General features: G+C 49.6%; 2 protein-coding genes and 1 long non-coding RNA gene across 5 annotated transcripts in view; 2 read left to right on the forward strand and 1 right to left on the reverse strand.

Annotated features, from left to right (window-relative positions):
* Positions 1-577: 577 nt before the first annotated feature.
* On the forward strand, positions 578-80,339 carry LOC116955807 (cell adhesion molecule DSCAM-like). Of its 3 annotated transcripts, none has more exons than XM_076051900.1 (39): positions 578-1,111; positions 5,284-5,334; positions 14,911-14,965; positions 19,653-20,207; positions 21,927-22,073; positions 30,480-30,626; positions 34,336-34,490; positions 35,783-35,912; positions 36,765-36,926; positions 37,167-37,285; positions 37,698-37,818; positions 38,133-38,306; positions 41,624-41,773; positions 49,728-50,000; positions 51,226-51,534; positions 52,088-52,207; positions 57,076-57,200; positions 58,221-58,275; positions 59,105-59,304; positions 60,043-60,139; positions 60,680-60,808; positions 61,846-62,013; positions 62,298-62,368; positions 63,083-63,251; positions 63,840-64,034; positions 64,991-65,137; positions 65,908-66,063; positions 66,183-66,322; positions 67,817-67,970; positions 68,327-68,444; positions 71,292-71,455; positions 72,179-72,277; positions 72,603-72,791; positions 72,926-73,432; positions 73,891-74,091; positions 74,884-75,057; positions 76,889-76,918; positions 78,782-78,957; positions 80,180-80,339. In XM_076051900.1, exons 2-39 carry the CDS (start codon positions 5,323-5,325, stop codon positions 80,207-80,209), a joined length of 6,123 nt encoding a protein of 2,040 aa, XP_075908015.1. In that variant the 5' UTR covers positions 578-1,111; positions 5,284-5,322; the 3' UTR covers positions 80,210-80,339. The 3 variants fall into 3 exon arrangements, with proteins under 3 accessions (XP_075908015.1, XP_032833018.2, XP_032833023.2); XM_032977127.2 differs by lacking the exon at positions 76,889-76,918 and adding an exon at positions 79,013-79,141 and having other exon boundaries at positions 78,792-78,907; XM_032977132.2 differs by lacking the exons at positions 76,889-76,918; positions 78,782-78,957; positions 80,180-80,339 and having other exon boundaries at positions 74,884-76,705.
* Positions 80,340-80,401: 62 nt separating this feature from the next.
* LOC116955824 (uncharacterized) lies at positions 80,402-92,016 on the forward strand. Its single transcript, XM_032977142.2, has 6 exons — positions 80,402-80,608; positions 81,189-81,395; positions 82,615-82,808; positions 86,445-86,542; positions 87,408-87,589; positions 90,169-92,016. The coding sequence occupies exons 1-6, from the start codon at positions 80,590-80,592 to the stop codon at positions 90,537-90,539; spliced, it is 1,071 nt and encodes a 356-aa protein (XP_032833033.1). The 5' UTR covers positions 80,402-80,589; the 3' UTR covers positions 90,540-92,016.
* Positions 92,017-95,108: 3,092 nt separating this feature from the next.
* The window catches only part of LOC142905379 (uncharacterized), a 58,690-nt gene continuing 9,619 nt past the window's right edge, over positions 95,109-144,179 (reverse strand). Inside the window, exons 2-4 of the long non-coding RNA XR_012929520.1 lie at positions 110,283-110,325; positions 108,280-108,335; positions 95,109-106,796 (exon numbers count right to left, since the gene is read on the reverse strand). This is a non-coding gene — a long non-coding RNA (uncharacterized LOC142905379). The remainder of the gene's footprint in view (positions 106,797-108,279; positions 108,336-110,282; positions 110,326-144,179) is intronic.

The raw sequence follows: 144,179 nt of genomic DNA on the forward strand, positions 1-144,179 counted from the left end.
CCGATTATTGTGGTTATTATTTTCCTGTTGTAACTTGCTGACCCGACCCATACTGGACATCTATGAAAAAGGGTTTCATGGCTCATAGGATTTTCCAGTCTAAATCTTCAGATTCTTAAAGGGCAAATCTACCCATCTTAAGCGCGTATTCCCACGTCCTTCCACCCCAGCAGTATTCATTCCACGACGGGGAATCATGTAATATGAAGGAAGGACCATTGCCCGAAACGTCTCCTATTAAGGACCACAGTGTTGGGTTATTATTCGGTGCTTGTGCACCATGAAGCAAGCAGCATCGGCATCACCGAATGTGTTAAATGATCCAGGGAATCGATCCATATTAAAGAGAGCACGCAACGAAATCGACGCAAACGCACTGGGGAATACCGCCTAAATTGGAATCGATTCCAGGCAGCGAGCAGTATAGTGAGAATCGGGAGTCGACGTTAGTGCGCCACCTAGTGGTGAAGTATGGACAAGGATTCGGCGGGGTGGTGGTGGTGGGGTGGTGGTGGGGGGATTAACATTGGGGAGGGGGTGGGTGGTGGTGGGGGGAGATTAACATTGGGGAGGGGGTGGGTGGGTGGTGGTGGTGAAGATCCCGGTCAGTAGCAGCAGCAGCAGAGAGAGAGATCATCACAGAGGGACGGAAGACGCGTCCAAACTAGCTTCTATTTTATATAAACACCCCCTCCTCCTCTTCCATCACCAACATCACCAACATCATCGTCGTCGTCTTCGTCGTCGTCGTCACCATCGGAAGAGCAACAAAGATTTGAGTGGCTTGAGACACCCGGAGCGATGATGCAGCGGTGGGGTGGTCGCGTTTTGTAAATCCTGGCAAGGCGGGTTTTTAATAAGAACAATAAATAAATTATTGTATGAAAGTGGAGAAAAAAAAATAATCGTGGTTGTCGGGGGAGTTTCTGTTGCAGCCAAGAGGGGAGGGCGAAAAAAAAATTTAAACGTTACAAATAAATGTAAGCAATTATTTATATATTTGAAATAAATCCAAATAAATTTCCTATATCTATATATGAACAATTTCACTGAGACGAGGGCGTGAGGAGGGAAGCCACAAGCGAGAGGCGACGTTTTTTTATTATACAAGGTCGGTGTGGATGTATCAACATCACACGTGTGTGTGTGCCATGTACAAGCAATCAGTGTGTGATGTGTCACTCTCTGTGTTCATGCAGTGTGGGGCATTGTGTGTTAATTCAGCGTGTGATGTATCATTGTGTGTGTGTGTCAATTCAGTGTGTGATGTATCATTGTGTCAATTCAGCGTGTGATGTATCATTGTGTGTGTGTCAATTCTGTGTGTGATCTATCACTGTGTGTGTCAATTCAGTGTGATGTATCATTGTGTGTGTGTGTCAGTTCAATGTGTGATGAATCATTGTGTCAATTCAGTGTGTGATGTATCATTGTGTGTGTCAATTCTGTGTGTGATGTATCGCTGTGTGTCAATTCAGTGTGTGATGTATCATTGTGTGTGTGTCAGTTCAGTGTGTGATTAATCATTGTGTCAATTGAGCGTGTGATGTATCATTGTGTGTGTCAATTCAGTGTGTGATGTATCATTGTGTCTCAATTCAGTGTGCGATGTATCACTGTGTGTGTCAATTCAGTGTGTGATGTATCATTGTGTGTCAATTCAGTGTGATGTGTCACTGTGTGCCACTGTGTCAATTTGTGTGATGTATCCTTGTGTCAATTGAGCGTGTGATGTATCACTGTGTGTCAATACAGTGTGATGTATCACTGTGTGCCACTGTTATTTCAGCGTGTGATGTATTGCTGTGTCACTGTGAGTGTCAATTCAGTGTGTCATGTATCTGTGTGTAAATGCAGTGTATGATGTATCTTTGTAAGTACGTGTCAGTTCATTGTGTGATGATGTATCGTGGTGTATGTGTCAGTTCAGTGTGATTTACCATTGTGTGTCAATTCAGTGTGTGATGTATCTTTGTGAGTACGTGTCAGTTCAGTGTGTGATGTATCAGTGTGTGTGTGTCAGTTTAGTGTGGAATATATCATTGTGTGTGTCAATTTAGTGTGTGATATATCTTTGTGTGTGTCATGTCGGCGTGTGATGTATCACGGTGTGAATGTAGTATGTGATGCATCATAGTGTGTGCGATGTATCACTGTGTGTGTCAATTCAGTGTGTGATGTAGCATTGTGTGTGTCAATTCAGTGTGTGATGTAGCATTGTGTGTGTCAATTCAGTGTGTGATGTATCACTGTGTGTGTCAATTCAGTGTGTGATGTATCATTGTGTGTGTCAATTCAGTGTGTGATGTATCATTGTGTGTGTCAATTCAGTGTGTGATGTATCATTGTGTGTGTCAATTCAGTGTGTGATGTATCACTGTGTGTGTCAATTCAGTGTGCGATGTATCATTGTGTCAATTCAGTGTATGATGTATCATTGTGTCAATTCAGTGTGTGATGTATCATTGTGTGTCAATTCAGTGTGTGATGTAGCATTGTGTGTCAATTCAGTGTGTGATGTATCACTGTGTGTGTCAATTCAGTGTGTGATGTATCATTGTGTCAATTCAGTGTGTGATGTATCATTGTGTTACTTCAGTGTGTGACGTATCATTGTGTCAATTCAGTGTGTGATGTATCATTGTGTGTCAATTCAGTGTGTGATGTATCACTGTGTGTGTGTCAATTCAGTGTGTGATGTATCATTGTGTCAATTCAGTGTGTGATGTATAACTGTGTCAATTCAGTGTGTGATGTATCATTGTGTCAATTCAGTGTGTGATGTATCACTGTGTGTGTCAATTCAGTGTGTGATGTATAACTGTGTCAATTCAGTGTGTGATGTATCATTGTGTCAATTCAGTGTGCGATGTATCATTGTGTGTGTCAATTCAGTGTGTGATGTATCATTGTGTCAATTCAGTGTGTGATGTATCATTGTGTGTGTCAATTCAGTGTGTGATGTATCATTGTGTGTCAATTCAGTGTGTGATGTATCATTGTGTGTTGATTCAGTGTGTGATATATAATTGTGTGTGTCAATTCAGTGTGATGTATCATTGTGTGTGTGTCAATTCAGTGTGTGATGTATCATTGTGTGTCAATTCAGTGTGCGATGTATCATTGTGTGTGTCAATTCAGTGTGTGATGTATCATTGTGTGTTGATTCAGTGTGTGATGTATCATTGTGTGTGTCAATTCAGTGTGATGTATCGTGTCAATTCAGTGTGCGATGTATCATTGTGTGTGTTGCAATTCAGTGTGCGATGTATCACTGTGTGTGTCAATTCAGTGTGTGATGTATCATTGTGTGTCAGTTCAGTGTATGATGTATCACTGTGTGTGTCAATTCAGTGTGTGATGTATCATTGTGTGTGTCAATTCAGTGTGTGATGTATCATTGCGTGTGTCAATTCAGTGTGTGATGTAGCATTGTGTCAATTCAGTGTGGGATGTATCATTGTGTGTCAATTCAGTGTGTGATGTATCATTGTGTGTGTCAATTCAGTGTGTGATGTAGCATTGTGTGTCAATTCAGTGTGTGATGTATCATTGTGTGTGTCAATTCAGTGTGCGATGTATCATTGTGTGTCAGTTCAGTGTATGATGTATCACTGTGTGTGTCAATTCAGTGTGTGATGTATCATTGTGTGTGTCAATTCAGTGTGTGATGTATCATTGTGTGTGTCAATTCAGTGTGTGATGTATCATTGTGTGTGTCAATTCAGTGTGTGATGTATCATTGTGTTAATTCAGTGTGTGATGTATCATTGTGTGTTAATTCAATGTGATGTATCATTGTGTGTGTCAATTCAGTGTGTGATGTATCATTGTGTGTTAATTCAATGTGATGTATCATTTGTGTGTGTCAATTCAGTGTGTGATGTATCATTGTGTTAATTCAGTGTGTGATGTATCATTGTGTGTTAATTCAATGTGATGTATCATTGTGTGTGTCAATTTAGTGTGTGATGTATCATTTTGTGTTAATTCAGTGTGTGATGTATCATTGTGTGTGTCAATTCAGTGTGTGATGTGTCAGTGTGTGTTGATTCAGTGTGTGATGTATCATTGTGTTAATTCAATGTGTGATGTATCATTGTGTCAATTCAGTGTGTGATGTATCATTGTGTGTCAATTCAGTGTGTGATGTATCATTGTGTGTGTCAATTCAGTGTGTGATGTATCATTGTGTTAATTCAATGTGATGTAGCATTGTGTGTCAATTCAGTATTCGATATAGCATTGTGTGTGTCAGTTCAGCGTGTGATGCATCATTGTATCTGTGTGTGATGTAGCATTGTGTCAATTCAGTGTATCATTGTGTCAGTTCAGTGTTATGTACCATTGTATATGTATGTCAGTTCAGTTTGTGGTGCATCATTATGTGTGTAAGTGCCAAATCAGCAATGTGACATAGGGACGCCCTTATCCAGCAGTGGATTGATCATGGCTGATGATGTGCATCTTATCACTGGCAATGAATAGTGTGATCTATCACTGTACGTTTCGTGCTATCAAGTCAGTGCGTAAGGTATATGTGATTGTTACAGTGTGATGCACGTGTGTGATGCACGTGTGCCACATGCTCGTGTCATGCCATCATGGTCAAATCAGAATCTCTCACGGTCCTGCGATGTTTTACCGATCCATCTCCACGACTGCCCGTGGACCATCATCAACCAATCCAGCCATGCCGTGCCCTGTATCTATCTATCTGTGTATGTAATGTTTAGTTTGTGTTTGTAGTCGTGTGTGTACAGTGTGTGTAGTGTATCACGTTGCGTGTGCTCATTGTGTCTACCACGTATGTGTCAGTGTGTCGTGTGTCATTTTCGTGCATGTGTGTGTCCTGTATGCATCTCCAGTATACGTCAGGTCTCGTCATGCATGATAACATGTACCTGCTTGTATGTCATGTTGAATCTGTGTATGTACTGTAATGCATCTTTGCGCGCATAAAATTTTAAAAGGTACGTTTGTGTGTAATTCTCAAGTGTGCAATGTCGTGTATGTATTTGATGTATACCTCTCATTAATGTACGTATCTTTGTGTATCAGGCCTGCAATTCAGATGAACATGTACCTGTGTCACGTTGAATATGTATGCAGTGCATCTGTGTGAGTGTTTAAATGATGCTTCATATGCAGTACGCATCAAGGATCTTTGTCGTTGTGTATGTGTAGAATATAAGTTGGCATGCGTTCCATGTAAAGTTGAGTAAAAACGTGCTTAATTGTGCATGCATCTGTGTGTTGTGTTTGCATCTGTGCATGTATCAGTGTGCGCGTGTGTGTGTGCATCAGGGTGCTACAGGGCAAATGTACATACAGGTATGTATTTGTGTGCATATGTCCAAATTCGGAAATGTGTCCAACACAATGTTGCGTGTGTGTGTGCGCAATTAAATTCAGTAATAAGTGCACGTCTATGATATGAGCATATTAACTTCACGGTGTACGCAACATACTGTAAGTACGTGCTAATTTAAAGTATACATTATGGCTATGCTGTACAGTAGAAACTGACCTGCAAACACAGTGCTCTATATAAAAATGCATTGCAATCATACAGCATGCAATTGTATCATGCACGTCACTATAAACTGTCACGCACAATTCAGTATATAGGTATGTATTATCAGTACGACAGTATACACGGACGGTGTATATGCACGTGCAGTATACAATGCGTGCAAATCTACCGTCACGTGTCACGCGTCACGTGCCACGTGCTCTCTTTGTTGTGTGCACGTGCGACGCAGTAGAGACAATGCGATGTTAAATTCGTGTACGCACGTGCCCGTTTATAATTGCTTTCACAGTTACGTAACGTGGTCTTTGTGGTGCATGTGCTGCTACATTGTGTACAATCTTTTTGTCACACAGGCAACACATTGCGTGTGTGGGTCATTTTGTAGTGGAACAAAAGAAAAAGATCCCCACCCCCCCGTGTAGTCTTTAACAGACTTGTCGGGGCAAGTGTTTGTCAGCGAGCACCTATTTTAATTACACACACACACACACGTGTAATTGTACAGTATATACACTATGTACACCAATAGTCTTGGGTCTAGATATATCTACGTGACTTTACAGAAAGACCCTAGAATATTAATTCGTGCAGTCACGAAAGCTTTAAGTCGTGACTATGTACACCGTATGTGTACAGCAGCAGTGGATTATCAAAAGGGCCGTCTGTACACATACACGTGTACACATGTGTAGACACAGCTCTTATGTGTAAAAATATATCACCATATACAAGATCACACTTCTTGGGCATACAGTAACGTTTTTTTATCATCTGATAACATCGTCTTTCGTTTTTAAATGAAAAAAAACCCAGCATAGTAATTAGTATTTTCTTAATTAAGTGTATATCCATGCCGTGTTGCTGCTGATGCAGCACATTGTTAATGGTACCCAACTCACTGCATACTACACACAATTGCACTGCATCATTGTGTGTGTATCCTCCCATCGTCGTCTTCCAAGACGTGGTGGCACAGCGTGCAAGATTTGGCCAAAGTAGCCTCAAGAGCCCCCCTCTAACGGGGGGAGCTTCCACCAGCAAGTGATGTTTCAAGCCTTTTAATCTCCCTTCACACACGCGCACACACACATGAGGCACGCATGTACACTCTAATACGCCACAATACATGTGTCTCTTATGCCACATTCAGTGGAGGATTGGTGTGTTGGGGTGGTTGCCCATGGTGGCAGAGGTGATGTAGTTTTGCTTTGTGGTAGCGACTGCGGTAATGGCAGATTGTGCGCTGTGATGGTTGGTACTGTCATGTAGTTGCGGTGAGTGCTGTGGGGTTTTTTTTGGTGGCCATGGGGGTGGTGATTGTGGTTATGGTAGTTCCTGGATAATTGTGGTGATGGGTGGTGATGATGGTGGTGGTGATGGTGGCTGCAGTGCCGGCTGACTTTGCGATGTGGGGGTAGCTGTGGTTGTCACGGTGACTGGTGGTAATGGGACAGTGGGTGGTGGGTTAAGAGTTCCACAGTATTTGTGGTTGAGATTTTTAAAGAACGTAGTTGTGTTTATGTCGATGGATATGATGATGTTGCTGTGTTCTTTGTGGCGAGAAAGTGGGTAGGATTTGTGCTGGGTTGTGAGAGTGATGTGTTGGCATGGATTATAATAACGAAGGGCCCGGTCATTATGGTGGTTGTAGAGACGATTGTGTGGTGGTGATTGGATGCAGTGGTCCTAGGTGACTATGTTTATGGGTGATTGTGGTGGTTAGTGATGGGTTGTAGTGGTTATTTGTAAATGCAGTGGTCTTATAGTGATGGGTTTTAGTGATGATGGCTTATGCTATCTATTTTTACAGCTCCCGTTGCTATGTCAGTTATGTGTTTTTTTTATTACAGTATCTAAACACGCTGGTGAGTGTATATTGGTTAAGGTGGGCCCAGGACCGGTTCAAAAATGTCTCGCCACTGATGTTAGCTATTGCCGGGAAGTGATCTTCAGCTGCCAGGTTCATAGCGCAGTGCCATGGTTACCTTGATGGCTTACACATATTGGTGAATACCGTAGAGGAATTGTAGTACTCACCGATGGGTTAATATGCGTGGGTTGTGGGTGATTGTGGTTGGTGATGGGATTTTATTAGTGATGAGTAAATGTGATTGTTTCTGATGGATTAAATTAACGATGGGTAATTGTAGTGGTATGTAGTGCTGGGTTGTAGTGGTGATGGCATGGGTTTATAGTGGTGACGGGTTATATTTGCCAATGGGTAATTGTGGTTATGTAGTGATGGGTTGTGGTGATGTCATGGGTTGTAGTGGTGATGGCTTATGTTTGGCAATGGGTAAATGTGGTTATGTAGTGATGGGTTGTAGTGGTGATGGCATGGGTTTGTAATGGTGATGGGCCATTGTGGTAGATATGGCTTCAGTCTCAAATGTAGGTCACGTGAACCCCCATCTGTGAGCCTGCATGGGGTTTTGTGTTGAAATTCATTGTGTGCGCGCACACGTGTGTGTTAAGTGTGCGTGTGTGTGTTAAGTGTGCGTATATATACAGTATGTGTGGAGTGGTAGTGTAGCAGTTAGCGAGCTGCACTCCGAACCAAGGGACCTGAGTTTGATTACCGCTCACGGCCACCACCAGTGATAGCATTTATCTGAACCGATCCTGGGCCTCCCCTGGGTCAACTCAGTCTTAAATGAGTATCTGGTGTAGTGTGTAAACATCGCCACTGGGGAGACAAAGGCGGCCGGACGTGGTGTTGTGCACCCACCCCCTCGTGTGCTGTGCCAGCCTTCATAGGTGCTCGCTAGCAGCAATTGCCCCAACAATCTGTCAAGGCTATACGGGGGATATTTGTCTTTATACATGCATTTAAAATCCATGTGTGTCTATTGTACGTGACATGTGTTGGTGCAGATTGAACCCACATTGTGCTATACACAATACAAACTGAGTTCAAAATAATCGTTTGACTCAGTCTACAATCCAGTCTAGAGTGTATAAAATGGATGTCACTTTTTAGAAAGGCAGTTAGTGGTCAGGAGGCTGGTTCTTTACAAGGTAATGTAGAATATTCACCACTGTCTCATAGCGGTCAATTCAGTTATCAGAATATTTAGACTGGAGGAATCCGAAGAGCTATGAAGCTCTTTTTTCACAGATGTCCAGTTGGGGCAGGTCAGCAAGTTACAACAACAAACAATAAAAAATAGAGAAAAGGTAAGCGAGCCATGAGTATATCAGTACAAATTGCAGAAGTACATAAATTCCTGCCGATTTTCAACACTAAATGCAAGCTTGGGCAAGGCAGCAAAACAACAAAAATAGTCCCAGAACACACCAAGACAGCATACGGTCCCTCAATAAAATTGTGCATCAAAATGTAACTATCGATACATGGGGTAAGGATTAAAGTTAGAAATCACATGAGCAAATGTGGTTATATCCAGCATCAATCGTGCATAGACCAAGTGCTTTTCTTTTAGCAATGCGAAATCGTGTTATTTTATTACTCTACAACTGGACTAGAAATTCAGATGTCACCGGTTTGATTCGATCTCTCAGCGCAGCAGGTAAACTAATGGAAAGTTTTTTTTGTCCACACAGAAGTATCAATGAGCAACGCCATAGTCTGATCTATGTATGTACGGTAGGTTGAACTTTCTTCGCACCGTACCTACACCACGCGATCTGCAGTTTGCGTGGTGTGGGGTAAAGTGTGGGTACTCATTCTAACCTTCTAGACTCGAGGGGTTCTCTCTGGAGCGCCATCAAGTGCCACGTTGGCAAGATGTTAACTGCCTCTCCTGGTATACAGGAGGTCGTGGGTTCGATCCTGATGCTGACGCTTCCTGTATATTTGGAGTTTGTGGTGTCACTCTCCCTGTGGTCGCTTGGATTTTTCTCCGGGTCCTCTGATTTTTCCCTCCACATTTAGAATAAATTTGGCTGATATACATTTCCACGTGACAAGCCACTTCGTTGAGCTATCATTTGTGGTCAGGTCGCTTCTGAAAAAAGAGCTATACTGTATAGCTCAGAGGGCCTTACCTGGTAAAATAAAATTAGTTTTTTTTTCAGTAGGGACCCTGCCATCAGCAGTGGCGTGATCAAGTACTTGGAGGGTTTCATCTTTAATGTGTGTGTCCGTATGTGGAGTGCATTGTATCCTAATTCACAATTGTCCTTATTTAGTAGGTACAGTATAGGCATCTCAGTACAATATCAACATCTAATTCTTGACTAAAAGCTTTCGTGATTGCAGGAATTCATATTCTTTGGGTATTTAGGTAAAGCCTCTTTTTTCACCTGAAGACGATTGCTTGTGTTGTGATCGAAACATCGTGATATTGTTATTATTTTGATTATTTTTTTCTGTCTACGTGGCCTTACCGAAAGATCCAAATAATATCTAATTCTTGGTCTCCCTTATTGGGTAACCAACTGTAAAGTACAGATACTGAACGCCAAGACGTGTATAATAATAATAGCCTTTTGTCAACCTACTGCTGGATGAGGGCCTCCCCATACTTTACCACGCTGGTCAGTGTGGGTTGGTGAACGCTTGGGAGAACACGTGGGACGCATAGGGGTAGAGTACAACAATGGAATTTGCGTGCACTGCCCTCTGCTGTCCACCACGTGGCCCCTGTATGTGATACGCACGGTACAATATTCAAATTGAATACATGTGTATGCTGCAATGATAAAGCATAACTTCCTGTTATCCGTCATGTCTAGGACAAACATAATTTATCTGCGATTGTATCCGCGAATCTATTCAATTTTCCACACAAATCACAAAACATGATGGATAAGAGGATACATTTAGCCACGTGACTCCCATTTGCCCGTGAAAATTTCGCAGACAATAGGGTAAGGGAAGTTGTACTGTATTGTCTACGTTTGCACGGATTTATTTTGTAATTAATTGTACTGTACTCTGAACCATATTTTCGCTCATTCCCTGATATCTCTTGCAAACACTCGGGTGTATCGTCAGAACCCAGATAGTCGAATACAGCAAAATATATATTGGACCACAGTATTGTAGTGCATACATTAAAATAGACCCTGTATTAAATAAATCACCAAAACTCTGGACCGCGCTTGCCATTCTAAAGTATCTTCACGTTTAAACAAATGCTGCTGACAAACATATACGTGTGGAATGCCAGACAACCACTTTCTCATCCAGCAGTGGATTGACATGCTATAAATTAGTACAGTATTGTTCAAAATATTCGTGTTACAACGTAGGCACATTATCAACGTACGTACAGTATAGGCCTCTGCCCTATCAATTGCTATGGGTAATTATGATGGTTAGTTCATGGGTTTACTTGGTTATGTATGGGTATTATAGTGGTTTTGTAGTGATGGGTTGTTGGTGGTCATGGCATGGGTTGTTTTTGGCAATGTGTGAATAGGTGGTTATGTAGTGATTGGTTGCAGTGGTGTTGGATTTCATTGATGATGAATAATTGTGGTGGTTATGTATGTAGTGATGGGTTGTAGTGGTGATGGCGTGGGTTTGTAGTGGTGATGGTGTTTATCAGTTGCTAAACCTCGCTTTGTATTCTTGGTTCTTTCGGTAAAGTCACGTAGAAGGGAAACAATAAAATAATAAAAAATATAATTTTCACGACGTTTTGACTGCAACACAAGCAATCATCATCAGGTGTGAAAACCACAGCAAGAAAAAAAACCCGCCACTTTTTTATAATTTTCTTGCTGTGGTTTTCACACCTGATGATGATTGCTTGTGTTGCAGTTGAAACGTCGTGAGAATTTTATTGTTTTATATTTGTATTATTTTATTGTTTCCCTTCTACGTGACTTCACCGAAAGAACCACGAAAGCTTTAAATCAAAATCTACTCGCTTTGCTTATGCGTGAGAGCCAATGTCTCGCACAGCAAAATGGCTCATCAACCATAACGGTGCACTCGTGTGGTGCACGTGGCTATGGATGTATTTGTCTAATTGTAGAAGTGTGGAGTGAGTGTGAATGTGTGTATACGGGGATATCTTTGTCTCTATACGGGGATGAGTGCGGTGTATTCATTCGTACTGTTACGTGGATTGCTGCACGGTATGAACTGCTGTAGCTACATGCTATGCATATGAATCCATGTGCAATACTGGACAACTATAAATGCTTGTGCATGATTTTATAGTGTAATGCCCGTGTCTGACACGCACATTGTGCACTTGCGTTAACGATTTACACGCTCTTGATTTCATCGTAAAGGTTGTCTTGGTAATACTGAAATAACTTTAATGTTCAACAGCATTTATGTTACGCTGTTAATTTTACACTGCACTAATAGTATGCCGGACCCTCAGTAAAAAAAAAACCCAATAGATGGGTGTTTTAATTGGCTGCATTTATCTTAACTCAAGGGCCCTCTTTCTCACGTACATGCTCTTTAATTCTCAAAATACGTATTTTCATAATTTTGTTCGAAACCCGTAGCGCACGTGCACTCGGGGGATATTTCATAATCTGTGTAGGTGTTCTCTGCGTGACGTCCCTTAACTCATCTGATGCCACAAATAAATAAACCGTGCGTCAGATTGCGGAGCGTTCACAAGTAATCGCTGTCCAAACCCATAGCCCTGATGTGCATAAGGGATTCCGTTTAATAGTCCCGATAATGCGCGTTTTAATGTTGTACATCTCTATGGTACAGGGAAATATTGCATTGCATTTGGATTTCCTAAGGTTTGCTTGGTTGAGACCATTTACAGACATCGCAAATTTGCGAAATTTTCCCTGAAATCCGTTATTAATTTGTTGTTGAAGTAATGGTATTGCGTAAATATGCAAGTAATAGCTCCTGGTCAAACGTGCATCGTCAATTTAATGTGTAGTTTTAGAATATTGTACAGTACTGTGATGTAGATACATTTATTTTTGTCATACAGGATTAATAAATTTAGCAGTACACATAATACTGCTTAGAATAATGCTTAGATTGACAATCATAACAGCAATACTTTAAAAAAATTAATGATTGTATTCCAGTATTAAAATACAGTGGTATAATAATACTGTATATGAATACATTGTACAGTATTGTATTAATACTGCTGTGTTAATACAACACGAATAAAACATTGTAATTAAAGAGGTAATTAAAGCATTGCATATCTTACAGTGTTACAGTACTGTATTGGTAGAGTTCTATTAATTACATCAATTATATGCTGTAATATACAACAATTAAGGAAACTCCTTACACGGTATTGTAAAATGAAATGATACAATCTCAGACAAGGATAGAGTAAAATTTAAACGCATTTGAAAAAGCCTACTGAGATTATTATTATGTTTTGTATGCATTAATGGAACATACACCTTAAAAAATACTTTAATTAGAGTACAGTTAGATTTTTTATCCCTGTTAATGTACTGCTGCTTAGAGGATCCCTCCTGCCTTGTTAACGTTATGCTACAGAGTACAGTACCTGTAATTATAATATTTAATACTGCACAGTATTATTCATAAATCTGCATACATTAACACCAAAGATTAATGTACTCTATATAAGGCGCATTAATCCCACTTGGTAGTCATCTCCACTACCCATCATCGTTCTTCCAGGCTGAAGACATTATATACCACTTCGTGGCAAGTTCAACGTGGAAACACTGGTGCCCGCCAAAGGAATGTGGAATTGTCACTGCAGTAACCAGCGTTGTCATCTACAACGTAGTTGAAATTAAACGTCAGGGCAATTGTGCATTGTGCTTTTAGCAAGCCCTCTCATGCAGGGCCGGGGTTAAGTGTTATCCAAATCGTAGGCCTATTAAAACAATGTCTGGCTCCTATCCCTTTTGTCTGAGGAGGCGACTGTCCCCACAAATACAGAGTAAGAAAAACAGGAACAACTGTCCCTGCAGATGTATGTATATTGAACTTCTTTTGCACCGTATGTAGTCAATCGTGCTCATTGGAGATGTGGTAATAAATGCAGTTTTAGGTACTACTGTCCCTAACCTTTAACCCTAACTATAAACCATAACAACTAGACCCTTAACCTTGAGCCTTTAGTCCATTTCTAAACCATAACCCGAACTCCAAACCCTTTATCCCATTTATAAACCATCACCCTAAGTTCCCCTTAACCTAGCATCCTAAATTCTAATGCTTACCCCATAACCTTAATACTTAAACCCTAACGCTCATCCTTACCGCCATAAAATCCTAACACCAGAAAGAGAGAACGACATCCCTTAATGTTTCATCAGCTGAAGCTACAGAAGCAGATATTGGAAAGGACCGCTAACGGCTAAGCACAACCCAAGGAGAAGGTCTGTGATTGTACGAAATTCTGGTCTATGATTAGATACAAATCTGCGGGGCCGGTAGTTACCAGAGGCTCAGTTTCCTTTCCTGCATTAGCGGTGATGAGTAGTCGCGCACATCTCTATAAACAGTACAAATGTGGTCATAATAATGCAGTGTTCAATATAATCATAAAAATGCAGTGTGCAAAGCTACACAAGTCTGGAAGCACAGGCCCTTTCTCACATTTATGGGTTTGCCATGTGTCGTTTCGCACCGCAATTGTTTGGAAGATGCTTGTACCACTTGCTGAACAAATCAAAATAACTTTCTTGTGCTCTGCGACACTGACTCATTCCTCCCATCTTGTTTGTGCATCCAGATCTTCAGAATCCCCCTGTGGTCATACACTTGGAAACACTTTGTATTCTAAATTATAATTACATACTGAAACTTTTAAAATTCAAGACTTAAGTCTTTGCACTGGGGATTTCCATTCATTTACTTGTATATCCTGAGTAAACTTGGAAAAAGGAAGTCAACTTCATTGGCCACGTCTACACAAACTTGGGCCTGTTGGATAATTAGGCTAACTCAAGCCTACCTGGAGCCACTACTTATGATTCCTTCATTCAGCTACTAATTGTGTTCATAGCTGGCAAACATTCTGCTCAGAGATGGTGATTGTTGCTCACGCCATGCATTCTTTCACTTCATATTCCTCCACTTCAATGTCTTCCTGATCATTCAATCCCTCCTCTCTCACCTCCATTCCCTTTACAAAGCTAGTTTTACCCTTATTAGCTCTATCCTTCGACCCTCGCTATATGCTGTGAAGAATGGACATTGCCCAAAATGTTGCATATCGATATTTTATTTATTTTAAGGCAGTGTTATTGACGAATGTGTTGAGATAGTTTTCGTTTGTTAATGAAACTTGTGCACCACTGCGAATGAAGAATCACCAAATAATTTGTTTTGTTTTTATTTCAATCACTACTGTCACTCATTCATCCTCATCCTCATAACTCATGTGCACCCTTCCACAATTCCTTCCGTAATTTCTCTTTCTTCTCCCCCCCACCCCGGCCCCTCTGGCCCTTGTTGGCCCATGCAATGACAGGTGACGGCCATGCTTCCCCTCGTGTGCACTCTGCTACTCGCGCCGGCCGTCATCGGTGAGAGAGCAGCTCACACCGCGACACGGGATGTACTCACACGTGTGTGTCGACAAAGACAAAGGTCCCCCCTGTAGCCTTCAACAGGCTGTTGGGACAACAGGTGCTGTTAGCGAGCACGGCACACGAGGGGGTGGGTGGCCAGCACCACGACCGGCCGCCTTTGTCTCCCCAGTGCCGAAGTATACACACTGCACCGGGTGCTCATTTGAGGCTGAGTCGACCTAGGGGAGGCCCATGACCAGTTCAGATAATCATCACTGGTGTTGGACGTGAGCGGGAATCCAACTTGGGTCGCCAGGTTCGTGTCGCAACGTGCTATCCGTTACTGCATCGCTTACCAGCACATGCAAGGTTTATCACGTTTTTCAAATAATCTAAAGACTTAACAAATATTTGTTATATTATTTTCATATTTAAAGTTGGAATCCTCTAACGCTACACTTTTCCATGATTACCAACTATGAGGCGCATGTAGTGTGCCGTGACTTAGCGTAACTTTGGGTGTCACGAATTGAAGTTTAGAAAAACTGATCTGCAGTCTGCTACACCTAATTACCATCAGCAATGCAGACGTCAGCAGACTTAGCGACTACAAATTGTAATGATATGGGTGAAAAATAACCTCATTTTAGGCATAAATAAGAAAACTCCCCCTTTGATTTGTTAAGCTTCAAGCAGTCCTTCCTGCTGCATTCATTGATGACTGCAATGCAAAGGGAACTGGCAATAATGTAGCAGTGCCAAGCGCTGGTCAGACGTTCTCCTCAAAGCTTCAAAGACTTCATCGTCACTACCACAAAACTTGTGGAAGAGTTTATTTGGCATCTCTCTTTATAAACTGGAGTTGATCCCCTGCTGATTTTGTACGTTTGCCCACTGACAAAGAAATGATCAGTCTATAATTTTACTGGTAGATTTATTTGAACAGTGAGAGACAGAATAACAACAAAAAAATCCAGAAAAACACATGTCAAAAATGTTATAAATTGATTTGCATTTTAATGAGGGAAATAAGTATTTGACCCCTCTGCAAAACATGACTTAGTACTTGGTGGGAAAACCCTTGTTGGCAATCACAGAGGTCAGACTTTCTTGTAGTTGGCCACCAGGTTTGCACACATGTCAGGAGGGATTTTGTCCCACTCCTCTTTGCAGATCTTCTCCAAGTCATTAAGGTTTCGAGGCTGACGTTTGGCAACTCGAACCTTCAGCTCCTTCCACAGATTTTCTATGGGATTAAGGTCTGGAGACTGACTAGGCCACTCCAGGACCTTAATGTGCTTCTTTTTGAGCCACTCCTTTGTTGCCTTGGCCGTGTGTTTTGGGTCATTGCCATGCTGGAATACCCATCCACGACCCATTTTCAATACGCTGGCTGAGGGAAGAAGGTTCTCACCCAAGATTTGATGGTACATGGCCCTGTCCATCGTCCCTTTGATGCGGTGAAGTTGCCCTGTCCCCTTAGCAGAAAAACACCCCCAAAGCATAATGTTTCCACCTCCATGTTTGACGGTGGGGATGGTGTTCTTGGGGTCATAGGCAGCATTCCTCTTCCTCCAAACACGGCGACTTGATTTGATGCCAAAGAGCTCCATTTGGTCTCATCTGACCACAACACTTTCACCCAGTTATCCTCTGAATCATTCAGATGTTCATTGGCAAACTTCAGACGGGCATGTATATGTGCTTTCTTGAGCAGGGGGACCTTGCGGGCGCTGCAGGATTTCAGTCCTTCACGGCGCAGTGTGTTACCAATTGTTTTCTTGGTGACTATGGTCCCAGCTGCCTTGAGATCATTGACAAGATCCTCCCGTGTAGTTCTGGGCTGATTCCTCACCATTCTCATGATCATTGCAACTCCACGAGGTGAGATCTTGCATGGAGCTCCAGGCCGAGGGAGATTGACAGTTCTTTTGTGTTTCTTCCATTTGCGAATAATCGCACCAACTGTTGTCACCTTCTCACCAAGCTGCTTGGCAATGGTCTTGTAGCCCATTCCAGCCTTGTGTAGGTCTACAATCTTGTCCCTGACATCCTTGGAGAGCTCTTTGGTCTTGGCCATGGTGGAGAGTTTGGAATCTGATTGATTGATTGCGTCTGTGGACAGGTGTCTTTTATACAGGTAACAAGCTGAGATTAGGAGCACTCCCTTTAAGTGTGTGCTCCTAATCTCAGCTCGTTACCTGTATAAAATACACCTGGGAGCCAGAAATCTTTCTGATTGAGAGGGGGTAAAATACTTATTTCCCTCATTAAAATGCAAATCAATTTATAACATTTTTGACATGCGTTTTTCTGGATTTTGTTGTTGTTATTCTGTCTCTCACTGTTCAAATAAACGTACCATTAAATTATAGACTGATCATTTCTTTGTCAGTGGGTAAACGTACAAAATCAACAGGGGATCAAATACTTTTTTCCTTCACTGTACATATGCACGTAAGCACGTGTATGCAAAGGAACACGTGTATAGAAACAGTGACATACACACATGAACATGAGCGCACACAATAACGAGTAGACAAATATACAGTCACACATGGATACAATTGATAGTATATTGGCAGAAATGTCTTAAATAGCAACACCACAGGAATCTCAGCATGATTTGCATATCCAGATGGCATCACCATTCCTTGCACACATCCTGCACACAGCCTTGTGATGACCACCAGTTTAAAATTGCTGAGATTGTGTTTTTATTGAATTTAAGCAGCAGAAGTACAATGAGACAACCCTATACTGGCTATACTCTTATTATGGCTCATAAGTACGATGTAGCCACCAAATTAAAGCCCCTCTTCGAGAGGCAAGTCAACATGTGCACACAGTTAAAATAATAATAATAACAGTAATACTTTACAGTCCTTTGTCAATCCAGCAAACTTACTCGTGCATACATGTAAGTACATAAAAAAATATTTAGATAGTTCACATTTGTTTATGACCAAGTATGGGGCCCCCATTGACACGAGGATTCTTATTTACTAATTTACAAAGGAGATCTTCGGTTAAATAAATATGGCAAAAGAACAAGCAAACATGTGATAAACGAACATATGCAAAAATTTAAAAACATTTGTGTTGCTATGACGCTAACCGGGTTTTCCATTACGAGCGTGGGAAATGTAACTCGGCCTTTTTTATTAAACAAAAAATATTCTCAAAAAATGCAGCAACTTTCCCATTTTCTGCAACTGAATTGTTTCTTTTTATCAGCCACTACTTGCATTGTGTGCTGTCATGTGTTATTCATGGAGCAGTATTCTGATTATAACTGATTGGATGAAATCCATAGCATGGAGCTGTTCACTTCACATTTTACCGTAAAATGTATTCACTTTACAATATATATTTTTATTGAACCCATTTTAACAATCGCAGCAGAGGATGTGCTTTCATGTGGGAAGGATTGGTCACTTTAGAATATTTTAATTATTTATCCAGGAAAGCCACACTGAGTTGTATGACTCTTTTTTAGGAGGGCCTAGCATTGACTTTTTATTTAAAAAAAAATTTTAGCCAATTAATACCGAGTGTTTATACACGTGGGAGAAAACCGGAGGTCCAGGAGAAAACCCACGTGCATGAGGAGGCAACACTCCATCCCCATACAGATGGAAACAGATGCCGATTAGGCCACTTGCTGTACTGCCTTCTCCTGGTGAGCCAGGGTATAGCTCCTCGACGCCCACGGGAAGAGAGTTTCACATAGTTTGTGTGCGATCCACCAACCCTAGCCGCCTCCATAGTGCTGGATTACAGGCGATGTGCATAACCACCGCCACCCGGCTTGTGTCCTTAATGAGTGTATTCAGCAAAATATTAAGGCGTAAATGAGTGTCCTGTTTGCAACTGCATACATTTTATTCGAAGGTCATATTCATGTCTATCCAGACTTTATTTTCCAAAGAGATTTTTAATTCACAACACTTATTAATACAAAACAAAGTTAACTGTGAGCCCAGTCATGAAATACACTTCTGTGATTGTGATGATGGTATGTTAATACCTGCAAATATTACCAGTCCTGTTATGCTATATTGGATATTATACCTACAAGCAGTTGCTCCACATGCTTTTTTGGGCTTTTACTCTCCAATTTCGGTAGTATGTGAGTAAAATGTAAGTTCAGGAAGTAAACTGCAACATTAGCATTAAGTCATGAGTAATTTTCATAAATGCAATGTTACTGTGAATGACTGCACAAAAGCTTGGGACTACAGTACTGTACAAAAAGCTGGGTCTTACAAACACTATAAAGTTTCCCAATGAAAACCTTTGTAAAACTTTATTTATTTCAAAAAAATAATAATATTTATCCCAGAAAAAGTGAAAACTACATACTATATATTAGCGGTACACTTTACTGAGCTCCTCCTCACGGGCCGCAAGGGTTACGTGACTGCTCCTTTCCCACATACGCGCCAGATTTTTCTTTTGCAATACAAGCCCAAGTTGTTCTGCAAAATTGCTCTGCGTATTATTACTCATTTCATTAAAATGTCATGCATAATTCACATTTATATTTAATGTGAAAATTGCCCAGTTTACAACTTTTTTAGGGTGCTGCCCGCAGGTATGTATCCACCAGCACCGATGCAATCACACGTGTGCATGTGCGACCCCATGACGCATTCCCTGCCCGTCTCTATTCCCTCACCCCCACCTCCATCGGCGCCAGCGTCCGACACGAGCGTCCGGTCAACGTTGTTCTTCGAGGATGACCTTGCGTCTTCATCGGCGTCCTCCCCGTGGTCCTTACCGGGTCGCGCCGCCTCTCTGGTGTTCTCGTCGGCGACTGGTGCGTCCGTGACATGCCCTGCCAACGGAGCCCCGCTCGCCGAGCGCCGCTGGTTCACGTACCGCTCGTCCGGCGGTGGTGGCGGGGGGGGCGGCGGCGGTGATGAGGATGGGGACGATGGCGATGATGACGGAGATGGCGATGGGGAAGATGTTGACGGAGATAAAGACACTGGTGGTGCCGGCGGCGGCGGAGGTGGTGGCGTCGGTGCAGGAGGCGGTGGGGATGGAACGATGGGAGTCAGCAGTGTCGATAGGAAGGCGGTGGCACTGGATGACGTGCCGGGCCTGCGCAGGGTCCACCCCAACGGCACGCTGATGATGAGTTCATTTGCGGCGGCAGCGTACACGGCACGTGCGCACCGCTCCACCTGCTACTGCACGGCGCAGAACCCGGCGGGGCGCGTGCGCAGCAGAGACCTCGCCATCACCGCCGGTAACCTCCGTGCCGCAGAGCAGGCCGGGAGATGTGAGAGTGGAGTGTGGGTGATAGTGTGAGAGTACAGCAGAGTGGGTATGCTGGTAGTGTCCAGGGTGTAAGTAGATGAGAGTGGTTGACGTGTGAAAGCTTGGATTTGTCATTTATCCCGAGCTCTCATTCTCACTTCTCAATTCAGTGCAACATCTCCTGCATCTGCCTTCACATCCCAACTGGACTGTTGCACTATTTTCTCTACAGCCTCCACAAAGCCCTCATCTCGAAACTCTGGGTGATCCAAAATTCCATTGCCAGACTTCTCACCGTCACTGTAAATAGAATCACGTAACCCCGATACTTCATGGCCAACACTGGCTCCCAATCCAATCCAGGATAGATTTTGAGGTCGCACTAACCATCTCCGAGGTCCTTCATGGACTCGCTCCTGCCTCCCTCTCTCTCCTTTCATCTCGCTCATTCTCCTCTGCTGCCTGAATAATCTGGAATTTCCTTCCCCAAGCCAACTGTGCTGTTGACTTCCTGCCTCTGTTATGGTCCAGATTCAAGACATTCATTTTTCCTATATCTGTGACTGACAGCATCTATTAAAAAAATATGCCCACTAAGTCTGTGCAACATCATCACATGTGGTCTCCATTTACCGTATTCACTATATACATCCACAGTTGTATTGTATTATATATACTTGAGTGGGGGATGTGAGTAGAATAGATTTGGGGCTAGCAGTTAAGTTGGGGCTTGCAAGGGGTGAATGTAGAGGAGGTATAAGCACAGCAGAGTGGATGTAGGGAGGGCTGTCTAATTCAGTGTTCTCCATTCCCCTTTTGCCCTCGTAATCACTTGAAGCAAAGTGGATACGCTATATCTGAATGCAGTAATCGCGGCTCAAGTAAATATGGGAATCATGTTGATCGAATTCTAATGTGGATCGAACTCGACCTAAAATTACCTAAATCCCGCTGCTCGCCCATCTAGGTGAGGTTGTGACCCCTGGCTCAGCTGCTCGCTCTGCATACCTGTGTCTGGTCGTCTCCGCGCCCTTGACTACGAACCATAGGCACTGCTTCTCCAATGTTATTGTCCTCGCAGTCGCTGTTGAGTTCTCAATTCTCCATCCCCAATACCTGTATTCCCCTGTCTGTGTCCCTCTTCCTGTCTCCTCTGCACTCACTGTCCCATGTCCGCGTGTTCTCATAGTTACTCTCGTCAAGGTGTCCTACGTCTCCTAATGCCCTTGTGTACCTATATTTAAGTTTTCCCCATGCCCTCTCAGTCTCCGCGACTTGTTGGTGTCACTTTTTCCCATGACTCCAATGTTCCCGTGACTCCTGTTTTCTGTTTCTGCTATTTCATCAGTCTCCCTTTGACTGCTGTGTTCCCCGTGTCTCTTGACACCCTACGTCTCCCATGTCCCCTGTGGGTCCATGACTCCCTGTGTCCCCTGTGTCTCCTGTGTTCCCCTTGTGCTCAATACCTTATATGTTCCCACATCCCACTGACTCTCACATTCCCCATGTCTCAATGAAACCTGTGTCCTCACACATATCGATCGCTCACGTCCTCATATCTCCCTTGCCAATTCATGTCGCCCTGTGTCTCCCATGTCTCCTGTGTGTCGCCCCGTTCCCCATGACCCCTTTGGCCCATGACTCCCACATCTCCGTGAATCCCGAGTCCCCGTGACCCACGTGTCCCCGTGTCCCCGTGTCGTCTCAGTGCTGCGGGAGCCGTACACGGTTCGTCTCGAGGACCAGAAGGCGATGCGTGGATCCACGGCCGTGTTCCGCTGCGTGGTGCCGTCCTACATGACGTCATACGTGACGGTGACGGCGTGGGAGCGCGACACCGTCCCCATAGCGCCCGGTACGGGGACCCACGGACGCTCACTCATACGCTCAACACGTACAAGTAGAGAGATGCCAACTTGCATACGGACACTGCGCCCTACAGCGTGCGGCGCTATGGCAGTATGATCTGCAAGAACAATTGCTCTTAGTGAGCACCTATAGTGTGGGGTTGAGCCTGGATAGTGCCTGATGTGCTACCACCATGCACAGCAGCTCATTATAGGCTGTGGTCAATGTGCTGAGCAGCAGAGGGAAGTGCATACAAATCAATTATTGTGCTGTACTTCTATGCTCCCACGTCTATGCTGCCTGCCTTCAGCAACCCACACTTAGGAGTGTGGTAATGTGTGGGAGGCTCCTCATCCAGCAGTGTATTAATAATAGTGCTGTACATTTACATGCATTTAAGATGGTGTCTAAAGCAACCTGCTCTGAGATCCTCACATGACACACACGTGCCAACAAGACTAAGCCTATTCACTTCTTACACACTGTACATCATATCCTGACACACATACTGTACAATCATGTTAACATTTAACAAACACACAAACATAACCAAATGCCAACCAACCGCATAAACATTTCATTTTGTATGTATTCTGTATGTGGCTGCTGCACACACACACGTACTTGTATGTCTATGCATAGAGAATACATACAGCCCTTTGTTATTCCACACGCATTGTGATCGGCATGTACATGGGTGTACATGCACAACAAACACATGTGCGTGTGTATATGTACACGCATACATACACGTATACAACAATACAATAACACACATATCTACACACATACATAAGCACTTGACACGAGCGATGTGTTTGGTATGTATATGGATATGCCGTACGCATGCACGCACACGCAGGGTTAACCCATTATCATTCCCTCCGCGTGCACGATTGTGTCAAATCCGCGGGGAGTGAGCTTTAAAGGGCCACTCTATTGAACGATGCTTCCACTGTGCTTGGACCTGTAGATGACGTACACACACGCGCACATATGCACATGCACGCTTGTACGTATGTATGTTTAACTTCTTTCGCACCGTATGTAGCCAACCATGCTAACGCACATGTGTACCTAAACACGTATGTATACACATGCAAAGACACACTTACACGTGTGTTCGTACATACATATACAAATATGGACAATTACGCAAATACACACATGCTCACATACATTCACAGATACATACAAAGATAAATGTGTGTACATTTACATACACATAACACACGCACACACATGTGCAAGCATACAGAGACAAAGATCCCCCTTATAGCCTCTGACATACTGTTGGCGAGCATCTATGAGGGCCGGCCTATGGCACATGATGGGGTGGGGGACCAATATCACGCCCAACTGCCTTTGTCACCCTAGTGCTGATGTTTACGCACTACACCAGGTACTCATTTGACGCTGTGTCAATCTAGGGAAGGCCCAAGACTGGTTTTGCATATACACACACACCAAGACAAACACACACACATGCACACATTCACGCTTACACGCACCGAAAGACACACACAAATGCACACCCACATGTACACCCGTGCACTCCCATACTCACACAGAGACAAAGGTTCCTTTAAAACCTCAACAGACTCTCGGGGCAAGTGCTTTTAACGAGAACTTATTAAGGCTGGCACGGCACACGAGAGGGTGGGTGGCCAGCACCACGCACACTAGCACATTCCTCTCTCATAACAGGTACGAGGCTGGGAGTTCACTGTTTGAGCAGGCAGTGGTGGTGTTGTCCTTATCGCTGACTCGGCTAGAATCATCAAACTCGCTACAAGCGAGAAACTGGCCTCTTGACCATGTTTGGGGACTGGGATTTGGACCCAAGTCTCAGAGGTGCTGCGTCTGTGGCTGCAGCCATGTGAAACCCCCGTGAGACAGAGACACCCCCGTCCCTATGGCTTAAATCTCAGACTTGTACAGTGTTGGCTCCATGGCTCTGACACGGCCATTCTGAAACCCCTAAGCCACTTCTCGTAGAATGGTAATTTTATTGAAGCATCTTTATCTTTCACTGCCGTTGGGCTGTCAATATGGATGTGTCCTACTGGACATCTGTGAAAAAAAAGCTTCGTAGTTTGTTGGATTCCTCCAGTCTGAATAACGATTCAGATCTTTATTCATATGCCTGGTGTTACATTTGGTTGTTGGGCCATTATTGTGGTTGTTATACAGTAAGTTTTGTTATGTTTGTCAGTTTGGAAATTATGCCTTCAGTAAGGCTATTATATGGTTCGTGCTGTTCGCTTGGTTATTATGCTGCCTGTGGTTGGGCTGTCATTGGGGTTATTACATCGTCAGCAACGTTGTTTCGCTGTTCGGTTGTTCTGCTACTGTGGTTATTACACTGTCAGTATGGTTGTTGTGTTGTGATTTAGGTTCATTGTCGTTGTGATGTCACTCTTGCTCAGCTTCGTTGTGGCAATGTCAGGGTTGCTGTTCTGCTCTGAGTGTGGTTGTTGTGCTGCCATTCTGGGTTTTGTTCTATCAGTGTTATATGGGCATTGTGGTTGTTGTGTTGTCAGTATGATTAGTGTGTTGTCAGTGTGGTTGTTGTGTTGCCAGTGTGCTTATTGTGTGGTCAGTGTGGTTGTTGTGCGGTCAGTCTGGTTGTTGTCCTATCATTTTGGTTGTCGTGAGGTCAGTGTAATTGTTGTGTGGCCAGTGCTGTTGTGCAATCAATGTGGTTTTTTGGGCTGTCCTTTAGGTTATTGCGCTGTCAGTGCCGGTGTGCCATCATTGCCGTGGTGCTCTAAATACAGTTGCTCTGATGTTTTTGTGTTCATTGTGCGAAAACACATTGTGGTTTTGTGGAGCGGCATTGCCTGTGTTTCCGTGGTGACGGATGCTGTTAATTCGCTATGAATGTATTTTTGGTTTTATAAAGGAACAAGTCCATACGTGTCAATGGGGACTTAGCATGCGCACGTCCACTCTCTATGTTCTCACACAGACACACATCACTCATTTAGCTTTATTGACCGTCGGGGAAAACATGCCGTTAGCGAGCACCGATTAAGCACAGCATGGCAACACAAGAGGCTTGTGTGGCCAACACGACGCTCAGCCCGCCTTTGTCTCCCCGGCGCTGGCGTTGAGGCTCCGCACCAGATACTCTTTTAAAAGTTGAGTCGACCTACGGGAGGCCCAGGACAGTTTCAGACACCGCTTGCCACTGGTGAAAGTTTTGGGCGGGGAATCGAACTCGGTTTGCCAAGTTTATAGCATCGCACAAACCACTGCTCCACCATGTCCCATTGTACACAGACACACAGATCGATGGGTAGGTAGCCTTCACACGAGAGGTCGAATGATTAACCTCCCCCCAGATTAATAATAAAAATGAGTGATTTTGTATTTAGTAGCGTCAACGATGCCAACTGCATCTCACAACGCTACACAATCAACAACACACGGAGCTACATGTATATTTAGATGTTTTCAGCCCATTCATTAGTTTTGTTTTTAATACGTGCGGGAGGAGTACGGCATCTCGGCGCCTACAGGAAGGGAGTTGAGCAACGTTTGTGTGATCCACCAACCCTTGTTTCTACAGTGTTGGATTACAGGCGGCGTGCATAGCCACCACCGCCCAATTGGTGACGATTCGATGAAAACATATCTTATTTTTTTTAACACTGTGGTGAATATAGTGGCTGAAGGGATCACGTGAGCCTTTTAGATCCAACAAATATGAAATTTAAGCAGTTGCTTTTTGGATACGAGATTCAATGCATGTATTGTGGGCTTAATAATCAATATTAATCTATAGATCGATCCATCGATCAACTATTGAATTAACCTCAGTTTACCCAGGTCTCCCTTGCATGAGAGATAATGTTTGATAAAGGCTCCGTTGTTAGTGCTCACCCCGTGTGTTTTTTGAATGTGTAATAAATGCCCTTTAATGTATGTATGCACACATTTATGGAATGGAGATTGCATGTACATCATACATAATACAGAATGTTCTCATGTGGATTAGGGTATGTGGTGTGTGTGTGCGCCCACGTGCACTCTGTGGGGAGCGGCAGTGTCGTGGTTAGCGCACTGCACTATAAACTCGGCGATCCGAGTTTGATTCTCACTCACGACCAATAACTGTTGAATATTTGAACCGGTCCGAAGCCTCCCCTAGGTCGACTCAGCCTTGAATGAGTAGCAGTATTAAGGTATTCGCATTCGAAAGGCAAAGGCGGCCAGGCATGGTGCTGGCCACCCACCCCCTACTTCGTGTGCCGTGCCGGCCTTCGTAGGTGCTCGCTAACAGCACTTGCCCCAACAGTTTGTTACAGGCTATACGGGAGATCTTTATCTATGTGTTTATGCACGTGCACACTTATGCATTTGTGTCATTTTGGCAAAATGTTAAGGTGCGTCGTGGTGGCTAGATGTTAACGACCTTGCCTGGTATACAGGAGATTGTGGGTTCGATCCCGACCCTGATGCCTGAATTTGCATGTTCTCCCATTGGTCACGTGGATTTTTCTTCGGGTCCTCCGGTTTTTCCCTTTACATTTAGAAACATGCTTTTACAGTATTTGACTGCTATACATTTTCATGTGATAAGCCACTTCGGTGAGCTATCATTTGTGGCCAGGTCGCTTCTGAAAAAGTTAATTTAGCTTCGTCTACATGGCCTGGATCTTACCTAAATCGACTCAGTCTGAAATGGGAAGCACCATGGGTAGTGATTACGTTGTGGACAGCAGTGGGGAGACAAAGGTGGCTGGACAGGCGTGGTTCTGGCTACCCATTCACACGTGCGCTCACTGTGCCAGCTGCAATATGTGCTTGCTAACAGCACTAGTCCGATACACTATTCGGCATGAAGGGGGGCACCTATGTTTTTGTTATATATTAGTGTGTGCGTACACATGCTCATTTGAATGCCTGTCTATGTGTTCATGGGTATGCTCGTATCCAAATTATGTGTGCATATGTGTGTGTGTGCATTGATCGTAATTTGGTTAGCGTGATTATTTTGCTGTGCATGTGTGTAGACATCTACGTTTTATATGCATACTGTTTGTGGGGAGCAGTTCAATACCGGACCATGGCTAACATCAATGGTTGAACAATATCTGAACTGGTCCTGGGCTTCCCCTACATCAACTCAGCCTTCAGTGAGAACCGGTGCGGCCTTGTAAATGTCACTCCAGTACTGGGGAGATAAAGGCGGTCGAGTGTAGTGCTGCCCACATCACCTTCTGACAGTACCGTCCTGGCCTTTATTAAGTGCTCGCTAAATAGCACTTGCCACAACAGTCCTTAGAGGCTATACGGGGAATCTTTTGTCGCGATCGTTGTCTTTATACCGTATATGCATACACTGCCTGGATATGCAATCATGTGTGAGTTCATGTGTTTTATATGACTACGTGTATATATGTATAACCGTTAACACACACAATATGCATGTATGTGCACTTGCAGCTACATACAGAATTTTGTGTGTGTGCAAATATCTACATATATGCATGCATATTGTACATCCACGTGTCTTTTTAAAATACATTTTAACGTGTATAATTTGTACGTGCATTTGCTCGTGCACAGCGAGTGATGCTCGTGCATATGCACAGGATATTTATTTATATGCATGTGCGCACATGTGTGCACAAATCCACTTGCAGACATTCGCATATAATGACCCCGGCCTTGTATGTGTGCGGGTGCGCATATGCGCACGTGTGTCCATCCACAAGCAAATGGTTATGCACATGCATGCGCGTATGTGCGCATCTCCCCATGTGTGCATGCGCTTGCACACATATTGCACACGTGTGTCCGTACAAGTGCCTGCACGCACAACGCTGTTTCGCTGTGCCCTTCCCTCTTTCACTCCTCTCCCTCTCGCCAGTTGCTGACCCAGATTTTGCGGAGCGTTATGATGAACCGCGCATGACGGCTGTCGATGCCGAACCCATTACAGCCCTAAACCCGGTAGTGGCCCCTCCCTCCTGCCGCCACCGCCGCCGTTCACGTCGAGACCGGGGAGGATGATGGGGAGACTGCGGGAGATAGCGTGGGGGGGTGAGCGGCGGTGGTAGTGATGGTGGAGGGAGTGGGGGGCTTAATTAATAGGGCACGATGGCATTTGCCATTCCGGGCCATAGGGTACGGGGGGTGGGGCTGTAGGGCGGGAGACACAGCGGGATAAGCCCTGTGTCCATCCGCAACCCCTGTTCCGCTCTCCCTGCTTAGGGGCTGCTGCTGCTGCCTTTGTGCCATTCTGTTCCATGAGACATTCAGGCTGTGCCATGTGCTTGTCCTAGTAAACAAAAAAAAGATCACACGAAGAATGTGCGTAGTTTGCACTGACTGAAAAAATAAAAAATACTTTGCCATCGTAAATAATGCAGCCTTTGAACTTATGTATATATATATTTTTATTATTGTTCCCCCCCAATTTGATGTGTGCTCGCACATCGGTGTCATGTCCCGAGATGAAGATTTTTATGATAATTCTTGCAGAGCAGTGAATCACCCCAGAGGCTTGGAGAACAGCCTGCAGAAGGAGATGTCACAGAACTGCTTGTGAGATACCTTCAAATAACCTCTTATTCACACTAGGGGGCAGCACTTTCCCATCTGCCCTGCTACAGAGTATTATTAGATGAACGAAAATAAAACTGAGATTTTTTTAATCTCGAAGCTCTAACTTAGCAGCTTTAAGTGCAAATACACGTTTAACATTATGACATTTTAAGCAGTTCTTAGTGACTGGGCTGAAACCATTAACTCACTGAACTTAAGACAATCCTGATTTCGTTTAATCATGGGCAAGTGACCAGATTAGAAATCAGGATCTAGTCGTTAGTACCAGCTCAGCGCTCTGACCTTTGATCCATTCTGTTGCCTCTTGAATTTTTTTTCAGCTAAATACAATACAAAACACACATTGGCCTGTTTATATGCCAAAAATAATATTAAGATGCATTGGACGAATGTTTTGCAGCAGCGTTTGTTGAAACAGGCAAACCCTGGCCTAATTTCAATATCTGAGTCTCGTAATTACGCATAATCCATCGGCAAAGCTTTTATGCTCCCTGGCTTCACCAACCTGCCCTAACCAACATGGTGAAGTATGCTCAGATAAACCTCCTAGGTGGGCCTTCATCCAGCAGTGGATTGACAAAAGAGCCGTACTCCTGCTATTAAATAGTAATAACAGGCCATTATTGTATTTTTATTTACCCAGGAAAGACTCACTGAGTCTCAAGACTCTTTTTATGGAGGGTCCTGCTTGGGATATTTTGGTCCAGTTCCTTTGTGGGTTTTTTTCGGTAATGGCCAAAACCGCTCAAAATAGAAGGAAAGTTGCTATCAAACAAATTGCATTGTTGGAAACCTCAGCCTGTATGTGATTTACCATTGCAAAGCGGTGTCTGTCAATGAGGAAAGCAGTAAAACACTGTAAACTTTCTCCCTGTCCACTGCTGCCAATGCACTGCCTGAACATCGATTTTGTTGCTAATTTTCAAATTGAGCCACTGTGTGAGTTACTGCTCACTCACCTGCATGGATGAGGACGGCGCCCAATGCTTGTGTGACTCCTCGAAAGGATGAGGATCTCGAGAGACACCAAACAAACCGACTGAAATGATCAAGTGCTCTCTGGATGTTGGAGCATGATGCAGAATCTTAAAGCATGTCAGGTGGAGGCCGGCGATATTATTGCTACTATTCTGCTTGTTTACTCAGGGAAGCCTCACTGCGTTTCATGACTCGAGGGTCCTGCCAAGTTTTCGCACTTGGGGGCATTGATTCATACTTAGATTAATTCCAATTAAGTAATTTGCAGGGAACTTTTCAAATTTTGCATATTTGAACCATGACACCGGCACACAATGGCCTACTGTTACAAGTGACATCACAGAATCTTTAACGTCCACTGCGAAGCAGACGGCACATAGCATTATTATGGTTGTTACACCCCTAGTATTAACAAGCGTGGCCACTGGATTCGAACCGTGCACCTCTGCAACAAGCCGTGGACGTGCTACTGCTAGGCCGTGCCACTGCCCTGTGGCAATGCCACTTCTGCGATTCTGTCTTTGGTATTCCACGTGTGCCGTTCTGGCCTCAAGAGGTGCATTTGGCTCACCATGGAACAAAGATGGTCACTGCATCGCGCGCTTTTAGATGCGCTCCTGCGGCCGTCTTGAACGCTTGTCCGATATTAGGAAGCCACTGGAGCTATCCACTTTTAGATTTATATTGTAAGCTAATTTCTTTAGAACTGCTTTTTGTCTTTGGTTTGTTGTTCTTATCCCACACCTCTGATTAGCGTGGTTGACTGCGTACGGTGCGAAAGAAGTTCAACATTCTTACACATACATAAACGGGGTGGAGGGGATCTTTATTATTGTGCTCGTACGTGTGCGTGCAGACGGACGGTTCTTGATCACGCGCGCTGGCGTGCTCCACATCAGCGATGTGCAGAAGGAGGACGAGGCGCACACGTACCGCTGCGCCACGCGGCACCGCTACACCGGGGAGTCGCACACAAGCAACTCGGCGCGACTCGCCGTCATGGGTACACGTGCACCTGGCACACACATGCGTACGTGTATGTACGCAGGCGAGCACTTCGCCTACACCCACGCGTGTACGTGCGTGCCATGTGCAGTTTAAATGAGATGGCGGCTAGTACGGGGCCTACACATGTGTCTCACAAAAAACAATTATCGAAGGAGTTACCGTTGGTTTAACAAAGACTCGTGCGAGTTAAAATTGGTCCGAGAAATACTTAAATGTGGAAGGCAGGGTCGCACACTGGCCAATATTGGATGGATTTACCAAGCAGTAGAATGAGACCGGGCTGTACTGTACATTATCAATATAGTTCAATGGTACGGACTGGCATAGTTCGAGGAAGAGAAAGAGTTTATGGAGCAAGTGTGAGTGAGAGAATCAGAATCAGAATCTTTATTTATTCTTGAAAAATCCGATTAACTATGAAGTTATTTTTTACAGATGTCCAGTAAGAGCGGGTCAGAAAGTTACAACAACAAAAAGTACAAATAATGATAGGAGTGCAAAGTATAGTAAAGGTAAGAAAATCATTAAAAATACTACTTTTACTCTAACTAAACAATTTTTAGTTTACCAGGTAAAGCCCACTGAGCTATTAGTTATTTTTCAGAATCGACCTGGCCACAAATGATACCTTAACGAAGTCGCTTATCACGTGGAAATGTATATTGACCAATAAGCTAAATGTGCGTTGATTCTAAATGTGGAGGGAAAAACCGGACGATCCGGAGAGAGAATCCAGGCGACTGCGGGGAGAACGCACACACACGGGCCGGGACAGTCTGCTCAGGGGTGCCTCGGGCATGCCTGTGTTTTCTCTTTGGAGACAAGGGTTGGTGGATCACGTCGAGATTTACGAGGCTCCCAAACTCCCTGGGGTTGTGAGATTTAGCCAGGTGGTGTCAATGAAGAGTGCGGGCGGTAGAGAGAGGGAAAGTCAGGAGAGTAGAGAACTGAGTAAACAAGAAGGAGCGATATGGAGAGAGACCGTGAGAAAGGGAGATTGAAGGTGGTGAATCTGGTGGCTTTGAGATTACGAGTGCTGAGCTGTTGTGTGTGTAGTAACAAATTGGCTCGTTTTGTTTTCGTGAGAAACCTCACTAATTGGTTGTGTCGGGTGGTGGCGGTTTCAACGACATTTATATTTACAAGATCTAACTTCAATTTTTTTTTATTTTGGATAATATTGGTCACGAAAGCCTACGTGTTAAATTGAGCTAGCACTGCTGATATCCTGACTTCGAATCAATGCGGTAACCTGTGACTGTATTCATTCTGAACATTCACCAGCGAGTGTTCAGAAAAGTCCCATTCCGTTAAGTTTGGTTTCGCACTTAATTTGGCTAAATGAAAGGCATTGCTTTGACTAGTTATCATTACTCTCAGTGGCAGGGAAGGGTGGGGAAGTGGCTGCCCTCTACTGTGTGGACCAGATGTGAAAGTGGCTGAGAAGTAGCTCGACAATATCGATGTCCGTGCGTTGTTCTCTCACGTGAAAGGGTTGCAACTGCTCTGCGAGGGATCCGCCCGGATTCTTTGCCTCGTGACGCGACGCTGATAGTGCAGGTAGAATAAATGTAGGTGAAAGGACACACGTAAATAAGTAAATAAACGGGGAGTGGACGAGAGCTGATCAAAGGAAAAGAGCATAAATCTGAGAGATTGAGTGAACAAGAGGCGGATCAAGTTCCAGGGGAAAGAGTGTGAAAGAGTGGGAGGAAGAGCTACAGTGAGAGAATGAAAGAGGAGAGAATAGGTTGGTGAGTTAGATCGACAGAGGAATACGTCACGGGATTTAATGTAATGTACGGCCATTTTTAAAATCCACTGCTGGATGAAGGCCTTCCCACACCATCCAGTCAGGCGGGTTGATTTGACCATATTTGATCACACTGGTCAGTGTGGATCGGTGAAGGGGGTACCCAGGACCGGTTCAGAAATAACTCTTCACCGATGTTAGCTGTGGTTGGAAATTGGAACCCGGGTCGCCGGGTTCATAGCACACTACTTTAACCTCGAGAGAAGGTTAAATATTAACAGGGTGACTTTGAGTGAGACAATGGCCACGTTTCTGCTTATTTCTGTCAATTTGTATTTTTGTTACAAAAAGTTGTAGAAATGGAGTTACTATCGATGCACAAATCAGACATCAAGGACTAGATTAATGTGTGGCTGAACGATTATCTTCATTAGATTTTTGGCAAAAACACCACAATGCCTCTTTTGTCAACACTGGGTAAATTGCCAAGGCGATGTGTTTTAGACATTTAGTCAAGATGTTAATCAGACTTCTAAGACTCTGTGGGATAAAAACGCGTGTGTGTGTGTGTGTCTGTGTGCATGTCACTAGGTTTCCATCAATAAGGAGGAGATTTGATTGTTTTCATTGGAATAAGTCAAGAAGCATTTTCCAAAACGGAAATTTTTCTCTTTTCGTTCGCTGATGATTTTGTGTGCTCTGAGTTGTTAAGTAGATCAGGCGAGATTGAGCTGCGGATCTTCAGCAAGAGATGCATTCGTTTTCATTTGTGCTATTATTTTTTCCCCAAACAACTTTTTGTTCGAAATAAATGGTGCTCGTTCGAAAAAAATATAACGATTGGAAACTGGAACTTGACAGCGTTGTATGTGGGTGCTGGTTTGGCGTGTGTGTGTTGTGGGGAGTGGTAGTGTAGCAGTTAGCGCGCTGCATTACGACTCCATCAACTCGAGTTTGATTTCTGCTCACAGCCAACACCAGTGGCGATTATCTGAACTGGTCCTGAGTCTCTCCTAGGTCGACTCAGCCTCAAATGAGTACCTGGTGCGATGTGTATACATTGCCACTAGGGAAACAAAGGCAGTTGGGTGTGGTGCTGGGCACCCACCCCTTTGTGTGCTGTGCCGGCCTTCATAGGTGCTCCCTCACAGCACTTGCCTCAAAAGTCTGTTAAGGCTATACGGGGGGTCTTTTCCTCTTCTGAGTGAGCATGGGTCTTCAACTGTGTGTTATTGGGAGAGCGTTTTAATGTATGTGAATGTCGATTCTTGTGAGTGTGTAAACGAGTGTGGCTTACGGGTGCTGGACGCGCATACTGGGTACTATACACGCACATTATCTACACGTATGTGAATATTGTATAGTATGTCCTTACGTCTATTTGTGAGCATATTCGCGAGTATGCATACAGCATACTCGAGTCTCATAGAGCACTTGCCCCAACTGAAGCCTATACTTTTTCTTTGTGTGCATGTGTGTGCCTGCTAACATAATTGTGCTTGCACAAGTGTGCTTGCACGAGTGAGTATGTGTATATGTATATAAAGTATGGGTGGGGAGCAGTAATTTAGAGGTTAGCACGCTGCACTACGAACCTGGTGACCCGATTTTAATTCCCACTCACGGCCAACATCTGTGGCCATTATCTGAACCAGTCCTGGGCTTCCCGTAGGTCGCCTCAGCCTCAAATAAGTACTTGGTGCGGTGTATACAAATATCACCACTGGGGACAAAAAGGTGGTCAGGCTTGTTGCTGGCCACAGACCCCCTCGTGTACCATGCCGGCCTTCATAGGTGCTCGCTACCAGCACTTTCCCCAACAGTGTGTTAAGGCTACACGGGGGATCTTTGTATAACGTCTGCCCGTTCGTACGTGTGTGTGTGTGTGTGTGCCTGCGCATGCGTTTGCGGTGTATGTGTGTGTGTGTGTGACGTGCGTGTCCATGTGCAGAGCCAGCACGAGCCTCGCCCGTCATCCTGGACTCCATGCCGGGACACACGCAGGTGTGGGCGGGTCAGTCGGTGGAACTGGCGTGTCGCGCCGTGGCACACCCGCCGCCCACACACCGTTGGGTGCGCGATGGCAAGGCCGTCATGCAAACACAGGTGGGGCAGTCGCTCTTGCCCAGGGCAAAGCCACCGAACGGCATGGTTCTGCCAGCACAATCTCAGAAAGGCTCTCTCTCCCGGGTGTCTAAAAGCAGTTGTTGTGAAATTCATAGATTACGTCCCAAGTTGAATATTTCCTGGCCTCGTGCTCAGTCAGATTATTCTGGCCATAATGGCTGATACGGTAGCACGCAAGTTATATGGGGAAGGGAGGGTTTACAGCGGTTGCATTGTATAACAAAGGCAGGGAAGTATTATATATATATGGCTGATAAACAACCAGAACTATTTACATTGGAAATATATCTCGATTTATAAGTGAGAGAGAGAGAGGGGGTGACAGAGAGAGGGGGTGCCAACTCGCCACGTGTCTCGGTCGAGTCTCCCAGAAATTTGGTGGCTTTACCTCCGAGATCGAAAAATGCACGCCCCAAATGCAGCGGAGGTTAGTGGATCGCGTAGATTTGTGAAACTACTAATATCGCCGGGTAGCGAGGTTGCCAGGATATGATGACGCAGCTGGTGGGTTTATTCATCCGTTTCTGCAGCCCTTTGAGTGTTTTTTCTTCGTATGCTTGGTGGGTTTTCTCTGAGTATACTGCTTTCCTTCCACGTGGAAATCTCTCATTCAAAGTGAATTTGGCAAGCTTAGCAGTGTAGAACCATCCTGAAAAAAAGTATTTGTAATTAATAAGGTTTTTTTCTGGATAAATGGGGCATGTTAATTTTGTTTTGTATAGAGCACACACGTTTGCATAAATCAGTTGGGATGTAACAAATCACACACTGCCATAATTTGGACCACAACACCCTCTTGTGTGTCACATCAGCCTGAAGAGAAACGTGTTTAGAGTATTTGGCTGCTATTAATTTCCACATGATGAGCCACTTCGTTGAGCTATTATTTATGGCCATGTTGCTTCTGAAAAATAGCTGTATAGCTCAGTAAGCCTTACCTGGTAATTTTTGTTAAAAATATAATTTAGTATTTTAGAATAGGTTATCGCTAACTGCAGTCTATGTGTTGACTACACCGGGATCTTTGTTCATGGTGGTATTTGTATTCGTGGAAGCAGCGGTCTTCATGGCAATAACTGTTGGCGGTGGTGTTGAAGATGATGATGATGATGATAGTGGTGGTGGTGTTGTTGATGATGATGGTGAAGTTGATGGTGCTGCTTCCAGTGTCGTCAATGATAATGTCGATGTTGACGGTGGAGAAGGTGCTGGTGGTGGTGGCTACGGCGGTGCCGACGGTCGCATTGTCTCCTCTTTGGTTCCATCGTCAGGGCCGCTACCGTATGGACCAGGCTGCGCTGCGGATCGACAACGCCCATCCGGGGGACTCGGGCACTTATGCGTGCGAGGTGTGGAATGAGCTGGGCGCCGCTCACACATCCGGCAGGCTCACCGTTACCGGTGAGTCCGGAGCACACCCCCCCCCCCACCCAGTTCCCCTCGCCTCCCCCTCCGCCCGTCCACAGTGCTGTGGACTCACTGCCAGAAACGCTTTGAAAAGAACTTTGTTTCCTAAATGTTGTTCTGTTATAGGAGAAATTGAATAATATGTTAAAGTGTCTCCATGCATACATTCGCATGTGACTGCATTCACCTCTATTGGTTGGCTATACACCAGGGTGAATATTCCACATTCCCCTGATGGAAGCCAGTTTATCCATAGGAGATTTCCCACAAAGTAGCACTATTTATATTGGCCCCAGAAGGTTGTCAGTCTCCAACTAGAGGGTTGTGTGGACTCTCTGCACATACATTTAGTACCCACAAAAACATGTGTCTAGCGTCTGTATGTGTACACGTGTTTCTGGGAAGTGGTAGTGTAGCAGTTAGCGCGCTACGAACCCGACGACCCGAGTTCAATTCCCTGTCACGGCTGCCAACACCCGTGATGATTATCTGAACTGGTCATGGGCCTCCCTTAGTTCGACTCAGCCTCAAATGAGCACCTGGTGCAGTGTGTAAACATCGCTACTGGGGAGACAAAGGCGGCTGGGCATGGTGCTGGCCACCCACCCCCTCGTGTGCCGTGCCGGCCTTCATAGGTGCTCGCTAACATCACTTGCCCCACCAATCTGTTAAAGGCTATACGGGGGATCTGTACATGTGTGCATCTGATACAAGTGTATGTATATGATACAAATGTATGTTGTATCTGTGAGTACGTGTGTGTGTACGATACATGTGTATGTATCTGATACACGTGCATGTGTCTGGTATCTGTGCGTGTGTGCATGCGTGCGTCGCCCCACGTAGAGCCGCTGCGCGTGTCGCTGTCTCCACGGAACGTGCGCACGAGCGCGGGCAGCTCCGTGGTGCTCACCTGCACCGTGTCGGGCGGCGGCGTCCGCTTCGCGCCGGACCCCGCGCTCGGCATGGGCTCTTACCGCGTGCGGCCGGGGGGGGCTCGCGCCGGAGGTGGGCCCCCCAACTCCTCCAAAAATCACCGACCTCCATACCCAGCTACCGGAACATTCAACTTGCCCAACACTCACCTACCCTGTCACCCAACTCCCCACTCCAAACAATCACCTACCTTAACATCCAGCCGTGCCGCTCTCTGGTGTAGATATGGTGAATGGCATTCTGAGTGTTTAATGTGTTGTGATGAGTGTTGTGGTAAGTGAGTGTTGTGTGCCGTGCCGCTGTCTGTGGTAGACATATACGCCGCGTCGGACTCGTCCTCCCCGCGTTATCCGGGCTGGGAGCCGGAGTTCCGCATCACCTGGTACCACAACGGGGAGCGCCTGCGGGAGGGTGGAGGAGCTCGCGTGCAGGTAACGGTCTGACTCCTGCCTCTCGTGCAGACGCCCGCCTAATTGGTCTGTCCACCAGACAGCCAGACTATCACAGAACAGTCAGTATATCAGCCAGTTATCTGGTTAGCCAGATAATCACCTAATTAGCTCATCCAGTCAGTCAGTATTGGCAAAACAGTCACTCAGTAAACCAGCCAATACGTGCCCATGTGTGTACACGTGTGTGTGCATGTGTACCCGCGTTTGTGCGTGCGTGCTTGCGTATCGGTGTGCGTACACGTGCATGCGTATCCGCGTGCTGTGTGTGCGTACTGGCGTACGTGCGCACGTGCTTACCCGTATGGATACCCCCATGTGTGCCTTACCTTTTTGTGCGCGCGTGCATGCGTACCCACATGGCTGCGAACCTGTGCGTGCATACCACCTGCAGGGGAGCCACAACCAGACGCTGGTGCTGACAAGTGTGACGCGCGCACACGCCGGCGCGTACCAGTGCTTCGCCGTGACGCCACACGACTCGCAGCAGGACTACGCCCTGCTCGCACTCGAAGGTGCGACACGCACAACACCAGTGCAGCTCTCGCCGCCGCAGCTGTTCTCTGAGCCTGTGTCTGTGGATCTCTGTGAGCCGTCCTGTGTCCGTACAAGTCCAGACTCAAGGCTCTCCTTTCATCCCCTGCCTATGACGTCTTCTTCCATATGGCCGCTGATGTAGATGCAGAGCAACAGCTACAATTTCACATTCAGGTGGTCAGATAATTGCGTTAGAAGTAGCGGAGTGTATCGCTGTGATGTCTCCTTCGTATTTGTTGATCGGGTATTGCGTCGACTGACCGCCTCTCTGTGTGTCTCTCGCTCTATCCAGACGGGACTCCGAAGATTGTGGCGTCGTTCAGGGAGCGCGTGGTGAGTCCGGGCGAAGCGTTCTCATTGGTGTGCACGGCACGCGGGAACCCCGCGCCCACCCTCTCCTGGCAGCTTGACGGGGAGCCCCTCCCCTCGGACGCCCCCCGTCTCACGCTTGCCACTTCGCCCGCCGGTGAGAGCGCTCGCATGCACAGACAAGGACAAAGATTCCCCAAGTAGCCACGTAGGCTGTTTTGGCAAGTTTTAGTTAGTGAGCACAGTTGAAGGCCGGTACGGCGCTCTAGCTGGTGGTATGTCCAGGACCACACCTGGCCACCTTTAACTGCCGAGTACTGAAGTTTATACTACATACTGCTTCAGTTATTCATTTAAGACTGAGTCCACCTAGAGCAGTTCCAGGGTGGATTCAGATATTCGTCACTGATGTTGACCGTGGGTGGAAAGCTAAATCAGTTCACCAGGTTTGTAGTGCAGTGCACTCACCACGACACTCCTCCATGCATGTACACGCACACATTGCACATGTGGATGTGCACATGGGTGTAGTAAGATGCGTGTTTGTGCATGTCCATGCGTGTCCATGCGTACATTTGCGTGCAAGTGTTTGTGTGTCTGCGAGTGCCTGTGTGTGTTTACATGTCTGGTCGACACCCAGGAACAGGGCTTTGCAGGTTTGCAGACCATTTCTCTGAGGTCTTGGTGAGGGGAATGACCTCAGCCCAGATAACATCATGGGTGTCAGGTGGGGACAATCTTTGCTGGGGCCGCCATGCTTCAGATATTTGCAGAAGTCGCCACCCCTGTGAGTGGCTGGCTGAGGTCGCCATCTGTTAAGGAAGTACGAGGGGCAATCCGGAGTCTGAGACCAGGAAAATCGCCGGGCAGAGATGATCTCCCAAGTGAATTGCTGAGGGAGGGTGGCGTATTTGTGCAGACTGCCCTATATGACATAATCACAACTGTCTGAACCACAGGATAGGTTCCGCAGGATTGGAAGGATGCCCAGGTGTATGTATGTTAAACTTCTTTCGCACCGTACGTAGCCAACCGTGGTAATCGGAGGTGGTCCCCCTTTTAAGAAGGCCAGGGCTCTGGGTGGTTCTTCGTGCTTTTAGGGTCCCTGACTATGCTCACAATCATTAAGGACCTTTATGATGGTGGGCAGACCTGGTTAAAGTTGCGTGGCCAGGAGTTAGAGCCACTCCCTGTTCATGTTGGGTGCGACAAGAATGTCCTCTGGCTCCCATATTATTTAACATTTCTTCGACAAGCTTTTCATGACTGGTACAGATACAATGGGAGGCTGATCGATGCCTGGGTGCGGTCAAGGCCTAGCTCCCTATTTGTCAACCATGTTATGGACACTGATGATCTGGTGGGTGTTGCTCACTGAGAAGGAGTTGGAGGTTTTGCTGCTGAGTCTGAAGTATGCCACTAAGTAGAGGTGGTGCTTTACCATCAGCCCCACTAAAACTAAGCACCCGCCTGGGTATTTTGTGTCATCCAATACTCCACCCCCTCAACTTCCCCATGAGTGATGGGGCAGTCGTGGAGAGAGTGGAAACGTTTCTGTACATGGGCAGTGTGCTTATGGCCCAATTCCAGTTTGGTAGGAGAGGTTTCATTCCGAATCAGCCAAGCGGAATTATCTTTTCGGCATGTGCAAAACGTTGTGTGGAAGCTACCTGGGCTGGGTCTTCTCGGCCACATTCTTGCCCTCCCTACTCTTTGCTTGCGAAATGGGGAACTCTCTAATGGAACATCTGGGCTGGTTTGAAACATTTAGGCTGGCCTGCCTACGATCCATCCTGGGTTTAACCAGGCTGTATTGTGTGAGGAGATCATAAATCCTTTAAAAGATCTGTGCACATTTACATCAGGTGGCTCCTCTGGCAGGCAAGGCTGCATTGGCTGGGTCAAGTATCCTGCTTGTTCAAGCAGCTTCTGTTTGGCCAGATCGAGGGGGTTAAACGGGCACGGCACGGGCTGGAGAAGAGATGGGCTGATGCAGTACAGATGTATGGGGAGCTCAATGGATTTGCTGAAGACTGGTAGCAATAGTGTCAAGATCAGCCTCGATGAAGACAGCACGTGAAGGACACTCCTGGCCAGTTGGAGGCAGTTGCCCTCCAACAACAGCGGAGAACAGAGGAGTGATGCTCAGAACAACGAGCGGAGCGCCGGGTGGCTAAAATGCAGAAAGTTGGCACAGTAGGGGCACAGTTGGTGCATCTGCCAGTCATCTCAGTCATCTGGGTTTGTCCCATAACCTCCTGTCAGCGAGCCTTCGACACTTCACATGGCCTCGGAGTGCACCTGGCCTGGCACAAGCGCCGTAGTGACGTCACCACCACCTATTGGCGAATGGCGACCATTGTTGTTGGTCGTCTGCTTGGGGAGTGGTGGCCTAATGGTTTGTGCACCGCAATACAAACCCAGCTTATCGGGTTCGATTCCCACCCATGGCTAACATCAGTGGTGAATGATATCAGAACCGGTCCTGGTTGACACAGCCTCAGATGAGTGCCTGGAGCAGTTTATGAACATCGAGATTTGCTGAGACAAAGGCGATCAACCGTGGTACTAGCCACACCCCATCATGTGCCATGCAGACCCTAATAGGTGATCGCGAGCCGCATTTGCCCAATTGCCTGTGTAGGCTTTACAGGGGAGCTTTGTGTTTGTTGTCGTCTGTACCCATGCCTTCACTGATGTCTGCCCAGGCCTGTCTGCCCATACAGGCCTGCATGTCCATGCAAGTTGAATGCCCACGTGTGCCTGCGTATGTCCTTCTCTGACTTTGTAAGCCCATGCATGTCTGTGTGAATGCACGCATGCCTGTGTATTTGTGCCATTGCCTGACTGTTAAGTGCACAAATGCCCATCGGTGCCCATCCGTGTGTTCTGAAGTTTGCCTACCTCTGTGTGCCTGTCTGTGTCCACGCGTGTGTGTGTGCGTGTGTGCGTGTGCACTAGTCTGCCTGTCCATGCATGTTTGTGTGGTCGCCTCTAGGTCAACTCAGCCTTAAATGAGTACTTGATGTGGTATGCAAACATCAGCATTGGAGGGACAAATGCGGCTGGGCATGGAGCTGGCCACCCACACTCTCGTGTGGCACGCGCTGGTCTTAATTGATGCTCGCTAGCAGCACTTGCACCAACAGCCTATTCAAGGCTTTTCCGCGGAACTCTGTTTGCACAATTCTGGTTCTGCATGCATGCTGGTGTGCGCATCAGCGTGTATGTTTGCCTGTGTGCTGAAGACTGCCGATCTGTATATTTTTGTCTATGCATATTAGTGTGTATGTGTGCATGTTTCCACCCAAGCTTTCCTCCCTGTGCATGTCTGTGTGCGTGCATGTGCACACGCATACACCTGTGCATCCTGCTAGTCTGTGTGATATCTGTCCAAACCCTGACCTCCTCTTCCTTTTGCTCCTTGCCCTCCACACCCCCCGCACCTCCCAATCCGTCCCGCCCACCCCGCAGTGGGCGTTGTGGGCGATGTGGCCGACGTGGCCCTGGTCATGAGCCATGTGAACGTGAGCATGGCGCGCGTCACGGACAGCGGGACATACCGCTGCGTCGCACGCAACGCGCACGGCGAGGCCAGCTACCAGGCCACAGTCAATGTAAGAGGTGCTGGCAAGTTTTACTACTTCTTACGCACTCATGCCGGCCGACCCCGTGCACCCAACCCAGCCGACAGCCTCCCCACCACCTACAGATAGATAGACAGGCAGGCAGGCGGATGCAGGGGTTCATTTCAGCCGAGTTTGTCTGGGCTGGTGACCCGGAAATATTTCCACGCTAAGTGGATTGTTACAGAAATTTTCACAGCTTTGGGAGAGGCTTTCATCCAGTAGCAGAGAGATGATGGATGATGATGAGCCCATTGGGGGTATATCCGTGGTATAGTGGTTCATGAACCGAGTGACCTCAGTTTGGTTCACAGCCATGGTTAACATCAATGGCAGGTGATATTTGATACCCTTTTGGGCCCACTGCTTCACGAAGATAATTTATTAACTTCATCTCTTACATACACGAACAATTCCATGCACAAAAAACACCACTTGAAACAAGTTATGATACAACCCAAAAATAATTTAAAAATAATAAAATATTGAGACTATGTATATAAAAACACATTGCAGGCTTCCTTTGTGCTTGTTTTGCTGACTCATCCATTTTCTACCCCGGGACATCACAAACATTTTCACAAACATCAAACTCTGGTACATATAATCCCTGAGGTTCGCCTGAACCTAATATCTCATCTAATCTGTATTATGTAAGAACTCATTATGCCGCTGTGACGAAGAGATGTCATCTCCCTCGCCTGATATGCAGGAGGCCGTTGGTTCGATCCTGACCCTGAAGCCTGTATATTTGGAGTTTGCGTGTTCTCTCTCTCCCCGTGGCCCTGCGTATTTTTCTCCGTGGCCCTCCGGTATTGCCCTCTACATTTAGAAACATGCGTTTACTTGATTTGGCTGCTACTATAAAATCACACAAATGATGGTATCAGCCACTTGGATAAGCTTATCACGGGTGGCCAGGTCACTTCTGAAAAACAGCCAATAGCTCAGGGGGCTTTACCTGGTAAATAAAATAAGTTAGTTTTTGTTTAATTTTTTGGCAGCAGCCACTATATATCTATTGCTAGATGAATGCCTCTGAAAGCCATTTCCTCCATGGGTAAGCAAAAATAAAATTACTTCCTTTTGTCTCTCCGTGTAAACAATAAATACATTAGGCCATCAGTTTCTTTTGCATTCTGAACTAACGTCATCCAGCGGCATTTGCTTAAACAGGAAAACTGGACTGGTTTTGACCTTCTGCGTCTCATTATCAGAGTCAGATCTGTGGAACGAATACTGCTGGGTTTGCAAGATGTTTTTGGCAAGAGCACTCCACATGACTGAAGTATAAAGAGAAGCAGCAGCAAGTTCATCCAGGCTAGGGGTCGTACATTTTGTCCAACCCCTTTAGCTCAGCTGGCCCTTCCCTCTACTCATTCCTCCCACCTTTCTTATATTTCGCTGCTCGTTTTGTTAAAATCAACTGGCCATGACATAGCTCATATCCCTGGGTCATTGGCTTCAATGTCGAGATGTAAATTCGCCCTCCCAGTCCCCCATATGTTGTGAGATTGTATGAATGGACACAAGGATGTTGTTTATTAGAATTTTGATTGCAATAGAAGTGGCCTGAGCAAAATGAGATTTCCTCCAATTTAACAAACACAGACAGACACAAAGCTAGGATCATGTAGTATCTGTAGTAACAGATGTGACTGGGTAGCTCAGGGGTTATTTTTGGCCAGGTCAGAGCACTGAGCCAGCACCACTGAGACCTCGATTTGGATCCAGGTTGCAGACAGCCATCATTAACTCTGGTTCTCAAGTGGAGCGAGCTGATGGTGCCAGCCCAGTCCCAGATGCCTGCACAAAAAAAAAAACCATGTCTAATTTGTCATTGTACTAACTTTTTGCCCAGCCCGGCTCTGAGAATGCAAATTCATTAGACATGTTGCATGAATGCTCCGTGGCACTCTTGATGTAGTTTTTTTACAGCGCGCGAAGGAGTGCCGTCTTGTGTTGGTTGAGAGAGGCTAATGTTAAATTGAATCGAAAAGGAGTGCTGTGGTGTCACCTTCTGGGGCCATTGCCCGGCAGGATGTTGTGACGTTTGCCCTGCTGAGCCGAAAGAGTTCTAAAAGGACTTTTCTTTGCCTCATGCTAAGACCTGTATCTTCCAGCCTCTCGCATGCAACTTGCTTCCCGTTCTCTTGTAGTACCTTGCTACTTTCTATCATTCTCTCCTTCCCCCTCTCTGTCTTCACCTCTCTCTCTTCCTCTCTCTCTGCTACAAACACCTATTTCTTATTTGCCACTCTGCAACGGCCCTCTATAGCTGACTTGTTATCTCTATTCTTTGGGTCTTTTGGCAAAGTCACGTAGATACGTTCAAAGAAAATAACAAAAAAAAACTACGACGTTTCAATCGCAACACAAGCGTTCGTCCACGACAAGGGCGCGGAGGTGGCTATGTTAATTTGAGAGATGAGCATGTTAATGGCAGATCGCAGAGCAGCAACGTCAAGCTCGGTGAGCGAGGTCGCTGTGCTAGTGTGGGAAATTTTACCTGTTAATGTAAAATTAAAGAGCCGAAAATAACAACTAACATCGGAAGGTGGTAGGATGGGAACATCACAGCCAGTTATGACTTTAAACTGGTTGATAACGTCTTTCCAATGATTACTCAGTTTATACCCATCTTCTCCATTGAAGTTGTGTCTGTGTCTGTATATGTCGATGGCTTCATGAACTAATCTTTGTTGATAGCCAGTGGGATTGCAAAGTACCTTCGTCTTAGAGAAATCAATTTCGTGTGAGCCCACCGCATTAAAACAATGATCAGCCACGGCCAAGGTATTGTTGCCGACCGTGTTTCAGGTCTGCCTTATGTTCATGAACACAGTCCGAGACATGTCGCTTAGTTTCCTCAATGTAACTACTGCTGCAGACACAGCTTAGTTTGTAGACGTCGGGGTATTGCATGTCAGGGATCACATCCTTCACAGATGGGATCAGATCACGTTATTTTATGTACTGTGTTAAATCGAACCTGGATTTTGTGTTTGTTTATGATTTTGGAGATCTTTTTGGTGACCCCTGCTATGTATGGCAAGGTGATGGTTTTGTTTGGGTTCTCAGATGGTTCTTTCACAACGGTTGGGGTGATAGCTTTATGGATTGTGCAGTCTGAATATCCATTCATCTTGAGAGCTTGGTGTATGTGTTTCAGTTCACTGGCTAGGTGATGATGGTCGGAAATACATCGAGCTCTATGCTGTAGAGTTTTATGAGGGAATTCTTCTGGTAAGGATGGTGGTGGGAGTCAGGTTTTAGATATGCATCCGTATGGGTGGCTTTCCTGTAGACAGTGTCCTATTGAGCCAACTAGTCTCCTTTCGATTTAAACATCCAAGAATGGTAGCTTGCCCTCCTTTTCCACCTCCATGGTGGATTTGATGGCTGGGTGTATGGAATTGATGTGGTTGAGGAATTGGTTCAGAGCTGGTCAGCCATGTGGCCAGATGATGAACGTGTCATCTCCGTACCTCTTCCACAAGGACGGACGTAGAGTGGATGTCTGGATGGCATCTGTCTCAAAATTTTCCATGAAACATTGGCTTCAACTGGAGATAAGGGAGAACCCATTGGGGTACCTTCAACTTGTTTGTAGAAAGTTCCATTCCAGGTGAAGTAAGTGTTGGTGAGGCAGTGTCTAACCAGGGCCGGTACATCAGCATTCAGTCCTTGTTGGACCAAATCTTCCACTATTGCAATGGCGTCAGACACAGGAACTTTGGTAAACAAAGAAACTACATCGAAACTAACAATCAAATCACCTGGAGATAGTGAGATATCCTTAATTAACAATACCAAGTGAGCTGAGTTAAGTACAGCTGAGGCGATCTTACCAGTGAATGGTTGTAAGGTCTCAGACAGAAATCGGTCCAGTTTTAAGGTGGGTGAGTCAATGGTGGAGACGATAGGATGAAGGGGTGTACCCTCTTTATGGATTTTTGGTAAGCCATACAATCTGAGTGGTCTCGTAGCAGAGGGTTTTAAGGAAAACCGCTTGGTTCGATTAAAGATGTCGAATCAGTGATGATATTGTTGGTTTTCATAACGAGGCTGTTAGTGGGATCTCTTTTAATTTTTGTATAGCTACCATCATTAAGTAGGTCCTGAATGTTGTTATTGTATGTGGTTTTGTCCATGATTACTGTGGTATTGCCCTTGTCGGCTGAGAGGATGATGATGTCATCTCTCTTTTTTAATTGGGAAAGCTCAAAGCACTCATCCTTACTGACGTTGCTAATAGGTGTCTTAGCGTTTTTGAGGATTGCATCAATTTCTGATCTTGCCACATCTGCAGTGATGTGTCCCAAACCCTTAAGGGCTACGTCACCTGGGCAATGATATCATCAACTGGGATGTGTTTAGGGGTGACTGCGAAATTCAGCCCTTTAGCTAGAACCGATTTTAGGTTGTCGGAAATTGGACTGTTACTCTGATTGATAACAATGTTGTCAACGTCTACCTTTTTTTACGTGTGGATCTGGCTTCTTCTTGGAAAGGAGTTTGTACTTGGTAATCAGGTTATCTTTGCATTTAGCTGACATTGAGGCGGCTGAAGAGGCTGTCATGTTATCTACATGTTCCCAATCAGATGTAGACATTTTTTCCATCAATGTTAAGTGTGATTTCAGGAGAGTCTTGTCTAAATGATCTAGTTGAAATTGGAGCAATCTTCTTTGAACCTGTCTACGTGATTTTACCGAAAGACCCAAATAATATTAATTCCTGCAGTCACGAACGCTTTAAGTCAATATTTATTGTTATCTCTGTCATTCACACATCCATCACATATCTCTCTCTTACCCTCACCCCCACACACATCCCCGATACCTCTCTAATGCCAATACTCCTCCCGCCACTGGCTGCAAATACAATCCCAGATCAATTTCATCATCACACTCACTACCTTCAAGATCCCCCATGAACCCACCCCTGCCTACCTCCCTCCCTCGCATCTCATTCTACTCCCTTCCACACACTCTCCTACCTACCCCTCTCATCTTACACTACTCCTCTCCACGCACTCCGTGCGCCTGCAATCAAAGGTTTCTCTTAAATACCCGCCACCCCCTTCCCCCCGAGGTGAGAGATTGTTTATTCTCTTCTGGTACCCCCGTAGTAGTCTGGGGGCATATTAATTTCATAAAATACATTTACCCACTGTTTCTGCACAGTATCTAGAGATGAGGTTGGATTTCGATAATATTTGAATCCACATGTTATTTTAACACTCGGCAACATATGAAAGACTATCTCACTCTGCCTCTAAATCTTCCTCCTCATGCCCCGGTGTCTCTCTGTGTGTGTGTATCTTTGCTTCCACCTTGTTCTGTCAGCCCATCCCCCTTTCCCACCATCCCAGCCAACTTACACCCCCAACACCCTCCCCCAACCCCGCCACCCCCCAATGCAAGTCTAATGTCTCGGGAACATACTGTTCAATCTCTACCGTCTCCCACTATAAACCCCTCACCCCCCTCTCTTGTAGGTCAATTCTGCTCCAAGTGATGTTTCTCCTGCTGTAGTAGCTTAATATCATCACGAACCAACACCCACTCTCTCTTGCTCTCCCACTCTCTGTCACTCGCTCTCTCTACAGCGATCCCACTTTCTACCTCTCCCACTCTCTCTCACCCTCCTCCTTTCACTCTACACACTCTATCCCTTGCCCTCTGCCACCTCCGTGAAAAACAACCCATGGTCATTTGAAAGACTCTCTGTAATGTCAAGGACTAGTATCTTTGCCAACCTCTGCTTCTCCTCCTACACAGCCAGCGCCATGGCTCCTGGATACAGAACTGCTGGCGTCTGTAGGCCTTCGATTACGTGCGAGTGACTGTTTACGTCTGTGTACCTGTGTAAATGGGCATGGCACGAGCTAGAGAAAAGATGGACTGATGTGGTACAGAAGGATGTGGAGAGCCGATTGGACTTGCAGATGATTAATACAAGCAGTGTCAAGATCAGCCTCTGTGGAGGAGGTTCGTGAAGGACGCTGCTGGGGAGTTGAAGGCAGTTTCCCTCCACCAACAACAGAGGGCAGAGGAGCGACGCTCACGACAACTAACAGAGCGCCGGGTCGCAAAAGCGTAGAAAATTGAGGAGCACATTTGGTGCATCTGCACAAGTATCGTGCCATGCTAGGTGGAAAGTGCACCAAGCATGGCACAAGCGTCTTGGGGACGTCACCGTCACTGAGTACCGAACGGCGATGTTATTGATGTAGTATGGGGAGTGGTGACGCAGTGGTCACCGCACTGCGCGACAAACCCAGCGACCAGAGTTTGATTCCCGCTCACGGCCAACACAAGTGACGATTATCTGAACTGGTCATGGGTCTCCCCTAGGTCGACTCAGTCTCAAATAGGTGCCTGGTGCGATGTGTGAACATTTCACCAGGTACTCAAATGAGTACCTGGTCTTTTATGTAGACAGTCAAAGGGTTTTTGGACATGGTGCTGGCCACCCACTTTATCGGCCTTCATAGGTGCTCGATAACAGCACCTGTCTACAGTGTATAAGGCTACACAGAGGATCTTTGTCTTTGTATGTGTGGTCGTATGGTTGTATGTATGTGTTTGCATGAGTGGTTGTGGTTGTTTATTTGTGCGGTTATGTGTGCATGTACGTGTTCGTATTTCGTATGATTGTGCGTTTGTATAGTTGCTTACGGGTGTGTTGGTATTATTGTTTATGAGTGGTTGTGTATGCGCATGATGAGGTTGTGTGTGTGTTGGAGCGTGTACGTGTTTGTCTCTCTAAATTTTTCCATCCCGCCTGCAGGCGCAGGCGACCACATGGGAGTGCTCATGATGAAGTGGCTCCACACGCACTCCCTCTCACTCCCTCCCTCCCTCCTTCTCACTCCCTCCCTCCCTCTCACTCCCTCCCTCCTTCTCACTCTCTCCCTCCCTCCCTCTCACTCCCTCCTTCTCACTCCCTCCTTCTCTTGCTGTCTCTCCTAACTGCTGATCTCGGGTATTTTTTGTGTTGACACCATGTCAGTGTTCCAATGAGCATTTTCTTTTTAATAACCTTCAATACCCCTCCCCCTGCCCCCCCTACTCCACCCTGCCTCCAACACCCCTCTGCATCTCCCCATGCATTCCCTTGTGTTTCTCTCCGTGTCCTCCGTATGTCTCCCAAATATTCCGTTATGGTTCCCCTGTCTCCCTCCCCTCATCTCTCATGTGTCCCTTTTCACTTCTGTGAGTCTCCAATGTATCACATTTTTCTGTCTTTGTCTCGAACTTCTCCCCGTGTACCCTCTTCTTCTCTTCACTGTCTTCCATTTACCTCCCTGTGTCACCCATGTCTCCCCATGACCTATCTATTGTGTTTCTCCATATTTCTCCTACCTCGTATCTTCACTGTACTTCCTCACTTCTCCCACGTGTCTCCGACCCCATTCTGCTTCTTTACACACCTCACACGTATCCTATTGTACTTTTGTGTTCCTTCCTCTGTTATCCATATGCTGCCACGTACCTCCACGTGTCTCCTACCGGTCACACGTATACCCCTTTAAGTTCCTTCTTTGTGTCTCCGCGTGTCCCTCCTTGTTTCCCATATGCCTCTGATGTGCCTACCCGGGTTCAGCCCCATGTCTCATGTCTATGCCCATATGCCTCCCACCTGTTTTCCATATGGCTCATCGTGCCTCCCATGTATTGCATTATTTACATATTCATCTCGCTCATGTCTTCCGCACACATTCCCTCCTGCATGGATGCCCCTTCGTGTATCTCTGCACTTGTATCCTGCGACCTCCCTTGCGTACCACCGCATGTCCAACGTACCTCTACTTGCCTCCCACACGTCTCTCCAACATACCCCACCACCCCCCCACTGCCCAACGTATCCCTCCCGTACCTCCGTGTTTGCGCGTCCCCCCCCCGTTCTGCCGGCACGTCCCCCCCTGTTTCACCGGCGCCCAGGTCCCCCGAGCATCCGGCCGATGCGCAACGTGACGGCGCTGGCCGGACACGACGTGTTCATGCACTGCCGCGTCGTGGGCTACCCCTACTACTCGATCCGCTGGTTGCGCGACGGGCTGCCGCTACCCGTCAACCACCGGCAGAGCGTGTACGCCAATGGCACGCTGCGCCTCTCCGAGGCTCAGAAGGGCCAGGACGAGGGCGAGTATGTGTGCAGCGTGCTCGTGCAGCCCCAGCACAGCATCCATGCCAGCACACACCTTGGCCTCCGAGGTGAGAGTTAGAGGAGGGCGGCGGGTAAGGGGCGGGATGTGGGGGTAGGGGGTGGGGAGGTTGCCATGCACAGGTAAGGGGTTAGTGACCGCACCTATGGGTCGGGGCTTAGAGGGGCAGCATCTTTATATTGGAGGATTTAGGGAGGCAGCACCTGGAGGTTAAGTGTTAAGGGCATGGCAGATGTTGGTTTGTGATTAAAGGGCTTGTGCCCAGAGGTCAGGGCTTGGGGGCAGTGCCTATGATTTTGCGTTGAGAGAGACACCACATACGGGACAGGGGTTAGGTGGCGGCACCTCTGGTCAGGAGCTTAGAAGGGAGGTACCCACAGGTTTAGGGGCTAGAGAGGGCACCTATGGTGAGGATTGGGTTGGTAGCTCGCACAGGTGAGGGGTTAGCATTCCTAATCTCATCGTATCTCAAAAGCTAAGCAGCGTTGAGCCTGTCCAGTGCTTGAATCGGCAAGCACTGGACAAAACTTGCGTCGTAGGCTGCTGTGGTGCCGTGTCAGCAGGTGGCAGTGCAGGAAAAATATATATTTATGGTACTATACTGCAACCCAGACTGACCCAGTAGTGAAGTATGGTCACATAACCCAATTATTTTGTCAGTGGGTTTGTACATATACAATACATACATTAAGACACTGGCTTTAGATCATCACCCACTCATACACACATACATACCAACGCATTTTAAAACAACAACCCACAACGAGTATCATCCTTATCGTACAGCTCCCCTGTATGTTTTAAGGTTGTACCGCATGACCCTCAAAATTTAACTCTATGTGCCGTTAGCTTCAACACACAGAGCGAAACGTCGGACATCAAGCCGAACAACACGCGCAGAAACAACCCGAAACCACATCAGGGAGACATACAGCACAACCGCGAAAACCTACGCAGAAACATCCCTATCCATTTATCTTCACTGTTTGTGTTCCACTGTGTGTTCCCCGTGTGTTTGGGAGTGGTAGTGCAGCGGTTAGCGTGCTGCGCTACAAACCCGGCGACCCGAGTTCGATTCCCGCTTATGGCTAACACTGACAAATATCTGAACCAGTCATAGACCTCCCCCTAATTCGACTCAACCTCAAATGAGTACCTGGGGCGATGTGTAAACATCGCTCACAGCACTTGCCGCAACAGTCTGTTAAGGCTATATAGAGGATCTTTGTCTTTGTCTCCGTGTTCCCCCCAACCCCCCGCTTCACCCCCGGCAGTTCCGCCCATCATCCAGCCGTTTGAGTTCCCGTCGGTGTCGGTGGGTCAGCGGGTGTTCGTCTCGTGCGTGGTGGTGTCGGGCGAGCTGCCCATCCTCATCTCGTGGCGTTGCGACGGGCGGCCGATCCGCGAGCACGGCGCGCCGGGTGTGGTGTCGGGCAGCGCCACGGGCGTGCGTGTCGAGACCCTGGAGTACACGAGCTCGCTGCGTGTCGCCAGCGCGTCGCCCGTGCACGACGGCAACTACACGTGCGTGGCGAGCAATGCCGCCGCCACTGCCACACACTCCAGCCGCCTCACCGTGCGCGGTACGGCCGAGGGCGAGTCTATTAACGCTTTTCAACGCTTTTCAAATGCAAGGATGAATGCGGGGGTTTGTTGGTCGTTGAATTTTTACTGACTAGTTTTACTTTACCAAATATGGCCCAATGAGCTAGATATAGCTCTTTTTCAGAAGTGACCTCTCTCTACTAGGTAGGGGCGCATGTAGCAGTCAGGTAGGGAGAGGTGAGACAACCCGTGCTGACCTGCGGAATCAATTATGGTAAACCCCCCCACCCCACTCCCTACGAATATACCTGAACCATAGCATCCAGTCCCCGGTGGCCCCAGACTCACCAGCTGTGATGTCGGTCAAGATGGCGAAGGACAATGAGGGTAATAATAATCACTGGGTCAGTTCATGTGGGGGTGCAAGGTGGAGAATTGTTACATCATGGCCCGGGGTGACCTTCCTTTCCCTAGCTGTGGATAAAACATGGCTGATGATGAAGAATGGATGAATCGTTCCGGCTCTAACCGTTTTCACTCTTGCATCACCTCTGCCCGCGCGGTCTCGCCGCTGCCCATTGCTACACTCAGTCCCCCCGCGGTTCGTGGTTCCGCCCGGGGACCAGGACGGGATCTTCGGTCGCCCCGCAGTCCTCAATTGCTCCGCTGAAGGATACCCAGCCCCCTCCATCACCTGGAAGTACTCGGCAGGTGAGGGACCCAGGGTGGACGGTGTGGGTCCTCCGGCCCGGAGTGCGTGTGTGCTTACGTGGGTGGTGGTTAGGCACTTAATGATTGGTGAGTGTCCGTGTTGCGTGGGTGGTGGATGTCTGGTGAATGTAAGTATCTTTGGTGAGGGTCAGGTCACGGTCAACACCAGTAACGATGATCTGAACCGGTCCTGGGCCTCCCCTAGGCTGATTCAGCCTCCAATGTGTACCTGGTGCAATGTGTAAACATCGCCACGAGGGAGGCCGCCGGGTGTGGTGCTGGCCACCAACCACCTTGTGTGCCATGCCGGCCTTCATTGGAGTTCATTGAAGCCTTTGCCCCAAGAGTCTGTTAAGGCTATACGTGGGATATTTGTCTGTGTGAGGGTCAGGTGAGTGTCTTGTTACTCCATTCTTTAGGATGGACTGCCCTCTAGTGTGTATATATACATGCTCGTTAACATGCCACAAAAGTCTATATGTGGTAGATGGATCTTTGTGTGTATATATGTGCACATCTCTGTACATGCCTATTTATGTAGTGTGCTAATTCAGAGACACTATTAGGAGGCACTCTCTCATTTATTCTGGCCTTCATAGCCATAGGGGATAACTACACACCGGGTCAGGACAGCCAACATGCTTCCTGACCCACAGCTCGAAGAGGCGAAGACCATGACGACGGCAGCACAACGAGTTCCACTCCAGACCACGGCAGCCCCGACTGTGAGTCGGAGCTCGCCTTTTATCCTCCCCAGCGTGGCCAGGCTCCGCCCTCGGCCTCGCCCCCTTCTGGATTCCCCCAGAAGGCTCCGGGCTTCGCCCACGTGTCCCACTGGTAGACCGGGCTGCTACCCATAATCCCACTCTCTACCAGTCCCTAGCACTACACGTTCCAGTGACTCATTATAGGTAACTACATCAACCCCCACCCCCCATGAAAACAAACAACCATCCCGGCTGACCTTCATACGTCGCGTAGCAGGACGATGAATGCAACAATACCCACGTAAAACAACATCTGCAAGGCATGGCAACAACCCAGCCCCCAAAATATACAGCAACCGAACAACGAGTAGCGGCTGTCATCTGAACCGAACCGTCTTGAAACGGGTCCTCGTCGCTGGCCCCTCATATGGGCCCGAAACAGGTCCTCCGGGGACCCCGGGGATGAGTTGAAGATGGAGGGAAAGAAGAAGTGGGTGGCGGTCATACCGTCCACTCCGGTCCGCCTGTGGGCGGCACCGCCGGCGGTTCCATGGGGGTCGGGCCCTGGGATCCTGCAGATGGAGGAACAGTCTCGCTGAAGAGCAACCTCCGTAATCGTACGTCCGGTTCCGTCGGACACATCAAACACCCAGCGATCAGATGGTGGAGATGAAACCTCATAAGGTGGAAAATATGGTTTCAGCCGTGATGGGTACACATACCAATGCCTGCGACCAACCTGGATACACACACACTGCGGCTTCCTAACCTCAATCACCTCCACGGGGCCCTGCCATGGCTTATGTAATTTAGGAGACGTGCCCAGAGGCACCTGGGGGCAATGCAGCCATGCCCTCTCCCCAGGTTTCCACGGGTTTCCGGATTCCTTAATTCCAGCCAGTTTTTCATTCGCAGCGTGCTGCTTGGCCGAATTGCCACAGGACGCCTCCCGCACTTCCATCAACCGCTTACGGGTGAGGCCCATAAGTCCCGGCACAGCGACTCTCTTCTTGCTTGGCTCAATATTTAACTGGGCTTCCATGGGAGGGTCGCATTCTCTCCCGTACATAAAAATTGGGGATAATCCGGTAGAGGCATGAGGGGCCATCCTATAGGCCGCAAGAACAGAACGTGCAGGTCCCAATTGGACTTTGCCTCATTAACCTGTTGGCACAGCATGGACGTAAGAGTCTTATATAAACGCTCTACCATTCCGTCAGTCTGGGGATGGTAGGGCAAAGTCCGAATTTTCTTTGTACCCAACAAATCACATACCTCTTGTAACAATTTTGAAGAAAAATTTCGACCCTGGTCCGTAAGGAGATGTTCCGGGGCCCCTTTATCTAATACATAACCATGCAGGAACGTGTGCGTAATGGACACCGCCGACTGATCCGGCAGGGCCCATGCCACCGGCCACCGTGACAGGTACTCTACCCCCCTACCAGCAATAATTTATTTCCCCTCGGAGTGGTGGGAAATGGCCCGAGGATGTCGAGGGCAATGAGCTCATTTACACGGGACACCCCAATAGACTGCAACGGTGGTCGGGCCAGCCTCAGCGGGGGCTTCCGGCGAGCACATTCCACACATCCCTTAAGCACGTTGTGGACGTTTTCCGACATGCCGGGCCAAAATAAGTCACGCTTCAACGTAGATAGCGTTTTCTGCACCCCTAGGGTGCATCAATCGCACATGGACAGCTCTCGTTACTCTACCTCGCAGAGCAGTTGGCACAACGATACAGTACCGCTGTGCCTCCGTATCCCAGCGCATAAGTAGTCTATCTCGGAGGACCACGGGGTACATACCCCCTGGACCCTTCCTATCACTTGGTGCACCAACGCGGCGCCGTATTTTTAGTAAGGAGACAACCTCTGCCTGGAGGCGCCCCCATTCCTCGTGTGCAAGACCAATAGTATTATCGCGCGCCACACCCGTTACGGGTGGCGGAGCATCCACCGATGCTACAACGGCGCCCGGCTCCCCCGTATCCACCAGCTTACAACGGCCGGCACCCATCAAACATGCGCACTGACTCTGTGGCGATAACCGTGACAGAGCGTCCACATTACGGTGGTGCAACCCTTTCCTATAGGTGACTACGAACGAACAATTTTGCAGAATTTCTAACCATCGCGAGAGTTGCATGGACGGCTGGTCAGCTCGCAGCGGATATTGCAAGCCCTCGTGATCCGTGCATACCACAAACTGCCTACCATAGAGGTACAGGCGGTACTGCTGTACAAAATGCATGATAGCCAACAATTTGCGGCATGTAACACATTAGCGCTGCTCTGCGAGGGACAGTACCCGTCTCCCGTAAGCGACTACGCTCTCCACCCCATTCTCCACCTGCGACAATACGGCACCGATCCCGGTTTTACTGGCGTCCATGTCCCACATAAACGGCAAGGAGAAATCGGGGTACCGAAGAGGGGGTGCGTTAACGAGGCCGTCGCACAGCGCAACAAATGCGGCTTCTTCCTCCTTCCCCCACCGGAACCTCTGGCCTTTTGCCGTGCGAGCGTGGAGCGGCTTCGCGATCTTCGCAAACCCGGGCACGAAGCGGTGGTAATACGATGCGAACCCAACAAAACTGCCAACCTCACCCACCAATGTGGGGGTCGGCCACTTACGCACGCACGCAGTCTTGTCAGGGTCTGTGGCGATCCTGGACTAGCTAACAATGTGACCCAGGTAGCGAACCGACTTTTGCAAGAGGTAACATTTCTGCGGCTTTAATGAAAAATTAGCCATCTGCATTTAAACAAATATCGCATGCAACCGCTGCAGATGTTCCTGGAACGTGCGTCCAAAGACAAGCACGCATCCAAATAGATCAGACATGAATCCCATTGGAGCCCCGACAGTACCAACTCCATAAGTCGCTGGAATGTGGCCGGAGCCGAGTGAAGCCCCATTGGACGGTAGTTAAATTGAAACAGCCCTTGCGGTGTCCGGAATAGATCCAGGGTGGAAAAAAAACGCGCGCGCCCGACAGGGCATCCAACGAATCGTCCATCCATGGGAGCGGAAACGCGTCCGCCACGGAGACTTTAATCTGTGCACTCGAGGGAACCCTAACAGTTTTTCGCACCAGGGCCCGAACCACAGCGTTGGCCATACACAACCCAGTAGGGGACTCCAAAAATCTCAACCGATGCCCCGAAGGTAACACACCCCTGGTCAATCAAAAATCTTGAGGGGCATCCTCTTCAAAAAATCAGTCCCCAATAAACAAGGCACCACCAATGAACTCGAAACCAACACCGGACCCGTCCTTTCAATATTTATAATCCGTACTGTCGCTACATTTTGGCCCACAATACCTAAACCCACGCCATTAGCGGCAACACAAAGTATACACGCAGGACTAATGCAACCCACTGTCGACGGAAAAGTCCTATAAAACTCTGAAACAATGGTGCACCCGCACCTCAACACCCTGCACAAATCCACTTACCGCGGATGATCCTGCTCTCACTGCCATGACACGGTGTGCCAATGGGGTCCATTGCCCGGACCCCCACGGCCAACTATCACGCACCGAAGCACCACCTTCGCACCCCGTATAAACGTGAGGGGCGATGGCGTGTGCACCCGACACCGACTGCAATGGAGATGCATGAGGTGACTGTGTCGGCCGGGTGTGTGATGCATCGCGACCTGCCTTTGGGCCCAGAGAAGTGGAGGCCGGTAGGGCGGAGGACAGCGATGGTGGAAAGAACTGCCCCAGGTCAGCACGGCAGCCCCCGGAGATGTGGCCCGGTTGGCCACATCTGAAGCAAGTAACGGGGCCCCGCCATGAAGGAGGGAAGATCCCCCCCGCTGGTCCCGTCGTTGTCCTACGCCGAATCTCCCGCGCGGGCTCCAACTACCCGACGCGCTGGCCCGAGAAGGCTCTCAGCGCTCCTGGTCGCCCTCTTCTCCAGGGAATTTAGCCCAGGCCGCCACCCCGTTGGTTGTTATAATAATATCTATTATTAATATATATGTGCATGTATGTATGTGACGTGGATTATTAACATCGCAGGATCGTGAGATATGGCAGTGGCGGCTTTGGGAAGGGAGTTCCCTTCATCCCGTGTTGGTTTGTCTATGGCTGATGACGATGCTGATGATGGTGGTGACGATGACGTGTGTTTGTTTGCGTTCGAGGCGGAGGAATCCCCAGCTTCCAGCCGCTGGCGCTGGGCGGCGGGGGGCGGCTTCAGCTGCTGGCGAACGGCTCCCTGCTGCTCACGCGAACCCTCGAGACGGACGCCGGCCACTACCTGTGCCAGGTGATGTGCAGTCCCACCCAGCAGGGGGCGTCCCCTACACAATACAGGGGGAGGAGGGGAGTTATGAGTGAGTCTTCCACGGGATAGCTGGTGGACTGGGAAATGTTGTTGGAATGCGTGTGTGTATGGGCACATGTGGGGAGTGGTAGTGTAGTGGTTAACGCTTTGCGCTACAAACCCGGCGACCAAAGTTAAATTCCCACTCATGGCCAACACCAGTGATGATTATCTAAACCGGTCCTGGACCTTCCCTAGGTCGACTCAGCCTAAAATGAATACCTGATGCCGTGTGTAAAACATCACCACTGGGGAGACAAAGCGGTTGCGCATGGTGCTGGCCACCCACCCCTTCATGTGCCATGCTGGCCTTTATAGGCTCGCTAACAGCACCTGCCCCAGCAGTCTGGTAAAGCTATACGGGGGTCTTTGTATTTGCAGATTTGTGTACGTGTGCATGTGCGCTGTGTTATGAACCCGACGACCTGAATTTGATTCCTGCTCACGGCCAACACCAGTGATGATTATCTGAACCAGTCCTGGACCTGCCTTAGGTTGACTTAGCATCAAATGAGTACCTGCTACGATGTGTAAACATCGCCATTAGGGAGAGAAAGGCGGCCGGGCGTGGTGCTGACCACATCACTCTCGTGTATGCCATCCCGACCTTCATAGGCGCTCGCAAACAGCACTTGTCCCAACAGTTTTTTTTGACAATTCGAGGGATCTGTCTTTTGTGCCAATTTTCTGATGCCCATTGCCCAAGTTAATGTGTGGTGGGGTGAGCTGCGCATTGTGTGATGCGAGTACCTGGGTTAGATTCCTGACCGTGGTGCACGTCATCACCACTGGAAAATGGTATTTGACTTGACAAGACCTCCTGTAGGTCGACTCAGCACTCATCCTCGCAGCCCTCCAAGATTATACAGGGGATCTGCGTACGCATCTGTGTGTGTGGACGCGTGTGCGTGTGCGTGTGTGAGCGTACATACATATGTGTGCGTCTGTGCATCTGATTAATAGGTCAGCAATGGTGTGGGAACAGACATCAGCAAGGCCATGTTGCTCTCTGTGAGATGTAAGTGCACAGACTACATACGCACATGCCCACACACATATCTCTCTCCGATTTACTACGCAAAATGTACCGTTATTAATAACAATGTGATTGCTATACACCTGCTAGTTACGTGCACCTTTGGGCTGGTATGTACACAGTTCCGCACATGAGAGCAATCCTCATCTTGAAAATGTTCCATCGTGTATTTACACTTCCCATGGTCCCCTCTGGCTCCCCTTCAACCCCACCTGCTCCTGCGTTTCAATATGGCTCCTCGAAACATATTCTCTCCACCGCTGTTGCTTGCTTTCACTCGCTTTCTCCATGGGTTTACCATCAATTCTGTCCGCTCTATCCTCTTTCTCTCTCTGTTGCTTCTTGTCACCTCTGCTGCCTCTTCCTGCATCCCCCTTTCTCTCACTCCCCATGACTCTCCCTTAATTCCTCACACTGCTAATGACTCCCCACATGTGTCTCTCACTCCCACTGGTTCTTCTGGCTTCCCCACTCACTCTCATTCTACTTGCCTCCCCATCACTTACTCTTATTGCCGCTGATTCCCCATGCCTTTCCCCTCATTCCCCTTGCTCTCGCACGCCTCTTTTTTGTAACTCCCCAACTCCTCTCTGCATGCCTGCCCTTCCTTCTCCTGCATTCTGCCTCACCATTGCTCTCCTTTGCTCCACCCTTTGCTGCCATGTCTCCGCAACTCCTCCCATGCTTCCCTCTATATCATGTTACTCACCACTGCTTTCTTTTGCTGCCCCACTGTCCCACGTGTGTCCCTCCACCTCCTGTCCCTCCTCCATCATCCTGTGCCACCCCCTCTTTCTCTCTCCCCTGGTAGTGCCGGCCATGATCACACGGCACCCCAACGCGTCTCTCGCGGTGCTCGGCCGCCGCGAGGAGCTGCAATGCTCGGCGCGCGGCGACCGCCCGCTGCTCGTGCGCTGGGAGAAGGACGACTCGGTGATCCAGCCGGAGCGCTCGTACCGCTACGCCATCGACACGCAGGGCAGCGCCGGCGAAATGACCTCCACGCTGCAGGTGCTCGCTCCTGCCCGTTGGTCCGTCCGTTGGTCTGTCTGTCCTTTCCCCTGTCCATTGGTTTGTCTTTCCCTCTGTCCCTCTTGTTTCTTTATCTGTGCCTCTTTCTGTCTTCCCATCCATCTGTCTGTCCATTCATCCATGGCATCCTCATCATCACGAGCCATTGTCTTTCCACCGCTGCGTAAAGGCCTCTCCACACCCTCGTGGTCCTGTGATGCCACAATCCATCTCACTCCTGCACAGGAGTTTATCCCATAGCTCCGTCTCCATGTGGTCATCTTCTCACATCGGTTTTCTTCTTTGGCGACTATTCCATTACCTATCTCATCCATTGGCCATCAACCCTTCTGACCATCATGGTGTGTCTTATCCAAGCCCACTTTCATTTGTGTTTGTGAACAGCATTTGCACCTCTGGTCTATAAAATAAAGAGTATATCTTTTTCTTTGTGTGTGTAGGTGTGTTGGACCTAGCGAACCAAGTTAGATTCCCCCTCACGGCCAATACCAGTGACGATTATCTGAACCGGTGCTGAACCTCCCCTAGGTCGACTCGGCCTCAAATCAGTACCTGGTGCGATGCGTAAACATCACCACTAGGGAGACAAAGGCGGCCAGGAATGGCGATGGCCGCCTCGTGTGCCGTGCCGGCCTTCATGCGTGCTCACTAACAGCACTTGCCCCAATAATTAATTCAGGCTATACGGGGGAATATTTATCTTTGCTTTTGCTCCAGATCCTCCCAGCCATGCGTGGGGATTCGGGTTTCTACTCGTGCCACGCAGTGAACTCGTATGGGGAGGACCGCGCCATCATCCAGCTCACCGTGCAGGGTATGCCACAGCACACGCAGACACACGCCAAGGAACACGCGCCGCGCATGCTCGTCACAGAGTTCATTCAAGGAATTCCACTCTTTTGGTACGGTTTTTTTATTTTTATTTTTCCCCACGTGGGGGGTGTGAATTTCTTGATGTATGTTGAACTTCTTTCGCACCGTACATAGCCAACCATGCTATTCGGAGGTGCGTATTTGTGCGTGTGTGATAGTATCGGGGGTGGAAGTGCAGTGGTAAGCGGACTGTGCTACGGACCCGGCGACCCGAGTTCGATTCCTACTTGCGAATCTTTAACAGTGGTGAATGTCGAAATCGGTCTTAAGCCTCTCCTAACTTGACTCAGCCTTAAATGAGTACCTGGTGTGGTATGTAAAAATCAGCACTGGGGGTACAACAGCGGTCAGGCATGGCATTGGCTGCCCACCTCCTCAGATGCTAAGCCAGCCTTCATAGGTGCTCGCTAATAGCACTTGCCCCAACAACCTGTTAATGGCTATGTGGGAGATCTTTGTCTTTGTTCGTGCCGCCCATCAGAGCCTCCAGACCCCCCGGAAGTGAACGTGCGCGAGGTGACGTCACGCAGCATCACGCTGAGGTGGAGCGCCGGCTTCAACGGCAACAGTCCAATCACAGGCTTTGACATCCAGTACAAGAACGCGAGCGGTGCGTGTGCACTAACGAGCCCCCCACTAACCAGCCACCCGCCCTCCCACCAACAAGCCCCCCACTCACAGGCCCGTATCATGAGTCTCCCCATCACAGGAATCTCCACGCATGAACCCCCATCGCAGACTTCAACATCCAGTACAAGAATCCTGCACGTGTGCTAACAAACTCTCCACTAACCAGCCGTTCACTGGTCAGCCACACGCCGTCCACTGTAGAGCCCAAATCACGAGCCCCCCACTCACAAGCCCCCCCCCCTCACTCACGAAACTCCCACTAACCGGCCATACATCAACCAGCCGCACACCAATCAGCCCTCCCACTTCCTCGCCCAGTGCACAAATCACTGCGCCACCACTCCAAACCACTAATGAGGATTGTGGTGATTATCATGTTAATATGGTGTTCATGGTTATGATAAAGGCAGTGATGACGTTGATGGTAGCGATAACAATCATTTGGGGGGTGGTGGCCACTTTCATGTTGATTATTTTTATCATGCTGTGTTGATGATATTGGTGGAGATGATTTTGCTTGTGCTAGTGCTGGTGTTGATGGTGGTGGTGTTTTTAGTGATGGTGTTCATATGGTTGATGTAGGTGGCGATGTTGATGAGGCTGATTTTTATGGGGGTGGTCGTGTTGATGTTGGTTATGACAAAATAGTGTGGCTGGTGGTGGTGCATTCGTCGTGAAATTGATGACCATGGTATTGATGTTGAAAATGGTGGTGTTTATGGTGATGATGATGAGGGTGATGTTGACTGTAATGATGATAGTGTTGATGCTGACAAGGATGGTGATGGTAGCAATGATATTGTTGATGTTGACGACGATGATGGTGATTTTGACGGTAATGATGATGCTGTTCATGTTGACAATGACGGTGACGTTGACGGTAACGACGATGGTGTTGATGTTGACACTGACGTTGACAACGATGATGGTGATGTTGACGGTAACGATGATGGTGTTCATGTTGACAATGACGATGATGATGACGGCGACGTTGACGATAACGATGATGTCATTCAGAGCCGTGGGAGCGCTCCCAGCAGACGAGTGGCATCTCTCCTGAGATCTCTCTTGCCACCGTCATCGATCTTCACCCTGCGACCTCCTACCGCCTCCGCGTAGCCGCTCGCAACCACATCGGCCGTGGCGATGCCAGCTCCGAGATCCTAGCCACCACGCAGGAGGCCGGTACGCACCGCTCGCACGGGCAGCTTTAGCTCGCATGGATAAGCGCAGCTCGAATAGGGTTGATGGAGTTTGCACGGGTACACACAGCTCGCGTGGGGCAGCTATAGCTCGCATGGGTATGCACAGCCGGCACGGGGAAGGCAACATTTCGCACAGCCAATGTACACTTCACATAGGCCAGTGCAGCTCACACGGGCCCTCATTCGGCCAAGATTGCTCACGTACACAGGCACGTGGATACGCACACATGCACATTCGCTCGCAACATGTCGTGTTGTGTACAGCCCCGGACGGCGCCCCGCTGGAGGTGGTGTTGGAGCCGGTGTCGTCCCAGAGCATCCGTGTTTCCTGGATGGTGAGATGTTTCTCTACCCTGACCACTAGCACTGACCCTTACACTAGCCCTAACACTAGCCCTATCCACTAGCCCTAACACCAGCCCTAACACTAGCCGTATCCACTAACTCTACCGGCCAGCCCTAACACCAGCCCTAACACTAGCCCTACTTCTACTCCTATCCACTAACTCTATCACCAGCCCTTAGATGAGCTCTAACTCTACCCCTGACATTTATCACTATCCTATATCTACCCCTAACCGCTTCACTCTAAGTTTAGTCCTTTATCTAACACTAATCTTAATCCTATCATTAGCACTCTCCCTAACACGAAAACTACCCTCACATGATTCCTAATCCTCGTTCCAACACTAACCCTAGCCCTATCCATAACTCTTCCCTCAATCCTATCCCGACTTCTGTGCTTCGCTTAAACACTAGTCCAAGCCATGTCATTAGCATTAACCAAAACCCTCACAAGAGTACGAATCCCAATCCTCGCCAAAACCCTCGAGTTTAGCTTAACGTCTGCCACAGTGGTGATGGTGATGATGGTGATGACAACAATGTATTCACTTGACTCATCTTCACTAAACATATCGATCATCCTTCCATCAAATATTGCATCTCTCAACTGCACTGTGACTAAAGTGACTGACTAAACTCCCATTCCTGGTACCACCCACGCCTTCCTCCCGTGCTTCACCCCCCGCCTCACCCTTTGTGCCCAGGCCCCGCTACGCGAGCTGCGAAACGGTCTCATTCGTGGGTACCAGGTCGGTTTCCGCGAGCTGGCGCTGGGCACACACTTCATAGTGGTGGACGCGCTCACGGCCAGCGGGGCGGCCGCGGCGCCTTCAGACACGGCCTCGCTCGACGGCACCACCACTGAGGGAGGGGGTACGTGGGTGTGCGCCCTACTTCTGAACCCTCAGTCCGACCCCTAACCCCGACTTTAACCCTGACCCTGTGTCGAACTTAACGGTGACTCTGATCCTGATCCTGTGCCATGTGTGGTCTGTGTGGTTTGTAGCGGTTAGCGCGCTGCGCTATAAACCTGGCGACCCGGGTTCGATTCCCGCTCACGGCCAACACCAGTGACGATTATCTGAACCGGTCCCGGGCCTCCCCTAGGTCGACTCAGCCTCAAATGAGTACCTGGTGCGGTGTCTAAACATTGCCACTAGGGAGACAAAGGCGGTCGGGCGTGGTGCTGGCCACCCACCCCCTCGTGTACCGTTCCGGCCTTCATAGGTGCTCGCTAACAGCACTTGCCCCTACAGTCTGTTAAGGCTATATGGGGGATCTTTGTCTTTGTGTCCTCCCTACACGGTGCGCTGTGTATGCATGTCTTGTGCTTGCATACCATTAATCTTTCACATCTGTGCCTTGCACATGCACTCGGTGCATGTACACGGTGTTCACGTGGCGTACCCGGTATATGTGTGCACTTTGCGTGCTCGGCGTGTGCCCACCGTGTTCGTGCAGGTGGTGTGGGCGCTGTAGGCGCTGTCGGCGGTGCCGTCGTGGGTGGCCGCGTGACCCTTGACCCCGAGACGGGCGGCTCGGTGCTGCTGCGGGGCCTGCGCAAGTACGCGGGGTACGCGGTGGTGGTGCAGGCGTACAACCGTGCCGGCACCGGCCCCACCTCCCCCGAGGCCACTACCACCACCCTCGAGGACGGTGCGTGCCCCAGTGTGTGTGCGTGTGTGCGTCGTGTTCGTGTACGCGTGGAGGATGAGGCTCGTCAAGGCCTCTACTGGCCAGTTGCAGGCAGCCGCCCTCCAGGGCAAACGACGCTCACAACAACGGGCAGAGCGCTGGGGTAATTAAAATACAGAATGGTGGCGCAACTGGGAGCACAGGTGGGGCATCTGCCAGTCAGCTCAGTTGGTTAACTCATCATGATGACTGGGATCTGTCCCGTGATCTCCTAACCACAAACTTGATTTGCTGCATGTTACCTCAAAAGTCCATCGAACCTGGTATTAGTGCAGGGTTCCATCACTGCCACTTAGCAATAAATGGCAGCTGTTGTTGACTTGTGTGCGTGCATGTGATTACTTGTGTTTGTGCTCTCTCCTCCCTGTGCTCCACTGTCCCTGTGTTCTGCTTGTCCCCTTGTTCCCATCGTCACACTTTTCCAATGTCTCTGCATCCGCACATATTCTTGTCTCTGTGTACTTGTGATCAACTGTCCCCATATCAATGTTGCCATGTGCTTACATCCCCCATGTCTTCCTAGTCCCTTTGGTACCATCGTTTTAATGTCTCCCACATCTGTCTGTGCCCATGTCCACCATGGTCCTTTCTCTCTCACATCTCCATTATCTGTGTCTCCCCGGGTCTCCTTATCCCTGCATGCCCTGTGTCTCCATCTTCCCTTGTCCTCATATCCTCATGTCCCTGCATCGCCACATTTCCGGTGTCCCTGCCTGCGTCCCCACCCTTGTGCTCCCGTGTCCCTGTGTCTCGCATCCCATGTCCCCACATCCCCGCGTCCCTTTGTCCTGCGTGGTGTCCTCACGTTCCATGTCCACATGCCCCCGTGTTCTACGTCCCGATGTCTCCGTGTCCCTGTGTTCCGCATCCCATGTCCTCCGTGTCCACACGTGGTGTCCCCTCGTCCCTGCGTCCAGTGCCGAGCCGGCCCCCTGGCACGGTGAGCGTGGTGGCCATGTCGTCGGAGGCCGTGGAGGTGACGTGGGAGCCGCCCCCCAGGGACGCCTTCAACGGGGTCCTCACCGGTTACCGCGTCACCTACTGGCCCCTGTCAACCGACGGCGGTGAGGCTTGCACGCCGCATCGTTGCGTCGCACCGTCGTGCCGCTCATGATACTCGCAAGACCGTCGTGCCACACCAACGCACCACACCATTGTGCTCAGGGTTTAATTTCTCACCATGTGTTTTCCTGGTCACCGGTAGACCTCGAATAGGCACGTGGCTGGTCACCAGAGCCACAGCAAGAGGTGTACTGCATGTGGTGTGCCGGGTGCAGAAATATTCTCCAGGTCCCCCAACCGGACAGACCCCGGCTGAATTGAATCTGTGAATGTGCTACATTGACACAGTGGCACAACATAGAAGAAGCATGCGGCACATTGCAGTGCCACACCATCACGCCCCACGACTCACATTCACGTGTTGACTCATCGTTAAGCCGCACACCGAGCTTCGCACCCCACTAGCATGCCGTGTACCTCTCCGTTGAGCCACACCACACGACACAAAACGGCACACCACGCCCGCACCTAAGATGAGCATGATTGGCTACGTACGGTGCGAAAGAAGTTCAAAATACATACATCGCAGCACACTCCCCAAACGATTGCAACATTGCAATTTTCGCGCTTAAAGTTGTTTCAAATATAACTGTGTGGTCGAGTGTATTTAATATTGTTGCATTTAATGTTATAGTGCTTAACGTTGTTGTTGCTGCGAGGTTGCTGTGCTTAATGTAGTTCTGTTTGCTGTTGTGTGTGTGTTTTTGTGGCATTAATGTAGGTGCCGCTATTGTTGTTGTTGATGTTGTGATTGTTGTTGTTTACGTGCCAGACCCCGGCGAGGTGAGCAATGTGAGTACGACGGAGACGCGCGCGCAGCTGCGGGGGCTGCTCAAGTACACGGAGTACAGTGTGCAAGTGGCGGCGTGCACACGGGCCGGGGAGGGTGCACGCAGCCCCGCCACGCAGGCCCGCACCGCCGAGGACGGTAACACCGCACACCGATCCACAGCGCAATGATCCACACTGCACTGCAATACACCTCCTGCGGACGGCAACACCAACGCTGTTTGTCTCTTTCGCCGTCTCTGCGTCCCTGCGTCTCAGTGCCAGGAAGTCCGGCTGGGATTAAAGCGGCCGCTGCGTCGGCGAACGCGGCCATGGTTTCGTGGCTTCCGCCCCTCACGCCCAACGGCCTCATCCGCAAGTACACCATCTACCTGAACTACCAGGGCCAGCCACACACGGTACACACCCCACACCATTTACCTGAACTACCAGGGCCAGCCACACACGGTACACACCCCACACCATCTACCTGAACTACCAGGGCCGGCCACACACGGTACACACCCCACACCATCTACCTGAACTACCAGGGCCGGCCACACGCGGTACACACCCCACACCATCTACCTGAACTACCAGGGCCAGCCACACACGGTACACACCCCATACCATCTACCTGAACTACCAGGGCCAGCCACACACGGTACACACCCCACAGCATCTACCTGAACTACCAGGGTTAGCCACACACGGTGCACACCCCACACCATCTACCTGAACTACCAGGGCCAGCCACACACGGTACACACCCCACACCATCTACCTGAACTACCAGGGCCAGCCACACATGGTACACACCCTACACCATCTACCTGAACTACCAGGGCCGGCCACACACGGTACACACCCCACACCATTTACCTGAACTACCAGGGCCAGCCACACACGGTACACACCCCACACCATCTACCTGGACTACCAGGGCCGGCCACACACGGTACACACCCCACACCATCTACCTGAACTACCAGGGCCGGCCACACACGGTACACACCCCACACCATCTACCTGAACTACCAGGGCCAGCCACACACGGTACACACCCCATACCATCTACCTGAACTACCAGGGCCAGCCACACACGGTACACACCCCACACCATCTACCTGAACTACCAGGGTTAGCCACACACGGTGCACACCCCACACCATCTACCTGAACTACCAGGGCCAGCCACACACGGTACACACCCCACACCATCTACCTGAACTATCAGGGCTAGCCACACACGGTGCACACCCCACACCATCTACCTGAACTACCAGGGCCGGCCACACACGGTACACACCCCACACCATCTACCTGAACTATCAGGGCTGGCCCCACACGGTACACACCCCACACCATCTACCTGAACTACCAGGGCCGGCCACACACGGTACACACCCCACAGCATCTATCTGAACTACCAGCGCCGGCCACACACGGTACACACCCCACAGCATTCAACTGAACTATCAGGGCCAGGCACACACGGTGAATACCCCACACCATCTACCTGAACTACCAGGGTTAGCCACACATGGTACACACCCCACTCCATCTCCTGAACTACCAGGGCCAGCCGCACACGGTACACACCCCATACCATCTACCTGAACTACCAGGGCCAGCCATACACGGTACACATCCCGCACCATCTATCTGAACTATCAGGGCCAGCCACACGCGGTACACACCCCACACCATCTTCCTGAACTTCCAGCCTTCATAGGTGCTCGCTAACAGCACTTGCCCGGTATGTATGTTGAACTTCTTTGCACCATATGTAGCCAACCGCACTAATCGGAGGTGTGATTTCCCCAAAAGTCTGTTAAGGCTTTCCGCGGAATCTTTGTCTTTGGGTGTGTGTACACACGGTAACGCGCAGGGGTGTGTGTGTGTGTGTGCAGGTGGTGAGCGAGTTTGAGTCGGCGCCCGATACACTGCTGTACCGCGTGGGGAACCTCCGCACGGGAACGCGCTACGTCGTGAGTGTGAGCGCCAGCACCGCGGCCGGGAGAGGAAACGCCACCCACAGCGTCCCCGTCGAGGCCATGCACAAGGGTGAGGGACACGGGGACACGGGGATGGAGGTGGCACAGGACACACACGGACGGAGACACGCGGGGACACGTGAAGAACGTGAAGACACGAAAGCGCGTTGAGCGCACGGGGAAATGGAGGGCGCTGGAGACACAGGGACACTGCCACGTGCAGGGACACAATGAACACATAGAGTACATGAGGACGTCGGGGAAACTGGGGACTCACAGAAACATAACGGACATGGGGACACACGGGCATATGTTGGGGGGACGTGAAAGACACAGGAAACACGGACACACAGTGGACGTGCGTCGACGTTGATTGCTGTTGTTGCTGAAGGTTTTGCGGCGGGCGTTGTTGTTGTGGTTGCTCAGCGCCGGCGCGGGTGCTGTCGTTTGGAGGCCGCGTGTCATCGCCGTGGATGAGGGACGTGCAGTTACCCTGTCGCTCCGTTGGCGAACCCGGCCCCTCCGTGCGCTGGACCAAGGACAGGTCCCGCCCGCGAAACAACAAACGGCACACACGGCACGACGATAAGAAAAGTCCATAGCCTTCCTTAGGCAGGCAAATCGTCAAATCAGCCGATCGCATGAGGTCTCAGAAGCTTAGCAGCGTTGAGCCTGGTTAGCATTTGGATGGCCTTGAGCTGCGAGGTGGCAGTACGGCGATTGACTTCCGGTTGCCGAACGAATACGTTATAAGGTTGCACTCATTACACAAAAAGTGCTTGCCACAAATAAACAACAGCACCTTGCTGATCTCGTCAAGGAGCATAAACCATCACGCGAACTCCGGTAATCCTCACAGCGACTTTTGGCTGGCCATTGAACAAAGACGGTTACCGCATCGCGTGCTTTCAGGTGCGCTTCTGCGGCCGTCTGGAGCGCTCTTCCAATAAGCAGCCACTGGAGTTATGCACTTTTAAAGCTAGATTGAAAACTAATTTTTTTAGAACTGTTTTTTGTGATTAGTTTGTTGTCCTTCCCCCGCACCTCCAATTAGTATGATGCGAACGATGTTTAACATATATACATACAAGCCGTCTGCGCGGAGCTTTGAGGGTCATCCTCTCCTCGTATGCGTGATGGGTTATTCTCCGGATACTTTTCGTTTTGCATGATGCCAAAGGCTCTTTTGTGGAATTGGTTCAACATCTCAATGTGAGATCCTTCTGAAAAAATTGTCGCGAGGCTCAGTGATGCTTTCTTTGGTAGATACAGTGAGGGAAAAAAGTATTTGATCTCCTGCTGATTTTGTACGTTTGCCCACTGACAAAGAAATGATCAGTTTATAATTTTAATGGTAGGTTTATTTGAACAGTGAGAGACAGAATAACAACAAAACAATCCAGAAAAACGCATGTCAAAAATGTTATAAATTGATTTGCATTTTAATGAGGGAAATAAGTATTTGACCCCCTCTCAATCAGAAAGATTTCTGGCTCCCAGGTGTCTTTTATACAGGTAAGGAGCTGAGATTAGGAGCAGACTCTTAAAGAGAGTGCTCCTAATCACAGCTTGTTACCTGTATAAAAGACACCTGTCCACAGAAGCAATCAATCAATCAGATTCCAAACTCTCCACCATGGCCAAGACCAAAGAGCTCTCCAAGGATATCAGGGACAAGATTGTAGACCTACACAAGGCTGGAATGGGCTACAAGGCCATTGCCAAGCAGCTTGGTGAGAAGGTGACAACAATTGGTGCGATTATTCGCAAATGGAAGATACACAAAAGAACTGTCAATCTCCCTCGGCCTGGAGCTCCATGCAAGATCTCACCCCGTGGAGGTGCAATGATCATGTGAACGGTGAGGAATCAGCCCAGAACTACACGGGAGGATCTTGTCAATGATCTCAAGGCAGCTGGGACCATAGTCACCAAGAAAACAATTGGTAACACACTACGCCGTGAAGGACTGAAATCCTGCAGCGCCCGCAAGGTCCCCCTTCTCAAGAAAGCACATATACATGCCCGTATGAAGTTTGCCAATGGACATCTGAATTATTCAGAGGACAAATGGGTGAAAGAGTTGTGGTCAGATGAGACCAAAATGGAGCTCTTTGGCATCAACTCAACTCGCCGTGTTTGGAGGAGGAATGCTGCCTATGACCCCAAGAACACCATCCTCACCGTCCAATATGGAGGTGGAAACATGCTTTGGGGGTGTTTTTCTGCTAAGGGGACAGGACAACTTCACCGCATCAAAAGGACCATGGACCGTCAAATCTTGGGTGAGAACCTCCTTCCCTCAGTCAGGGCATTGAAAATGGGTCGTGGATGGGTATTCCAACATGACAATGACCCAAAACACACGGCCAAGGCAACAAAGGAGTGGCTCAAGAAGAAGCACATTAAGGTCCTGGAGTGGCCTAGCCAGTCTCCAGACCTTAATCCCATAGAAAATCTGTGGAGGGAGCTGAAGGTTCGAGTTGCCAAACGTCAGCCTCGAAACCTTAATGACTTGGAGAAGATCTGCAAAGAGGAGTGGGACAAAATCCCTCCTGAAATGTGTGCAAACCTGGTGGCCAACTGCAGGAAACGTCTGACCTCTGTGATTGCCAACAAGGGTTTTGCCACCAAGTACTGAGTCATGTTTTGCAGAGGGGTCAAATACTTATTTCCCTCATTAAAATGCAAATCAATTTATAACATTTTTGACATGCGTTTTTTTCTGGATTTTGTTGTTATTCTGTCTCTCACTGTTCAAATAAACCTACCATTAAAATTATAGACTGATCATTTCTTTGTCAGTGGGCAAACGTACGAAATCACCAGGGGATCAAATACTTTATTTCCCTCACTGTATATAAATTAATTACACTTCAAAGGAACCATGTAGAGAAACAAGACAGACTTGCTTTCAGTCATCCCATTTGCATATTTTCGTAATGCAACAGACGCTCTCCAGATCGGATCATGCCTTTTCAAAAAACAAACTCGTATTTTGGAGAGTGGATATCGTTTACTAATTTGTTGTGCATTGTTCATACTTCTGTACTCCGCTTGTGAGGGAAACAACGGGCAGAACAACTTTCCAAAAGCCTTACAACTGGGGAGAGCTGCGGTGCAGTATTTAGCACACTGCATGATGACCCCGCTGACCTCAGTTTTGAATCCCAACCGTGGCTGACATCGATAGCGAGTGAAAGCGGAACCGATGCTCAACCTCCTATCACCGCTCCTCACTGACCAGCGTGGTCAGTGCGGTCAGACACCCCCCCCCATGACTGACACGGTGTGGCGAAGACCTCAATCAGACAGAGGCCTGGAACTTGTTATGATGATGTTGACTATGTGTGTTTGGTGTGCGCGTGTGTATGTGTGTGTGCGAACATAGTGACGGCGTGCCTGTGGCTCTGTGGTCGGATGCGCGCCGTCTCATCCACACCAACGGCAGCCTCGTGATCCGCGCCGTCAAGGCCGACGACTCCGGCTTCTACAGCTGCGAGGCCTCCAACTCGTGGGGCTCTGACCGCATCACCCTGCAGCTCACTGTGCAGGGTGTGTGTGTGCGCGTGCGTGTTGGCGCACCACGCTACTAAGCCGGCGACACGAGTTCGATTCCTGCTCGCAGCTAACACCAGTGACGAGTATCTGAAAAACGGTTTTGGGCCGCCCCTAGGTCGACTCGGCCTCAAATTAGTGCCTGGTGCGATGTGTGAACATTGCACCAGGTACTTATTTGAGGTTGTCCTGAAAAAAAGATGCTCTCGCTGAGCATGATGAGAAGCTCATGAAGCCCCAATATGGGTATAGGCAGGGGAAGCAATGCACAGAGGCCATATTCTCTGCCCATCTGCTACAGCAGACATACAATCCATCCTGGGTTTAACCAGACTTGATTCTGTGAGGAGCTTGCATATTGTTAAGAGGTTTAGATATATAATTAGATATTTTTCCATCAGTGAACTCCTTAAACAGGTGAGGATACTGGGTCACATAGCCACATTTAAGGATGGGCTGATTTGGTGTCAAAATTGCACCATGTGGAGGATGCTTGTGATAGACAGTACGGAGCCAGGTGGCTCATTCATGGCGCATTGGCGTAGGGGGGATTGTACAATAATGTAGCCTGTAACACTTGGGTCTGTTCCCGTGACCACTTGCCAGCTAGCCTGGAACACTTCACATGGCCTCGAAGTTCACCTATCTTGGCACAGGAGCTGTGGTGATGTTGGTGCCACTTAATGGTGAATGGTGGCTGATGTTGCTGTGTGTGTTCAGTTCCGCCTGATCAGCCACGACTGTCCGTCTCCAAGACAACAGCCAACTCCATCACCCTCACTTGGGTCACCGGCGACGATGGAGGCAGCAACATCCGAGGTGAGTGGGGACGTCCCCAGAGAACAGGTTTATGAGTTCGACTCCTGGTGGGATTAGAATTACATTGCTGCTATTAATGCTGCTGTCATTGGTGTTGCCTTCGATGTTGCTTTTAATGCGATCGGTTTTGAAACATTACTGCCGTTATTGGTGCTATTGATGCTGATTTGTCTTTGCTTTTGCTGCTGCTGTTACTACTGCTGTCTTTAATGCTGCTGTCTCTGCTGCTGCTATTGCTGCTACTATCGTCTCTTGCTAACCGTTGCTGCTGCTGCATCTCCTGCTGTTGCTGCTGCTTCTCTGGTCCCTGGCGAGCCGTGTGCAGGCTACGTGCTGCAGCTGTCGTCGGAGCGGGGCGAGCGCTGGGACGAGGTGCGCGTGGGTCCGGGCGAGCGCTCGCTACGTGTGCAGCAGCTGCGATGCGGCACGTGGTACAAGTTTACGCTCGCCGCGCGCAACGCTGTGGGCACGGGGAGGATCAGTGAGATCCTCGAGGCCAAGACGCAGGGCAAAGGTGAGTGGGTGCAGACGCGACGTTCACGCGGATTCGCCGCCGCACAGACGTGTAAAGACGTGCGGACGCACACAGATGCACGGACGCACACAGATGCGTGCCTCTGCCCCTCCGCTGTCCTCGTGCCCCTCTAGCGCCGTGGTTCTCGCGCGCGGAGCCCGACTCCCACACGCTGTCCTTCGTCAACTCCACGCACGCCGCGCTGCTGCTCTTGGGCCTCTCGGATGGCGGTTGCCCCCTCACGTCCTTCTCTATCGAGTTCCGCCCCATCGGCACGCCGGGCACCCCCGCCTCTTCGTCATCATCGTCCTCGTCATCCATCCCGAAACTCCCGGGGCTCACCAAAGACTCGGATTTGCCTGGCTCCGCGCTGTCTCTCGGCGGCGGAGGCAGCGGCGGCGGTGGAACGAGAGTGGCCCCGTGGTCGCACCTGCCTCCTGGCGGGGCTGGTGGCGGAGGCGGCGGAGGAGGCGGCGGTGATGGTGGTGTCGCCGGGGCCCCCGAGGGTTGGGGTGCGGCCACGGCCGGGCAGCCGGGGTGGTCGCGGCCGCCTGGGCCTCCAGCGGGCGGCCCCTCGTCCGCCGTGGCCGCGCCTGACAGTTGGACCCGGCTTGCGCCGGCCACTGCATCTGGAACAGGCGGTGAGGGGCAGGCGCGGGCGGATGGCTGGGAGCCTTCATGGGGTGTCGAATGATTATATGGTTGGGTGTGAGTGTTGCGTATGATGGGGTGGATAGGTGGTTGCTTGGATGAATGGTTTGATTAATAAGTTCATTTATGAATTGTTTGAGTGGATGGCTGGTTATGCTTGGTTGATTGGTTAGTTCAGTGGCCAGTTGTATGATTATTTAATTGTATGGCTGGTTTACGACATTATTACTTGATTAATAGTTTAACGGATTTTTTGTTTGTTTGTTTATGAACTGAAATGTTGGATGATTTGGCAGTGTGACTGGTTAATTGGCTGGCTGGCTGAATGGTTGACTGTCTCATAACTGGCTTTCTGCATCATTGGCTTTCTGGTTAGTTGAAATCGGTTCATTGATTGATTGACTAATTGGCCGGGTGACTGGCTATGTGTCGGCGGCATCCCTGGTAGGCATTGGCGGTGGTGGCGGGGGTGGCAGTGCCGGCGGCGGCGTGGGCGAGGGCTGGTGGCGAGCGGACGGGTGGTCGCGCGTGCACGCCGTGCTGGCGTCTCTCCGCGAGGGCACGTGGTATGAGGTGCGGGCGCGCGCCTGCAACGCAGCTGGCTGCTCCGAGCGCCTCCACTCCTTCGCCACGCTCGACGCCAATGGAGGTGCTCGCTCATTCGCGCGCACGCACACGCGTGTATTTGCGTGTGCCTAGTGTGGTGGTTATCTCACTGCGCTAACAACTCGGCAACCCGAGTTCGATTCCCACTCACGGCCAATAACAGTGACGAATATTTCAACCAGTCCTGGACCTCCCTTCGGCCTCAAATGAGTACCTGGTGTAGTTTGTAAACCTCGCCACTAGGGGACAAAGGCGGGTGAGAGTGGTGCTGGCCACCCACCTCCTCGTGTGCTGTGCTGCCCTTCATAGATGTTCGCTAACAGCACTTGTCTGTATGTTTGTGTGTTTGGGGAGTGGTAGTGTTGCGATTAGCGTTTTGCAGTATGAATCCGGTTACCCGAGTTCGATTCCTGCTGATGACCATCAACAGTGGCGAGAGATATCTGAACCTGTCCTGAGCCTCGTTTCGGTCGACTCAGCCTTAAATAAGTACATGGTGTGGTGGGAAAAAAACATCAGCACTGTGGAGACAAATCTAGTAGGGCATGGTGCTGGCTGCACAAGTCTGTTAAGGCTATACGGGGGATCTTTGTCCTTTTTGTATATATTTTTTGGTAAGAATGTGAGTCTCCGATGTGCTAATGTATGCGCGTGCGCACACGTGTGATATTAACATTTACACGCGTGTATCTTTATACACACGTGATTGCTTATCCCGCCATGCGTGCGTGCACGGCGATGGCGCATGTCGCAGCGATTCACACGCTGCCGTGCCTCCCACCCACCCACCGACCCCCCCCCCCCCCTCCGGCGCCCGCTCCCCCGCTCCGTGCAGGCACGGTGCCGCCCCTAACGCGGCTGGATGCCGATAGTCCGCGGGTGCCGGATGGCGATGGCGTCGCGCTCACCGCGTCGCTCTGCTGCGGTCTCCTGCTCCTCTCTGCCATCTTGGCGCTCGCCTGCGCCGTGCGCAAACACCGCCGCCAGCGCCGCCTCAAGCGGCTCAGAGGTGCTCAGCCTCACCACCCCGATCATCCTCCATTCCCCTGATCACCCCGATTATTCCGCTGGCCTGCCTAGCTCCCGCTATCCTGAGTACACCCCAGCTTCCCTTGACACTCGTTTGAACCGCACGTACGTATGTGGTGAATTGTACATGCATGCTTATGTGTGTGTGTGTGCACGCACTGCGCCACGAACCCGGCGACCCGAGTTCGATTCCCGCTCACGGTCGACACCAGTGACGATTATCTGTACTGGTCCTAGGCCTCCTGTAGGTCGATTTGGCCTCAAACGAGTACCTGGTGCGGTGTGTAGATATCACTACTAGGGGACAAAGGGTGTGGTGCTGGCGAGTCACTCCCTCGTGTGCCATGCCGGCCTTCATAGGTGCTTGCTAACAGCACTTGTCCGAACAGTCTGTTGAGACTATATGTGAAGAGTGTCCATTGTGTGTTTACCTGTCAGTGGTGAGTGATATCTAAACTGGTGCTGGGCTTCACTTACGTCAGATGTGTGAGTGTGTGTGTTTATATGTGTGGAGGAGGCTTGTGAAGGACGCTACTGGGCAGTTGGAGGCAGTCGCCCTCCAACAACCACTGAGGGCGGAGGAGCGACGCTCACGATGAGCGGAGCGCCGGGCAGCTAAAATGCAGCAAGTTGGCACAGTAGGGGGTATAGCTGGTGCATCTGCTAGTCATCTCAGCCAACGCATGGAACCTGGGTCTGTCCCGTGACCTGTGAGCGAGCCTTCGATACTTCACGTGGCCTCAAAGCGCACCTGGCCTGGCACAGGCGCCGTGGTGACGTCACCTTCACTTAGTGGCGAATGGCGGGTATTGGTATTGGTGTGAGAAACTGTGGCACTAAATGGGTAGCACATTGCAGTACAAACCCAGCAACCTGATTTTGATTCCTGGCCATGGCTAACGTCAGTGGGGAGTGACATCTGAAGCTCACCTAGGTCGACCCAGATATCTGAGCCTCCCTTAGGTCGACTCAGTCTTAAATTAGTACCTGACGCAGTATGTAAAACATCAGCACTGGGGTGAAAAAAAGTGGCTGGCCCAGTGTGGTGCTGACCATACCACTCAATTATGCACTGTTTCAGTCTTAAAAAGAGCTCGCTAATAGCACATGCCCCAACATTTTACGTATGGTACATCTTTGTATGTATGAGAGTGTGCACTGGTGTCTACATGATTTGCCAACTGCGCTACCATCCTGCCAACAGAATGAAGTCACACAGCAGTGGCCAGAGAGGCGTTAAGGTTGGGAACAATGATCCGTGATTAAAGATGCCGTTGAAATGAAAATTCTCTCTCTGCCTTCTCTCCCACGTGCCCCCCCTCTCCACCGGACGTCTTTGTGCCCCCCGTACCATCCTTTTCTTTGTCTTTTGATTTACCCAACGACCATTCCAATGCCAACACACGTTTTTTGTCTTGTCTGTGCACCCCATGAAAATGACCAAAATTCATATCACTTTTGCGTGCTAAACCCAAAAATGAAACGACCAAACATATTCCATTTCCTACATTCACTTTTAATTTTCTGTTGCGTTTTTTCTGGGTTATTTTGTATGGAGACAATCGTATATATATCTGTTGTCACTTATCGTGTATTAATCCATCAATAAATGTATCTGCTGTCCCCTGTTTGGACTCGTTTGTGTTCCATTATCTTGAGGTTGCATTGCCTCTTCCCTCTCATCTGTTGTGCGACGCTTTTGTGTCTCCCTTCACCTGCCCTTTGTGTCACCGCCATCGTGCTCTCCTTGTGTTTACTCGCGTCACACCTTTGTTTGCCGCTACCTTTATTGAATTATCTGTTCATTAAAGATGCCAAAAGTCTTGCGGAAATGCTGATGAGGTGAGTGTTCATCACTACGCTTTGGCAAAACCCTTTACGCACCAACCAGCAATGCACAGGCGGTAATTCCGCCTTCTCTGTGTCACACATAAACGAATTTATGAGGTTCACCTGTGTGTGTACGCACGTGTGTTGTACGTCTGTATTTGTCGTACTTTGTGTCAAGCCGTGCGATGACGCAGCCCAATGGTAGCGCGTTCGCCGCTTGTTGGAGAAGTTCGCGGTTGGAATCCAGCGACCGCTTCTGGTTATCACTGCGGGTCTTAAGTGGCGTCAGCTTCACAGCGAACGTTAAAGACCCCCTTGACGTCACTCGCAAGAGTGGGCTATTGTGTGCCGCGTCAGGGTCCAAATTCGGAAGTTTTACCCGCAAATGACTCAATTTGCATTATACACAACAACCGTTGCTTACACCTGGTAGATTCACACCCCAGGTCACTCTTGAAAATGAGACTATGCTGGTCTGTTGAGTTTTCAGCTGGTTTGGGAAAATTTGCTTAAAACCTGAAGCCACTGCAGGATTAGGGCCCCCTCCCCATGCCTGTGTGGATCATGGGGCTTATTTGGCCATACTTCACCTACCCAAAATAGATGTTTTTCTCTCTCTCTTGGATTTTTCTAATATTTAAGCAAAGACTCGGCTGTATTTGTGCCAAATTTCAGCTTACAAGCTTTTGTAGAATATCATTCGAATTTTTGTCAATCACTGACAACGAGCTTAATGTATCAGCTATGCAACGTATTTGTACTGCATATGAACATGTACAGCCCTTTGTCAGTCCACTGCTGGATGAGGTCCTGCCTGCGTGGTGCAAGTCGTGGGGGTTATTTGACCATACTTCACCACGCTGGCCATTGTGAGTTGGTGAAGGCGGGGAGCATAGAAGCACAGTACAACAATGCATTTTACTGCACTGACCCCTGCTGCCCACAGCGTAGGCAGCAGAGGTCAGCACTTATCCAGGCTCAACTCTGCTTAGCTTCTGACATTTGATGAGTAATTTTGACCGCTTATCTATTTGTGTATGTGCATATATATATACGTCAGAAGTACTGAAGTGTGTATATATATACGTGGTACCATGTAACTGCTGTAGTATACGTTAACACACAGGCACGGATGTAAATGCATGTTCATGCATGCGCGTGTGCACGTGTGTGCGCTCGTGCATGATGTGCACATGCGACAGGAGTGGCTGGGCCCCTCTCACTGCACACTGCATGCCTCAGCCACTCTGAATGTGCTTTGCTTATCCTGCGCCTCTTTGTGGTGTGCCAAAAATGTGCATGTGTACTGCACATATTAATCCTTTGTGCTGTGTGTGCCGTGTGTGTCTCGTGTGTGCTGTGTGGCTTGTGTGTGCTGTGCGTGCTGTGAGTCGTCCTGTATTTGTCGCGTGTTATTTCTGTAAACGCTGTGCGTGATGTGTGCTGTACGTGTCTCATGAGTGCCGTGCCTGATGCGTGTGTGTGCGTGTGTGTCTTGTGGGTGCTGTATGCGGCAACCCTTCGTCCTTGTGTGGTTTGACCTGTGCTGTGTTGTATACCCTGCGTGTTGCGTGTACTGTGTATGCGCTGCGTACTGTGGATATGCTGTGTGGTCTGCGTGTACACTGCCTGCTGTGTATCATACGTACTGTGTGCGTGCTGTGCATGCTGCATGTCCCACTTGTACCGTGTGTTTTGTGTGGTGCGCTGTGTGTACTGCGTGTGTGCTGTGTGTGCTGTTTCTCCCCCCCCGCCCTCCCGCCTTGTGTTGCGTATTCTGTGCTGTGTGTCGTGTGTCCCCCTGTGCGCGTGCTGCGTGCGTACTGTGTGTGCTGCGTGTACCGTGCGTGCTGTACGTGCCGTCCCCGCGTGCTGTACCCCCAGTAAGAGCTCCCGGGCCGGGGACCCCCCCAAGTGGCAGCCCCAGACCCCACGCGTTCACGTGGACGTCCCCCGCGCGCAGCTCCTCATCGACGACAAGGGCAGCACGGAGCGCCTGGGTACGCGCCGCAACACGACGACGCGGAACATCGCCGCACACGGTGTCTGGGTACGTGACGACGCGTGTATCGCGTGTGTGGTGTCGCGTGTGTCGTGCTGCGTAGACGTGGATGACAATGCAACGGTGTTGCTGGGCGATGGAGACTTTGCGTCGCGGCCTGAGCCGTTCCCCTGCGGCCTCGGCTCGGCCGCCTCCGCCTCCGCGCTGGAGCCATCGCTTTCGCCGTCGCGCGGTGAGCGGCGCCACCCCGTGGACACCATCGCCACCACACTAGCCGCAGCACACAGTGACGACACACTGGCCGCCACCATTCCAGCTACCACACCACGCTCCTTCACGCTCCACCATGCTCCGCCATGCTCTGCCACGCTCTGCCACGCTCCATCACGCTCTGCCACGCTCCTTCACGCTCCGCCACGCTCCATCATGCTCCCCCACGCTCCATCACGCTCTGCCACGCTCTGCCACGCTCCATCACGCTCTGCCACACTCCACCATGCTCTCCCACGCTCCATCACGCTCCATCACGCTCCGCCACGCTCCGCCACGCTCCATCACGCTCCATCACGCTCTGCCACGCTCCGCCACGCTCTGCCACGCACCGCCACGCTCCATCACGCTCCATCACGCTCTGCCATGCTCTGCCACGCTCCATCACGCTCCGCCACGCTCTGCCACGCACCGCCACGCTCCATCACGCTCCATCACGCTCTGCCACGCTCCATCACGCTCCATCACACTCCACCACTCTCCACCATTGTGTACAACCACACAGCAGCAATTACATAACGACCACGTTCAGGCACACCACACCATTACTACATACAACCAAATAAACTACTGCTGTCACCACACCCAGTCACACCACACCACTATAAGGCCACTGTGATCTCTCATGCACAGCCATCACATTCAACCACACTTCACCCTCACCACACTAATCCACACCATGCCACTTCCCACCACATTTCTACCACGGCCCACTCTACCCAACCACACTGCACCACTACAACATGCAGCCACACCCCCTGCACGGCCAACCCTTTACCACGGAGACACAAGGATTGCTAATGCTGTCCGGCCAGTTTCATGACAGTGGTTTGTGTTCATGTTTAGAACGCTTTGCAAGTGAACAACCTCGTGAATGTTTCATTCCCCACCCAGAGTGACATGTGACACTCTGTCTTTCACTCCCGCTTTCCCCATCCATGCCGACCCCCTCCCGCCCCCCCCACCTCACTTTCCCTCCCACGCCCCCTACTTGCTAAAGGGGCCAAGTCGGTGCTGGGCACGTCCCTGACCCTGACGCCGTCCTCGGGCGGGGGGCCCGGGGCTCCCTCGGCCTCGGCTGGCACCCTCACGGCGGCCGCGGCGGCGTCGTCGTCCGGGGTAAAGGCGGTGGGCTGCACCCTTTCCTCGTCGTCCTCCTCCTCGGCGCTGGGGCCCGCGCTGGGAGCCGGCGGGGGGATCGGCATCGGGGGCGTCGGGGGCATCGGGGGTGGCGTGGGCAGCGGAGGAGGTGGGGGGGTGTTCCTGGGCACGAGGGCCCGGCGGTGCTCGCACGCGAACGCCAGCGCGCATCACACGCTGCCCAGGCTCCACGGGGGAGGCAGCGGTGGTGTCGGTGGCGTCAGTGGTGGCGGTGGCGGCGGCAGTGGAGTCGGCGGTGGCGCCGGGGGAATGGATGCATGTGCCATGGGTGCGAGACCTTCCACGAGTGAGCGGCACTTGATAAAAAAAAAGGAAAATGTAAACGATCATTCTACTATCGTCGTCATCATCATAGCACTACCACGGGTTAAATGAACGATGGTCATCTGACATTCTGCTCATAGTTCGAGACACAAAAGCAGTACAAGAAGGGGCAGCAGCAAAACAACAATCTGTTAAACAAATTTCCTGTTTCAAAAACGTGAGGTTGTATTTTTGAGAGGGTGTTATGTGACTGAGGAAGCGGGCAAAAAGTTTTAACGGAGAGAGAGTAACCACTTGCCGCAACTGCCTCTCTGTTACCGTAGAGTCACAAAGCAACAAACGTTGAGTGACTATATGAGGCTGAATGTGAATGTTTTTACAAGATGAGGAGAGGACAATGGGAATTTCAGACCATCGTCCATCCACAATTGCTGGATATGGCGACAGACGGTAGCAAGACAGCGTTGCCAGAGCCTCCCGTAACATATTGCTGTGATGGTGCCCTCGTGCGCTTTTGTGCACGCGCGCCCGCATGCCCGCCCGCGTGCTCATGCCTGCGCGCGCGTGTGCCTCGTGCGTGGCAGACCCATCGGCGAGGCGAGGCGGCGTGGTTCGCCCGCGCTGCGTGAGTCAGTGGACGCTGGGCACCACGCTGAGCCGGGGCCACACTCCGCACGGTGGTGGCGTTGGTGGCGGCGGCGTTGGTGTCGGGGGTGGCGCTGGGCATGGCGGGGGTGGCGCCGCCGCGGGGGAGAGTGACAGCCACAGCGTGACGCCGTCGCAGGACACGGGTGAGGAAGCGGCGGTGCTGGAGCCGACGGCAAAGGCCGGTAGATCCAGAGAGACGAGATCAATAACTTTAAGAGAGGGACCAGATGAAGATTATATATGTAGCGGGGGTGGGTAGCCACGTGCACGGTTAAATCAAAGCCGAGTGAAATTGATTTTAAGAAGCCCCCCCCCCCCATCATGAGAACAATGGCGGAGTCGGCCATTGTGAGCCGTAACGGCGTCCACCCCACGTGATGGGCGAGCGTCTCCCGCTAAGATCTAAGCCACGTTACCAGCAACGGCCATACCCCTTGCGGTCGAAAGAGCAGCAGCTGCAGAGATCAAAGACGTACGCTTGGTGAGGTTATAGAATTACATTTACCAGGAGAGCAAGGAAGAAACAGCATGGTCAGGTAACCAATGGAAATGCCGAGATGGGACAGCCCTTCTGTTAATTCCCTACTGGACGAGGGCCTCCTCTTGCTGTGCAAGTCATGGGGGTTTGTTTGACCTTCACCACACTGGTCGGTGTGAGTCACGAGTGCGGTGAAAGTAGCCGCAGACGTACAAGACAGCAATGGCGTTTAAATCACTACCCTCTGCTGCTCACCATGTCACCCCTTAGTCTGTAGCTGATCACAAGCTGCATGCGTGATGGTCGTCCATTCAAGCACTGCCCGGGTTCAACCTTCCTGCTGAGATTAGATCCTGGCTTGCCTTAGCTCTGAACATTTCGGGCACATTCCGAGCGATGTGGTCACGGGCAGACAGAGACCAGGTGGGCATTCTCTATGTACGGAGACCAGATGACCGCTGTCAACCACGGGACATCAGATGAGGGTGTATTGAGATTCGATAAAGGTACACGCTAGGGTAGCGGTGGCCAACGTGTATGAGACCAAGAGCCAAAGAGTACCCATGAGTTCTACAAAGAGCAAAGTGTATATATAAGCGTATGTATAATTCAGTTTTCGGCACAGCTCGGGAGACATTTATTATTCTCTGCTACTGTTATGCCCCTTCAATAGAGCCACGTGTGGTGGATTAAAAAGCCTCGTGCGGCTCGGGCGACGCCAGTTGGCCACCGTTGCACTAGGGAGTCCAAACAACGCCCGGATTAAGAACGAGAGCCCTGGCTGCACCGCGGCGGTGACCATCTCGCATTAACACGAGCACTCTCCCTCCCCTTCTGCCGACTCCCACTGGCACTGTGGGTAAACCCCCCAACCCTACCACCAGACAAGGGCCGCAGCAGCCTGGTGTCGGAGAGCGCGTCGTCCACGTATGAGGAGCTGGCGCGCGCCTACGAGCACGCGCGCATGGAGGAGCAGCTTCGCGACGCCACCTTCCAGATCACCGAGTGCTTTGTGAGCGACCGCTCGTCCTCGCGGGCCTCCTCCTCACCGCTGCCGGCGCCACCGCCGCCGCCGCAGGTGAACGCCAAGGTCGTGGGGAGTGGTAGTGTAGCGGTTAGCGCGCTGTGCTATGAACCCGGTGACCAGAGTTCGATTCCCGCTCACAGCCAACACCGGTAACAATTATTTGAAGCAGTCCTGGGGATCCCCTAGGTCGACTAAGCCTCAATTGACTACCTGGTGCAATGCGTAAACACCGTCACTAGGTAGACAAAGGTGGCCGGGCGTGGTGCTGGCCACCCACCTCCTCTTGTGCCGTTCCGGCCTTCATACAGTGAGGGAAAAAAGTATTTGATCCCCTGCTGATTTTGTACGTTTGCCCACTGACAAAGAAATGATCAGTCTATAATTTTAATGGTAGGTTTATTTGAACAGTGAGAGACAGAATAACAACAAAAAAATCCAGAAAAACGCATGTCGAAAATGTTATAAATTGATTTGCATTTTAATGAGGGAAATAAATATTTGACCCCTCTGCAAAACATGACGTAGTACTTGGTGGCAAAACCCTTGTTGGCAATCACAGAGGTCAGACGTTTCTTGTAGTTGGCCACCAGGTTTGCACATATCTCAGGAGGGATTTTGTCCCACTCCTCTTTGCAGATCTTCTCCAAGTCATTAAGGTTTCGAGGCTGACGTTTGGCAACTCGAACCTTCAGCTCCCTCCACAGATTTTCTATGGGATTAAGGTCTGGAGACTGGCTAGGCCACTCCAGGACCTTAATGTGCTTCTTCTTGAGCCACTCCTTTGTTGCCTTGGCCGTGTGTTTTGGGTCATTGTCATGCTGGAATACCCATCCACGACCCATTTTCAATGCCCTGGCTGAGGGAAGGAGGTTCTCACCCAAGATTTGACGGTACATGGCCCCGTCCATCGTCCCTTTGATGCGGTGAAGTTGTCCTGTCTCGTTAGCAGAAAAACACCCTCAAAGCATAATGTTTCCACCTCCATGTTTGACGGTGGGGATGGTGTTCTTCGGGTCATAGGCAGCATTCCTCCTCCTCCAAACACGGCGAGTTGAGTTGATGCCAAAGAGTTCCATTTTGGTCTCATCTGACCACAACACTTTCACCCAGTTGTCCTCTGAATCATTCAGATGTTCATTGGCAAACTTCAGACGGGCATGTATATGTGCTTTCTTGAGCAGGGGGACCTTGCGGGCGCTGCAGGATTTCAGTCCTTCACGGCGTAGTGTGTTACCAATTGTTTTCTTGGTGACTATGGTCCCAGCTGCCTTGAGATCATTGACAAGATCCTCCCGTGTAGTTCTGGGCTGATTCCTCACCGTTCACATGATCATTGCAACTCCACGAGGTGAGATCTTGCATGGAGCCCCAGGCCGAGGGAGATTGAGAGTTCTTTTGTGTTTCTTCCATTTGCGAATAATCGCACCAACTGTTGTCACCTTCTCACCAAGCTGCTTGGCAATGGTCTTGTAGCCCATTCCAGCCTTGTGTAGGTCTATAATATTGTCCCTGACATCCTTGGAGAGCTCTTTGGTCTTGGCCATGGTGGAGAGTTTGGAATCTGATTGATTGATTGCTTCAATGGACAGGTGTCTTTTATACAGGTAACAAGCTGAGATTAGGAGCACTCCCTTTAAGAGTGTGCTCCTAATCGCAGCTCGTTACCTGTATAAAAGACACCTGGGAGCCAGAAATCTTTCTGATTGAGAGGGGGTCAAATACTTTTTTCCCTCATTAAAATGCAGATCAATTTATAACATTTTTGACGTGCGTTTTTCTGGATTTTGTAGTTGTTATTCTGTCTCTCACTATTCAAATAAACGTACCATTAAATTATAGACTGATCATTTTTTTGTCAGTGGGCAAACGTACAAAATCAGCAGGGGATCAAATACTTTTTTTCCCTCACTGTAGGTGCTCGTTACCAGCACTTGTCCCAAGAGTCTGTTAAGGCTATACGGGCGATCTTTATGCACGTGGTGGGGAAGCGGGCACAGGTTTGGGTCGTACCTTCGCCAGGGTTGGGTGGGCAGGGGGGTGGGCAGGGGGGTGGGCAGGGGAGTGGGGCATTCACCCCAGGCCCCCCTCCATAGGTGGGGGGGGGGGGGGTGCTGCACGAATGGGGGGCTGAATTGTCGGTAACAAAGCGAGCAATGGCAGCTGGTGGCTCAAATTTTTTGTGGGGCGGTGCCGACGCCACAGCGGGACTTGGTGGGGGATACCTGGGGATTTTGATAAAGTTGGCAACCGAAAAGTTTTAGGTAGTTTAAGGTAGTTTAATACGTAGGCTTTTGTTACCAATATCATCCATAATACAGGTTATTTGGGTTAGATCGTGTAAATATATAAATGTGTCGTTAAACCCACCAACACACCTGTGTGCTGTACGAGTGTAGTGAGTCTTGATAGCGTGACACGCGGTCACAGCGACTTACCTGGTGTAGCACCAGCCATGGGTCAACAGGGGGCGACAGCGAGTACGGTCTGTATTAAGTAACATCAGCAATTGTTTCTTGCTGTGGTTGTCCCACCTGATGACGGACGCTTGTGTTGCACCCGAAACGTCGTGATTTAATTAATTCGATTTTATACCTACGTGACTTTACCGAAAGAACTAAAGAGTAAGTAACGCCGTTAGGCCAGGGAACCCAGAGGGTGGTTGGGAACCGGAGGTATACACCCCAGGCCCCCAGTGGGGGCTGGGGGATTACGCAATAGTCCAGGTCCCTCCAGAAGATTCCAGAGAGTAGGTGTGGCCAAGGGGCGGAGTGACCCTGGGAGCTGTATATAAGGCGGACCCCTGAACGGGTTTGCCAGTCGTCGTCAAGCTGAAGACCCGAAGAGCCAGCCTAGAATAGGACCCTGGGAACCCCCGGACCCCGACGTCCTTCTAAGGGCCGGGACCGAGCGGGCCAGTGGCCGGGATCCGAGGACCTTGGCTGGGTTGGGTCAGCTAGCCTCCCCTAGGTCCCCCTAGCCAGAGGGCTGATATACAGAGGAAGTGGTCTTAGTGAGTAGGACACGCTAGTCTGGAGGCTATATCTCCTCAGGGTATCGGGTAGAGGGCCGATACCCCTTTGTGCTAGGGACCTCGTGTTATAGTTATTACTGTTAAATAAACGTGTTGCCTCCAGAAGAAGACTGGGTCTCCATTCATTAACATTACACTAGTAGCGAATTGGCATGTTCTGTTTACGTAACAAACCTTACTAATTGGCTGTGTTGGGTGGTGGCGGGTTTAATGACATATTTATATATTTACGCGATCTAACCCAAAAAAACCTGTATTATGGAGTTCATAGGTAACAACAGAACTGTTTTTGGAAAACAAATACATGTGCAAACTTTTTAAATTAAGACGATCAAATGAAACGGAAGAATTGCATCATGGGAAAACCGATAATGTCTTTCAGTAGCTGTGAAAGGCCCATCTTTATTTTTATTGGCAGAAACAGAGACTCTGTGCCCCAGGCTGCTTAATCCAAGTTTGAAGCTGTGTTAATGAGATTAAAAGACTTTGAGGTTTCAGTCAAGCGTGCGATTACAGCGGTTTTGTGAAATCGATGACATATCTAGAGCGCTCTGACTGGAGCGCCTGTCAACCTCTGACCTTTAACCCCCCTTGCTGTCATTGACCTCTCACCTTTGACATATGCACCCCACACCCCCATTGCTACACCGCTGCAGGCTCAGACACTGTCCGGCTGCCACCTGCAAAAGCAGCAGCATGGGCAGCAGGCGCCACAGGGAGGCGGTGCAGACGCGACGGCCACGGGACTTGCCGGGTGAGGGGGGGGCGGCAGAGGAGAGGGGAAGGGAGAGGGTAGATGGGTGAAGGCAGAGGTCAGAGCAGCAGCGATTCCATTGGGGAAGACCTAGTCTTCGTAACGATCAATGTTTTTCTATTCTTTTTGTTTATGATATTAAAATTGTATTGAACGTCATGGAGAGCGCGGCATTCAAGTTCAAGTTAAAGAGGTCATCATAGCCAGTGTTGTTAATGCCACCCGGCCTCGCTCACCATCGCTTCCTCCTGCCAGTTCTCGCAGCTATTGCACAGTCGACACCTCGTGACCTCTAAGGCTCATTCATTGCTCTTAGTCTCATCCCACGCATGGAATTTCACATTGAGGGTGTGGACATGGGAGCCTCCCCCCCATCATATTAGGTGGTGGTGCCTCCTGCTTACGATCATAGAGTGAGAGAATGAACCGTGATGTGAAAATAAATTATAGATGTTTGGGTTAGGCCATAGGATGAACCGATGAGCTATGAAGCTCTTTTTCACTGCACATTTGTGAAAAAGAGCTTCATAGTTCATCGGATTTCTCCAGTCTATATAAAGATTCTGATCTGACCAAATTTAGCCTGGCCCAAAAAGCTATTGGGAATCGTAATGTTGGCTGGGAAAACCTTCGTGTTAACATGACATTGAGTTTGTTTTTTCATTTAATTTGCAAAAATTTCCCACCAGCTAACAGAATCAAGAATATCAGTATCATCACCACGTGCAACAAGGAGGGCTTGTGGGAAAGTGCATCGCCGCCCGGCGTCTACGCCGATTGTACATTCGTAACGGAAAGAGAAACGAACCTCATCAAAATTGTAATCTCAGAGCTCTCCCGTCTCCCTCCTCCACCCACGCATCAGGGAGACGCCTCTGTCGGGCTCCACGTCCGGCTCCGAGTCGGGAATCTGTCGCTTCACGGCATCGCCGCCCTCGCTGCTGCCGGCGACGCGAGGAGGCCCCGGTGGGGGTGGCGGCACCTGTGGGGGGCCCACGCTCCGCACCAGCGGCAGCGCCATCTCCGTTCCTGTGCCGCACCGCGCCGGTGAGACGGCGGCGAGCGTTTTCAGGACTGCCGATGGTTAATGCGTGGGTGCGCTTGACACTGTGTAACGATACGTGGACTCGGGCGTTGTGCCTCACAATTCCAGTGGAAATCCACGGCTCCGGGTTTGATTTCTTGCTGTGATGCCAGTGAAGGCGTCTGGGGAGGCTCATGAATGATGCCACTGGGCGGCTGCCAACAGCTGTTCTCTAGCAACGCAGGTGGCAGAGGAGCAACGCAGCGGTGCTCAAAGTAACAAAGACAGCATCGGGGGTGCGTGGGGGGAGGGAATGCATGAGTTGGCACAGTGGGGAATACAAGCGGTTCATCTGCAGGTCACCCTGATCTTTTAACCGTAACACCTGGGTCTGTCATGCGTGCCTCCTGCCAAACCCACTCCACATGGCCTCGGAGTGCACCAAGCCTGGCACAAAAGGTGTTGTGGTGCTGCCACCACTTAATGCCTACCACTGACCATTTCTCTTGTGCAAGTGTGGTCATACCCTTTGGGTCTTTCGGTAAAGTGACGTAGATCGTTTCGATAGCAACACAAGCCATCGTCTTCAGGTGAAACAACACAGCAGGTGGACTGCTGAGGCAGGAGGAAATGTAGCGAGAGAGATACTGAAACCAGAGGTTATATGGGTTTGTGGTGGGCACAACCCAAGGGCAAGTGGGCGGGGCAAGGGATGGAATTTGCAAGTCAATGCAAGATCGCAGAGCTTGCACACCTCGGCCAATCCGAGGGGAGGAGGGAGGGGAGGGGGAGGGGCCACCGCAACGGGCGAGTGGGTGGGGGTGAAATTTACAGAGGGAACAAGGTGATAGAGAAAAAAGAAAAAATATATAAAACTTAGCAAACTTAGAAATGTAACACAACAGCTAACACTGTACCTGGTTGATCAATGTCCTTCCAAATATTGCTAAATTTTTCATCCACCTCGGTTGAAGTCGTGTCTGAGTTGTGTGGAAATCCTCCCCGTAGAGGCGGTTCAATCTTGATTTGAAGCTTTCGTGACTGCAGGAATTCACACTCTTTGGTTGTTTCTATCTACGTGACTTTACCGAAATAATTAATTTGCTTCTTTAAGGCAATTTACATTTTGTATGGAATCCTTATTATTTATATATATTTGTGTAGGTAAAAAACGCCGCGGTCCCTAATCTCTGGAATCACCTCGCCCAAGAAGCAGGCGCTGCGTGTCTCAGGAGCCGCGTGTCTCAGGAGCCACGTGTCTCAGGAGCCGCGTGTCTCAGGAGCCGCGTGTCTCAGGAGCCGCGTGTCTCAGGAGTCGCGTGTCTCAGGTTACACGTGTCTCAGGCACCACGTGTCTCAGGAGCCGCGTGTCTCAGGAGCCACGTGTCTCAGGCGCCACGTGTCTCAGGAGCCACGTGTCTCAGGCGCCGCGTGTCTCAGGAGCCACGCGTCTCAGGAGCCACGTGTCTCAGGAGCCACGCGTCTCAGGCACGCCTGAAGTAATTAATTCAAGTAAGCGTTGATGTGGGAGCAGGCGCCACATCATTGACCTACTTCTCGACCGTGAGTTAAACGAAGTTGTTAATAAAACCGTTATTTAAAAAAAACGTTTTTAAGGAGTTTATTTCTCTCTATCAACTTGTTCCCTCTGTAAATTTCACCCCCACCCTCTCGCCCGTTGCAGCGGCCCCTCCCCCCCTCGGATTGGCCGAGGTGTGCGAGCTCTGCGATCTTGCATTGACTTGCAAATTCCATCCCTAGCCCCGCCCACTTGCCCTTGGGTTGTGCCCACCACAGGCGTATGTGGCCTCTGGTTGCGGTGGCTCTCTCGCTACATTTCCTCCTGCCTCAGCAGTCCGCCTGCTGTGTTGTTTCACCTGAAGACGATGGCTTGTGTTGCTATCAAAACGTCGTGATTTATTCGTTATTTTTCTACCTACGTGACTTTACCGAAAGAACCAAAGAGTATGAATTCCTGCAGTCATGAAAGTTTAAATCAAGTGTGGTCATGTTTGTGTGATTGACCTCAAAATGTATCTGTCCCTGAGGAAACTGTACTCAATGTTGAATGTTACATTTTATGTTTCCTAATTATGCTTTGGATTTCATGTAATGAGATAAAGAATCCATTCGGATTTTTCACAGACAAGCGCAACCCTTTGCGTCGGAGAACGGCCCACAGAACCGCATGTCACGGTGCCGCTTCTTGAGATCTTTCCAAGTCGTCTCTGGTCCACACAGCACTGGGCAGCACTGTCCCACTTGACCCACTGCAGAGTTGTTCATTGCACGAGAGTCAAAACTAATGTGTTTAATTATCAGAGCTGAAATTTTGCCAAATAAAGTGTAAATCCAAATTGAATGGAATATTTTTTTTGTGCAGTCCTTGGTGATTGGGCTATGACCATAAACTCACTACACTTGAGAATCCAGATTTATCGCAGGTGGATGACACCTGAATTGGAACCTAGGATCACTGATCCACCTGGCCAACGCCTCAAAATGTTGGTTTAGAATGTTTTGTGGCTTGTGCGATCGTCTCTCTGATGCCTGTGACCCGTCGGCCCCTCTCCCTGCCCCTCCTCCTCCTCACGTCTCCTAGGCGAATACTGTAACCTGCCTCTCTACCTGAAGGTGGACACGCCGCATGGCGTCGCCACACCCGCGTCCACAACCCGACCCTTCCAGCCCGCACCACGTCGCTCATGTGGGCCTCCTCGGCCCCAGCCCATGCCACAGGCTCCACCGACCACCACCCTGCAGCAGCAGCAGCAGCAACAGCAGCAACAGCAGCAGCAACAGCAGCAGCATCAGCAGCAACAGCAACAGCAGGCCGCGGTGCCCATCATGCAGCCTCAGCTAGTTTCTCTGCCTCCTGTCAGCTCAGCGTCGCGGGACTCCCTTCTAGGCGAGGCCGGAGGGCCCTTGGGCACCAGAGCGCAGGCCTACCCCAAGTCGTACACTCTCGTGTGAGCGAGCGAGCGAGCGGAAAGGCGGGTGGGCGACGTGTGAGCGAGCGGGCGACTGCTGCCGAGATTGTGACGGCACCGGTGGTCGGTGTCGGGCGAGGGAGGATCTTGGAACCTCTGTCCTTCAGAGGCACCGTCGAGCCACGTCGACCATAAACCACCGTTAGCGAGCGACGCTCTTGTTAAGCAGCTTCAATCTCATCTCGTGCTGGTCCTCAGCTCTCTCCCTGCCTGGTCGCCAACTCAATCTCAGCTGGTTCTCGACACGGTTTCAACTCGGAATCATTCACAGGTTGAACCCGGTCTCAGACTGGTCTCAACCCATTCTAAACCTGGAGCCATTCTGACATAAACTTGGTTCCATTGTGGCGTCAACGCAGTCTAAACCTTGACCCATTCTGGTTTTCATCGTCTCGGCCTGGTCTTAACGTGGTCTCAACCAAGAGCCACTCTGGCCAAAAGCCAGTCTCCCTCCTGTTCCGTGACACCCGCAATCTTCATCCGAAAAGACGTGGCTTTTGATTAAGAAATGAACATATATTTATTATATTGTCATTATTCTTATTACTGTATGATCATTATTGTTATAATTATTATTATTGAATGCTTGTTCTGGCTGAATGCCACAGTTTTGAGCCGGGAAAGGTGGCTACTGTGGGCCGCACCTAGCTGCAGGGCAATACCCAGCTCGCGAGGTGACGACGTTCATTATTATTAATATTGTTTAAGGGAATGCGTTACTCGTGTGTTAGGTGATTTGTTTATCTCAAGGGTTTCGCGGCCTCCCACTTACAAGCGTCTCCCCCCCCCCCCCCCCCCGTCGCCGGCAAGCGTCGTCCGTGTGGGGTGTGCGGCATGACTGTGTGTGTATGCGCGTGGCAGTGCGAGTGCTGTGAGGAGCGCTGTCCCAGTGGTTGTTAGTGAGCGCACCTGTGCTGTGATCCCGTCGACCCGGGGTTCGATTCCCGACCAACGGTGCGAGTGGTTGTCGCTGGTGGCAAGATCGTTTTTTTGAAACAGGCCTGAGCCTCCCGCTAGGTCAGCTAAGCCAAAAATGCTTACCAAGCCGGCGCGGTGTGTGCGGTCAACATCACTGGAAAGCAGGGAGGTAACGGGCGGCGGCTGGGCGAGTGTGGTGCTGGTTACACCACCCCATCGTGTGCCACTGTGCCAGCCTTAATAGGTGCTCACTAATAGCACTTTCCCCAGCGGCCTATGAGGCTAAAGGGGGATCTTTGTCTTTGATAGGGGGTAGGGCAGGTGTTGGGGGAGTTTAGGGGGAGGAGCTGCGTGGTGGTGGTGGTGGTGGTCAGGGGGGGGGAGCAGGTGTGGTGGAGTGTTTTACGTTATCACCGCGAACTTCGTTTTTGCCATTTAAAAACAAAGGGAAGAATCGATTATAAAAAGACAGATGGCTACAAGAATCTGTTGACGCCTTTGCAGCCCCCGAACAACATGAAATAAACCTTTTGCTGATTTTAGCTGGCTCGTGTCGGCTCGTGTTTGGCGCGTGTTGGCTTTTTCGCGTGCACTATGCGCACGCACGCACCCACCCAACTGCACGTGTAGGTGGCGATGATGTTTAGATGTGTCGGGACATTTGGCTGGCGAGTTCTAACCGCTTTTTGAGGGCTTATTGATTCATGGCTTAAAATAGAGCTTGGGACTCAGTGATGAATCATCGCGTAACTTTTTGACAAAAGGAGCAGGAAGAATAGACAAATAGTGAGAAAAGGCATTTAGGGAAAATATGCAATGTCCAGCTGAGCTATAGGAATCATCCTCACATTGTGGCATCTCCCTGGAGGTCCCCAGTGATCCTACTGCTGCTGATTTTCCTACATTTATGTTCAGCACCCACGTAATCCTTCAGTGAGCACATTCTCCCCACCACTTTGCCACTTGCTGCTGCACTGCTTCAGAATCCATAATCGTGGAGGCACCTCTGCCGAGGTCCGTGGATGGCTATCCGAGCCGTAGAGAGTAGGGATCTACGCGGAGTCGTGTGTATTAATGCTGCTGATCTATCTCATCGGTGGTGCGAAGTTGATGCCACTTTGTTTCTCCGCACATAGCCGTATGAAGGAGGCGTGCACATATCAGCGCAGCTGATTTAAGCTGTAGGCTGCCGATTTCTAAATCCTTTTACCACCTGGGTTTCAAAGCTAATCGAACCGCTGCATAAAAAGCAAAGTCTTAAATCAAATCCTTTGGCGCAATATTCGCTTTGAAAATCTGCACACAGTCATTGGATTTAAAAAAAAAATCGGCATCCTGCCCCTTAACATCGGTGACGTTGGCAAGTACGCAAGGGATCCACGGCTCTCCTGTTGCAGCATGGGACATGTTTATATTTTGAGTTAATATTTGAGTGCCTTAGGCAGACAGGCAGGTTGTGTTGTTACCCATGGCACAGTATTTATGACTTGTTGACCCTGCTGCTGCCGCTGCTGTTTATACTTCACGTGAACTGTAGATTGGGGGTGCGAGCGAGCGACCCTGATCTCTGTTCATGGGTTTGTGGCAAATGTCCTTTACTTCCATAGCAACAGCGTTCCCCGCCCTCCACCAATGGAACATTCTATGCCCTTGGCAATTCCAGGAGAACTGGGTAGAACTGGATTATATTGGTGATGCCGATATCACACCGCAATTGACATCGTGAATTAGATACGCATGTCATCTTTATATGTGTTTGATATGTGGGGCTTAATTTCAGCTGGGTCTACGCGGTATACCGCATCCAGTACGCCTCTCGCTATGGACATGGCTATTAGTCACGTACTTGCTGTAGTCTGATACTGGCCCAGAAAAAATAATCGGTAAGAATTATGACCTGGTGATATGTCACAATGATACCACTACGATACACGTCTCAGAACACGAATAGCTGGGTTCGCCACCTCTCTGGGGTTCAAAATTGACAGCTAGCGAAGCAGCTATCTTCTCAACGTCGCAAGAATGAAACAACAGAAGACAATGGTTGGCTTTTGGACTCCGAGGCAAAGGCTTTGCCCATGTGAAGCCACCTGACCCTTGGTGCAGTGCCCCACCACCGGGTAAAGGATGAGTGCTACACAATGCATGACTCGTTTTAGCAGGGCACCGTGTGGACTTAGTCAATTACAATTTGAGGCAAAGACGGTTAACAGCCATTCGCCAAAACCTAGAACACGGAATCGTTTGTCCTAGTGCGTTTGGAAGGCTGTGCATTAAATGATTGTGTCACTGAGATTTGCGAAACTCCAACAACCCTCTGGGTTGCGGTGGCACTCGGTGATGGCAGTGCAGCAAGTCGGTTCGCTCAACCTTTGCGCATCACCCTGGTATTTAGTGTGCGTTTCCACCCGGTTCCCCGGTTTCCTCCCGGCTTGAAGCCAAGCTCTCATTCATGGAATTGGCCAAACATCCCCAAATGCTTAATCCCTCAGGGAGGTATTCTTGAGACTCATTGAGACGTCCCTGATGAAATACGTGACAAGGGAGAATGTTTGAGTTCCCCAATATCTAATTCAACGATGAAGTCATTTTGTGGAAGATTTCTGCCGGCTTGCCAGATGTATTATTGGCATGAGCCCTAAGTGAGCATTTTGGGACCTATTTAATGTAAAATTGTAAGCTTCTTTTCTGAAGCTAATTTTTCCCAGTCACGGAAGATTACGAGTAATTATCGATAATAAAGGATACGTCGTTTGATTTTAAATATTTTCTCCATCAGCTTATCGGCCTTTTGCACGAATGGCAACAGAGCAGCATTTGTTTTATCAGCTTGACACCGCTGATGAGACGTTGAAAAGTGGAAACCGGTCCACGGGAAGTGTTTAAACAAATGCATCCGGGAAACATTTCTCCTGAAGGGCTCAAATGTGGTGGACTACAATGTTGCATTTTTTGTATGTGGACAAACAAAACATTTACCTATATATTTAGGTGTCTATTATAGGATTACCTATAAACCTACACGGCAGCACATGTTGTGTGTTTTGCTACCTGTGTATGCACCCTTGGGAAGCGGTTAGCACGCTGGACCATGAACCTGGTGACCTGAGTTTGATTGACAGTCACGGCAAACATCAGTGGCGAGTTATGTCTGAGGCGGGCCTTTGGCTCCCTCTTCTTCACAAACCCGCACTGACCAGCGTGGTGAAGTATGGTCAAAACTTAACTATACTACTGTACTATTTTATCTTACCAGGTAAGGCCCACGATAGCTCTTTTTCAGAAGCGACCTGGCTACAAATTATCGCTCAACGAAATGGCTTATCATGTAAAAATGGATAGCAGCCAAACACTCTAAACGCATGTTTCTAAATGTGGAGGGGAAAACCAGAGGACTCGGAGAAAAACCCAAGCCACCACGGGGAGAACACGCAAACTCCAAATATACAGGCGTCAGGATCGGAATCGAACCCACGACCTCCTGCATACCATCTCGCCATCGCGGCACCATCATTCACGACTGACGTGGCACAGGGGAGGCCTTCATACAGCAGTGGATAACCAAAGGCCTGCAAACATCGACCATGCACGCGTACGAACGTCACTGAAGACAGTGACAGCGCAGACACAGATATGAGGCTGTTCATTTTATTGACGCTCATTAATAAGTGCGCGCGAATACAAATAGCCCATGCTCGGGTGGGAACAGCGAACACACAAGACATTGCAGGCAAACCGACATTTTTAAATAATTAAACAACTCGCACTGAACCCCAGGAAGCTGAGTCATGAAGACACCAAAAGAGCTGACAGACACCCAGTCCCTGGGCTTGAACCTGTACCCTCAAAAGGCTACAGGTTTGGTGTCTCTGCCATAGGCAATAGCTTCATGAGAGACGCCCAACCCCAGGGCTTCAACCTTTAACCACAGACGTTACTCGTTAATTGTCTTTGACACAGCAATGCGCTCCATGAGAGACGCCCAGCTTCAGGAATGGTTTTGGGTAATTTTTTTTGATACGGTTATCGTTATTGTTCATGTGCCATGAGCACACCCAGTCCCAGGTCTTGTACCCGAAGCTCCCGAGGTTGCAAGTTTCGTGTCTCTGACAAAGGTATCCGTCCATGGGAGACAACCTGCCCCCGGGCTTGAACATATTGCCTCAGTGGTGTGTGGCTCGGTGCCCTGAAATGACCATCAGCCCCCCGGAATGAAAACTGAGCGACACAAAGCGACACGCACGGTGGACGGCATGGCGATCGGCGTCCGCGACAAGAAGCAGAAGCGGCGCTTGGTAAACGAGAATTCAAATTGGGAGCCGTGTCGCGACCAAGGCTGTAGCCAGGGCCCGTTTCAGCCTCGTCTGTCCGGGTTGGAAACCGGCACACCACATCCAATTGTGCCGACCTCTCCCTCTGCGTGTGGCAACTGGGTCACGTCGCCACCTCCCCGTCTACTGGTAACCGAAAAATAAAATTAAAAGTGAGAAATTTAGCCCCGAGAATATGGATAGCTTTCTGTGTTTTTTTCTTCTTCCCAACATGGTAAAGGGGAAGCGTTTATTTATATTGCACAAACCTATTTATTCCTTGCAGCAGAGCCAGTTCTGGGCCCTTGTTATGCCACCAATCACGCAACTCGGGAGAGGACATCGGGGATTAGCGTTGTCAGCAAGACAGGTCCTGGGACCCAGAGACATCAGATTTGTTTTTATGGCCTCTGTAAAAAAAAACAACCCCCAAGACTTTGGCTCAAGTAGAAAAATCAAAGGCATGGTGTCTTGTGGAAACCAAGACTGGTCATTTGTAAAATAAAAAGTAAATGTGATTCTGTTGATGAAACCCAGATTATCGAAAACGATCTAGAGTTTGCTTTTTAAAACAAATTTTGCTCCATAATATTGGTCTGGAAAGCCAACATAATGACATTTTTTTTTTTATATATATGCGGAGACACAGGACAGAGTTCTGCTTACAGTCTCTAAATTTTGGGTAAAAGCGCTATGAGCTTACCGAAGCCCAGGACGTGACCTTTTGATAAACCCTGGACGTGGTGAGCACAGTACAAGTAGCTAACACATATCGCTATCATCATCACCCACCCTCTACCCACTGCTGGATGAAGGCCAGCAGGTACCTGCGTGGGCACAGCCAAGGCATGCTCGCTCTCGCTCAGGGTTCACAACGGACGCCTCGATTAGAGAGGCGTAGTTCTCCAGATGACGCGGCGGAGGTCGGCAGCGATAAACAACATCATCATCAGCAACAACATCAACAACATTGTCAAGTCTAAAAGCATATCCGTGAATTAATCATCATAAATTAGTTGAAACACGACACTTAACGGTTCAAGACTCGGGGTGGGTGACACAGATACATTTCACGTTGCCTACAGCCTACAGGTTATGATTGTACAGCGACACACACATCATCATCATCAACGTCGAGCAAGAGGGACGCTAGAAAGGCAGACATCTACCCGTGCAGGAATGGACTGGAGCAGACAATGTTCAGTAAAGTTTGGCAGGTAGCTGTATGCATATACTGTATATAATTTATTATCTGTACATGTGCGCAAAGCTACAGGAGATGGTTGATTGAAGAGGGTCGACGACGCTGGGCGACACGTGGGGTTTGTGTCACAAACCTGTCACGTGATTCCTCCGTCACCTTCACGACTGTGGCTCTCATGCACAATCAGCCGAGTGAGGTGGCCACTGTCACAGAGTGTGGCTTCTCAAGAAAACCCAACCTCCACAGCACAGCACTAGGACTCAACCCTTACTCTATAGCCCAGATAGATAACTCGACGTTTATGCTATATCCCAGACCTAGAACCAACTACCCACTCAATATCCCACGTATAGGATTCAACATCCACCGTATAGCCCAGATATATAATTCTACATCCACTCTATGTAGAATTATATATAGCCTGGGCATCGAAATGAAGTCCAACTCTGTGGCCCAGACTGACCCCCAGCACCTGCTGTGTGGTTCGTGATCGTGGGGACATTGGTTTTCAAGTGGTGAGCCGCAGGAGCTCGGGTGGCTACAGTGACATCGCTCTCTTTCCCCGTTGACTTCAGCGTGGAAGAGATGTGACGAGGTGAGTCGGCGAGGTTACACTGGGTAGTATTGAATGAAGTGTGGGTTTGTCTCTTCAAAGATGTGCCCAGGTAGAAGTTACTTTTCTAGAGTCCCATGTACATAATTTAAATATGCTCTCCTAGACATCATGACCGTCAACATAAGCAGCACCATCATCATCATTACTGGAATCATCATCATCATCATCGGAATCATCATTGTTGTTATTCTCATCATAATCATCATCATCATTGTAATCATCATTACCATTGTAACCTGTCGCAATAACCGCTTTAGGAATTTAGTGAGAGTTTTGGTTCACCCTGAGTAAACTACAGGAAGACCTGTCGTCATTATCATCATCTTTAACTTCGTTATCATTATTATTTCCCATGCAGGTAATGGTGTTATGGCCATCAAAGCGTCGGTCGATATTTTCAATATAATCACGAGCATCGCGATTAATTGGAATTCAAATCACCATAATTACAATCATCAGCAGCAACATTACTACAATCAGCATAATCATCATCAGGATATTGGTATTCATCTCTAGCCCTCCCCCACCCACCCAACCAAACTCGTCCACACAGCTGCCTTTGGAAATCCGCGGCAGTACGTTGCCCTCGGATATTAGAAATCTGCGACCACACGAACCGGCAGGCAGATGTTGTCGTGCGTCCACCCTAAGTCGCGCCGATCTCTCTGGGAGACGATGCCGCGCGGCCGCGTCTATCCCTAATTGCGCCTGCCTTAAGTCCAGATTAAATCCTAGGCTATCTGTCTATTTTTGGAAACGTGCTCAGACTTTATTAACGCCGTCATTCAGGCGGAAATGCGGTTCGTCCCTCGGGCACGCATCGATTCAGCACCCATCCCGCGGCGATTCTAACATCATTTGTCACGATTCGATTTTTTTTCAGATACACGATCTGTTCTTTAACCTTAATTCTCTTTTTTTAAATCTCTTGCTCTCCGTGTCGCGTGTACAGCATCACGCTTGCTCCAGGAGGCTAGACGCGACGCGAGGATGCCATCTGAGTTACGCTCGCAAATGATCGAATGGTGCGAGCGACGTGGGCGTAATCGAGATTTACTCGCACGAAAACGATAGACGGTAGCATCGTCACCTCGTCTAAATTTTGTCCCCGTCGATCTCGACTCGCGCATTGGTTTCATTGTATTTTGGTCGCGAGGTAGGATGTGATGGGGATGGAGAGTGATATATAATTGGGGATGCGTGATGGTACAATTGCGATGGGAGGAGGGAACGGAAGATGCGGTCGGAGAGAAATGCTGCGTGACGTCTGTGACGGGAGAGAGATTTCGTGGCGAGAAGATGCGACGGAGGCCAGAGACGTGAGGGTTAAAGAGATGCGATGTGAGAAACAGACGTGGTCGTGCGTGAACGCCGTGATGGAAGAGATGCACGTTATGGTGGAGGTGCAAGAGTGGAAAGTGATGGGAGAGAGATGTTCATGCAAGTATGGACGTGATGGGACGGAGGGATGGGAGTGATGTAATAAGAGGGAGGCATTTGGTGGGATGGAGGGCTGAGATGGGAGGGAGGGAGGTGGAGAGCGGAGAGGAGAAACAGGAGGGAGTGGAGGGACGGATGGAGGAGTCTCATCAGTGCCATGAGAACGATCTTTGCTATTGCGCGCAACCATGGCTCGAGCTCGAGGCGAGGAAGATGAAGAGAGAGGGGGCAAGGAGGAGGTGGTGGGAGAGGGAAGGAGGAGGGCGAGACGGTGGGAAAGATGAGGAGGACGTCTCCAGCTAACGCACGACTTCACGCAGGATCGGTAGCAGCAGCTGGTGCCAGTAGAATTCACCATCCCACGAGACTGCAGCACCACCCATAGATATCCACGTCACAGCCATAAAGATTACGCTCACGTATTTTTGGTTCTTTCGGTAAAGTCACGTAGATTAAACAAATTATAAATATATTAAAAATAAAAGCAAAAAACCCACGACGTTTCGCAACACAAGCGGTCATCTTTTCTCTCCGCCTGATAAAGACCGCTTGTGTTGCGATCGAAACGTCGTGGGTTTTTTGCTTAATTTTTTTATTTTTTATTTATTTGATTTTTTATTTTCTATCTACGTGACTTTACCGAAAGAACAAAGAATCTGAATTCCTGCAGTCACGAAAGTTTTAAGTAAAAATTACGCTCAATTACCTGCAGCCTACCTTTATGATCTAGCATTATAGATGTAGAGACCAGACCCTTTAATATAGCCTGGGCTAGATTAGGATTATAGACTAATATCTATAGACCTCTATACAATGTAGGCGAAGCCTTTTCGACAATACCTCTATCCCTACACATCTCTACAGCGCTATAAACTACCTCTACAGAGCAGGCTTCCAGCCAGCCCTGTAGAGGTAGTTTTTACTTAACCATATTGGCCAGTCAATATGGTTTAGTGCTAAACCATATTGACTGGCCATCGTCCACCTCCAGCTGACTCGGCACCCTAGTCTAGAGTCTAACCACTGATTCATTGCAGCCGGAGCAGTACGGAACATCGTGCAGGGAATAATTTCGTTACGCCACGTCCGTATCGCGTATCATTATTATTATTGACGAGGTGTACCTTGTACTCTAGTGGTAGTACCTTACGCCGATAATCAGTACTCCAAGCCAGCCAATAGGACAATACCCGAGTGAGAAATGAAGCCCCGCGTCAAACCGGATAGGACGTGCGCGATCGTCCCTACCAGGGTCTGTATCCCCTCACTCGATATGAGACCAACTCTGTAATAATACAAATACTACTCACACCCTAACCCTCACCTTACAGAATACTCGCATACAAACGGCCCAACTCTAGAGGACTCGCGCTGAGCACTGTGCGCTCACGCGATGCACTCGTCTCGAATGAAATTGTGTGGGCAACACAATCACTGCGGGTGATGACATTAGCTGTCATGCGGGACCGGATCATTATTCTTGCGTAGGGGAGGGGGGTTCTTGATGGGGTTCTTGATGGGGTTTATGAGAGGGGGGGGCGGTGGGGGAGGTTAGGGATTGCCCTTAAGAGTCTTAGTGAAAATAAGAATCATTATGAGCGTTTCTCCCCCCCACCCATCGCCCCTCCTCCCCCGCTACCCCCCACCCCACCCTCTACGCGCTCTTTAATCACGTAATTAATCCGATAATGAGACTGATGCCGAAGAGAGGCAGAGACATAAAAAACAAGCGACCGGGGTCTCAGCCAGAGCGCCACTCTGTCCCGCCGATTCGATAGCGGAGTAATAAAGCGCGCGCACGCGTTCGTGTTCACTCTCAACTCGTCAAATTCCTCTGAATCGGCTCCTCTTCCCTACAATAATTTACATTCTCTCGCGTTAATTAGTCGGCAGTGATGTCGCATTGTTACGGTGACATTCAATTGCGAGTCCACCGTGACCACCGCTCGCTGCGTTGAGGAGTGGTTTGCGTTCTCTTATGCTTATCAAGCAATGCACGAGTTTGTTTTGCATTGCAGGCCCACACGTGTGTGTATATATATAATTAAATCGTTCAATTTGTTAAAATGCTTTAAATGTCGTTCGTTTTTTTTATTAATCGTCGCGCATTTCATTAAAATCAATTAATGATAAACGCGGCTTGTATGATATTTCTTCGTATTTGTCCCAATTTTTTTCGATAATTAAATGAAACGTATTCAATTCGAAAATTATTGAAGGCCATTAAGCAACGCCGCCTCATCAGCAACCGCACGCCGTTGCCACATTCCCGAAGCTAAACCGGGTTTTGAGCCTGGATACGTGCTTGGATGGGCCACCACGATGCCGCGAAAAAGAAAACCATTGTTGTACTGCACTTCTATGCTCCCCTCCTTCACCAACCCCGCACTATTGACTGGGGTGGTGAGATATGCTCAAATAAGCCCCCCCCCCCCCCACGGACCTGCACAGCGTGGGAGGTGCCCTAATCCAGCAGTGGATTGCCCGACACAACACCTGATTGTGTTATTTCCTCTCGCGTGGTTAATGTAATGTTCTAATTTTTGCCAGACAAAATCTCTGCAGCTGCTCTCTTGTCCGGCACCGTGACGCGGATGTAATCCCCCCTGCTGCAGGAGACGCTCGCCAATCGTCGAGCGCGTTGGACGGGCGCGTGCCGTTTACGATGGCCGACTCCATCATTTGTCACCGCGGAATCTGAGAATTGGATTTATTTTGGCATTTGATGTATACCCCCCGTGCAATCGGCTCCCCCCGCCACCTATGTGGACACAGGTGGGTGTTTACACCACCGTGCAAAGACAAACCCCCCCCCCCCCGTGTAGTCTTAATAGACCGTTGGGGAAAGTGCTGTTCGCGAGTACCTGTGAAGGTCGGTGGCCAACACCACGCTAGGCCGCCTTTGTCTCCCCCAGTGGCGACGTTTACACACCGCACCAGGTACTCATCTGAGGCTGAGTCGACCTAGGGAAGGCCCAGGACCGGTTCAGATAATCGTCACCGGTGTTGGTGGCCGTGAGCGGGAATCGAACTCGGTTTTGCCAGATTCGTAGCGCACCGCGCTAACCGCCACACTGCCGCTCCCCATACACGACCGTGCACACGTACCTGTACAGACACAGGTGCGTGTGTATATTTATTGGAATGTAGAGATATAGGTAGACGCGTGTGTGTGTGTGTGTATTAAGATATGCACACAACTGTGTACACACTCAGGATGCATCCACCCCACATGTGTGGATACATGCGTGTTCACTGCAAACGCCGCGTGGTGCATATTCTGGCATGGGGTTGGGGGAGCGTTGGCGTCGTGATCCGTGTGCGCGGCGCTATGAATCTGGCGACCTGAGTTCGATTCCTGGCCACGGAAAGTAAAAATAATAATAAAACTCAATGGCGAGTGATATCTGAACCGGTTATTAGGTAACTCACCAATCCGCAATGAACACCAGAATGGTGAAGCATGGTCAAACTACTCCCTTGACCGACCCCGCACGGGGTGGCTTTTAACCAGCAGTGGATCGGCAATGGTTGTTGATAATCGTAATAATGTTATATGTACGTGTATTAGCACACAGGCACAGGAGAGGCAGCTTAATCGGTTTGATATTGAAAGTTCGGCTATAAACTAAACTATATATTTTGTTTATTTTACCAGGTAAGGCTCACTGAGCTACATAGCTCTTTTTCAGAAGGGACCTGGCCACAAATGATAGCTCAACGAAGTGGCTTAACATGTGGAAATGTATAGCAGCCAAATACTCTAATGGCATGTTCATTACTCTTTGGCTCTTTCGGTAATAAATTGTTTAATTTTTACGTGACGTTTCCGAAAGAACCAAAGAGTAATTCCTGCAGTGACGAAAGCTTCAAATCAGGGATGTTCATTCTAAATGTGGAGGCAAAAACCGGAGATCCAGGAGAAAATTCCACACGACCACGGGGAGAACATTCAGACTCCAAATATACAGCAGGCGTCAGGGGGTGGATCGACCTCATAGCCTCCTGTATACCACGTGAGGGAGTTAACATCTCGTAGCCGTGGCTAACTAGCATGGAACAAATGTCAGTGACTTTCCTGCATCACCACATAAGAGATCCCAGCATGACCAGCCTCACTCTATGAGCCCACATAGATACCCGTGATCCTGCATAGAGATCTTAGGATCACCAGCCTCACTATATGATCCCATACAGAAACCCATGATCCCACATTGAGATCCCAGCATCACCAGCCTCGCGCTATGGTCCTGTAAAGACACTGGACCTCACCATGAACAGGACCCTACGCTCGGATTGGGCAACGCGGCCCTTTCTGGAATTGCGATGACGCGGGGGAGGGGGGTTTGGGATCTGGATTTGATTCAAGATTTTTGCGCGCAATATTTTCCCCGTCTCGTTTTGCATATTTCCCCCACGTTCTGTAAGTATATTTTTTTCCCGTAACATTTTTTTCTGCGTGTCCTTATATTCGCCCCTGGAGCGTCACTGCGAACGTAAGTTCGACTTTGCCTTCCCCTACCATCGTCGATTTCATCACGCGCGAGTTGACGCGCGCGTGCCTCCGGCGTTACAATCGATTTCTTTTGATGGGACGCACGATGAAGCATCGTCATCCGCCGAGCCTCGACGCTATCGACTCGACCTCAAACGTTGCCGGTGGCCCCTCGTTGTGTGTGCGTGCAGTACTTGTATATACGTGCACACGAAGACAACAATAGCGACAATGCAGCTATGTGCAGCGCGCGCGTGAATCGACCCATACTCGGCTATGCCTACAAACAATGCAGGGTGATCCACATATAGATGCCCCATTCAAACGAAAGGGGAGATAATGGAGAACAAAACGTTTTAATTAAAAGTCTCCGCGTGTCTCACGCCGATCTCGATACACGTATTAAATCTTTTAACACTCTCCTGATGCGCATCGCCCAACATCGCCGGTCTAATTTCGCTTGCGGCGTTCAATTGATGGTCATTGCTTTCGGAAGAGGCTCATTATACATCGGTGGGGTATCTATAAACGGATCATCCTGTATAAAATAAATACAATTCCAGACACTCGACCCAACAGTAGATGAGGGCCACTCCATACCATGTCGGTCTTGGTGGGGGGGGGGGGGGGGGTGTTTGAACATACTTCACCAAGCTGGTTAGTGCAAGTTGATGAAGGGGGGGGGCAGAACAGGTTCAGGTATCGCTCGTCACTGATATAAATGTCCAAATTATTGGGCCACTTTGTCGAGCTATTATTATTATTATTATTTTTGGGCTCGGTCGCTTCTGAAAAACAAGTTGATACCTCATAGGCTTTGCCTGGTAGGATCACGTGTTTGTATTGCTTCTTGTTGTAACGTTCTTGCCCGCCCCTACTGGACATCTGTGAAAAAGAGCTTCATAGCTCATCGGATTCCTTCAGTTTAAATACATATTCTGATTCTGATATTAGCCGTGGCTGAGAAATTGTACTCGGGTAGGCGTACCGGTTAGTGAACTGCGCTACGAACCTTGCGACCCGAGTTTCGTTCCTTGGCCGTGGCTAACATTGGTGGCGAGTAACGCATCTTGAGCTGGCCCTGAGCCTCAAACACCCCTGCCCTTACCCAGCCCGCACCGACTGAAGTATGGTCAAACAACACAAGATTGACCGACGCGGCGGTGGGAAGCCTTCTTCCGGCAGTGGATTGTCAAAGGGGTGTGCGTGATGTTATTTGTTTATTAATACGCGTGTGCACTACTGATTACCACGCATAGAGGAGACCTCCGTTATTCCCCACTGATATGGAGGCTCGATCGGCAGATCCTATAATAATCCGCGCTTATCCATGCAGTCTTTTTCCCCTTTTCCACAAGAATACACACGTGGAGGACAAATGCGGATTCTAGGACGAATTCACCACCGCTTTCCGGGTTTCTCGTCTTATCTGTGCAAAAGATGTGGAAAAGAGGAAATATCGTCGTTTGGATAACAAAAAAACCTGCAGATGATATCTGATATTAGTGAGGGCGGATAAATGGAGGGTGGACCCTAGCAGTGAGTATCCACACACGCGCGTGCGTAAATTCTGATGCAGGGGTACAGGGGTGGGTTAACAGATGAGACAATTTATAGATAAGCAGATGACAGATAATCAGAGTGGTACTTTAAATGTGTTTTTGTGTCTGTGGCATATTTGTACGTGGGTGTTTGCACTGGATACGACACCGAGTCTGAATATATGATCGTAATCTCGTGAATATTCTGCGGAGAAAACAGCACCTGTCCCTATATCCAGAGAACGTGGCAACCTCTCCGACAACAAATGTGTGCAGCCCTTTACACACGAGATGAGAAGATATAACGGTTTTAGCTGGTGGGGCGTTAGGCCGGTGGAAGAATTAACGTGACCGTCAATTTGAGAAGCTGTCATAATTCAGATTCCATACTCCATTCAAGAATAAAATCTCTGTCTCGTCGTTTTTATTTTTTTATTTTACCACATCGTGTTTAGCGTTGCTTGTGGTTTTGTCCTGTCTGCGTTTCACAGTTCTGTTCGACTGTCACCTGAATGTAAAATTAAACCTACAGCGTTCACAATTATAAAAACGTTTGCGGAAATCTAAAACCATCGATTTTCTTTTTACACACTTGCAATTCGATTGCAACAATTAAAAGTCAATATTCTTTGATGAATTCATTGATGAGGCATCGTTTACCACCATTTGGAGTTGATAAGTTTAATAAATAACCTGCCTCCGTTTAATGTCAGGGTTACAATTTGCGACCTCCTTTTTTTTTTACGGAACAGTCCGCGCCCAGCTGTTTTTTACACATGAGCTGGTTTATTTTTTTTAAACTAAAATCCCGCTGCACTAAAACCGGTTTATTTTCCTCCGCTCAACAAAGGGTAACAACAGCGGCTGTGACCATAGCAACAGTGACGCACATTACGTCCGAGGCAGAGTTCTCAGCTGGGAGACCGTTAACGCGCGAGGGTGGCAAGCGGGTGGGTGTGAGATTGACTGCTGTCTGCGGTGAGGCCTGATTGGCAGGTCACCAGCGGATGGTGCGGTGGCGGTGGTTTGGCGGTGGTTTGGCGGTGATTCTTAACCGATGAACATTTTGCTGCGTGTGCCATTTCAACAGCACCGATTGTTGCGTACACCTGTGGAGACGTGCGAGCATCGCTCAAACAGCCGTTTTGTGAAAGCGGTGAGAAAACACGTGGCGAGCGGAAAGGATATCGCAAAATGTTGTTTTCCTGTTTTTTTTTTTTTCAGAAAACGAAAGGGTCCGTGATAGATATGTGAACACAACACCGCCTTTCGTCGATCACATTCATTAGCAAGTTTTTTTTTTTAACATACAAAGTATTAATTTGCAAAAATTATATAAGCAAGAAAAAGTGTCATCGTGTAACCAGTGTCATTGTTCAATTCGCAAATTTCGAAATAAACCCCCCCCCCCCCCCAAAAAAATTACCAACAAAAATTAAATAAAAACAACCCTTGTCCGAGAAACACGGTCTCCTAGGCCTCCGTCACAAAAGCGATCACAAATCTCATCGGACTCTCACTTCTGGTTAAATAAAAAGGACATTGGACCAAACTGGGTGAGGCCTAAGTGCGCGAGGCGTAGTGGGCTGCAGGGGCCTGGCCAAGCCTGCCTCAGTCCTTCTTCTTGCGCTGCAGGCGCCGGAACTTGGACTGGATGGCGAGAGCGGCCTTCTCCGTCTCGGGGGCCTCCAGGTCGATATCGACCACCTCGTCCACCTGCCAAAGGTCACGAGGTCATTAGGTCACAGGGTTTGCCACCTCTGAGGTACATAAAAGAAACCGGGACATATCGTGGTAATAATAAGAATAATACTTACATTTTATAGAGCGTCATTCATGCTAATAGCATTCCATAACGCTGCACATTAATTATATATAAGGACTGAAATCCCATATGCAGCCACTACCAAGCAAATCAAAACCCTAATATCGAGCAAAATCCAAGAAGAAAAAACTAATTAAGAAATTGCACCCAAGGAAAAAGCACAAACAACAACAAATGTATCACAACAAAGAAGAATATCTCACAATACCGGGACAGGGAAGAACTCTGCATGTAATTGCATTGCCTTTGGTGCTGTGTTATTACACAACGGACAAAAAAGGGGACTTTTAATGCCCTGCGAACACTTACAGATTTCCCAGGACAGCAGCTACCTCAGAAAAGGGACGATTCTGGGACAACCGGGACAAATGGCAACCCTAAGCCAAAGAGGTCACACGGATCATGGAGTTAACCACTGGGCACCGTGGGCCAGGTAGATTGCCAGACTTTTGTGTTTAGGTGCGGATGGAGTTACTTTGCAAAAGTATTCAGTGTCCGATGACTGATTATTTGCATTTGAAAGAAACGCATAACCCAAAATAAGTAGTTAAACGGTGGCCAGGTAGGTCGGATGACAGAGCCTTGAGCCAGCACTGCTGAGATGTTGGCTTCGAATGTGAGCGTCGGCTGCCTCTGATTAAACTGGATTCTCAAGTTTAGCGAGTTGGTGATCACAATCTGCTCCCCAATGGCTGCACAATAAATATAACATGAAATATGTTTTTGCATATCATTTGGCTAAATGCCAGTTGTGAAAATATTGTAATGCTGCAAATGTTATCTCGCAGCAGAATGTGTGCAAAAGTGCACACCCCGACTGTGCAAATGATAAAAAAGGCGACTTGGAAGATTGTTTTGGATATCCCTTGAAAAACCTCCTCTCATGCAATGATTCCGAATGCACAACTGGAATAAATTTGTGACAAATACCCATTTTGTAAAAAAAGTGATGCTAGTATCAATATATAACCAGGCAGTCTGATAGAAATTTAAAGCTTTGATTGGACGAAAATAAAACACTTTAAATTCGGTCAGGCATATTGTTCATCAAATGTAGTGACCCTGTTCGTAATGTGCTAGTAAAATCCTTACTTCTCAAGTCTCAGAGCCAAGATTTTGCCAAATTAAATGAAAAAAACGTGTTATTGGTCACTGCGCTGCGACAATCAACACACTTCACTTGAGAACACCGGCTCAACCATGCGCGGCCAAAACCCGGATTTGAACCCCAGATTCTCATCATTGGCAGCTCAGCGCTCTGAACCCTCTGACCTCTGAGTCACTCAAGCAGGCAGGCAGAAACGCTAACTTTGAATTTAAACAAAACCCAACAGGTTCTCAACACGCGACGTGCGACAGCGATGAACCCTGTACCTCTTTGGCATTGGCGCCCACGCACGCCGCTCCACGTGTCTTCTCCACGCCCACGTCTGTTCCCAAAAGACCCACGACACGCAGAGGAAGAGAGTCAAGTTACCGCCCTTTGTCACTTTCATCGCTGGATGAAGGCCTCTCTACGTTGATTGTCGGTCACAGGGGGAGTGAGTCGTTTGACTTCACCGTATATCACTGTGTTCGTCGGTGCGTGTTGGCGAAGGGGGGGACATTTTTTAGGCTCCCCATGATCGTTTGGATGGGCCATCGTCGTGCGTAATGCAGGCGCTACAGACGGCCGCGAGGCCATTGTCATCCCACCCACCCCCGCCCATAAACCGCACGGTGTGGGGGAGACCATCATCCAGGAGCAGGTAACCCAAAAGTGGTCTCGACAGCAAAGGCAGAAGGAATCCTTCTGATAACCGTCATGTAAAATGCGGGTGCTTAATTTGTCACCGAATATTTTCCAGGTCGCTTGGTAATACTGGAGTAGGCACGTGACTAGTAGTCACAGCCGCAGCGAATGATATACTAGATGTGGTGTGCCGGGTGCCGAAAGATCTTCCAGGGTCACTGACTCGGACAGATCCGGCTGAAATTGAGCCCTCTATATACAGGTATATACGCTGAACTGGGAGACAGCATGTGCGAGCTCCGAGGGAAAGATTGAGAGATGGAAAAAGATGCAGGCACACAGGCGGCGCGGTTTGGGGGGTGGGGAGAGAAAAGAGAGGGAGGCCAACCAAGCATGCAGTAGAGAGAAAGCGAGAGAGGTGGAGAGAGGGAGAGAGCTGATATGGGGCTGGAGAGTCACAGTGAGGACCCTTCTCAACGCACAGGGCACAATGTAGCCTGTGGTGGCGGAACCGAGATCTAAAGCCAGCGATAGAGTAAGAGTGATTAAGAAAGATCAAGAGGCAGAGAGCACCCTGCTGAGCCCAGAGGGCAGCGAGAGAGAAAGAGATAACAGAGAGATGTGAAAGATAGAAGCAAACAGAGTGTCCTCATTTCAGAAGGCAGTCAGGAGAATTGGGAGAGATAAGGGACCGAGGGAGAGCGGTGGCGCAGCCATTAGCCCATTGCGCTCATAAAACCGCTGACCTGCTGGGCTCGATTCCCGCCCATGGCTACCAGTGGTGAGTGATATTTCAGAACCAGTCTTGGGTCCCCTTCACCTAAAACGCTTCTATACCACTTGACAATTTTATTTGTTTCTCCATGTGTAGGGTATTAATGGCACACATTTTTGCCAGATGATTACGTGGCCTAACCCAAAAATCAACGCTGAATCATAGCATTTTGGGCTGTGAAAAACCTGTGTGTTCACGACAACCCTTCGTTCATCCATTGATGAATGAAAGACTCCCATGTCACGTCGGTTGTTTGGGGAGTGGGGGGGGGGATTGTTTGACCATATTTCACCATGGTGGACCAGTTCACAGATATCACTCGCCACTGATGTCAGTAGTGGTGGGGAGGGGGGGGGGGCACAGAGGAACTATGCCCCTCCCAAACTGGACACCTTTATCAATTTATTTTCAGTAGTTTACAATTAAGATAAAAAAAATTACATGCCCCCCCCCCGCCCGCAAATATAGAAGTCAAACTCCACCTATGGAATTATTCTGAGTGCAGTCTACGAGCCACGATGCCACTCCTCCACGACCGATTCCCAAAGGAAATGTAAATTCAAAACTAAATTATACATTTAGCAGAAACTGTTCGAGACAGAGTCGCAGATAAGAACCGACAAGACAGCGAGAGAGATGCGAGAGAGATGAGAATGGGGGGGGGGGAGAGATTGGAGATGCGAGGGAACGACAGAGAGAGGTCGGAAGAGTGAGAGGTGGGAGGGCGAAGGGGGAGCAAGACGTTAACGGCAGACAGGGGGAGATGGAGGGAGCCGTGGGGAGTCCCCCCCGGGGGGAGGGTGAGTATTTTTAATGCGAATGGGTGAGTGCCGGAGAGACCTGGGCTCCGGAAAACCCCGAGCTCCTCACCTGACGACGCCACGTCATCGGATCCGGCCTTCTCCTTGTTCTCCTGTGAGACAAAAACAGCAGCAATGGCTCAGCGGTTCGCTCACCACCTTGCTCACACAGCCACTCGCACAGCCGCTCACCCAGCTGCTCAACCCAGTCAATCACCCAGCTGCTCACCCAGTCACTCACCCAGTCACTCACCCGCCCGTTCACCCGGTCGCTCACCCACTCGCTCTCCCAGTCACTCACCTAGTCACTCACCCGGCCACTCACCCGGTCGCTCACCCACTCGCTCTCCCAGTCGCTCACCTAGTCACTCACCTAGTCACTCACCCGGCCGCTCACCCGGTCGCTCTCCCAGTCGCTCACCTAGTCACTCACGTAGTCACTCACCTAGTCACTCACCCGGCCGCTCACCCGGTCGCTCTCCCAGTCACTCACCTAGTCACTCACCTAGTCACTAACCCGGTTGCCCACCCGCCCGTTCAACCGGTCGCTCACTACGACAGCCAACACCGATAATGTTCGTACATTTAGACCAATTCTTTTCTCAACTCGACATTTTCCGGAACGTTGTGAGGTTGGTTTGCAGAAGGGATTATCGGCGTAGAGAAACTGGTTAGACTCTAGATTCGGGTGAGGAAGACCCTTAGGCTTGGACGAGTTATATGGTACGCCTCATCCATAATAACCCTACCATATTGTTATCTTCTCTTCCTGTAGCCCTGTAGGCAGGTTAGAACCTCTCGCCACGGTGGCGAGATGTTAACTACCTCGTCTGGTATACAGAAGGTCGCGGGTTCGATCCCGACCTTGACGCCTGATGTATATTTGAAGTTTGCATGTTCTTCCCGTGGTCACGTGGAAATTTCTCCGGGTCCTCCGGGTTTTCCCTCCACATTTACAATCGACACGCGTTTAGACGATTTGGCTGCTATAAATTTCCACGTGATGAGCCACTTCGTTTGAGCTGTCATTTGTGGCCAGGTCGCTTCTGAAAAAGCTACATAGCTCAGCGGGCCTTACCTGGTGACACAAAAATAAATGGTTTCGTTGAGGTTTTTGTCCGAGGTGAAATCGCGAGGCAATGGGATGCCTGCAGCAGTGTTGCGGACTACTTTCTCTAATATCGAGAGCACGTGCAGGAATATTGTCAATCCACTGCTGGATGATCGCTTCTCCACGCCTGTGCGGGTTGTTGAGAGCGTGTTTGATCATTTAGACGCTATATATGTTTTTGTTATAAAAACTGTATATATACAGTACAGTATATGAAAACCCAAATGGTATTTGTAGTGCATTTGACAATATTTCATCACACTGGTCATTGCGGGTTGGCAAAGGCGAGGAACATAGATGTGAAAGCATATAAGTACCGTACAACTACTCTTTACTCACCCCCACCCCCTCCTCACGCGCGTACCAAACTGCACGGCATCTCGTGAAATGGCAGAAGCTAAGCAGGTTAAGGCCTGGAGAGTGCTTTGGATGGGTGACCACCATCGTGCGGGGTTACACTTTGGGCAGCCGAGGGCAGTAAGGCAAAAATCCTTTGTTCTGTATTTCTGCGCTCCCACCGACCAGCGCTTAACGGGCGTGGTGAAGTATGGTCAAATACAATGCAATCCAATTTGGATGCATGTTTCGCGTCAAACTGTGACGGCACCTCAAGACGCCTCAACAGAAGCTGTGGGAATGTTTATTTTGAAGCAATAAATAGACGGTCCGAGACGGAGGAGAAAGACGCAGTCTTGAGCCTCGACTCGAAGCATGGACAGGGAGTCGACACCACAGACGGTAGAGGGGATAAAGGAGTTTTAGACTTCCGAGAGAGCAGAGCAGAATGTGACCTTTCACACGACCTGCACACAATGGGGAGGCCCTCAACCAGCTAGCCGTGGATTATATGATGATGATGATAATAATAATAATACCTTGTTCCCTGCAGCGATATAGATGTACCTATCCAGTGGGGTCTGATAGTGGGAGGAGGGGGGGGTGAATCCCCACATATAGTGATGGGCGAGTGTGTGCGCGTATGTGTTGTATGTTCCACTGCTTCACGTGGCCGGGGTAATGGGCTGGCATTTGAATTCCCCTTTGATGTCATTTAATTAGTCACGTGCAAAAGGGTTCCGAGATTAATTACCACCAGAGCTGCGGTATAACCGGGTAACAAACGTGCCCGGGGCGTCGCAAGTCTGGGGCTTTGGAATCTGGCTGGGCGGTGGAAATTCCAAATTAATATGACAAGGGTAAGTCCATCCGCATAGGACAACCTCTGTTGAATTTCTAAAACATTGGTGGTGAACAATTACGTGCGGTAGGGGCTAGCTGGGTGGATTGTCGCATCGCGAGGCCGTGAGCATTCACGATGGCTTTGGGAAGGTCTTCATCCACCATTGGAGAAACCATGGCTGCTGCAGATCTAATATTGCATGGCTAGTATACAGGGTGGCCCACAAGTTAGGACACATAGGGTTATTTCGTTTTCCGTAAGAGGTTTTGGGTTAGATCGCTTAAATATAAATGTGTCGTTAAACCCACCACCACCCGACACAGCCAATTAGTGAGGTTTGTCACGTAAACAAAATATGCCAAGTCGTTACTAGTACAGCACACCGGTGTGTTGGAGAGTAAACCCACGACATATACAATTTAGTTTATTTAAAAACTGGCACAACACATTGTGGGGTCACGTGAAATTCGTCGTTTATAAAACGTGACCAAGAACCTGCGCATGAATTACGACAAAAAAACACAAATTGACGAATGTTCACAGATGACACCCGTAATGTTAACAAAACAGTCCGAAATTAATTTCAAACCAAAATTCATGCATCATGCATGAATGTTAATGGGAGTTAGTTTGAGCACCTGTTAAAATAAGTTAAATAACCCTCGCTTGATTTGTTAAAATAAATATAACCCTGTGTGTCCTGAATTTTGGGCCATCCTGTGTATATGGTTGGTTGCTAATCGAGTCTGGTTCCGTTCTGCTTGCTCTGCGCCAGGTCTCAGTTGCTGCTCATATACAGGGCATATCTGTGAAATTCGCCACTGGACGATTACCATATTTCACTACAACTGATCTAAATAGGGGTTGATTATGGCACTGGGGGATGGGGGGGGTACAACACTCGCTTTTTTGCCATACTGACCGTCCGCTGTCTCACACGAAGCCCCCCTCGCTGCCCGTGACTAGCCGTGTGCATTGGCGGTCGCTCGCCCAGGTACAACATCCAGGCACTGTATCCAAGCATGCACTATCCAAGCAGAGGTCCTGATTAGCTTGCGACATTTGATGAGGTCGGCGCATTCTTGCGTGATTCGATGACAGGCGAGGCATATATAGGCTGACGTTACATAACTCCACAACACGCACGCACATGTGCAGCAGCAGTAGCAGAAGGGGCAGCATTCACACGCGCGCATTACGTAACGCCTCCGTTCGCGTGTGTGACACCGTGGCATTTTGGGGAATAAGCCAGATCTAACCCTCCTCCTGCTGCTGCAGATGCTACTGCTGCTGCTGCACATTACGGAGGTGGCGGTTGGTGATTGCACATGGGCGGGCCCAGTGAGAGAGAGCGAGAGAGCAGGAGGATTAGGGCATCATAATTGCTGGCGTCATTCAATTATCTTTAAAAAATAACGCAGGGTTGCGGCCAAAGGTACGCATGTCCGCTCTCTGACAGCAGTGTGACTGGACTGTTTGGCTTTGCAGAAGTGCATTAGGTATATATTAATGCAGTGATAATAATAACGATGATTATTATTCATGGTAATAATTTACAGGACAGCCCTTTTGTTCATCAACCGCTGGACTAAATGCCCCGCAAAGCCGTTGTTGTTGTTGTTGTCTTTTGACTTCACCACACTGGTCAGTGCGGATTGGTCAAGGGGTGGTTGTTGCCCCGCGTTTAAGATATCACTCGCCACAGATGTTGTCCGTGACCGGACATCGAACTCGGGTTTACACCTTGGTTCACAGAGCAGTGCGCTAATCATTGCATCACCGCTCCTCTCCGCGCGTGTACGGTGTGTGTATATATATAGCCGAAACGAACGGCATGGCAAGACGATGAGATAGCCAATAGGCACGCGCGCGCACACACAAAGACCCCCCGTGTAACCTGAACAGACTGTTGGGGGCAAGTGGTATTAGAGAGCGGCACCTATGAAGGCCGGCAAGGCACACGAAGGGGGTGGGTGGCCAACACCACGCCCGGTCGCCTTTGTCTCCCCCAGTGGTGATGTTTTACACACCGCACCAGGTACTCATTCGAAGCCGAGTCGACCTAGGGGAGGCCCATGACCGGTTCAGATAATCGTCACTGGCGTTGGTGGCCGTGAGCGGGAATCGAACTCGGGTGGCCGGGTTCGTAGCGGAGCGCATCTCCGCTAACCGCTAAACTGCAGCTCCCACCCGACAAGACACAACACTCACACGTTCGCGTGTACAGTACGTGATGGATACAACCTTGGAGCGCATTGTGTTGTATTGCAATCACGCGCTCGGGATGCAGAACTCACGCCGACACGCGCGTGCGCACACACACGCGCGTGTCGCTCATACAACGCGCGCGCGCGCCCGAACGCACGCACGCGCGCACGTACACGTATAGATTTGTTTGTTTCAGGCCGTTGAGGCAAGTGCTGTCAGCGAACACTATACACGCGAGCAACACGCACGCGCACACGCGCGCGCACGCACACACACCAACATGCAAATACACACACGAACATGCTAATGCACACACACGCACGTAGACACACATGAACACACACCGGCGCGCACACAATTGTACGTGCATTCACACAGCGGGTGCATTCACGCACACGCCCATGTCTCGGTACACACACATCCAAGTGTGTGCGTGTGAGAGTGTCGCACACGGAGGCACTGCATGCACGTACGCCGCACAAACACACACACTCATATGCATTCACACACGTCCTGCGATTTCTACAATGAGCCACACGCATTCTCATGCATTCAGAGCCTTAACCGCTGTGACAAGGACAACCACATGTATTCACACACACGTGCACGCACATACACACACGTGAACGTACGCATCCCACGTCATACACTCTCATTCACTCATACAAAGACAAGGGGCACACGGATAGCCCTACATAATATTGGGGCGCTTGCTGTCAGCGAGCACCTATGAAGGAGTAGGTAGCGTGACCCCCTTTGTCTCTCCAATGCTGATGGTTTATTTTTTCCCCAACGCACACCAAAAAAACATATTTAAAGATGAGTCGACGTCAGAGATGCCCAGGAGCGGGTCAGACAATCGCCACTGATGTTGGCTGTGCCCCGCGAAAAAAAATACAAAGATCGCCCGTATAGCCTAAACATAATTTTCAGGCAAGTGAGTGAGCACCTATATGTATGTATGCGTGCTGAGCTTCTTTCGCACCGTATGCAGCCAATCGTGCAAATCCGAGATGCTTACCTATGAAAGTAAGCACAGCACACGAGGTGGTGAGTGGCCAGCACCATCCTCGGTGACAATGTTTACACACCGCACCGGGTACTCATTTGGGGCTGAGTCGACCTAGGGGAGGCCCAGGACTAGTTTAGATAGTCGACAGTGGTGTTGTCCGTGAGCGAGAATCGAACTCGTGTAGCGTAGTGGGCTAACCACCACAAAGATTAAGATCCCCCCGCATAGCCTTAACAGACTGTAGGGGCAAGTGCTATTGGCAAGCACCTATGAAGGCCGGAACGGTACACGAGGAGGTGGGTGGCCAGCACCACGCCCGACCGCCTTAGTCTCCCCAGTGGCAATGTTTTTATTCACCGCACCAGGTACTCATTTGAGGCTGAGTCGACCTAGGGGAGGCCCAGGACCGGTTCAGATAATCGTCACTGGTGTTCGCCGTGAGCGGGAATCGAACCCGGGTCGCCAGGTTCATTGCGCAGCGCGCTAACCACCACACCACCGCTCCCACACACATTGCACATAGGCACTCGCGCACACACGTGTCCACTCACGCGCAAACACTCATAGTGAGCCACACGCGCGCACGCACACTGAAGGTGTAACAAAGCCTCCGATCAAAGATCAATATTGATTCTCAACGCTCACGATTCTCGCATCGAACCACCTGCGTATGCATTGTATGTGATGGGTACGCGTAACCCCTGCAGCCGCTGGAGGCCGCTATATTCACCACAATAGAAAAAAAATCCCCACGACTCCTGAATCTGTAAGTTTGACCCTCGAGCACGACAGTTCAACAAAACTCGTGCGGTGTGTGTGTATCGTTACGGTACTAATACTGTACATCTATACCCTCTCTCCCACACACTCCCACACGCACCTACACGAGCATGTACCCAAATGCCATCGTGGTAACCCAGGTCACTCATGTAAATAAGGCTATTCTGGTCTCTTGAGTTCTCACCTGGTTAAACAAAACAAGCTAGAAATTTGAATATCCACATGAAGTCAAAAGACAAAGACGTACGGCCTTTACAGACTCTTGGGGCAAGTGTTAGCGAGCACCTCAATTTAAATCCTGCACGGCGCACGAAGGGGCAGTGTGACCGGCACCACACCGGCCGCCTTTATCTCCAAAGTGCTGACGTTTACACACCACGCCAGGTGATGGGACTGTGTCCATATCTGTCAAATATTTGTGAGCTCTTCACGCACTCTGCTGTAGCAAACGGGCAGAGACTCTGACGTCTGTGTATAGGACAACCCTTGTCTTCAGCCACACTGGGACTCACCCAGCGTCCCCTCAATGTGCTTGGCAAGACGATATTGAACAATCCAGCCGAACCTTTCCAGACACGCAGCGGAGGGAGATGCCCCTATAGTTGATACAATCAGCATGGTCGCCCGTCTAAAAAAGGTGATTCACTGGAACATCCTTCCAATCCTTTAACAACCTCGCCAATTGTTCCAAGCAGTCATAATTGTGTCACCTAAGACAACTTTCACAAAATCACCACCCTCCCTAAGACATTCACTTGGGAGGTCATCCCTGCCTGGCACTTCACCCGGTCTCAGGCTGCGGAACAGTTTTCTCACCTCCTGGTAGATGGCACATCAGCCAGCCACTCAAAGGGAGTGGCAACTTCCTGAAATGTCCGAGGCTGTACGGCCATTGCAAGATCAACCCTGCCGTTGCTCCTTGAAGTTGTTTGTGCTGGAGGGTTCCCCTTCCCCCAAGACCTCACTAAGAATTCCAAATAAATCTGCAGGCCTGTTTCCGTGTGGGGTTGGATATATAGCATTCATCCCCTTCATGATGGTAATAGGAGTGGCGCTGTATGTTACCTGTCTGGTGGTAATAAATAGTGATTTGCGATTATGGGCCACTTAGGCAGTTTCCATCTCCTCAGCAACCGGCAACCCCAACTCATTCATCCAGCGCCGAGCAGCTCTCAAAACATCTGAGCAATGGTTGCAGGACGCCTCCTCGTTCTCGGGCTAGGGATATTGTAGAACCTGATATTTCTCTCTCAGCCAGCTGGAAAAAAAACTTCCAATCGCCAGGGTTTCAAGGGAGGTCTCCATTGACCATTCAGGGCAGTCGTAGCCAACTGCAGGTGCAAGATATGTTCGAATTATCACTTGCAAGGTTCAACAGCCAGCTGAGCCCAGACGATTGTGCATTTAACTGGGATCCTAGGTGGACGCCCACCCAACAGAGGAAGTGTGGCAGGCGCATCTTAGAGATGTCCTGGTGTCAAAGACCTGTTCTCTCATTTGCCGTTGTGTTATCGCATAGTCCAGTAGACATTTTTGTTGGAGTCAGGATGCACCCAAGTAGTTGTGTAGATGTGCCAATAACAGAAAAGTATTGGTTTATAACTCTGTCATGGACCGTATATTGTTGTGCTGATCTGTTCCATGCCATCCAATCACTCCCTCCAAAGTGCGCGGGTCATGAGCCACTCAGATATTAATCACGCGGTAAGACCTTAAGGCTGATGACACTCACCAGCTGATGAGATTCATCAGCTTTTTCTCGGCCTCTCTTTGGATATTCAATTTCAGCAAAAACATCAGCAATCACAACCACCATCATTCCCTGCTTGACTTTCATGGGGAGGCCTCCCTCACCTCGCCACTATGCTCTAACTCCCTTCATTATTTTACCCAGAAGAAGAACCTCTCCTTGTTATCTAACATTATCTTGCCTCAGGTAGAATACTGTTCACCCACGTGGTGACAGAAGCCATAACCAGCTCACCAGAACTCCTGTATTATACAGAAGTCTGGGCAGAACCGGTGCAGCTTCCGGCAGAGGAATAGCAGCCTCTCTTTCCCGGCATGCATCCTATTTGGTGGTAGGATCCACTGAATAAGATGTGAGCAGGGCACTTCATTGAGCATCTAGCAGCAAATTCTCACTTTCAGACTCATTTCATGGTTGTCTGGTGTATAATTTAAGGTGGAAGAGGGGTTCCAAACCCGTTGCACTGTGGTGGATACGAGCGCATCACGGATAGAAATTAGACAACGTCAGCTATTCCCCAAATGACATTTGCTCTTGTCTGGAAACACGAGGTTGGTGGGTGTTGTGAGCCAGACATACACCCGCAAAACATTCAAAGGTTCTCTCCTCTATAGCCTACAAAGGTCCAGATTTGCCAAATTTGAATATATTGCCCATAAAATACCCTACATGGCAATCATCGCCCCCATACTACTACGAAACACCTGGCAGGACCCTCATCAAAAAAGAGTCACGAGACTCAATGAGAGGCAAACAAGCATTGCCAAATAAAACATTGACTCTGCAGCACCACCACGTCCTATCACGTTTATCTCCCGAGTGCAGATGTTGACACACCGCACCAGCTTTCTGTTCTGTAACCATGGGCCCCGTCGAAAATGGACATTAATTTGCTCAATGGGTTTTACCTGTGCCAAAGCAAACTAGATAAGCCACTTAGTTAAGGTTGAGTCACGGCTAGATCGGATATCAGTCGTCACTGATAATAGCCGTGGCAGGGAATCAAACTTTCCAAGTGCAGTTAAATAACCACTCCCCACTTAAACTCATCCTCTAACAACAATAACAGCCGCCGTTCGTCACTAAGTGGCGGTGAGGTCACCACAGCGCTTGTGCCAGGCTAGGTGCACTTTGAGGCCATGTCGAAATCTCGCTGTTGACGAGAGGTCAGTACCAGGAGCCCATGGGTCGACTGCCCGAAATGACATACACATTCACCCAGACTTTACACATCACCCGAACGCCCCCTATCACCCACGCACACTCACGCACCTCCCTTACGCACACACACACACACTCTCTCTCTCGAACACACAAACACACAGTGTTACACTATCTCTCTCACAAAGATACACCCCACATAGCCTTGGCAGGCTGTTGAGGCAAGTGCTGTTAGCGAGCACCTGTGAAAGCTGGAACGCTACACGAGGGGGTGGGTGGCCAGCACCACGCCCGGCCGCCTTTGTCTCCCCAGCAGCCATGATTACACACCGCACCGGGTACTCATTTGAGGCTGAGTCGACCTCGGGGAGGCTCAGGACCGGGTCAGTTAATCGTCACTGGTGTTGGCCGTGAGCGGGAATCGAACCCGGGTCGCCAGGTTCATAGCGCAGCGCGATAACCGCTACACTATATATACACACCTATACACACACGTATATACACACCTATACACACACCTATACACACACATATACACACCTTTACACACCTATATACACGCACTTAAATACACACCTATACACACACTTATATACACACCTATATACACACTTATATACACACCTATACACACACACACCTATACACACATCTATACACACCTTTACACACCTATATACACACATATACACACCTATACACACACCTATACACCCACACTTATATACACACACCTATACACACCTATACACCAACAAAGACAAAGATCCCCCATATAGCCTTAACAGACTGTAGGGGCAAGTGCTGTTAGCGAGCACCTATGAAGGCCGGAACGGTACACGAGGGGGTGGGTGGCCAGCACCACGCCCGACCGCCTTTGTCTCCCTAGTGGCATATACACTTATATACACACCTATACACCAACACACACTTATATATACACATATACACACCTATAAACACACACACACCTCCTGTCACACGTTCTCATGCATTCTTACACTCCCTCACGCGTACTCTCCTCGCACACCGCACTCCGCGCGCATACAAATAGCACTCCCCTCACACTCCCCTCACACTCTCCCTCACACTCCATCACACTCTCCCTCGCTCTCCCTCACACTCTCCCTCACACTCCTTCACACTCCTTCACACTCCCCTCGCTCTCCCCTCGCTCTCCCCTCGCTCTCCCCTCGCTCTCTCCCTCACACTCCCCTCACACTCCCTCACACTCCCCTCACACTCCCCTCACACTCCCCTCACACTCCCCTCACACTCTCCCTCACACTCTCTCACACTCCCCTCACACTCTCCCTCACACTCCCTCACACTCCTCTCACACTCCCCTCACACTCTCCCTCACACTCTCTCACACTCCCCTCACACTCTCCCTCACACTCCCTCACACTCCCCTCACACTCCCCTCACACTCTCTCACACTCTCTCACACTCCCCTCACACTCCTTCACACTCTCCCTCGCTCTCCCTCACACTCTCCCTCACACTCCTTCACACTCCTTCACACTCCTTCACACTCCCCTCGCTCTCCCCTCGCTCTCCCCTCGCTCTCTCCCTCACACTCCCCTCACACTCTCCCTCACACTCCCATCACACTCCCCTCACACTCTCCTCACACTCTCCTCACACTCCCCTCACACTCCCTCACACTCTCCCTCGCACTCTCCCTCTCGCTCACACTCCTTCACACTCTCACACTCTCTCCCTCACACTCTCTCCGATTCTCTCCCTCACACTCCTTCACACTCTCCCACTCTCTCCCTCACACTCTCTCCCACTCTCTCCCTCACACTCTCTCCCACTCTCTCCCTTACGCTCTCTCCCACTCTCTCCCACTCTCTCCCTCACACTCCTTCACACTCTCCCACTCTCTCCCTCACACTCCTTCACACTCCTTCACACTCTCCCACTCTCTCCCACTCTCTCCCTCCCCCACACTCCTTCACACTCTCTCCCTCCCACTCTCTCCCTCACACTCTCTCTCCCACACTCTCTCTCTCCCACACTCTCTCCCTCCCACTCTCTCCCACACTCTCTCTCCCTCCCACTCTCTCCCACTCTCTCCTTCACACTCTCTCTCCCACACTCTCACACTCTCTCTCCCACACTCTCACACTCTCTCCCACACTCTCTCTCCCTCACACTCTCTCTCCCTCACACTCTCTCCCACTCTCCCACACTCTCTCCCTCCCTCTCCCTCACACTCTCTCCCTCACACTCTCTCCCTCACACTCTCTCTCTCCCACACTCTCTCTCCCACACTCTCACACTCTCTTCCACACTCTCACACTCTCTCCCTCCCTCCCACTCTCTCCTTCACACTCTCTCCCTCACACTCTCTCTCCCACACACTCTCTCTCTCCCACACTCTCTCTCTCCCACACTCTCACACTCTCTCACTCTCCAACTCCCTCACACTCTCACACTCTCTCCCTCACACTCTCTCCCTCACACTCTCTCCCTCACACTCTCTCTCTCTCCCACACTCTCACACTCTCTCACTCTCCCACTCCCTCACACTCTCACACTCTCTCCCTCACACTCTCTCCCTCACACTCTCTCCCTCACACTCTCTCTCCCACACTCTCTCCCACACTCTCACACTCTCTCCCACTCCCTCACACTCTCTCCACTCTCTCCCACTCCCTCACACTCTCCACACCGCACTCCCCGCACTCTTCTCTGCATACAAATGACTCCCCCGCCCCCCCCCCACCCCCCACCTCACGCACCATGCCGCGATGTCGCCGACGCTCTCTCGGTGCACTCGGCAGCTCCCGCGCGCTCCTCTTCGGAATCGCGGCTGCCGCCTCTGGCGTCGCTCGCCGTAGCTGCTGCGATCGCGTGCGAGTGAGCGAGCGAGTGTGTGTGTGTGTGCGCCTGTGGGAGTCGGCGAGTGGTGAGCGAGTGTGTGTGTGTGTGAGATAGAGTGTGCGGTTGTTGTGTGTGTGTTGCACGAGCCCCCTACAAGGCAATGTTATTCTAAACGTTCCCCTCGCGAAGCGGCAAAAAAGACGCCGGCGAGGGTCGCGCGTTTCAAGAGCAGAAGTCGTTGACTGAGATGCGCGCTCCTTCTTCCCCACCCCTCTCTCTCTCTCTCGCTCTCTCTGTCGCTGTGTGTGTGTGTGAGACTCTGTCCCTCCTTCCCTCCCTCTCTCTCTCTCCACTCCAGTTTGTTTCTCTCCCTCCCTCTCGCTATCTCTCACCTCCCCCCCCACCTATCTCCACTCCTCGCTTTTCTTTTAACGATCAGAAGAAACAAGAAGATGCTCGGTGTAGTCGGCGCTTTGCCTCGTTCATCATTTCGGTTTTTGTAATGCTTTGCTTTATGTAAACCCACCCCTCCCCTTTTTAAATGAAAGATTTCACAATATATTTAACGCTCTGCTCTCCTTACCCCTTCCCTCTCTCTTTTTTTTACGATCAGAGGAAACAAGAAGACGCTCGGTGTATTTGCACTTTGCTCCGTTAATCATTTCGTGTTTTTTTGTCTTTTTATGCTTTGCTTTATGTAACCCCCCCCCCCTTTAAATGAAAGACCCAACAAAATATTTTTTCTTTTTTTCTGCTCTCCTTACCCCTTCCCTCTCTCTCTACCCCCCTCTCTCTACCCCCCCCCTCTCTCTACCCCCCTCTCTCTACCCCCCCTCTCTCTACCCCCCCTCTCTCTACCCCCCCTCTCTATCCCCCTCTCTCTACCCCCCCTCTCTCTACCCCCCTCTCTACCCCCCTCTCTACTACTCTTGCGCTCTCCACTTCTTTGTTCCTCTCCCCTCTCTCTTCCTCTCGCTCTCTCCCGCTCTCTCAGTATGTCTCTTCCTCTCGCTCTCTCCCGCTCTCTCAGTATGTCTCTTCCTCCCCCTCTCGCTCTCTCCCCTCTCTCAGTATGTCTTTTCCTCCCCCTCTCGCTCTCTCCCCTCTCTCAGTATGTCTCTTCCTCCCCCTCTCGCTCTCTCCCCTCTCTCAGTATGTCTCTTCCTCCCCCTCTCGCTCTCTCCCCTCTCTCAGTATGTCTCTTCCTCCCCCTCTCGCTCTCTCCCCTCTCTCAGTATGTCTCTTCCTCCCCCTCTCGCTCTCTCCCGCTCTCCACAATAATCCCTGCGCCTCTCCCTCTTATGTCCTCGCTCAGACGCTCTCTCTGTATTTCAGTCTCTCCAGCCCGATAATTGCTCCTCTGAAGCGCTCCCGTCTCTCACTCACACTCTCTCGCAATCTCTCTCTCTTTTAATCTGTCTCTTGTCTGTTACTACTCCTCACTTTCTCGCTCTCCCTCTTTCTCCCCATCTCGTCTCTTCCTTACTCTCTGCGTTGAAGCCCCCAGGGCAGTCAAGACCCGCAGGTTGAACCTCCAAGGCAGGGATGACCCAGGTGGCGCTCTGATGGCAGAGAATACCCGAGTGGAGTCCCCAGGGTAAGGAAGATCCAAGTGGCGCCCCCAGGGCAAAGAAGACCGTAGTGGATCCCTCAGGGCAGGAAATACCCTAGAGGAGCCCCCAGGGCAGGGAAGACCCGAGTGGAGCCCCCAGGGTAAGGAAGACCAGGTGGAGCCCTGACAGACAGAGAATACCCGAGTGGAGTCCCCAGGGTAAGGAAGATCCAAGTGGCGCCCCCAGGGCAAAGAAGACCGTAGTGGATCCCTCAGGGCAGGAAATACCCTAGAGGAGCCCCCAGGGCAGGGAAGACCCGAGTGGAGCCCCCAGGGTAAGGAAGACCAGGTGGAGCCCTGACAGACAGAGAATACCCTAGTGGAGTCCCCAGGGTAAGGAAGATCCAAGTGGAGCCCCCAGGGCAAAGAAGACCGTAGTGGATCCCTCAGGGCAGGAAATACCCTAGAGGAGCCCCCAGGGCAGGGAAGACCCGAGTGGAGCCCCCAGGGTAAGGAAGACCAGGTGGAGCTCTGACAGACAGAGAATACCCTAGTGGAGTCCCCAGGGTAAGGAAGATCCAAGTGGAGCCCCCAGGGCAAAGAAGACTCTAGTTTCAGTTTCATTTATTAGGTACTGGCTTGACGACCCGGCCTCGCCGGGGACTTGGATTCACGACGCCCGGCCGCCTTTGTCTCCCCAGTGGCGATGTTCACACACTACACCAGTTACTCGTTTGAGGCTGAATCGACCTAGGGGAGGCCTAGGACCGGTTCAAATAATCGTCACCGGTGGTGGCCGTGAGCGGGAATCGAACTCGGGTCGCCGGGTTCGTAGCGCGGCGCGCTAACCACTACACTACAATGCGTTACGGTTCCACATGCGCGGGTCACATGACAGATGTGACGTCACAGCTCACTTGCCGTGCAATAAATAGATGCATTATGGAGCTCCCGCCCCCCCCCCCCCCCCCAAAAGAAAAAGTGTCCTTTTATAATTTTTGCATGGTGTACAGTCTGGAAAGTACCCACATGGCAAATTTCAAGTTTGTTGCATGTCGGGAAGTACGCTAAACCTTTTGAACAGACACACATAATCACAACTTTGGCTTTTATATACATGGCGATAACCCTGTGAGCCATGCGGCCCTTGACCCTGGGAGGAGCCCGCGTGGCAGGTTTGAGTCTCGTTGATCCCTATAAGGAATGTGTCAAATAACCCAAGCAGGACCAGACTCACTCAATCACACGGTTTACATTTCGCTCTTGTTTTGCTCGCATGAGAGATATGTATTCGACCAAAAAACAGGGGGGGGGGGGGGTGGTTGGAAAATCGATTTGATGTAGAGAAACAATGCACGCTCTCTCGAGAACGCGTCCCTCTCAAGCCCAGGATAAATATTTATGACGCTCGTTTTTCTTTTCGTTTATCTACGAATAAGTGAATTCATTCCTCAGTGAGCGAGAAAGGGACAATTGTGATGAGTGTTCTTATTTTTTAACCAGGAAAGTGAGATGCCCGCGGGAATATGGGTCACCTGGTTCGATTCGGTCTCCCGGTGCACCAGTTGAATCGATGGGAAAGTTGATCAAATTCCCTCCGCCCTCCACTCACCAACCCCCACACCTATGTCCACCCAGCAGCATAAATGCGTACACCACATTTAGTATTTTGGGTGCCACGGTGGCGAGATGTTAACTACATCGCCTGGCATACAAGGAGGTTGTAGGTTTGATCCTGACCCTGATGCCTATTGTATATTTGAAGTCTGCATGTCCTCCCCCTGGTGGCGTGGATTTTTCTCCGGGTCCTCCGTTTTTCCCCTCCACATTTAGACACATGTGTTTGATGTATTTGGCTGCTATAAATGTACACATGACGTGCCACTTCGTTGAGCTATTATTTGTGGCCAGGTCGCTTCTGAAAAAGAGCTGTATAGCTCAGTGGGCCTTACCTGGTAAAATAAAAATTGCTTTAGTTCGTCGATCTCATGTGGTGGGGTAAAGTGTGGGTACTCACACTTCTTCCAAGATGTCAAGAGTCAATACCAAAATACCCTTCCGCCAGCAGTGGCGTGAGCGAGCACTTACAGGGCTGCAGCCTTTACTTCCTTATCCAGGAATCCAACTCAGGCGACTGTGCCTGTAGTGCACGAAAACCACTGCGAGACCGCTCCGTGTATACTCTGTAGAGTACACATACTAGTATAAACGCATTGATCATTTTCAAACGTGCCAATTTGATGCTTGGATCGTCAACGTTGAGAATCGATGTTCATCAATGGGTCAATGCGTGGTCACACCGCTGCAACACTTCCTTCGTCCAGCCCCCGTATTGAGCATTCTGTTTCACTTCGCCTGCACGTCCTCAGGTCGCAGAGCAGAGCTATCTCCTGCTGCTCAAATGAGCATTGAGGCGGTGCCAGAGGTTGTTTAGGACAAAAGGGCTGAGCATTAGTATTACATTAGTCAATATTGCTTACGATTGCTTATGAACGTATAATTTGATCCACTTAAAATTGCTGAGATTGAGTAAATTATATGTCAGGTTAATCCCTTTACGGCAGATTTTCGATTAAGGACCCGCGATTGTTTCTGAATTGTCCTGTGCTCTGTATTGCAACATTTTCGATTTCTCATTCAACACGGTTGTTTTTGTGTTTATTTCTCTTTGCTTCGTTGTTGTATCTCGTTTTATATTGTTTGTCATTTGGTGACAAACAACCCACTCTTGCAACTGAGACTCATCCTGGTCTGTTAGTTTCTCGACTGGTTAATTAAAACAAACGTTTAACCTGAATCTAAATTAAGTCAAAGTGAGTTATTGATCCAGTGATCATTGAAGTGGTGCTCATCTCCTGTTTACAACCTAGAGCGAGTGATGGAAATTCCAAATTCTTATGGCGGGGGCGAGTCTATCTATAGAACAACTCACAACGTGCGACTCGTGTATCGATCCCGGAGTTTAAATCACATTCAGCATATTTATTTATACTGCAGGAATCTAATGAGCTATAAAGCTATTTTTGTACAGATGTCCAGTAGGCCAGGTCAGAGCTTCATATTCTTTGGGTATTTCAGTAAAGTCACGTTGATAGGTTCAACGAAAATAACAAAAAAAATAACCAAAATCTACGACGATCGAAATGTCGTAGTTTTGTTTTGTTATTTTCTTTGAACCTACGGTATCTACGTGACTTTACCGAAAGACCCAAACAATATGAATTCCTGCAGTCACAAAATCTTTAAGTCAAGATTTAGATCATAATTTTACAACAACAACAAACGATACAACACACGATAGGAGTGCAAAATATAGGAAATGTAAACAAATAACTTAAAATATATACAAATAAAACGACACAATTGTATCTTACCAGGTAAAGCCCACTGAACTATTAGCTTATTTTTCAAAAGCGACCTGGCCACAAATGACAGCACAACGAAGTGGCTTACCATGTGGAAATTTACAGCAGCAAAATAATCTATAAGTATTTTTCTAAATACGGAGGGAAACCCCAGAGGACCCGGAGAAAAATCCACGCTGCCACAGGGAGAGAGACACGCAATCTCTAAATATACCGGCATCAGGGTTGGGATCGAAACTCCGACTTCCTGCATACCAGGCAAGCAAGATAACATCATACCACTGTGGCGCCCCTTGAATAAGGGGCCGTCCATAAATGACGTCACGCACCTAGGGGTGGGGGGGCTAACATTTGTGACGATGTGTGACGAGGGGGGGGGGTTTGAGAAATGTGATTACAATGACAATAGTTTAAAGCGATTTGAAGCATGTTTTATATTTTTTTTGGGGGGGGGCAGAGCTTTGTGACGTCATGTTTGAGGGGGGGTCTGACTTTTTGTGACGCCGTGTGACGAAGGGGGGGGGAGTCAAAAATCGTCAAAAATCGCGTGACGTCACTTATGGACAGCCCCTAAGTGCATTTAAAAAATATATATAAGTTCAAATTGCATGAATACATCAATTCCCAAGCTTGGAAAGGGCAGTAACACAACAGCAAAAACAGTGCCAACCCCTAACCGAGGTATGAACTCGCAACCTTCGGATGTTTTGAGCCGCTGATACTACAGCTGAGCCACGTGTCATTTATCGAGTTCACGGAGCGACGCGTTCGTTATTCTGCCGCTAGGCCTCTTCCCTCAGGCATCCATCCTTGCTTCAAAGCAAGCCTTCCCCTCCTCCCACAGTACTCCCGATGCTCCGGATACGCTGGTGTCTGTGAATTGAGAAATGCGCAAAGAAGCGTGGAGAGACGGCACGCTTTGGAATGATGGTGAGACACGACAAGGGGAAGACTTAAATTTTGATTGAAAGCTTTCGTGACTGCAGTAATTCATATTCTTAGCTCTTTCGGTAAAGTCACGTTGAAGGGAAACAATAAAATAATAATATATATAAAACAATAAAAACAATATTATTGTTTCTCTTCAACGTGACTTTACCGAAAGAGCTAAGACTAAGGGGAAGACTTGTTTATCGCACAGACACAGGTTACTGGCATTCTTCAGACTGCGAAGAAAAAGTAGGTGCGCTGATGAGATGGAGGAGTGCTGAAATCAGTTCGTGTGCAGATGATTTGGGCGAATTCTTACATCGCAGGACTGTGATAGGTGGCAGTGGCTTGGCAGACTTCGTCATCTAGGAGTGGATTGACCAGGGCTTATTGCTAACACTTGAGCGACTCTTAAGAACTGATCTTTGTGTTTAGTTTGTTATCCTTCCCCCGCACCTCCAACGAGCATTGTTGGCTACGTACGGTGCGAAGGAAGTTCAAACATAGATACACACACGACTCTCATCCATAACCCACTCGATCGCTTCCTCGATTATCTCTCATTTATCCATGAAAAATGATGTTCTCCAATCAGCCCAAGTGCAATTTTCCTCACGTCACGTTCAAGCTCTACACCAGCTTCTGTGGGCCCTCTGTGGGCCCTCTGCAAGAATTGGCTCTGAGCGCTTTTTCACCACCTGGCAAACTTCACGCTCTGGGGCCCCCAACTCTCAGTCCTTCCCTGCTTACTCCAACTCTGCCCACGTGTCCTTCATACCCAGGTCACTCTTGCAAACGAAACGATGTTGGTCTCTTGGGGTTCCCCACCTGGTTCAACATATACAAATGAAACTTGATCACGCTTTCAAGCACTCTAAAGATGATTTTATTGATTGTGCTCAGTGAATAAGTGAATGCTAACCCCCTAGCTAAAAAATAAATTCGTAATTGAATCTCCAAGTTAGAAATTACTCAAATGTATCCCCCAGTGCAGAAATGACCCTAAATGAGGCCCCAGAGCAGAAATAACCCTAACTAAGCCTCCTGGACAGAATAAACTCCAACTGACCCCCCCCCCCCCGCAGGGCAGGGAAGGCCTTCACTGAACGCCTGCAGCAGAAGGTCACTGAGCCCCCAGGGAAGGAAGACCCTGAGCCCCCAGGGCAAAACGCGCCACGACTGATCTCTCAATGCAGAACAGACTCTGAATGAGACCCCAAGGCAGGGAGCCAAGAACCTATAGCGAGCACCATGTGGCTGATGTTTAGAGGCTGGAGAAGTGGAGGGGCGAGGGTGGGGGCAGGGGTAAATGCGGTGGGGGCGGAGGGGGGGGGTTAATCCGCGCGGAAAGAGTGACGTCATGCGCTATAAATATCAGGACGTAACCACTGGGACCAGACAAGGGAGGAGGGGGCGAAGGTGGGGGGCTGCTAATGAGCTCGCCCGCCCTGAGTTGTCAATTCGGGGTTTGGGGGGGGGGCTTCCTAAAAGCGGATGTTTGGACTGAGTGGCCCGTAATTACACGGCTCTAATTGCCGCCACTCACCGCCACATTTAAACGGTGTACTTTTAGTCGCACGACCGCACACGTGACGTATAATTATAAGTACCAAAAACAGTGCACACAGAGGGAGATAAATTGAGAAAAAAAACATTATCACTTCGGGAGCAATTAAAAGAGACGGTACTGGCTTCTGCAAGCCGGCATAAATATCCCCGAGGTCGACTCAACCTGAAAGTGAGTCACCCTTATCATCGGCGTTGCCGATCAAACAAATCACCCCGCAATGCGCCCGACCTCGCCAGATCTCGGAAGCTAAGCAGGGGTCAAGCCTGGCGATACTTTCCTGGGGTGACCGCACGTGAACTACGAACAGCACAGACAAATGCGAGCATCCTTGCCATTCTGTTTGCTGGCCACCAACCCGCACTTACCGTCGTGGCGACATTTCTGGTCAAATACCCCCCAAACCTCCCCATCCCCCGTCCCACGACCCGCTCGGCGTGGGAAGGTTTTGGTCCCAGCATTGGATTGACCCCTTCCCACAAAGGCTGTGCGTGTGCGCACAGTGGGTGTCTGTCGTGGTCAACGTCAGGATTAACATCAGGAGGAAGACGAAAGCTGTCGGGCGTGCGTGTCTCTCGGTCACCCCCACCAAAATACAAAGACAAAGCTCCCTCCGTATAGCCTGTAACAGACTGTTGGGGCAAGTGCTGTTAGCGAGCAGCGCCTACTGAAGACCGCCACGGCACACGACGTGGTTGGGCGGCCAACACCACGCCCGGCCGCCTTTGCCTTTGTCTCCCTAGTGGCGACGCTTACGCACCGCGTAGTCATTTGAGGCTGAGTCGACCTGGGGGAGGCCCGGGACCGATTCAGAAAATCATCACTAGTGTTGGCCGTGAGCGGGAATCGAACTTCGGGTCGCCTGGTTCGTAGCGCAGCGCGCTGACGACTACCCCACAGCTATCACCCCCCGCTGCCCAAGGGGGACCGTGATGACTGCAAGAGATGCTCGCTCGCAGCACTTATAGGCAAAGCTGTCAAACGTCCTGGGAGTCGACGAAACATCCCCCCATGTATGTATGTAGAACTTATTTGGCACCTCCGATTAAACTAAAATCAAACTATTTTTTTTTATTTCACCAGGTAACACCCACTGATTTAAAGCTTTCGTGACTGCAAGGATTCATCTTCTTTGGTTCTTTCGGTAAAGTCACGTAGAATGAGAATAAAATAATAAAATAAAATAACACAATAAAGCTCTGTCGTCCCGACAGGTTTGTTCCTTTCTCCTGAAGAAGGCCACTTGTGTTGTGGCCGAAACGTCGTGAGAATTTCATTGTGTTATTTTATTTTATTATCTTTTTCTCATTCTACGTGACTTTACCGAAAGAACCAAAGAAGAAAAAGTAGCAACCGAGCTATCTAAATATGTTTTTTTTCAGAAGCGACCTGGCCACAAATGATAGTTCGACCAAGTGGCTTGTCACGTGGAAACGTATAGCAGCCAAATAACTCCAAACGCGTGTTTCTAAATGTGGAGGGGGGAAAAAAACCGGGGGACGGTGAGAAAAATCCACGCGACCACGGGAAGAACATGCACACTGTATATACATGCGACGTTTGTAAAAAAAAAAAAATAGTTTAGTTTAATATTAATTTTTGGCGTAATGCACTATTATTAGAATGAACACAAGGTACAACTCATCCATAAAACTCCTTTATTATGGTACCCTGTAATGTTATATTGTAGTAGTAATAATAAACAGTGTAACGAACAGACAACAAAGCGAGAAACTACATTATTTAAAAAAAAAACTATTTTAACTATTATTTTATCAGGTAAGGCCCACTGAGCTACATAGCTCTTTTTCAGAAGCGACCTGGCCACAAATGATGGCTCACCGAAATGGCTTATCACGTGGAAACGTATTGCAGCCAAATACCTTTACACGCGTGTTTCTAAATGTTGAGGGGGAAAATCCGGAGGAAAATCCACGCAACCAACTGGGAGAGAGAGAGAGGGACGACATGCAAACTCCAAATATACAGGCGTCAGGGTCGGGATCGACCCTACGAAGTCCTGCATACCAGGCAAGGTATTTAACATCCCTGTGGCGAGATAGATGTGGCGTTGCCAAACTTTTCCTGGAAGAACGCTCCGGACCTGTTCCGGCTGAATTGAGCACCGTGCTCGACTCGTGATGCGGGCGACGGAGCGTCGCGACGCCACAGAAGATGCGGACACCTGATGCGCGTGTAGAATTTAAACAAATACCATCTTGTGCACTACTGTGGCTACGAACACCAAACCGCGGACCACTATCTGCGCACTGTCTCCAAATATAAATGCGAAGGCGGTGGGTGAGTGATTGGTTTAGTGGGTGGGTGAGTGAGTGATCGGTTTAGTGGGTCGGTGGATGAGTGATTGGTTTAGTGGGTGGGTGGGTGAGTGATTGGTTTAGTGGGTGTGTGAGTGAGTGATTGGTTTAGTGGGTGGTTGAGTGAGTGTGTCTGCAGTTCACTAACTCTGAGACAAAAGAAAGCAATTGAATGGCATTGTTCATACAAATCATCACGGGCAGAGGGCAGGGGCCACATGAGTAGTGGGTGGGGATCTATACCAGAGAACGAGGTCGCTGTGTGGGGGCTCAGCTGCTGAGTGAAAGTGACTTGTGCACAAGTGGGCGGGACGACCACTCACTAAGTGGGCGGCGCTAGTGGCAGGGTGGGCGGTGCTATGTAAAAGTGGGTGTAGCTAGCGTACCGAGGAAGGGGGGACTGCCAGCTCACCACGTGTCCAAGTTAAAGCCTCCCCAAAAAATGTGGTCGCTTCACTTATTCCGCACTGGATGGGGACTCTGTTGTTCTGAAAACACAGCGGGACTCTGTTCTGAAAACACAGCGAGACTGTTGTTCTGGAAACACAGCGGGACTCTGTTGTTCTGAAAACACAGCGGGACTCTGTTGTTCTGAAAACACAGTGTATTCTCCACAACGATGCCCGTAATTTTAATGTGTTGCGTTGAGTCAGCTCGTTGTGTGCTCTGACGATAGTCCCTCAGGTGGTTTCAACTCATCTCAGCTGGCAGTCCTAATCCAGTGGTGGAAATTAGATATTACCATGACAAGCACCAGACGTCCCGTGGAGCAACATACACTGTTTACTGTAATTCTCAACAATTTACCAACCCCGAGGGGTGATGGTCATGCTGCTGATGATCCTGTTGACGATTAGGATGCTGATCATGTTGAAGACGATGATCTTGATGATCGGGATTAAAATGCTGTTGCTGATGATAAAAAATAATTATTGATGCTGCTGCTGCTGATGTGTTTAGAAGCCTGTGACCGGGATTTGAACTTATATACTTACCACTGGGGTTCCACTGCTCTACCAGCGGTTAGCGCGCTGCGCAACGAACCCGACGAGGCCAACACCAGCGACAATGATTTGAATCGGTCCTGAGCCTCCCCTAGGTCAACTCGGCCTCAAATGAGTACCTGGTGCGGTGTGTACACATGGCCACTCACCCCCTCGTGTGCCGTACCGGCCTTCATAGGTGCTGCTCGTTAACAGCACTTGCCCCAAAACAGTATGTGAATGTGTTTGTGTGTACAATATGTGTGTACCTGTGCGCATTTGTGTGGACGAATGTGTAGCCTAATACCGGCCCTAAGTGTATGTATTTGCGTACGTCTTTGTACGCGTGCGTACTTGTGAGTGTATGTGTGCGGGAGAGCGGTATTACAGTGGTTAGCGCACGAACCCGGCGACCAAAGTTGGATTCCTGCTCATAACCAATAGCAGTGGCAAATGTTTGAGCCAGACCTGGGCCTCCCCTGGGTCGACCCAGCCTTACACAAGTGTAGTGGATTCGAATTAGGTGCACACACAACTTCTTGGGAGGCAACACTTATTTATTAATGAACACAACAGTTAACTCTTACGTTACGCATAGAGTGGTGACCACCGACTTACTCTAGCTAGCACACACTTCTCAGATACTCTAGGGAGGTACAGCCTCCTGTCTTGGCGGGACTTACACGTCTACCGCTATCCTAGAGTCCTCCGGCTGGGACCTACAAACAGATCTCTTCTTGGCGTCTTCACGATGCATCTTCATTCTTGATACGGGCAGCCTCGAACCTCGTGAGGAGGCTGCTTATATGGGCCTCGGCGTGCCCGGGCCCCGCCCCGGCCACGCCTCCCTTCGAGAACCCTCTCGAAGCCCCCCCCTGCTGTCCACGTGCCTCCCCGAAGTGCCCCCAAGGCCCCCGGCCCCCACTGGGGTCCAGTGACGTGTCCAGCCGGGGTCACAGAGAGTGCTACGACCTCACACCACCCTCGTGGCCTCCCGAGTCCAGAACCGGCCCTGACGTCATTCCCGCCTCCAGCCGGGATGACATCATGTGTGTGTGTAGACCCGCGTGGTCGTGACGCTCCCCCGCATAGTGATGTCACACGTGTGCGTGTGTACACAGTAGTGATGCTACCATCACTACACAAGTATCAAGTGCCGTGTGTACATTATCTTGGAGGCTGACGTCCACCTCCCCGCTCCCTGTGAGCGGGCGGGACGCGACGTCCACCCACTCCACTTCCCCCTCCTCCTCGTCGGCCGCCTCTCGCCGGGCCCCCGCCGATTGGGTGATCGGCCCCCCGCACCAGCGCCTTCTCTGAGGGACATTGCTAAGTGGCTGGCTCACCACCGCCCGGGGTTATTCCGCACACGCCCACGTACACCACCACTAATACGAAGATGGCTGCGTACACGCGCGCGCCGCTGCAGGCGCTCGTTTCGCACAAAGGCTAGCGCTAAAGCGGCTGTATGAATATGCACGCGCGCGCCTCCGGGTGTTTAAGCCCTAATCCGCTTGCACACAAAGGCGAGCGCTAAAACGGCGGTATGAATATGCGCGCGCCTCGTACACACACTCAAATTAACAACACCACACCGACGCTGCAGTTCTACGCTCACTCTCTCGCGCGCACCGTCCCCCCCGCGCAGTCGCACCACACACAAATCGCAGACACCACGCCGATGTTCTACCCACGCACACAGAAATCAAACTGCACCCATACTCTGTAGAAAAGTTTATTTACGGCGAAAATACACACACTATCACGAGAAGAGCTTAGCCTGACTCTGTCTACGAACCCAGTCACTCAAACGTCCTACAAACGTAGCTGTACTCACGGCGTCGCACGGACGCTGTGAGAGTCGGAGGGAGAAGGACGAGAGAAAACCTCACCTATCACTGCCTCGTAGCAGCACTCGCTGGCATCGCACGGATGCTGTGAGCGGCTTGAGGAGGCAGGACGGCAGGGAGTGGGTCTGGACGGCCCGGAGGTTGAAGACAACTGAAGTCAAATCGTCCTGGGCTACTCTTTTTATTCTCTAAACTTCAAAGGCCCAGGGTGACGTCATACCGTGCAGCCAATCGAGCGCTTACCTGCGCCACCGTCCCACTCCACCGTCTCTACCGTGGCCTAATGCCCTCACTTCCAAAGGCCCAGGGTGGCATTGTGCCACGCTGCCAATCGTGCGCTTACCTGCGCCGTCTACATGGAGTGCCACGGAGCGTGCTGCTGCTCCGATCACCCATTGTTCTCTCGTGCTCATTAATTCTAACTTTTCTGGTCTGCCCTTCTTGCCTAACATTCCACCCTCAGCCTCTCCCAATGTCGTGAATAACTTATTGCGGTTGGCCCAGTGAACCTTTTCCTTCTGCGCCCTTAACATTTAAAGCCAATTTAGGGGCACCACAATGTGACCTGTCCTGTGAGTGTCGGCCACTCTCCTGGCACCGGGAAACCGTGGGACTCTCCCTCTAGGGGCCCTTCGGATTAAAACCCGATGTGTCAGGCGATCCCCGGCCAGGACACTACGTGGGTGCAAGTGCTGCGTGTGCTCAGGGTGTGGGGTTGTGGGCAATCGCGTGTGCTCAGGGTGTGGGGTTGTGGGCAATCGCGGTGCTCAGGGTGGGGGGTTGTGGGCAATCGCGTGTGCTCAGGGTGGGGGGTTGTGGGAAATCGCGTGTCCTCAGGGTGGGGGGTTGTGGGTAATTGCGGCGCTTGCGACGCTGCTCCGCGGTCGTGGCACTACACTGTCAGCACTGGGTGGAGACAACAGGGGCTCGACGTGGCTTTTCCGACCGCACCACCCACTCGTGCGCCGTGCCGGCCTTAATAGGTGCTCACTAACAGCGCGTGCCACCGATAGCCTATTCGGCAACATTGCGGATCTTTGTATACACGTGTGTGTGTGTGTGTGCGCGTGTGTGTATGCGCATTTTTGCGCACACGTCTGCGCGCGTGTGTGTCCTCGCAAAAAAGCACTTGCAAAAACAATCTATACGGCTTAACGGGAGATCTTTGATCTGGTAGTAGTGCGTCCACGTGTGTTTGTGGGTGTGTGTTAGGGGAGCAGCACTTGCCCCAACAGCCTGTTTAGGCTATACGGGGATCTTTGTCTTTGGGGAGCGGTAGTGTAGCTGTTAACGCGCTGCGCTACGAACTTGGCAACCCGGGTTTCAATTACCGCTCATGGCCAACACCAGTGACGTTTATCTGAACCAGTCCTGGGCCTCCCCCAGGTCTACTCAGCCTCAAATGAGAACCTGGTGCGGTATGTAAACATTGCCCATGGGAGACTGTACGATTTTAAAACACAGTACTCTTTTAAACAGACATTATTGAGGTCGAAACAATTAAAATGGGAAGGTACGTGATTGTTTTGTAAGATCATTTGGTTTTATTTACCTTATATATTTTTTAATATTTAAGAATATTGTTTATTAACTCTTGCTGTCGTGTCTATTTGCTGACCGACTCACCCTTGAAAAAGAGCTGTATAGCTCTATGGGTTATTTACTCGGATGATAAACTTCTGAATCTGAGACAAAGGCGGTTGGATGTGGCTCTAGCCACCGTGCTCGCTAACGGGACTTGCCCCGAAAGGTAAGTTAAGGCTATGCGGGGTGTCTTTGTCTTATGTGCATAGTCAGCCAAACACTTCTGTACGCATTTCCTCTGTTGTCCCTGGCAGATGCAATCAGTGAGAGGAGGTGGTTATGGGTGGGACACGCGTGTGGGCGGGGAGGTTACCGAGATAGCAGGCACATTGGAGTGGCACCCAGAGGTCAGCTGGAGACCAAGGGCAAGCCCTGACCTGAAGCCAGGATTAGCTATTGTAAACCATTTTTCTTTATTTTGACTACTGAGCTATGTAGATTTTTTCAGAAGCGACCTGGCTACAAATGATAGGTCAACGAAGTGGCTTATCACGTGTAAATGTGTTTTTTATATCAGTCGAATGCTATAAAAACATTCTTATAAATGTGTAGACCACAGGGAGAACATGCAAACTCCAAATATACAGGCGTCGGCGTCGGGATCGAACCCATGACCTCCTGCATACCAGGCGAGGGAGTAAACATCTCGCCACCGAGGTGATAGTGGTGACCTTGGGACTCTAGTAAGACCGGTCCTTGAAGGACGTGTTTATTATTATTATTATTATGTCTCAAGGAGGGAGGGAGATCGAAAGTCAGACAATGACCGTGGTGATTAGCACGGTTGGGGCTACGTACGGTGCGAAAGAAGTTCAACATACGTACATCGTGAGCGAGACCTTGTGTCGGGTGTTGCCAGTGCAACAGCTGTGGAATCTAGGCGACGGAAGGAAGCGATGGCGGTGTGGCGGCGTCCACGCCATTCGTCGTGATGGCCTCTTCAGATTGCATTTTGTGAATTCGAACTTTCAATATCCCGTTAACAAACAACGTCCACAAGTAACCGGAATCTTTATTTGACTGGACGGGAGTTGTTGAACGAGATAGGTTGGCTCAGAAGTGGGACCTGCTCCTCACAGACGGAGAGACAGAGGGAACGTTGAGTCTGCATGGAGGGAAAATACGGTCAAGTCAAGGCGCTCGATTCACACCAGAGAGTCCAAAGTCTACTTTCAAGGGAGACCTGGGTTATAAAAGCAGAAACAAGAAGAACGCTTACTCAACAAGAAAGCTAAGTTACGGTGCAGGACCTCTTGAAAAATGAGTTTTGAGACTCCCCGAAGCTTTCTGGATATGTAAAATACCAAACAAATTTAAAGTAAATACTGTATGCTCGGTGGCCTTTAAATGTCCTACAGTGAAATCATCCCTAATGCGTCCGATCTCGTCAGATCTCTAAAGCTAAGGAGGTTGACGCCTGGTTAACACTCGCTTGGGTGGCTATCGGAGCGTTGCCCGGTGTTGTAGCCGTGGGGAATGAGTGAGTGGTGTGGGGTCAGCAGACGGCAGTGCTGAACGTCACCCCTCCCCGCCTCGGATACAGCGCGGTGCTGAGTCTTTTCTCGGGGTTCTCCAGTTTCCTCCTCCCACACGAAACCAACCTGCACAGTATGTACGTTGAACTATTTTCGCACCGTACGTAGCCAAGCGTGATAATCGGATGTGGGAGGGGGGGGGGACAACAAACTAAACACAAAAAGCAATTCTAAAGAAATTAGTTTTTAACCTAGATTTAAAATGTAATCGCTCCCAGTGGCTTCCTAAAAATCGGACGGAAGAGCGTTCCAGACGGCCGCAGAACCTCTCACGAATGGACTTGGCCAACCCTCCCGATGCATCGCGACCATCCCGAAAAACATAGCCTTTGCGATTGAGCGAAGGCTGCTCGCTTCTCCGCGTGTTAACAATTGCCATGACTTTAATGATGGGCCAGACAACACAGTGCCATTGCTAAGAGGTTCGGCGGCGGAGATGAAGTGGGGGGTGGGGGGGGCAGTATTTGCAAGAGGTAGAGGCGGCGAGCTGTTGGGGGGGGGCTCTATCCGAGCTATAAACATTCGTGGAGGGGCGGGGGCCGGGAGTGGGGGGTAGATGTTGTCAATTAGGACACTGCCCCCCCCTCAAGAGACCCCCTAATGTTTCCGTTTTGCAAAAGAGGGTCCGTTCCACTGGGGACCGTGAACAGGCGCACAACAAATAATTAATTAACCCTGCCGTACTTAATTTGCACAAAAGGAGGAACAAAAAGAGGCTTCGTGTGTGTGTGTCTGTAGCTCTCCATGAAACCCTCTGCGCTCTACTCGTGCCTCGCCAGTTGCCTTCGTGACAACGACGAGCGGTTGCGAGCGTTTCGCTTCGCCCGAGGCCAGGAGACCCGGAGCGTCCGGACAAACCCCTATGCCCCTTCGCGGCCGGTCACCCCGAGTTCGATTCCCAGGCCACGGCGAGCAACCCGCACCGACTCGTGCGATGAAATACGCACCCGGCCATTACCGGCGCGGCGCGCGAAGGTCTTCGTGCACTGGGTGGATCGAGAATGGCTGGAAACTTAAAATCATTAATATTATTATGACGCTCAAAAGTTCGGACAGAAGTGGAAGGCACCTGCGCAGCGCTGTGCTGTCCTGGCCACCTCGAAGGGCAAGCGAGGTTGGTAGTTGCAAAGCAAACGGTGATATTTTAAATAGCCGTGGCCTTAGTTGGGATGAAAAGATGCACATGCCCACCAGGCACACATCCTCACCAACCCAAAAGAGACTAAATATGCCCTTTTTAGGCCTCATCGGCCGAATGAGCAAATACTTTTGCCAATAAAAAAACCGGCACCGCACACGAGAGGATGATGTGGCCAGCATAACCCCCTGGCCGCCTTTGTCTTCCCAATGCTGATGTTTACACACCGCACCAGGAACTAATTTCAGACTGAGTCGACCTAGGGGATGACCGCTTCAGATGATGGCTGTGAGCGCATATGGATGGAACCCGGGTTGCCGGGTTCGTAGCGCATTGCGGTGACCTCTGCACTTCCGCGCCATTATAAACACGCACATAGTCACAAAAGCAAAGTTCCCGGATAGCCTTAACAAGATGTTGAAGCAAGTCCTGATAGCGAACACCTATGAATACCAGTAGAGCACACGAGGAGGGGGTGGGTGGTGAGCATCGTGCCAGTCCGCCTTTGTCTCCCTATTGGCGATGTTTATACATCGCACCCAGGTACTCATTTGAGGCTGAGTTGACCAAAGGGAGGTCCAGGACTGGTTCAGATAATCGTCACTGGCTTTGGCCGTGTTCGCCGGATTCGTAGCGCATTGCGCTAATCGCGACACAACCTGCGCTCACAAAAGACATATCCACACACGCACACCCCAATGCACACCCAACACACACACACGCCCCAATCAATACGCATAGACCCAACCCTGACTCACACAACCACACTCCCCCAACCATAAACCCACCCAACCCCCTTTACGCTCGAAGGCCGCGTGTCGCATCTGCCCGCGTGCGCGTGGAGGTCGCGAATTGAGAATTCGTCTCGGCCTCGGAACATCAACGCAACGGTGTCTGGGAACGTGGCCTCCAGCAACAGCGGCAACAATGATGTCAACAGACCAGACTGCATGCTGTACACACTGCAGCCTAGATTATTATAGGATGTACATGCATTAGTCCAGACTACAGGCTGTACACACAGCAGACGTGGGCCGTACTTTTTCGATGTAGTGAAAACACATGAAGTGCTCTCTGATGGACGTACACGCAAGGCAGCAGACGTAACGTTACCAAGAGTGGCCCTTCTTCGAGTGCTATGAAGGGCCATTCCCCGAAACGTCGCCTATTATATATATTTTATAAGGCCACATTGTTAATGACGAATGCATTCAGTTATTATTTTTCTTCTTCTTTGGTTCTTTCGGTAAAGTCACGTAGAATGAGAATAAAATAATAAAATAACACAATAAAATTCTCACGACGTTTCGGCCACAACGCAAGCGGCCATCTTCAGCGGCCGTCTTCAGGTGTTGTGGCCGAAACGTCGTGAGAATTTTATTGTGTTATTTTATTATTTTATTCTCATTCTACGTGACTTTACCGAAATAACCAAAGAAGATGAATCCTTGCAGTCACGAAAGCTTTAAATCGAAATAAAATTATTATTATTATTGTTTGTGCACCGCTCCCAACGGAACAGCATCACCAAATAATCCGTTTAACAACGAGGTTCATGCCAGAGGGGAACGTGCTCCGGGCTGCAAACGCAGCCGAATGTTCCAACGCTGTCCTGAGATAATTGTTTCGATGCTGTCCGCACAGGTAATTGCTTTCGGCGAATTCCCAGAAAAGCTCACTGCATACCAGCAGCCAGAGGCGACCTTCCCCGCAGAATGATGCATCCAGAAAGCTGAATAGTTGAATACAAAAATTATAATAATCATGATCATTGGGTGTTTAGAATCGCAAGAGGTGGCCGAGTGGCTCAGAGGTCTTGAGGCCTGAGCCGGGCACCGCTGATCACCTGGGTTCGAATCCAGGCAGGCAACCGCCTGAGCTTTATCGAACTGGGTCCTCAAGTATAGTGGGGTTGCTGATGCCAGCCGGAGCACCGATGAATGCACACACACACAAAAAAAACCCATATCGCATTAACGTTGGGGCTGCATTAAAATTTGGCCCAAATACCAGCTCGGAGTTTTAAACATATCGGGTTGACTGTCGTGCGACGAACGATATTGCTCTTAGGGTGCAGGACGGGTGGGAAAAGAACTGCCCTGAACTGCACGTAGAGGTCACTTGAAGGGAGGTCGAAGCTAGCTCTGTGTTATCCACTTCCGTGGGCTGTTCTCCAATACGAAGCAGAGTAGCGCTGCTGCGCTCTGCGGGAGCACTATCGGGATCCATTTGGGGGTGGGGTGGGGATATTACCTGGCTGAGGAAGCGTAACGATAATAATAAGAGGCTGTAGCCACCGCTGGCAACCGATAGCGGGTTTTGTCTGTTTTCTATTGTGTCACCCTCCACGGGAGGCGCATTATTTGGTTCACGGATGATGGAGAAGCGCGCGTGTGTACGTCCCGTGCTGAGCAAGAGACTTAAGGCAACGCACAACTTTTATACGCTCACCTTGCTCTGGGAGTGAAACCAATCAACTTCCGAGCCGTAATATGTTTCGGCATCGAACGTGTAAAACATATACAGTATAGGCTATTGGATTTCTTCGGTCAGAAGCATCGACTCGCCGATGCCTGTGCCAAATCTCAGCGCTCTAAGACCTCCTAGTACATAATTAATATGCGTATTAAGCGTTGTTCGCAAGCTACAATGCAATGTCATCACACCAGTCTCTCGGATGGGTGACCACCACCACCGGGCACAGCAGCTGTCCGTTCTGGGCTGCTGCTGAGCTATGGGATGGGCAGCAGAGGACGAGAGCGCTGTGCCATCCAATGTTGTGCTGTACTTCTCTATGCCCCCCCCCCACATCCCGCAACTACCCACGTCTGGTGAAGTATGGTCAAGTAACCCCCTGCACTCCCAGAAAGCACTGCTGCATGAAAAACCGTCATCCAGTAGTGGATGAGACATCAGGAGCCGCTGTGCGCCGGCACGTGCGTGCTGCTTCCTGCACCCTGGGCAGCGCACAGCCGTCACGTGCAGCGCACAGCCGTCACGTGCAGCGCACAGCCGTCACGTGCAGCGCACAGCCGTCACGTGCAGCAGCAGCAGCAGGCAGGCAGGCAGGCGGCTATTTGAGAGTGTTGCCGCAGGGAAGCGGTGGGGGGGGGGGGAGTTGAGGGGAGGGGTCGGGGGGGGAGAATGGAGGCGAGGAGTTTGGGGAATGAAGGGGAGGGGTGTGGGTGGGGGCGATGTGGAGGGGGAGGGGTGTTGGGGGTGTGGAGGGGCTTGGGGGATGCGGGGGATTAAAGGGGGTTTGGAGTGCGGAGAAAAGAAGGGGGAGGGAGTGGAATATCTTCAGGGGCTGGTCAGCGTGCTCGTCGGCTACGCCAAGCTCGCCATATACAGGGCGAGGAAGGTGGCCCTGGAGGGGAAACGTCCGGCCAGCAGCCTGGGCATTTTCCGCGCTCTGGTCGGAGCCAGGGTGTGTGGGCTGGAGTTCCGCCACGCGCGGCTGACCCACGCCGTGCCGGCCTTCAAGGAGCAGTGGGCAGCTGGAGGAGGCCGTGTGCTCGGTGGCAGATGACGGTAGAGAGCTCTGCGTGCAGATCTAAGCTACCCGTCGGAGGCCGTTTGACTGTGGGAAGGGCTGCGTGCAGATGCAGCACTTGTCGTAGTTATAAAAAGAGAGTGAGCGAGAGAGAGGGAAATGGAGTAGGAAGAGAGGGGGCAGAGAGAGAGGGCGGGGCAGAGAGGGGCATAGAGAGAGGGGAGGGGCAGAGAGGGGGCAGAGAGAGAGGGGGGGGGGGGCAGAGAGGGGGATAGAGAGAGAGGAGGGGCAGAGAGGGGGTAGAGAGAGAGGAGGGGCAGAGAGGGGGGTAGAGAGAGAGGAGGGGCAGAGAGGGGGTAGAGAGAGGGAAGGGGTAAGGAGAGCAGAAAAAAATAAAAAAAAATTGTTGGGTCTTTCATTTAAAAGGGGGGGGGGGGGGGTTACAATAAAGCAAAGCATAAAAAACTAAAAACCTGAAATGATGAACGGAGCAAAGTGCCGACTACACCGAGCATCTTCTTGTCTCCTCTGATCGTTAAAAAAGAAGGGGGATGGGATCGGGGGCGGCGGTGGATATTGGGGATTAAAGGAAGGAGTTGGGAGGGTGGAAGTTAAGGAGGGGTGTGGGGGATGAAGGGGAGGGGTGTGGAGTATGAAGGGGGGGGTGTGGGGGATGAAGGGGGGGTGTGGGGGATGAAGGTGGAGGGGTGTGGGGGATGGAGGGGTAGAGTGTGGAAGAATCGAGGGGAGGGGTATGGGGGATAGAGGGGGGGGGGGTGACAATGTTGAAGGAAGAGGCGACGGAGGGGCGAGGGGTTTATTGGAGGCATTGAGGCGAGGAGCGGCGGGGTTGAGGGGAGGGGTGGTGGGGGATGGAGGGGGGGGTGTGGGGGATGAAGGGGAGGGGTGTGGGTGATGAAGGGGAGGGGTGTGGGGGATGAAGAGGAGGGGTGGTGGGGCTGTGATGAGCAGCTGTCCTGCGGTGTTTGAAGATAAACTGTGGAGAACGGCGAGGAGCGAATATTAAACGCATCCATTCAGCCGCGCACACGTGCACACGTTCACACACACGCGCGTGTAGGTCTTTGCGATGTATATGGCAGTGGTGTATATCTATTTGTGTATATGTGTGTATACATATGTATGAAGACTGTGTTTGGGGAGCGGTAATATCGCGGTTTGCGCACTGCGCCCACAACTCGGCTTCCTGAGTTCGAGCCCTACTCGAGGACAATAACAGTGACGAATATTTGAACCAGTTCTGAGCCTCCCCTAGGTCGACTCGGTCTCAAATGAGTACCTGGTGCGGTGCGTAAACATCAGTCACGGAAAGACAAAGCGAGCTGCCCCCTTGTGCGCCGTACCGGCCTTAACAGGTGCTCGCTAACAGCACTTGCATCAACAGTTTGTTAAAAGCTATACGGGGGATATTTGTTTTCGTGTGTGCAGCTACTTATGTATGGGTCCTGTGCTGAGGGTGTGGGGAGCGGTGGTGCAGTGGTTAGCACACTGAGCTGTGAACCCTGCTAAGCGAGTTCGATTCCTGCTCTCGGCTAACACCATTGACGAGTGATATCTGAACCTGGTCCTGGGCCTCCCCTAGGGCGACTAAACCTTA

The sequence above is a fragment of the Petromyzon marinus genome, chromosome 3, assembly GCF_048934315.1.
Source record: "Petromyzon marinus isolate PM22_M1 ecotype Great Lakes invasive population chromosome 3, UKy_Petmar_22M1.pri1.0, whole genome shotgun sequence".
Lineage (NCBI taxonomy): Eukaryota > Metazoa > Chordata > Hyperoartia > Petromyzontiformes > Petromyzontidae > Petromyzon > Petromyzon marinus.

What these genes read in the sequence shown, in the direction of transcription:
- LOC116955807 (XM_032977127.2), top strand. An exon ending in CCAGTACAAGAACGCGAGCG is followed by an intron (nt 60,809 to 61,845) that starts GTGCGTGTGCAC and finishes GATGTCATTCAG; the next exon opens with AGCCGTGGGAGCGCTCCCAG. An exon ending in TACCACCACCCTCGAGGACG is followed by an intron (nt 64,035 to 64,990) that starts GTGCGTGCCCCA and finishes CCCTGCGTCCAG; the next exon opens with TGCCGAGCCGGCCCCCTGGC.
- LOC116955824 (XM_032977142.2), top strand. An exon ending in CGCCACCGCCGCCGCCGCAG is followed by an intron (nt 82,809 to 86,444) that starts GTGAACGCCAAG and finishes ACACCGCTGCAG; the next exon opens with GCTCAGACACTGTCCGGCTG. An exon ending in ACGGCCACGGGACTTGCCGG is followed by an intron (nt 86,543 to 87,407) that starts GTGAGGGGGGGG and finishes CCCACGCATCAG; the next exon opens with GGAGACGCCTCTGTCGGGCT.